The sequence below is a fragment of the Myotis nattereri genome (genome assembly GCF_964212035.1).
Source record: "Myotis nattereri genome assembly, chromosome: 3".
NCBI classification, from domain to species: Eukaryota; Metazoa; Chordata; class Mammalia; order Chiroptera; family Vespertilionidae; genus Myotis; species Myotis nattereri.
In genome coordinates this window covers 211,114,033-211,230,050 of record NC_138077.1, presented here as the reverse complement: position 1 = coordinate 211,230,050, position 116,018 = coordinate 211,114,033, and the positions used below count along the sequence as shown (strand labels likewise).

The following is a 116,018-nucleotide window of genomic DNA, read 5'->3' as shown; positions in this document are numbered from 1 at the left end:
CACACTCAAGGGGCCAAAGAGCCGCATGTGGCTCGCGAGCCGCGGTTTGCCGACCACGGACCTAAGGAAACAAAACAAATTGTGTACTCCAAATGCTTTTCTAAATCCAGCATACTTCTTCCTCCCTCTCTCGGGTCTGCTGTGATGTCGGCCAAGTCTCATTTGAAGATACTGGAAATATTAGGAGAGAAGCAGGTGGGGACAGGGGCACAATGAGTATTTTGTTTGTTGGTGAGTCTATGTACCTCGCCTTTCTCCCCAAACCCATTGAGTCTGATGTGACTGATTTACTGCCCTGTGGGGTGGCTCCTTTCCGCCAGGTCCCCTTCTAGCGGACACATTTATCAATTCTTTCCTAAGAGTAAAGAGAGGGGGAGACAGTGACTTATGATGAAAATAGAGCCAGGAGGTGGAGTCTCCTCCAGATAATTATTTTCTTTTTACTTAATGAGAAAATATACATATTGAGTTGGTGAGTGATTCACCTAACTAAAAACATATTAAATCTCTTGATTAAAATAAAAACATTCATTAGCTTTTAAAAATTAAAAAAAAAGAACTCTTCCAATGTTAACTTTTCAAAAGTATGGGTTTTTTTTTTTTTTATTGATTTTAGAGAGAGGAGAAGGAAGAGGGCAAGAGAGAGAAACATCCATCAGTTGTCTCCTGCATTCACCCCAACCAGGGACTGAACCCACAACCTGAGCATGTGTCCTGACTGGGAATGGAACCCGCAGCCTTTTGGTGCATGGTACAAGACTCAATCAACTGAGCCAGATAGGCCAGAGCAATGTTAAATTTTAAGTATAATATTGATGGAAACTTTTTTAATCAAAAAGATATGGAGTCACTCTATCTGGCTGTAAAATGAAAGCTGGGGCCAAAAATGTTCCTGCTTTTCAGGAGATCATAAAAATGAATTGTCATGTTTTAAAATGTGTGGGAGCCAGGCTGGTGTGGCTCAGTGGTTGAGCTTCAACCCATGAACCAGGAGATCACCGTTCGATTCCCAGTAAGGGGCGTGCAGGAGGCAGTCTCTCTCATCCATTGATGTTTCTAACTCCCTCTCCCTTCCCCTCTCTGAAATCAATAAAAACATATGAAATAATATAGAAATTGTCCTTTTAAAAAAATGTGGGGGAATAATGGCTTAAGTTGAGATCATGGTAAGGCCGTTGATACATTTCCTTCAGAATACCTTCCTGCTTCAGCAAGTCAGAGCTCTGTCCTCCAAACCAGGAGCAATCACCTTTTTCCTTTGGCTCCCTCCGGTACTTCCCATGAGTTTCTGTTACAGCACTTAGCACTTTCTACCCTGTATTGTAGTTCTGTATGTATTCGTCTGTCTCCTTGACTGTAAGTACCTTCTGGGTAGGGCCATAACCCTGTGTCCCGATTCACCAGTCCGTCTTTGTAGCTAGCACAATGCCTTCCCACTATAGACTATCAATGCAAGAATACGCGAGAGACTGAGTCAGCAGCACTGGTTTCTTTCCTGGCGTTGGCAACCACGTCTGCTGAGCACAGCAGACACCCGCGGACATGAGGCATACCCGTGTAGCCCTATGGAAATCAAATCCCACTCCAAGTAGGAGGCATTATTTTTTAATATGTTTTTATTGATTTCAGAGAGGAAGAGAGAGAAACATCAATGATGAGAGAGAATCAATGATCAGCTGCCTCCTGCACGCCCCCTATTGGGGATCAAGCCCATAACCTGGGTATATGCCCTAGTCCAGAATCGAACCCAGGACCCTTCAGTTCACAGGCCGATGCTCTATCCACTGAGCCAAACGGGGTAGGGCTACACTTTACTTTTTTATTGTTTAAAAATATGTTTGGCCGAAACCGGTTTGGCTCAGTGGATAGAGCGTCGGCCTGCGGACTGAAAGGTCCCAGGTTCGATTCCGGTCAAGGGCATGTACCTGGGTTGCGGGATATCCCCAGTAGGAGATGTGCAGGAGGCAGCTGATCGATGTTTCTCTCTCATCGATGTTTCTAACTCTCTATCTCCCTCCCTCTCTGTAAAAAAAATCAATAAAATATATAAAAAAAAATGTTTGATTTTTAGAGAGGAAGGGAGAGGGAGAAACATCAATTGGCTGCTTACTGCATACCCCCTACTGGGGATCAAGCCCCTAACCCCGGTACATGCCCTGACCTGGAATCTAACCCAGTGGGATGATGCTCAACCAACTGAGCCACACTGGCCAGGGCTACCATTGTACACTTAAAAAAAATTATACATTTATTAGATCATCTGGAAACCAGAAAGGCTGAGCTCTAAAATGAATAGCCCAGAGTGGGGGTAGTGGGATATACTGGTATATATCTCCTGTGAAGGTCAGAGTAACTGGTGGGTAGGAGGCTGGGTGCAGGCAGCCCACTGAAAACTGGGTGAGGTGGTTTACTGTAAACTGAAAGCCTTTCATCATGTCTTGAGGAAACCTGTAATGAGAATAGGAAAACCGCTGGAGGGTGACAGCCTTAGGCAGGGTATAATGGAGCACAGGGGAAAGGGAGAGAATGTGCCTAACATTCCAGCCTTTTTATCCCCCACCTTAAAGCTGGGGGTCTAACATTTTCCTCCTGAAGGATTTTGGCACTGAATTCTTTCAGAGAAAAAGGCGCCTCGGGCCTCTTCCATAGCTGCTTCCTGCTGAAAGGGGGTGACATTTTTCTTCACGGCCAAAAGCCCTTGCTCTCTGTCAGAGGGCACAAAAGGAGGTTGTGATGGTGTCTAGGGGTGGTATTTCCTGAGTACAAGTAGGGTTTGTAATCTGGTGGAGACAAACTGTTATAAATTTTAGTATTATTGGGGCAAAAGCTAGAACAACAAGAATTATGACAAATGGTCTGGTGGAAGGAAAGAGACATTAGCCTGAAGAGTTGTAGCCACATCTACCCATATGAACATCAGTGTCACCAGGAGTCCAAGTTCTGGCTTACAGAGAATTCCTCTCTCGGACAGCAGATAATTGCAAAGTCAGCAGCCGTCTAATTTCATTCACTAATTCCTTACACATCTAGCTGTCAGATTACTGTTTTAAGCAAATACCAAAAAAGAACCTCTTTTTATTCTAGAATCCAATCTTTAAGATTGTGGTTTAGTAACCATCCAATACAGGATATTCTTCATCTGTGGCAAAATCAGGAATTACATGATAGTGTTGACAATTCAGATTTGTGTAAGTTAAATGTACAAACTTCCAGTTGTAAGATACGTCCTGGGATGTGATGTGCAGCATGGGGACTATAGTTAACAAAGCTTTATATCTGAAAGTTGCTAAGAGAATAATTCTTAAAAGCTCTTACCACAAGAAAATATATAAGTACGTGTGGTGATGGATGTTAACTATATTTATTGTGGTAATCATTTCACAACATATACATAGATCAAATCATACTAAAACTAATATGATGTTCTATGTCAATTATGTCCCAATTAAAAAAATGTGTTCTTGTCTCGCTGAGGATGGTTTCTTTGCATTGACTCCAGAGGTCTCCCTTGTATATGTATATTCACTTCAAAGTTTCCTGGGAATCACCTGTTACCGGGAAGACGAGGCAACTAGGACACCTTGGTTCTTGTCTTCTTGAGGCAAAGATTTCAATGAAGAGACAACGTGCAGAAAAGCAAGCAATTTATTGACCACAGCAGCAACATACCTACGACAATGAACAAGGACCAGTACAGAAGAAGCAACAGAAGAGCCCGGGCTGGGCTGCCTTGGCTCCCTGGGAAGTCAGAGAAAAGGGGGCTTATCTTGGGAGGAGCTGCCGCTGCCCATTGCTCCCCTGGTTGCACGTCTCATGGGTCCCTTAGAGGTTAGGGATGGGTGCATGAGGGGGAGGGACGGCACCGGCGTGCTGCCTGGAGGGAGAGCGCCCTGGGACCTTCATTTTCAGGGGTTTTAAAGGCTGGGTGTTTGGGGGAGATCTTAGGGGAGGGTCAGCTGATGTACCAAAATGAGATTTACTCTCTTAATGTGTCTGTCCTTGGGTGTGGTTGGCAAATGCCACCTTGTTGGATTCTGTTATCTGTGCCCCTGAGTAGGGTGATTTAAGCTATTCACCCCCCCCCCCCCCCCCGGTTGGGGAGAAGCGCAGTGCCCTTGCTTCAGGGAAGACAGGATTTACTAGGTGGCTGCAGACGGCTCTTAGTTTCCCTATTCCGCTGCATCACGCATTTATACTACCGTCACTTTGGAACACACTTTGCAAGATCCCAAACCAGAAGCTCTCTCTACGGTAATACAAACGGGAGTTTTCGTGTCCGAGCCCCCCTCCAAATGGGCTTCCCTTGCAGACCTGGAAGGGCAGAAATGGTTTTTGATCGAGCGCAGTCCGTGCGGTGGAGAGCGCTCGCCCCACAAAGGGAGCTGCCGCCGTTTCCTTTACCTGCTTTTCGGAGGCACCGTGGGGACCGGAGGCATCTGCGAGCCGCCGAAAGGCAGGCGCCGGGGAACAACGGAGGCGCTGGGAGGCCGGGCCGCGGGCGGGAGTCCCTTTCGGGCCCATCTTCCCCGCGTCGGTGTGGACGCCACGCCTCGCGGCCTCCGCCCCCGCCCGCCCGCGGCCTCGCGGGAGCCTACCTGCACCCAGCGCGCCGCGCCCGCACCCCCGGCGTCGCCATGGCACCGCGCCGCCCCGCGCCCCGCCCGCCCCCCGCCCCCCGCCCCCGCCCCCTCCCCGCCCGCGGTCCTGCGGGGGAGGGGTGTGCAGGGCGGGAGCAGGCGCCGGCGAGAGGAAATCGGCGGCGCGACGCCCGCGCCTCATTGGCTGCCTCGTCGTGGGGCCAGAAGCCCCGCCTCCCTAGCGGGGTCACGTGATCCCTCTCAAAGATGGCCGCCCTGTTGTTTTGATGAATAATACTTGGTGGGGCGAGGGGGTAAGAGCAGGGGTGGAGGGGTAGGGGGATTTCCTCTTTCAGCCGGAGCCTCGCGCGTCCCGGCCTCCTCCCCCGGCCCGGCCCCGGCGTGGAGGCGGGGCGTGGCCGGCCTGCTCGGGGCGGGGAGGGGCTTCCCCGTCACCGCTGGCTCCGCCGGGGCGGCTCTGGGGTCGCCCACCCTCGGGGTGTCCACTCTGCAGTCGCCCAGTTTCCCACCGAGGATCAAGGGGGGGAAGGGCAGCAGGATCCGGAGGAGGCCCCGCGGCCACGCTGCCACCGCCACGAAGACACGCCGGGCTCGGGGCACGCGGCGAGCTGGAGACCGAGCTCCCCGGCCGGGGCCACCCGGGCGGCAGCGGGTAGTCCGTGGCGCCTCCGGGTAACCGGGTGGCCGCAGCAGTGGCGGCCCGAGCAGGCTGCGCGGGGTTCCAGCCGCTGGAGGAGGCTCCGGGGCGATCGGGGTGACCGGCGCCCAGGCGGTCCAGTGCCTCGTGTGTTCTTATTTGTTCACCTCTGACTATGCAATTCTGAAGCCTCCCCCATTCGGGGGACCCGGCAGCCCGACCGACACCTTCCACCCGCCTCGCGCCCTGGTCTCACAGCACAGGAGGATCGCTCCCTAACGCCTTTCACCATTAAGAGGAAAGCGATGGAGGAGCTGAGCGCTGATGAGGTGAGGAGGTTGGGGGACGCCTGGGGAGAGGAGTTGGCAACTCTTTGGCGCTTTGGAAAGGGGTGATCTTGGGCCAGAGGCGAGGGGACGGAGGTGACATTTTCCAAGGAGGAGGCGAGTCCCCCCTGAGAGGGTCCCCGGCTGTACTCTCCCGTACCCCTCGCCTTCTGCCTTCATCCTGGACTCCATTTGCTTCTTTTCGAATCTTCTCTTCGGGCCTGAAGAGAAGAGCCTATCGCGGCGTTTCTTCTTTTCTTCGGGGTATTGAAGCAACAAGGGCTGGATTCACAGCAAGTTCAATGTGTGCGCGCCCGCGCGTGCGCTCGCGCCTCGCTGCTGCAGAGATTTAGAGAATTAATTTTGGGGTGAAGTCGGAATGTGGGTATGCATTCTTAAGGGAAGTATTTGAAAACCCCAGTGTGTATGGCTACTTCATTGTGTAAGTTGATTAAGCACACGTTTGTGTTTGGGGGCGGCCTGCAGACAGATTATTTGATATTAAAAAAAAAACCCCATGTATCTTCTCCATAGCTTAGTGAATTCCAGTGATTTAACAGGCCACTTAGCACTCCTGGCCCACTTCTCTTTAATTCAGCCTTTTTTTTCCTGGTTTTTGTCCCTTTCAAACTTGGTTTTGCTGTAGCAGACAGGGAAGGACAAGCAACTGGAAGCGAATGGCTTTGTAAAACTGCCTCTGTTACGATTCTGAAGGGAGTCTTACAGATTCCTTTCTTGATGCTTTAAACTTTAAACAATCTGAGGTTATTTAACACGATTGTCATGAAAACAGTGGCAGTTAGGGTACAAGGAATTTTCATGTGATTCTATTGACTTCTCCCTTTTCACAAATTGGACCCCTCCCAGGACCCCTGCTGGCCTCCCTCTCTGCAGTCTCTACCTCATTTCTTCCGCTGGTTCATACAGAACTTCCCTAGAGTGTTGTGAAAGGAGCCATCCATCACGCTGGTTGTACTATAACACTTCTATGCTTCAGTTTTAGCTACAGCGTGTCCATGTGCAGGGTGTGGAGCAAGAGTAGGCTTACAGTTGCTCATATGGAAAATAAGACAATATTTAATAATAACAATACAGAAATAAACTTTTCTGTACCCCAAACTGTAAACCTTTTGCTCCACCCTGTATTTACTTTGTGACAAAAGTTCTCTAGGGATGGGGCACGCAAGTGGTGGGTTAAGGGTCAGGTCGGAAAGGAAGCAAATAATTTTGTTGATTGTGCTCCTTGGCTGTTTGCCCATTCTGGGTTGTTGTCTCAACTACATCAGGAGCGTAATCTTACATTAGGAGACTATTGAACAGTTTCTTTTATTCAGACAGGAACTGTGCGGTACCCTTAGGGGCACTTTGTTTTATGTAGTTTTTAAGTGTCCTCCTCCCTTTTTTCTTTACTATTAATTCTAATAGGAGTTTCTCTTAAGACAAAGAATCTGTGTTTTTTAATGGTCCTTTACTTTTTCCCCCCTTGACATTTTCTAAATTGTCCCTGGTTTAGAAGTTTTTACATACTTGACTTTTCACCAAGCAATTGTTATCAAACCAATAAAGCATACAGACCAGTTAAAGATTCTGTATATTTGAACTGTGGCTCTTCACTCTGTCTATCCAGTCCTTGAGGAAGGTCTAACTTTTTTTTGTGACCATATAAGGACAAATGTAATGGTCGTGGAGGAGATAGAAAAACATCTATCAAGATCAACAGAATATTAAAATCATGCGAGCATCTTAATTCACGAATATAAGATCAATCTAAAATGATGTTCAACAAAGTAGTTGGCCTGAACACGAAGGGGTAGTTAAATACCTGGTAATTTTACTCTCAGCAGAACCTACAACAGTTTTTGGTTTGGTTTTTTTTTTTTAAAAAATCTTAAGGTGTGTTTCCCCCCCCCCTCCTTAAATCCATTTCCTTTAATTCTGCGATTAGGTGAGCAGTTGTCAACAGAGATATTTCCAAAGCTTTTGTCTTTGCATTGTTACTCTATTGGTGGGAGCTTCTGTCGCCGACAGGGTAGGTGACATTCATTTAGTTAGAAAATAATACACTTAGTTACTAAAAATTCAAACATTCATCTCAGGGTGAAATCAGGCAAGACAGTGAGTAATCTTTCCATCTAAAATAGGGAGTTAGGCCAGGCAGGGCTTCATCTTTTTAACAAAATGAAAATATATGAGGATATCGCCCATGATAAATAGAGGCTGCTGTCACCAGACTGGTAGCTCTTGAAGATTTTACATTCGGACACTTTGTGGTCTCTCGTAGATCACCTTGAGTTCTTGTACATTTCTTCTCTTGTGCTTTCAAAGTAGAGTAGTTGGTTAACCTCATTGCTGCTCTTTCTATGTATAGCGCATGGCAGGCAATTCATTGCTCTGCAGAGCAGATCCATGACTCAGTTCATCCTCGTCATGAGCCCACATTCCAAAGGGTCATTATTTACATTATATTCATTCTGCGCCCTGCTCAGGTGTTGTTTTTCATATACCAGACTGGTGCTGTGAGTAGGGCAGGTATTTTAAACTGTTTTCAACTGTAGTGATGAGATTGCATTGAAATGACTCGCTTTTTTTTCTTCTTTCTTTTGTTAAATCTTTATGACCTGGTTCATCTTCAAGATGGCTGGCTGGGGTTTAGGGTGTGGTCAAGGTTTTAGAAGAGTGGTAAGTCTTCCCTCTCAAATGTAGAATGTGGGACTGTTAATGTAAAAACATTTAAACCTGTAAAGAATTTTTGTGAGTTTATTTGAGCCAAGCTGTCGAAAATTGCTGGGAAGCAGAATCTCAACAGATTGGGATAATGCTCCAGAGAATGGCTTTTTTTTTAATTTTTATTTTTTAACCCAATTTTATACTTTTCAATCAAAGGAGGAGACATAGATGGGTTATAGGAAATCTATTGGTGGTACATTAGGGAGGTGGGAGAAAGCAAAGCATGTAAACCTCTGGGATGGATAAAAAGTAAAATGATAGACACATTACTTAGGTGGGTACAGGACAGTTAACAGTCAACAATTAACATGATAACAATAACAAGGAAGGGATTTATGGTTTCTGTCCTGGCACCAAGATCATTTGGTTGTACCCTGAGGGGTCCAGAAAAAAGGAAAATTACAAGTTACCTTGACATTTCAATGATATGTTATTGTAGATGCAAAAAGACAATAAGCTCAGTCAAGGTAAAAATTGACCTTATCAGGAACCATACCCGCCTAGGAGTTGACTACCCACCATAACTGCCCTTAGTTAAAGTTTAATTTCAGACCATCCTTTGTGGTCACCCTAGGTCAGGGGTGGGCAACCTTTTTGTGAGTGCGTGCCAAAACCAGCAAAATCTCTGACTCAAAATTCTTCTGCGTGCCAGCACTAATTTTTTGAGAACATGTTACGCCTACTTGATATCTCTTAAGGTGTACATATGTGAAGAACCTTGAAGAAATAATAAAATTCATTCGAGCGACAAAAACACAGTATATGATGATGAAAAATACATTTATTTTTTAATGTATACATGTACACTGATAGTCCGACAGAAAATTTTATGACTCCGTTTGATATTATCAGTGGGACTTTTGCTGCTGCATCACTGATGACAGAGATTTTACATCAGGTTTATATTTCGTGACCTTCAGAGATATGCACGAGCTACTACTTTCATCCGTCAGTCTACTCCTATTACGAGACTTAACAGAATTCATCACTGAGAACAAAGATTCACAAGTGTATGTGGATGAAACCAAAACACTGGTCGGATCTAGGGAGGCAGGGAGAGTTAAGGCAGAGGCATAGAAATTGCTCTTCCCCTCTCTCGTCAATCCATGTGTATGGTCTTTAAGATAACTTGTTATGTAAAATTATTTGTTTATCTAAGATGCACCTACACTAGATTTATCTGAAAAATAAAAAAGTCGATATTAAGAAAAAAATTGTAAATGGAAGATTATAAGAGGGTTTCGCGTGCCAGCAAAAGTTAATGGTGTGCCGTGTTTGGCACACATGCCAGGGGTTGCCCACCCCTGCCCTAGGTCCTTGAGTTTGCAAGACCGCCATGCAGGCCTTCCCTGAGCTGGTCAGGGTAGCATGTGGCCCCTTTCGTCCACAGGACCTTGAACTTTTAGTTGCACTCTCTTAGTGGAAAGGGACTGACATTTAAAAAAACATGTTTTTGTTGATTTCAGAGAGGAAGGGAGAGGGTAGAGAGAGAGAGAGAGAAACTGATGTGAGAGAATCATTGATCAACTGCCTCTTGCACTCCCCCTGCTAAGGGTGGAGTCCACAACCCAGGCATGTGCCCTTGACTGAAATTGAACCCGGGACCCTTCAGTCCGCAGGTCGATGCTCTATCCACTGAGCCAAACCAGCTAGGACTGATATTTAAAAAATAAAATCTCTATTGTTGAAAGTGTTACATTGACCCCCTTCTAGCCTGCCCTAGGCCTTCACCACCCTATTGTTTGTGTCCATGGGTTATGCATATACACATACAAGTTATTTGGTTGATCTCTTCCCATGCCTTCCACTGAGATTCGACAGTCAGGAACCAACATTTATTAACAGCTTAGAAGCCTGGTCTGTGCCAGGCTCCTTGCCACCATTGTCTCATTTGATAAAGACTACAATCAAAGAGGTCCTTCACTTTCCCTTATTTTATAGGTGCGGCAACGGAGGTTTAGATTAAGTAATTTGTCCATAGTGACCTGGCTTAGAAGTGATGGAGTTGGAGTTCAAACTCAGCTTTCCTAATCTGAAAGCTTTTTTTTTATTACACTTTACTGCTTAACAACTGGCAATAAATACATCATAACTTCTATATAAACTAGAGGCCCTGTGCACAAAATCAGTGCACGGGTAGGGTCCCTAGGCTTGGCCAGCGATCAGGGCCTATCTGTGGGGCACCTGGTGGGTCCCCCGCTGGCACCCGCCTTGGCTGGCCTGGTGCCACCTGCTCGCTGGTTTCCTCCCTCTGCAGGGCGATGGTTGCCTCCCTCTGGGGGCAGCTCCTGCGTTGAGCGTTTGTCCCCTGGTGGTCAGTGTATGTCATAGCCACCGGTTATTCTGCCGTTTAGTTGATTTGCATATTAGGCTTTTATTATATAGGGTATCCTAACATGCATGATCTGCATAGTTTTTCTATAGAATGCATGATACAATCCAATTTATAGTCTTTCTTGGTACTGACTTTCATCACGCCCCTCCAGAATGTTCATTCAGCAAACATTTTTTAAAAAGATGCTGTGCCCTGGCCAGCATAGCTCAGTAGTTGAACATCACCCTATGAGCTAGGAGATCATGGTTTGATTCCCGGTCAGGGCACATGCCCAGGTTGTGGGCTTGATCCCCAGTGTAGGCAGGCAGGAGGTAGCCGATCAGAGATTCTCTTTTATCATTGATGTTTTTATCTCTCTCTCCCTTCCTCTCTGAAATCAATAAAAATACATTTAAAAAAAAATGATGCTGTGTATTCTCAGCAATGTGTTACGCAGGTAAGGAGAAAGACAGTCAGTCCTTCTTCTTCTTCTTCTTTTTTTTAATATATTTTATTGATTTTTTACAGAGAGGAAGGGAGAGGGATAGAGAGTTAGAAACATCGATCAGCTGCCTCCTGCACACCCCCTACTGGGGATGTGCCCACAACCAAGGTACATGCCCTTGACCAGAATCGAACCTGGGACCCTTCAGTCCCCAGGCCGATGCTCTGTCCACTGAGCCAAACCGATCAGGGCGACAGTCCTTTTTCTTAAATTATAATTTAACAAGTGGATGGGGAAGAGATGGAGATAGATAGATAGATAGATAGATAGATAGGAATCCCACAATAGCAGTATCGGGTGCTTACTATTGTGGTGGTGGTAGGGACAAGACATTAAGGGACCCTGGTGGGGCAGTGTGTTGGTGGAGACTTACAAGAAAAAACTGATATTTATGCTGAGCAGTAGTTGCTGGGGAAGGGCCCTTGGAACTGGCTGTGACACAGGACCAGGAAAGAGCGAGCAGCAGTGGGACTGGAGACGGGATTTTGCCGGGGGAGCCAGATCTTGGAGGGTTTGCAGACATGCCTAGGAGTTTCAACTTTGTCAGTAGGACTGCAGGAAGCCTTTGAGGGATCTTAGACTCGGCAGAGGTGTAGAAGGCGGGTTGGTGGAAGGTGGCTGCAGGGCGGAGGCTCTGTTGCTCTCGAGGAGTGAGGCGGTGGGGTCCAAAGTCAGGCGCTGGCCGTGGGTACGGAGGAGGGCAGACATCAGAAATATCCAGGATCTAAGTTAACCCACCTCGAATGATCAGCTTGTTATGAAGGGGGTGGGGGTGGAAGGAGTAAAGAGGAATCGAGTCCTTGGTTTCTAGCTTGGAGAAGGGTGGGTGGGCGGGAGGAACCAGGAAATCCAGACAAGGAACAGATTTTGGAGATGCAGGTGGGTTCGTTTAAACCTTTCAAAGATGAGCCAACATGGAGATTCCCTCTCCTGGCCTTTCTTCTCTGACATCTCCATCTTTATTATTATTATTATTATTTAATATGTTTTTACTGATTTTAGAGAGAGGAAGGGAGAGGGATAGAGGATAGAGAGAAACATCTATCAGCCGCCTCCTGCACGCCCCCTACTGGGGATCAAGCCCGCACCTGGGGCATGTGCCTTGACTGGTAATCAAACCCGATGACCTCTTGGTTCATGGGTCAACACTCAACCACTGAGCTACACTGGCCTGGCAAACATCTCCATCTTTTTTTAAAAAATCTTACCTGAGGATATGTTTAGAGAGAGAGAGAAAGAGAGAGAGAGAGACCAATGTGAGAGAGAAACATCAATCGGTTGCTTCCAGTACGCAACCCAACTGGGGATAGAACCCGAAACCTAGGTATGTGCCCTGATTGGAAATTGAACCAGCAGCCTTTTGGTGTGTGGGACGACACTCCAGCTAACTGAGCCACCTGGCCAGAGCAGACATCTCCATCTTTAAGACCTTTTCTTTCTTTGTGACAGACCTCAGAACTTAAGCTCACTTTTCCCAGGTAGATGGTTGCTGCCATCACTATACCCAGGATTCCTCTTCAGTCCTGGTAGGAGTGTGGGATGCAGCTTCCCAGGCCCCTTCTCCACGCCTTTTGTTCATTTTAACCAAGAGACGGAGAATGATAATGATACCAGCCGACATTTATTGAGCTCTTAATATGTGCTAAGCACTTAACTTGCTCAGCAAGGCTGGTGTTATTATCCCCATTTTAAAGATAAGAAAACTGAGGCTAATAAAATTAATAATTCATTGAAAGGCACACAACTAATGTGCAGTAGAACCTGGATGCTAATCCAAGAGTTCTTAATCCCTTTACTAAACTACCTGCAAAACAGAAATAATTGAGCAAGTTTTCCTGTTTATAGCCATTTGTGTTGTTGCTGGTAATCCTCACACAAGGATATTTTCCCATTGATTTTTAGAGAGGGTGGAAGGGAGGGGGAGAGACAGAGAGAGAGAGAAACATCGATGTGAGAAAGACACATCCATGGGTTGCCTCCCGCATACACCCCAACCAGGGCCAGGGATTGAGCTGCAACTTAGGTATGTGCCTAAGTTGACTGGAATCAAACCTGGGACCCCTCAGTCTGAGGGCTGATGCTGTATCCACTGAGCCAAACCGGCTAGGGAAGCATTTTTATTGTTCCTTTTTTAAAAAAAAGGATATATATATATATATATTTTTATTGATTTCTTATAGAGAAGAAGGGAGAAGGATAGAGAGCTAGAAACATTGAGAGAGAGAAACATCAATCAGCTGCCTCCTGCACACCCCTGCTGGGGATGTGCCCACAACCGAGGTACATGCCCTTGACCGGAATCGAACCTGGGACCCTTCAGTCCGCAGGCCGACGCTCTACCCACTGAGCCAAACCGGTCAGGGCTTAGTGTCCCTTTTGAGATGGGCAGTGGAAGCCCTGGTTATTGCTAAGGGTGGGGCTCATCAAATACCCTCTACTCCTGTGGGGGAAGGAGAGAGAAAGACTCTGACCGGGGCCCGTGGCCTTCAGGTCTTCGCTCTGTAGAGCGTGTTTTCTCTCAAGGTTCTTACAGTGAGTCTAGGTGGAGATGTCTCCCTGCACATTCCGGGGCATTTACTGCTGACTCGCTGCGTGTCAGACATCACCCGAGCCCTGTACGCCGCGCTGTCATTGGCGATAAGTACTGTGAAGAAGGGTAAAGGAGGCTAAAGGGGGGGAGGGCAGCGGGGCGTGGGGAGTGTATGCAGTTTTGGGAGGTGGCTTTTGAGTAGAAGCTTAAAGACGACAGAGAGCCATCGGGGGGGGGGGGGGGGGGGGAGAGTGTTCCCAGGTGCCGGGGACAGCAGCCACAGGGGTGCATCCTTGATCTGCTCCAAGAACAGCAAGTGTGGCTGGAGCCTACTTAGCAAGGGCACAGGCAGGGGAGGACGTTATTCATTATTTTGTAGCAGAAATTTACTGAGTTCTCCTAACTGGGCTTCAGGCCTTTCTGAAGCCCTCCCTCCCTTTTTTCACATTCCAGCATCTCTGAAATGGGAATGCTCCTAGGGATGGTGTACTCACCATTGGCCAGGTGGCAGTTGTGACACAGTGTCATTTCCTGCTTATGGAAATGACACCTGGTGATACCTGTTCATGTTATTGCTGAGTGCTACCTGTGTTGCATTTAATTGCCAGTTTAAATGCATTCAAACAAATTACACTTTGATCAGCAATGAAAGGAAGTGTTACTTTGTATGAGGAAAGGAATGGAAACTAATAGGGAGTCAATCTGATGTTAGCAAAGAGCTACTGCTGTTTGTTATTGGAGGAATGACTGCAATTTCATATTTTATTGCAAAGCAACAACCAAGTGCATTAGGGAGCTTCATACAGGCAGAAACCCACAAGTCTGTGAAGCTGTGTCCCATTTAGCAACTGAACATACAATTAGAAGGATTGCCTTTCATACCCAGACAATCAGCTGAAGGTCAAAGACACTCCATATTCCTCAGAAAGAAATTTCAGCCCTGGCCGGTTTGGCTCAGTGGATCGAGCATTGGCCTGCGGACTGAAAGGTTTTGGGTTCAATTCCATTCAGGGGCCTGTACCTTGGTTGCAGTTTCGATCCCCAGTCAGAGCGAGTGAGTGCTGGAGGCAACCAATCATTGTCTCTTCACATTGATGTTTCTCTCTTTCTGTCTCTCCCCTCCCTTCCACTTTCTGTAAAAATCAATGGAAAAAATATTCTCCGGTGAGGATTAACAGCAACAAAAAAATAAAACAAAAAAAGAAAGAAATTTCAGAGCAGTGAGAGGCTGGTGAAATGATTACTGCTCTGTGTGGGTCTGTTGTTAGGCATTTTGTGTGGTTTGTGTGGTTTTCTTGGTGGTGCAAAACTAATGGGGCAGCTCACAATCAGTGGCATGAAACACAGTATACGCACAGCATTGTTCAGGACCACATTTCCACATTTCAGCACCTTTGAAATGGGGATGCTTCTTACGATGGTGTAATCACCGCTGGCCAGGTGGCAGTTGTGACACGGGCAGTCCTACTTGTATGTTCAGTTGCAAAATGGGACACAGCTTCACAGACTTGTGGGTTTCTGCCTGCCTGTGAACAGTACAGGCAGAAGTCCCTGCTTTCATGGTGCTTACATTCTGATTTATGTTTTAAGAGAACCCCTCTGGCGGCTGTGAAGAGAATAAATAAAGGGGAAAGAGTGAAAGCAGAGAGAAGGCTAAGGAGCCATTATTGGACCAGGATCAGTGGTGGAGAAGGGGGGCGGGGAAGGGTCAGATAGCGGATGGCCAGGTATTTTGTGGGTAGAGCAATAGGATTGGGTGATGGGGTGGGTATGGGCTGTGGAGGAGTCGAGAATGGCCACGTGGTGGGCCATTGCAGCAGAGAGTCATGAAGTGGCAGCTGCCTAAAGGAAACAGACGTTGATTTCTCTCTAAGTACAAGTCTGGGCAGGAGGCAGGGGCTGCTGTGGCAGCTCCGTGCTCAGCAGGGGCCCAGGCGCCTTCGGTCTTATACCAACTCTCCTAACATATGACTTCCATCTCTTGGGCCATGTCTGTCTGCGTTCTGCCCGGCGGGGAAGGGAAGGAGAAGTCGTGCTCCTTCTCTTTAGTGGCACAGCTTGCAAGTGGCTCCGATCACCTCTGCCCACCTCCCACCGGCCAGAACCTGAGTCACATGGCCACGGCTACTGCCAGGAAGCAGAGAAATACACTTTTACTGGGTAACCATATGTTCAGCGTTCAGCCAAAAGTTCCCTTATGCTAGAAGGGGACAACAGTCTAGCCCTTTTCTTTCTAAACCCTTCTTCCCAAATGTTGACCACACTCTGCACCTTCCCAAAGGAGACAGCCCTCAGTCACCTTCAGAGCCCAGAATCTCTGGGAGGTACACAGGGTGGGCAAAAATAGGTTTACAGTAATACAAATAAATAATGCAATAATTAATAAATAATACAGGAATAAACTGTGTTTTGTGTACTTGCAACTGTAAACCTACTTTGTTCTACTCCTTACAGCCTAGGAACCTTTAGATTAAAATACAAGTTATCTGCCTGGCCGGTGTGGCACAGTGATTGAGCGTCGACCTATGAACCAGGAGGTCACAGTTCAATTCCTGGTTGGGGCACATGCCCGGGTTGCCGGCTCCATCCCCAGTGTGGGGCGTGCAGGAGACAGCAGATCAATGATTCTCTCTCATCATTGATGTTTCTCTCTCTCTCTCTTCCCCCCCCCCTCCCTTCCTCTCTGAAGTCAATAAAAATACATTAAAAAATAAAATATACATTATCTGCTGTCCCCCTCCCCAGCATGTAGTGTGGTGGAATAGGTTAGGAGGCTGGAAATAAAAACTCGCAGTTGGAAAAGGAAAGAGTGGGTGTGCAGACCCCTAACTGTCCATAGCGTTGTCAGCTTCTGCCAGGCTGCGTGTGGGCTCCCTGCCTGGCAGTGTGGGAGACCCTGACAGCCTGGCCAGCCCCCTGCCTGCTCTCTCGCAGGAATGCCCTTGCCCCTGGCGCTCTGGAAGGTCTTCAGGGTCTGTTCTCCTCTGGAGCCAGGCCATTGGAGACTACCCCCTGCGGGTTCTGCAGCTCGTTTCCTCCTGGACACTGAAGGAGTTGGCCTTTCAACCCTACTCAGCCCCGAGTTACTAGGCTCTGAGTAAACTTAGACTGGAGACGATGGACATGCCTCAGGCACATCTGTGTTTCCTCTTATCCCTGCATGCAAATCAGCAAGCTGTAGCTTGAGTCTGTCTCATTCTTGTGGGACTTCTTGCTTAAGGTGGCAAGAAGCCAGTAAGCACCCAAATTCTAAACTGTTCAACCAGTTTCCCTAGAATTACAGGCGTGTTGGCATGCAGGCTGTTTTCCAGGGTGTCACAGGTTTTATCAAATGTTTTATTATGGCCTAACAAGGCTCACCAGCCTTCCTCCTGCAACATCTGTCCCTGTGCTGATCCCTAAGCCATTGCCACATAAATTCTGTTAAAATTGGGAGCTCCAACATAATAATGGCTTAAACAAGATAGAGGCTTGCTTTTTTAAAAAATATATTTTATTGATTTTTTACAGAGAGGAAGGGAGAGGGATAGAGAGTTATAAACACTGATGAGAGAGAAACATCAATTCACCTGCCTCCTGCACACTCCCTACTGGGGATGTGGCCGTAACCAAGTTACATGCCATTGAGCGGAATTGAACCTGGGACCCTTAAGTCCGGAGGCTGACGCTCTGTCCACTGAGCCAAACCAGTTAGGGCTAGAGGCATACTTTTTAACCCTTTATTAAATCATTTAAAAAAGATTTTTCAATGACAGTTGACATACAATATTCATTTCAGTGGTGAGACATTATATAATTTACTAAGTGATCATCTCGATAAATCTCACATTCACTGACACCATACATAGTTATTAGAATACTAGAGGCCCGATGCACAAAAATCGTGCATAAGTAGGCCTTCCTTCCCCCAGCTGCCGGCACCGGCTTCCCTCTGGCACCCAGGACTGGGGCTGGCTTTGCTCCGGCCACCTGCAGGCACCCAAGACTTGGGCTTCCCTCCGGCCCCAGCTTCATCTGGAAGGACATCCAGAATGACGTCCAGAAGGATGTCTGGTCTAATTAGCATATTAACCTTTTATAATTATAGATTATTGACTATATTTCTTATACTGTACTTTATATCCCCATGACTATTCTGTAACAACCAATTTGTACTTTTTAAAAAAATCCTCAGGGGCGGGGGTGCGCTGGAGGGGGTCAATGGGGAAAAAGGGGAGACATACGTAATAATTTTAACAATAAAGAATTATTAAAAAAAAAATCCTTGCCCAAGAGTATGTTTAGAGAAAGGGAGGGAGAGAGAGAGAAACATTGATGTGGGAGAGAAACATCAATCAGTTGCCTCCCGAATGTGCCCTGACAGGGGTTGAATCTGCAGTCTGTTGGTTTACCAGAGGACACTCCAGCCAACTGAGCCACCCAGCCAGGGCACAGGTATTCTTTTGAAATTGATTGTAAAAGTATTAGAACCCATGAGAGAAAACGGAAGATGGTGAAAAACTTCTGATACTGGTGTGTACTTGCTGGCCTGAAAGGTTTTGCAATTATCAGGGTTAGCCAATTGTGTGACCCCAGACTCTCCTAAACATTTTAAGAGTCAGCAGAAGCTGAAGGAGGAGAAGGTGGGAGGAGTAGGAAGAGCAGAAAAGTTGACTGATTAAAATGACTTCTCCTGGTACTAATCACACTGCACTGGGATTGTCTATTTGCTCACATATTTCCTCTTGCAGTATATGTTCCTGACTAGTTTTCACTGTTTCTTTTTAAAACAATATATTTTACTGAGTTTTTACAGAGAGGAAGGGAGAGGGATAGAGAGTTAAAACATCGATGAGAGAGAAACATCGATTAGCTGCTTCCTGCACACCTCCTACTGGGAATGTGCCCTCAACCAAGGTACATGCCCTTGACCAGAATCGAACCTGGGACCTTTCAGTCCGCAGGCCGACGCTCTGTCCACTGAGCCAAACTGGTTAGGGCTTCAGTGTCTCTTTTTATCCAGCTCTTAGCACAGGGTTTGGCACAGAATGACCCACAAAAGATACTTGTTAAATGGCCTGACTTGAATACAGTGTGTCTTCATTCGACTCTTAATTTTTATGTTGCAATAGTTCTTTTGTTGTTGTTACCGCTACATTTAAGTTGCATTAGTTCAGTTAAAGTAGGCACTTGAAAGAAACATTAAGTCAGAGTTGTAATTCATAATCAGGTATAGCTGGGTTTTATTCCCACCAACCAGTTGAACGACCCTGGGCAAAATATTTAACCTTCCTGAGCCTAGGTTTTCTTACTTGTAAAATGGGGTTTCAGATACTTGCCTCAGGGCTTTGATCTACAGATTAATTACCAAATAGCAGTGAACCCTAAGACGCCAGAGTGGATTCCCGGGACAGATCAGCTCTTTCCAGAGTAAGAGCGAACTGTTCATAGTTAGAATTTCAGTTGGTGCCCATGTAACATTTAGGAAACCCTTTGCAGGTCATCATGCGAAGAGCATCAAGGCAGTGACTGCCTGGTTAAGGCCTCAGAGAAGCCTTGGCTTGTGTGAAAGGTGTTGGAATCCTCTCTCTCTCCCCTTTACTTCCTAAAGTCTCTTCTCACCCAGGGGCCACCTTCCGGCTGAAGCCACACTGTCACCTCTTGTCAGGTCTCCCATTTTCTAAAACCTGAGTGATCAGGGGCCAGAATCTGGGGGTTTGAAGGGAAGGGAATTGGACAGGCGGGACCTGAGGAGCCCCAGGAAAAACAAGCTGCATATCTGAACGAAACGCAAGGTGACTCATCTACTCAAATCCGATCACTTATTTTGGCTTCTGAAGGGATTGTTCTCCTGCAGGGCTGGGACAGGGTGCCTGTTGGGGGGTGGAGACATTCTGAATTGGATGTCTTGTGTTAATTGCTTCCCAGCTGCCATAGCTTTAGCTTCTTGTCCATTTCTTTGAAGACAGTAGTCAGGCAGGGGAAAGAGGGATCTTTGGGGTCCTAGTATTGAGAAGTGCTCAGCCTTGACTTAATTAGCTTCCTAATTAAACATTACGAGATAATTCAGTGCACATTGTTTCTTTGCTTCCTGTCAGTGTTTGGTATAGATTCCAGATGTGTAATAGTGTCGTGGTAATTTAATTGGTTGAATTTTCTGGCAAGATGAGGTAGCACTTTGCTCATGGACCTTTTTGGGAACTGAATTCCTAGGATTTCCAAGCAAGTCATACTGAGCACCTGTCATCTGCCAGGCACTCACCTGGAACCACGTCCGGTCAGGGGCTTTCTCTTTGTCAGACCCTGTGTCTGTACTTGTCATTGGGACCAGCTTCTGGGCATGTGGCCTGGCCTCACAAGTGCCCACACTTGCTGCCATGCTCTGCTGTTGCTGCCTTACAAGTCTGAACACATTTTGAGCAAGAGGCCCTGCATTTTCATTTGGCTCCAGGCCCTGGAAATGCTGTAGCTGGTCCTGCTTGCCACTGACTTTCTCTGTGCAAGTGGATGTGACTGGGTAGAGTTCGACTAGATCCCAAGATTATAGAAAACCACACGGAAGCTCACCAGAGAGGGATTCTTCCTGTTTTTATGGAGAAAATATTAGTGTGTGTCTGACTGTAATGCCATGTCATTAATAGAATTTCTTGAAAATTTTAACAGGTTTCTTTGCATATGTGATATTGAATCTTTGGTTAATTTATTTAACTTGATCAAATAGATTCAATTAGAATTCAATAGATCAAATTAGAAGAAATATTTTAATATTACTGTTTCCCGTTTCTCTTTAGTAGAAGTTTTTTTTAGAAGTTTTTTTAAGATCAGTAGTTTTTGGGTTTTTTACCCTTTTTTCTTTTTTCTTAAAATCAAGAGTTTTGACATACAGGCATTTACTTCCATATTATCTTTTTCATTTTGTACATCTTATTTCTCCAATCTCAGTAAAATTTCTTTTGTGTTTTATCAAGGATAATATATTTTGGTAATATTCTTACAGTGTAAACACTTGCTTTCATGAAGTATGAATTGTGTTTAAAACTATAGCTCATGTTGGTTTTAGAATTTAAAAATGTTATCCAGCCCTGCCAGTGTGGCTCAGTGGTTGAGCGTTGACCTGTGAACCAGGAAGTCACTGTTTGATTCCCGGTCAGAGCACATGCCCGGGTTGCGGGCTTGATCCCCAGTAGGGGGCGTGCAGGAGGCAGCTGATCAGTGATTCTCTCTCATCATTGATGTTTCTATTCCTCTCACCCTTTTCCTTCCTCTCTGAAATCAATAAAAATATACATATTTTAAAAATGTTATCCAATGGCTAGTTTTCTATAGTATTAGTATTTATTTGTAAATACTTATCTGTGATGGCCAGTCAGGAATTATGATTGACCAAAAATAATCCTGTGCCGATTACTAATTTTAAAAAATAATAAAGTACATTTAATCTTAGAGATGGAAACGTTCTGTATATATGGATGTCCTGGTGAGGAAATTTCTGAGAAGGAAATGAAAAGTAATGCAAAATTTTAAAATATCTAGCAACCTTTTTAATCCAGCAGAAGATAAAAAGTTTGGTGTGATTTGATTTATATTATACTCTTCCTAGTGGCCCGGTGCACGGATTCGTGCACATTGAAAGGAAATTAATTAGAAGAAATATTTTAATATTACTGTTTCCCGTTTCTCTTTAGTAGAAGTTTCAGATAAGAGAAAATTAGTAAAATGTATATGAAAATAATATATCAATTGATTAATAAACAATAACATGATATAACAATAACAAAGACATGATATGAAAACAACATTGATAAAAGCAATAACTGATAAATTGATTAAACTTATTCTAATATCTCCCTGTACACCACATTAAGAGTAAAACCACTTTCAGAGTGCTTGACTAATTTCCCTTGTGATGAAGTATTTACAACTTTAATGTCATATGCTCTTTGAACTCGAGAGAAAGCAACATATAACTGACCATGTCCGAAAACGGGTTTAGGTAGGAATATTCCTACTCTGTCTAGAGTTTGTCCTTGTGATTTATTAATAATCATCGCAAATGCTGGCATCATGGGAAACTGTCTTCGAATTAATTTAAATGGGAGGCAGACGGGGACAAATCAATTCTTGGAATCAGAACAACCTCTACTCCTGCAGATCCTGTTAATACTTCAGCTTCGATTATGTTAGGTTGCAGTCTTTTGTGCCAATAGATCGTCTTCAAACATATTCTGTCGATGACTCCGCTTTCTTTTAGCTTCAGAATGTCAAAAATAACCAAATTTACGATCACAATGACAGATCAAAACACATGCGTGCTATTGGCGCCAGCGAGAGCTTTATAGGTATCGCACATGTGCGAATCAATGTTTATTTTTAAATTGCCAGTGCGCGTCATATGTACCGGCAGGTTGGTCAGACGGTCGGTTGGTCAGACCTAGCCTTTTAAAAAATAGATAATTGTCATGCTTAGGGTATTGAGAGATAAGAACATTCAGAACAAAGCAGACAAATATTTTTTAAGGAAGGTGAAGGAAAAAGTTAAAAATGCTAAAAAATTGTTTTTCTAAAAAGCTCTTTTCTTACTGTATACAGATCCGTTAGAGGACTTGATACTTTGCTTTCAGCAGTAATTTTTAAAAATGTTAACACTTAGGCTGCACAGGGAAACAATGTCTAGCCCCTTTGAACTTGGAATGTCAGTTGTGCAGAGCAGAGCAGTAGTGTCACTTCAGGCTTTTTTGTTTTAGGTTTGTGCTTGGTGACCATTAATTGATTCATTAACCTTTTACATAACAAATCTTTTACCTGTGATACAGAACAGGCATCATTTCCCTGGAGTCTCATCAAAACAAGTGCCACTTTTCCCCCCGAAGGACGCCGTGGGGCCCTCAGGTGGTCATCTGTAAGGGCTTTTGTTTGCTCTTTCACTTTTACTTTGTACAGATGGCCTCACACTCAAAAAGTTTGGTGATTTCTGGTCTAGGGAATTGTGAATAAAGTAGTCTTTTGCCTTGAGATGTTGTGATTAGAATGGCAATTATGTAATTGTTTCATATGCATTAGAAATTATGTGAAGGGACATGAAAGATGGGGGAAAATAGAAGTTTCTTAAGTATCATCTCCATTTTCATTTATGCATGATTTGCACTAATAATAATATCCATTGTGATTTAATTTGTAAATTAAAATGCCCAATGGGAATTACTACATGTGCCGTTTTTCACACTGCTTTTTATTTTTTATTTTTTTAAATATATTTTATTTTTTACAGAGAGGAAGGGAGAAGGATAGAGAGTTAGAAACATCGATGAGAGAGAAACATTGATCAGCTGCCTCCTGAACACCCCCCACTGGGGATGTGCCTGCAACCAAGGTATATGCCCTTGACCAGAATCGAACCTGGGACCCTTCAGTCCGCAGGCTGACGCTTTGTCCACTGAGCCAAACTGGTTAGGGCTCACACTGTTTTTTAAATTTGGTTTTAAAAAATTGTGATAAAATATATATAATATAATATAAATATATACCTCCTTTAAAGAGCAGGAGATATTGAAGTGAATAGAAAATAGATTGTTCTCTTTTAAAGATACAACATTACTGAGCTCTATATAGGTGGATGGATGGGTGGATGGATGAATGAATGATGGGGTGGGGTGGGTAGAAGGAAGGAATGAGAGGTGGGTGGATAGATGAATGGATGGATGGATATGAATAGGGAATGGATGGATATGAATGGGGAATGAATGGATATGGATGGAATATAACCTCCCCATGAAACAATAACAGATGCCCCCGAGTGCCTCCTTGGTGTCTTTTCTGGTCCACTGTATCTTGTGCAGACCTCATCGTGTTGTATTTTAATTGTTTTTCTTCTATGTTGTTTCCCATTGGATCTGGAACTGCTTGAGGGTGGGGATTATGACTCAACGTGTTGTCTTATCCTTAGTGCCTGCTATGGTGCCTGGTACAAAGTAGACACTTGATAAACCAAGAAAGGACTGCATTTGGGGGGCAAGAATATGTTCATGAAGTGTCTTTTTTCCCCCTTTTATTTACTGGTACTTTATACATATATCTTGAACCAGAAAATGGAAGCGTTCTTTATTTTAATATACATACTCATCAAAGAGGGAGTTTACCACTGTTTGAATGTTGTTAGAGTCTGACTATAATATCTGCAATACTAACATGCTATACATACATTCATTTATTCATAACTAATAATGGACAAATGCTGTGCCATCAGGGGAGTAAGGTTGCCTCTATTTGCAAGTCACTGCACCTCAGAAGGGATTTTCTGCTGTAAGATTACTGGGGTATGGTTAAGATTGTGCACTCCCCAGTGAGACTGACTAAATTCCCATCTATTTCTAGCTGAGTTCAGTTTTCTCCTGTATAAAATGGGAAAATAAATGTATACATCTCTTTGGATTATTAGCTGCGTTTACCTATGTGAACCCCTTAGAACAGCAGCTGGCACCTGATAAGGCTAGGTCATGCTACTCATTGTCTTCTGTCTTAGGCTCTCCAGCAGCCGAAGTAGTTGTCAGTGACCAACCAGGGCAGCTGTATTATCAAAATGCTGAGTTAGCTTCCTCTTTGCAGGCCAGTTGGTGATGGGATTGTACTGAGAAGTAAGGAGACATTTACTTGTGTTCAGGTTAAACCTTTGAAGGAGAATGTAAATCATTCTTGCGATGTCAGGATCGAAGGAAAAAGCCTTCTTCCACATTTTGGGCCTCATTTATCTAGGATGGCAGTGGTATACTGAGGTTAACATATTTTCAAAATGTGAGGCAGTTTAAGCAGCAGGACTTTTGGAGCTTTTAAATGAAAATTAATTTAAAATTACAGATTTTTAAAAGGTAGCTGCGGGTGGATTTTAGATCGCAGAGCTGTGGTGTTCAGATTTGAATGCGTTTGTTTTGGGATGTATTTTGGGCTTACATACAGGCATATTGTGAAATTGTCATAGCATTTTGTAAGTTTTAGATATGGCCAGTTATTAAAAAAATGAAACCACAATAATAATTAAAACAGGAGCTCCCTCTAGAACAGTGGTTCTCAACCTTCCTAATGCCGCGCCTTTAATACAGTTCCTCATGTGGTGACCCCCAACCATAAAATTATTTTCATTGCTACTTCATAACTGTAATTTTGCTACTGTTATGAATCATAATGTAAATATCTGATATGCAGGATGTATTTAGGCGACCCCTGTGAAAGGGTCGTTCGACCCCCAAAGGGGTTGTGACTCATAGGTTGAGAACCGCTGGTCTAGAAGAAGACCATTCTAGAAAGCTTTTTTCTTTATGTGGGGATTTAATGTTTTAGTAGAAAAGTAAGATGCTTTGGTAGAATGACTGTTTACTAACTTGAAAACAATGCTTTTTGGATTTATTTCCCCCCACCAAGTGCTAGAAATAAGAGGATCAGCTTGGCCCATCCTGTCTTAGGTTCTGCCTTGCACCACCTCAGCGTCCCTTGCTGTTTTGAGCAGTAGCTCTGTCTTGAATCTGTTTTTAGTTCGTCAGGAATGTGAGGGTAGGACATGCTACATTAAGATAGAGCAGCTCTGGGGAAAGCTCTTAATGTCATTTGCGAAGTAAGAACGGAAATAGTTAAGACAAGAAAACTTTAGGAATGAGATTTCATTATTAGTATATTTGGGTTGGCTTGTGGTTTAGGACCTAAGTTGAGGAATTAAAGTTCCTTCTTTTATGCTTTTGGTGTTTTCTCTCTGTGACATCTGAGGAAACAAACTTTTTTTTAAAAAGTACTTTTGCTTAAAAGACAGGATATCAGTCTTACGCTTAGTGTAAACAAGTAGAGTAAGCGCAGAGAAAAATGTTTAATAATATTTTGGTATGTTGGGGCTCTTCTTAGTTGGAGTCCCATATGTTCTGTTCGTGATAAAATTGGACGATTAAAGTCTCTTAATAGTCCAGTTGATTGGATAGGCCTTTATACCTGCAATTGCTCAGAACCATTCTCCTGGGAGGCTCCTGTCCAGATGTTCCCAGGGTCCTCAGGTTGCTGAACCAGTTCGAAGTCACCACCATTGTAGAAAGTGGTCAGTCCACTGAAGGGCGTCGCTGCTGCGGGCAGCCCCGAGCACTGCCCAGTCATGGCTGTTCTTCTCTTAACAGCAGGTCTTTAAGATGGGGAGTCAGGACCGGTCCTACCAGTTCGTGTTTTGCATGGACCTACCTCTGTCCCTGACTGCACTCCTCCATCTCCCTTAACAGTCCAGGATAGTTCACAGTTTGATTCTTCATTCTTTTTTGCAACCTGTGCTTGTAGGGTGGTGGGGGTAGGGGTTGGGAAATACCAGCACCGGGGAGCTCTTTCTTCTTGGAAAATTTTCTTTTCTTCCTTCAAGCCCACATTGCAGTGAGCCAGGGCATTTATTCTACATTTATGTCACCGAGAACATCTGAAGCCAACCTGTCAGGCTGAACTTGGCACCCAGCGTTAAAGTGACTTCATGTTTTACCAAAAGATGATAGTGTTTTTCAGGAAACTTTATGTGCAATGCATTTTCTAGAAGTTTTCGTTTCTTCTTTCATTCACGCAGCAGATATTTAAAGAGCACCTACTGTGTGCACGCACTCTTCTCGGCACTGATGGGACATCAGGACAAAACTGAGAAAAGTCCTTGTCTTAAACTTACTGTGGGGGTGGTGAGTCAGTAGTATGCAAAGAACATCACAGGTGTAGTAGAGCCACGAAGGCAGGAGCCGTGAGGTGGAGAACAGGCGAGGGTGGTGGTTTTCTCACAGCTCTGGGAGGAAGGCACTGTTTGCATCCCCAGGGACAGATGCGGAACTGAAGCACAGAGGTTAAGCGACTTATCTTGAAACTACTTTGGTAGTTGGTAGTAAAGGTTGAATTTGACTTTGAAGTCAAGCATGAGCTAAATTTAACCGCCTCTAAGGTACTGAAACTTAATTCTTAGCAAATTTCCAAATGCTGGTTTCCATGAAAATTTAGTCTCTCTTCACCAGACCTTATGTTGTACTGGTGTGTATACATGGACACATTTTAAGATATTAAAATACTGCCCTAATTTCAGAATATATCCCAAATTGACCACGCACCACAATCTTCACAGCTACCCACCTGAGTCCAAGCCACACCCATCCTCTCCTAGACTACGGCAGTAGCTGCCTCAGTATCTCTGCCTGCGCCCGTGCTCCCCCCAGTTTATTCTCCATCGCAGCCAAAACAGAAATGTAAAAATGTAAGTTAGATCACGTTCTGTTCAAAGGCCTTTGGTGGCTTCCAGAGCCAGAGCTCTCCCAGGCCCCGCAGGCCCCTTTCATCTCTGAGCTTGCCTTCTGCTCTCTCTCGCCTGCTCCTTTTGCTCCAACCACACTGGTCTTCCTGACCTTGAACATGCCCAGCACAGTCCCACCGCACCCCCCAGGTACCATCTCTTCCTACAGGGGTGTCCAGACGCCCCTTTACCAGAGAGGCCTTCAGTGTGCTTTCCAGAGATTGTGGCTCTCCTCCCTGCTTTATTCTTTGCGAATGGTGCTCATAACCACCTGGCATCGTTTCGCTTCATTCGGCTCTTGTCCTTGGGCCTCTAGCGCCTGAGCTCCGTGGGAGCGGAACTGCTTAGGCTACTGTGGTGCTCATGATGTTTGCTGAATGTGTAGCTGAAGAGGAGTCCGGGCCAGAAGATGACGCACCGCCTGGGTTTTGAATATTCAGTTAAACTCTCATGTGTGGTTTTGGTCCTTGGCCTCCCTCAATTCTGTGTATTAATTTCTCCCGTTGGTCAGTATGTACAGAGCTGTTATGTGCCTGGCACTGTGCCCAAAGCTGGGGATACAGCATGAGCAAGGCAGACATGGTTTTCTCATGGAGCTTCCATTCCACTAGGGCAGTGGTCGGCAAACTGCGGCTCACGAGCCACATGCGGCTCTTTGGCCCCTTGAGTGTGGCTCTTCCACAAAATACCGACTTCTGCGCATGGGCCACGAAGTTTCAATCACACTGTACGTGCGCGCCCGCACATGGTATTTTGTGGAAGAGCCACACTCAAGGGGCCAAAGAGCCGCATGTGGCTTGTGAGCCGCAGTTTGCCGACCACGGCACTAGGGAAACAGAGTAAGACAGTGAGTAAGAAAGGTAAGTATTAGCGGTCCATGAGGAGTGTGCGAAGGATGTGAACAGAGACCCGTGACATCAAGTGAGGGTGGCACGGAGGGCTGTGCTAGATGCCAGGGCGGGGGAATCCTGCAGGTGGCATTCAAGCTGAGAATGGAAGGAGGAGAAAGAACCAGCCATGCCAAGAATGAGAGAAAGTGCTCAGAGGCCAAAGGACTAGCAAGCGGCCAGAGATAAGATGGAGTTTACGATGTTCTAGTCAATGTCAGAGGGCCCGCGTGGCTGCATGGGACGCCACGCGCCCGGGGCAGCCTTTGGCGCGGTGAGGACAGTCCAGGCGCAGCGCAGAGCCGCCGCGGGTGCACGCGGGAGAGCGGCCGGTGATTCTAAAGAATTCCTGTGCGTGCGGCGCGGAGAGAGGGTGCGAGGAGGGACTATGACAGCATGCCACCCTTTCTTGTAACTTAGGATTTTTTAAAAAATTTTTTATTGATTGATTTTTTTTTTTTTGCTTAAAATATTACAGAGAGTAGTACATTTGTAATTAGAAAGACTCTCCTAGCATACATACCCTTGACCAGAATCGAACCTGGGACCCTTCAGTCCGCAGGCCGACGCCCTATCCACTGAGCCAAACCACTCAGGGCGTCACTTAGGATTTTATTCTATACTTAGATTTTTAAAATCTCCCTGGCCCTTGGCAATCTCCATTTTGCTTTCTGTCTCTGTGACTTCCCCTAGTCTGGGCACCTCATGTGGAAGCGCACAGCATTTGTCTCTCTGTGACTGGCTTCTGTCACGTAACAGAATGTCCTCAGAGTTCACCATGTGGTGTGTATGTCAGAACCTCCCTCCTCTTTAAGGCTGAATAAGATCCCATTGTGCGGACACACCACATTCTATTTATCCATTTAGCTGTGGATGGACACTCGGGCTGCTTCCACTTCGTGGCTATTGGGAGTAGTGCTGCTGTGAACACCGATGAACAAATACTGCTTTCATTTTTCGTAGAAGTTCATGGTTAGCTGTATTGCTGCAGGGACACACGGGGGGCTTCTGAGCGTGGGGTCCAGAATCAGGATGCCGTGGTCGTCTGAACAGTAAAGGAGCAGATTTCCTACAATGTTACAATGACAGCGAGCCCCTCAGTTCAGATGAGGTCCCTCCCTGATAACGTTTGTCATGTGTAATGTGTCCCCTTCCTTATTCCTAATGGAAAGAGTGAGCAGCCTGGATGCTTTGCTTCTCTGAGGCCTGCTTAGAGCGGAAGCCTTGTTGTCACTCGTCCTCGGGGCCTGGGACAGCAGGTGGTCAGTGAGAGTATTGACTGGTTAGGAATTTAATGACTCTCAACACGGGGGAAGCGGTTCTTTGATCCACTGGGATTTCGTGGACATAATTGTAATATCTTCATAACTCTGGGATATTGGTATAAGGAAGAAGTTGTAGATTACATTTTTATTGAAATTAAGAAAAACTAATCATTGTGCTCTTGAACGTGATAAGTAAAATTTGTGTCTTAGTAAAATTTTTGTTACTTTGTCATTGTTTGAATGATTAAAATGGCCATGTTACATAGTTTATTAAAATAACAACAAGCTTTAGTGTGTTTAAAAGTGTGGTGTGCTAATTGTAATTTCACAAAATCAGTCAAGGAAGTGTGATAAACAGATAAGATGAGTAAGGCGAGTAAGATGCAGTTTTATTTATTTGTGTGTGTGTGTGTGTGAAAATGTATTTATTCTACCTTCATATCTAATTTAACATTTGGTTTGGGGTAGAATTTAGGAATTAAAATAAAATTTTTAAAAATATTTTTATTGATTTCAGAGAAAGGGAGAGATAGAAACATCAGTGATGAGGCAGAAGCGTACATCGGCTGCCTCCTGCATGCCCCACACTGGGGATGGAGTCCGAAACCCGGGCATGTGCCCTGACCAAGAATCGAACTGTGTGACCTTCTGGTTCATAGGTCGATGCTCAACCACTGAGCCATGGCGGCCGGGTGGAATTAAAATAATCATGTGCTGCAGTTTTTAAAAAGTGAGGTGGTGGCTTGCAGAAATACTGGTACATGGAGTTAATACTTTCCTCAAGTGGATACTTTATTCTCAAGGCACATTTAGTCGTTCGGCTCTAGTGCGGCTACTGATAACGCTAATGTTTCTCCGCAGACAGTGTTCCTGCTGTTTACTTACATGTGCCCTTTCCCCGCACAGATCCGGCGGAGGCGCCTGGCTCGACTTGCTGGTGGACAGACCTCCCAGCCGACCACCCCGCTCACCTCTCCCCAGAGGGAGAACCCTCCGGGGCCCCCTATAGCGGCATCAGCCCCCGGCCCCTCCCAGAGTCTTGGTCTCAATGTCCACAACATGACCCCAGCTACCTCCCCAATAGGTGCATCAGGTAAGCCTCTCTTCATACCTGGGTGTGCTTATCATTCTAATCGTAGCCTTTTATTCGCTTATAGTTTTGACATTTCCACAACAGGGTACAATCAATTGGACAGCAACTTTTTAAAATCCCAAGCCATAGTTTAACATTTGAGATTATTACAGCATGCTTTGATGTCTACTCATTTTGATAGTGATCTGTTAAAACTAACTGTTTTCCTTTCCATAACTTAGCATTTTTTCCAAACAGGGTCATTTTTTCCAGATAAGTCTTTGATGGCAAAGTGATTAAGACTATATTTGGTTCTGCTGATTTGATGAGTTTGGTTGATGCTTTTAAGATAAAATCATCTGAAAATACGAGATTGAAATAATGGTCAAAGTAACAAGCCTCTAATTACAGATGTCCTTGTTTACATTGGCATAGAATGCTTTCTCTGAATTTTCAGGGCATAAAAGTTTGCCTGGTGTGATGTTTTAGGACTATTTTATTGACAATTACTTAGCTAACAAAAGGTTTATTTATTTATTTATTTTTGTAATATATTTTTATTGATTTCAGAGAGGAAGGGAGAGGGAGAGAGAGATAGAAACATCAATGATGAGAATCATTGATCGGCTGCCTCCTGCATGCCCCCTACTGGGAATCGAGCCTGCAGCTTGGGCATATGCCATTGACCAGAATTGAATCTGGGACCCTTCAGTCCTCAGGCTGATGCTCTATCCAGAGACAAACCAGCTAGGGCAAGGTTTATTTCTTTATAATTAATGAGTTCAGGTTGATATCTAGGAGTATCTTTGTTGGGAAAATGATGATAGTGACTCATACTGAATATTTGAAAATATCTGTCCTTTCTCTAAATGAACATTTCTATCAAACATAATTATTACCAGTGTAGTAATTACTATAATTATTTAAGATCCTAATTATGAGAAAGTAGGTGCTCAGAGATCTGTATTGATTATCATATCATCTAATAATTGAACATGGAGTTTTTAGTTCTGTAGTCATTTATTTTTTTTTAATTAAATCTTTATTGTTCAGATTATTACAGTTGCTCCTCTTCTTTCCCCCCATAGCTCCCCTCCACCCGGTTCCCACCCCACCCTCTGCCCTCACCCCCCGCACCCACTGTCCTCATCCATAGGTGCACAATTTTTGTCCAGTCTCTTCCTGCACCCCCCATACCTCTTTCCCCCCCCAAGAATAGTCAGTCCACTCCCTTTCTATGCACTGATTCTATTATAATCACCAGTTCATTCTGTTCATCAGATTATTTATTCACTTGATTTTTAGATTCACTTGTTGATAGATGTGTATTTGTTGTTCATAATTTGTATCTTTACCTTTTTCTTCTTCTTCCTCTTCTTAAAGGATACCTTTCAGCATTTCATATAATACTGGTTTGGTGGTGATGAACTCCTTTAGCTTTTCCTTATCTGTGAAGCTCTTTATCTGACCTTCAGTTCTGAATGATAGCTTTGCTGGATAAAGTAATCTAGGTTGTAGGTTCTTGCTATTCATCACTTTAAATATTTCTTGCCACTCCCTTCTGGCCTGCAAAGTTCCTGTTGAGAAATCAGCTGACAGTCGGATGGGTACTCCCTTGTAGGTAACTGAGTTTCTTTCTCTTGCTGCTTTTAAGAGTCTCTCTTTGTCTTTTGCTCTTCGCATTTTAATTATGATGTATCTTGGTGTGGTCCTCTTTGGATTTCTTTTGTTTGGGGTTCTCTGCGCTTCCTGGACTTGAACGTCTATTTCTTTCACCAGGTAGGGGAAGTTTTCTGTCATTATTTCTTCAAATAGGTTTTCGATATCTTGCTCTCTTTCTTCTTCTGGCACCCCTATAATTCGGATGTTGGTGCGCTTGAAGGTGTCCCAGAGGCTCCTTACACTATCTTCGTATTTTTGGATTCTTTTTTCATTTTGCTTTTCCAGTTGGGTGTTTTTTGCTTCTTCGTATTTCAAATCTTTGACTTGATTCTTGCGATCCTCTAGTCTGCTATTGGAACTCTGCATAATATCCTTTATTTCAGTCAGTGTATGCTTAATTTCTAGTTGGTCCTTTATCATAACCTCGAGGGTCTCACTAGATTTCTTGAGGGTCTCACTACATTTATTGGCGGTTTCTAGAAAGTTCTTGAAAACCTTAAAAGTGTGGTTTTGAACTCTATATCCAGTAGTTTGCTTTCCTCCATTTCTGTCATTTGTGTCCTGTTTCTTTGTCTCCACATTTTTTATGTTTCCCTGTGTTGGTAGAGTGGCTTTGTGTGCTAGGTGTCCTATAGGGCCCAGTGGCTCAGCCTCCCCAATTAGCTGAGGTGGACACTCTTGGTGCACCCCCTTTGTCAGCTTTGTGCACAGTCTTGTTGTAGTTAAGTCTTGATTGTTGTAGGTATCACTGAGAGGAATTGACCTCCAGGCCTATTGGCTGTGAGAATCAGCTGTGTCTACAGTGGGAGAACTTCTGTGCTAAAGACACCCTTATGGGGCAAGACTTGCTTCAGTGGGGCTTTGATGCTCTGAGTCTGCCCCCTGAGTGTGTCCTTTATGGATCTGAGGAGTTGTAATCTGGATGGTCCCACTCTGACCACTGGGTACACTGGCTCTTAGACCTAAGGAGGTGCTAATTTAGCCTCTGCCTGAGGCTACGCAGCAGGAGCTACGAAGAGATCTGCAGATTCCCCTTCCTTGTTTGGGGTTTGGAGGTGCCCAAATGAGGCCCAGCTGTGAAGCAATGCAAGCTGCTGTGTGGCCTTGGGCCTTCTCTTGGAAGTTCTGGGTCTGTCTGGCCCAGCTTCAGTTTGTTAGGTAATTTTCAGATTGCAAAGGGCCAGGGCATTCATATGCAAAAGCCTCTGCCACAGCCTGGGTGGGGTGGGGTCTCAGGGGAACAACAGGGCAGAGCAAGCAGTTATGGCTGATCCTCAGCCCTACCCTAAGGGACCCCATGTCTCAGTGTCCCGGTAATCGCTGCAAGCACCTTTGAGAGAAAGCCGCCCTTGAGTTCCGAGTTCTGCCCGCTGCCAGACAGTCCAGTTTTTCCCCATATGAGTCTAGGTCCCCAGAGACTCACCCGGAACCAGAGTTCAGAGCAGTCAGGGGCTTGTGGCTCCCTCCTGATTCAAAAAGACAGCCGCGTCCTCAGTCGCCAGCCCTTGCCGTGTGCGCTCGAGTCTCCGTACCTCTGCACTCCACCTCCGCAGCTCCTCTGAGTCTCAGTGTGCTTTTCTCTTTCCTTCTAGTTGTAGAATTTCCAGCCAGCCTTCCTGTGGTTCTGGATGATGTCCGTTTTGTCTTTTAGTTGTATTTTTGAATTTGTTGTGGGAGGCAGCAATTTCTGGTGTTTACCTATGCTGCCATCTTGGTTTCTCTAGTTCTGTAGTTATTTAATGCACTCTGCCTTAGTTCCCTCTGAATAACCTGTCTTGTTTTAGGTTGACTAGTCAATTAAAAGTGTCTTTCCGCCCTGAGCTGGTTTGGCTCAGTGGATAGAACATCGGCCTGCAGACTGAATAGTTCGGGTTCAATTCCAGTCAAGGGCACATGCCCAGGTTGCGGGCTCAGTCGCCAGTAGGGGGCATGCAGGAGGCAGCTGATCAATAATTCTCTCTCATCATTGATGTTTCTGTCTCTCTCCCTCTCCTTTCCTCTCTGAAATCAATAAAAACATGTTTTAAAATAAACGTGTTTTACAGAGTTTCTGTTGTAGACATCATTGTAGCCTCCTCCTTATGTAAAAATAAATTCTTATACATCATTAGAAAAGTGAGAGCAGTTCAGGCCAAATCATCAGTTAGTAATGAACAGTGCCTTTGCCTGCAGTATCTCCTCTGTACCCTCCGACAAGCTGTGCTGGGCCTCTGGTAGGGGAAGGGTTCGAGATTCTGGTTGTGTTTTATCTTTTCCTTGGAGACAGCGCTCCTTGTCTCCCTGTGGTTGCCATCCCCCTCCCCCAGTCCTGTTTCCTCCCCGCACCCCTCCACCCAGGAATGCTAGAAACTGTCCAGGGAGAACTGGTTTGATGGGGAGTCTCACTGCATCAGGAAAGGTCAGGCAGGCGACCCAGAACTCTGTGCTCCTGGCAGGCCCCTCAGCACTCCTGGGCGCAGCACGCTGTCTGTTTGGGACCCGCAGCACTCACCCCAGCATGCCCCTGTGCAGTGAACAAAGCTAGAGAAAAGCCCAGACCGTGCTGCCGGTCTCATTTCAGATTCATGACCACAAACCAAATGGACCCTTAACAGTGCAGGCAGTTGTACCATATTTCCTGGTTTCCTTCCCCACTCTGCTAATTATTCCTTACCTCCTGCAGTCTGCGGCCTCATTCTCCGTGCGCACTCTCAGCTGATGGCCCGCCTTCCCATTCCTGGAGAAAACATGCAGCAGAAAGGACCTCCTAAAGGGCTTGCACTGCCACCCCTATCCCCCCTCGTTGCAGGCCCACCCTAGGTCCCAGCTCCTCCCACCTGCTCAGAGCCCTTGCCCAGCAGTCCCATTTCTCCTGCTTTGTCTGATTTTCCAGCTCAAGTAAAAAAACTTTTATTTTTTAATAGCCATTTACATTCTGTTCCTTCTCCCATCATGGGAATAAATAAAAAGGCACTCTTGCCCTGGCCAGGTGGCTCACTTGGTTGGTGTGCCGTCCCATACACCTGCAAATGTTCGATTCCATGTCAGGGCACATGCCTACGTTGCAGGTTTGGTTTCCTGTTGGGTGATGTTTCTCTCTCCCTTCTTCTCTTTAAAAATCAATAAATATATATCCTCTGGGAGGATTAAAAAAAAGGGGGAACTCCTGATCTCATTTGCCCTGCGGGCTTCCACCCACATCTCTGCACCCATTCACAACAGAACTTCGGGACGAGTTGCCTGTGCTCACTCTCCTCCCTCTGCCCTCACACCCTCTGCTGAATCGATCCCTCAGGTGAGGCCCGTGGTCTCTGAGTCACCATCTGATCTTACCTGTCAGCTTCACTTGGCCTGGCTTTACCCTCTTTTCCTGAAATGCTTTCCTCTCATCTTCTAGAACAGCGGTCACCAACTGATGGTCCGCGGACCACTGATGGTCCTTGAGGTCCGAAAGGTTGGGACTGCTGTTCTAGACCTCCACACTCCTGGTTTCCTCCTGCCTCTGTTCTTCTTGCTTCTCTGTATGGCTCTTGATTTCTCTGCGTTCTGAATGTGAGGGTGCCCAGGACTCAGTAGTTAAGCTCTCATCCTCTCCTGTGTTTATTCTCTCACTGATTTATCTGGCTTCTTGGCTTTACTGTCTCTAATCTGGTGACTCCTAAGCTTGTCTCCAGCTCAGACCTGTTCCTGGAGCCTCAGACTCAAACATCATCCAATACACACCTCCTAGTTAACACGTCCACAGTCGAGGTCCTGATGATTCCTCGCATGCCATCCTCCCCCAGGACCCCATCCCTATAAATGACAACTCTTCTTTGCCTGCTTGCTTAAGCCTAAGCATTATCTCCTCTGTTTACCTCATATTCTAGTTGTGGGTCATGAAAACTCTTTCTGTAAAGGGCCAGGCAGTAAATAACTTAGGCTTTGAAGGCTGTGCAGTCTCTGCCACAGCTGTTCTTCTCCACCCTGTGGCACAATCGCAGGCACAGATGATATGTAAATGAAGGAGCGTGGCTGTGTTCCAATAAAGCTTTATTCGGTGGGTCAGATGTGGCCCTCGGACTAGATTCCTGGCCCCTACTCCAGGTCTATCAGCAAAATAGAACCTGACCAGATTCTCACAACTCACCTCACCTGTCCTGCTGCCACCCAGGTCCCAGGCACCTGCACATCCTGCCTGGATGCCGGGGGGCTTCCTCACTGGTCTCACCAGGCCCTCCTTGGCCTCAGTGGGGAGCCAGTGAATCCCTCTAAAGCAGCAGTTCTCAACCTGTGGGTCGCGACCCCTTTGGGGGTCAAACGACCCTTTCACAGGGGTCTCAGACCATCGGAAAACACATATATAATTAGATTGTTTTTGTGATTAATCACTATGCTTTAATTATGTTCAATTTGTAACAATGAAATTGGGGGTCACCACAACATGAGGACCTGTATTAAAGGGTCGCGGCATTAGGAAGGTTGAGAACCACTGCTCTAAAGCATAAGTACCAGGTCATAAAACAGCGTCAGTTTTACAGCAAGCTCATTCCGATGCCCACACTCACGTACAGAAAGACTAGACAGCTCTTAGTTCTTGGCAGTGCCTCTGTGCTGTGAAGTCCTAATTGTGTTTCTCGAATAGTCGCCATTATTCCTAATCACATGCAGGTAGATATTATTGGCCATGTCCTTGGCAGACTGGAGAAACAAATTTACATGAATTTATTAAATAAACAAGTCTAAGCAGAACAAAACAGAAGACAATCCCCTCATAAAAAGGTCACGTCAGCTCAAAACCCTGCACTGGCTCCCTGCCTTCCCCCAGTGAATGTCAGTCCTCCCCGACCAGGGCTGCGTGTGGCCTGACCCTGCTGCCGCCCCGATCTCCACTCTCACCGCTCTTCTTACGCCCTCTGTTCCGGCCATGCTGGCTTCCCTGCTGTTCTGGAACATTCCAGGCGTGATCCCTACTTGGGCCTTTATATTTTGTTTCTGTGCCTAGAATGCTCATGCCCTAAAATCCACAGGCTTTTTGGCTTAACTCTCCAGATGCTTATTTGTTGCCTTCTCAGTAACACCTTCTCTGGGCGCCCTAAAACCACAACCTCTGTCCTACACAGATCGTTTTTCTTGGGCGGATGTGGCACATGTGCTACCTGCATGTCCTGTTTTCTCTGCCTTCCCTCCTAGAGTGTGAGTTCCATGGGGCGCAGGCTCTGTTCCTGGTGCCTTTAACAGTGGTAGCACATGATGGGCACCGAATAAAAGATCTGCTGAATTAATCAATCACAAGAGGAAATGACCAAAATGATATCAGCATGTGTAGCTCAAGCCTGGCCGGTGTGGCTCAGTGGTTGAGGGCACATGCCCAGGTTGTGGGCTTGATCCCCAGGGGGCATGTGCAGGAGGCAGCTGATCAGAGATTCTCTCTCATCATTGATGTTTCTATCTCTCTTTCCTTCTCCTTTCCTCTACCTCTAAAAACAATTGAAAAAACATTTTTAAAAAATCTCAAGAGGATAAAATAGTGTGTGTGTGTGTGTGTGTGTGTGTATGTGAGAGAGAGAGAGAGAGAGAGAGAGAGAGAGAGAAATACTGGAACAGAGCTAGTGTTGCAGCTTAACTATAGGCATTTGTTTTGTTTTGGTTTATACCCAAGAGGGATATCATTCAGGAAATACTTCAATGCTAGGAGCAAAATCTTACAAAAATAAAACCCTATTAAATAAAAAATCTAGCCTTCCCACACAGAATGCATACTTTACCTTTAACAAGATCCTAGTCACCATAGCAGTTTGGGAAGCTGCCATTTTGAAAGTCGTAATTCATATTTTATTGAGCAGACCTGGCTCTCTCCGCTCTTTGTCATATACACCCTCACTCTTTAAAATTTGGTACTTAGAGATTTTACTCATCTTCTAAAGGAGGATCAGAGGTGTTGCCTGTGTTTTAATTCTCTAATGTCTGGTTTTATGGACATGAAGGGGGCGCTATCTATGCCTTAAAGCTTGGCCTCCTGACAGTGAGTTCTCAAGTTAGGGGTGGGAGAGGGTGAGGACAGATGCATGTGTGTGTGGTTTGAGAACAACGCAGTATTTTGTACAAGTGCTTTGATTGGTTGTTACTCATGATATTGAATTCATATTGATCCTAAATAAAGTCAGACCATCTGATTTTTAAGTTTCAAAAAGGAGTGGGGTCATGTGGTTGTACAGATGGAGGAACTAGTAAACATAGTTAATTCTGGGAGAATTGCCCCACTTGACCCAGAATGTGAGGCTCACATGGCGAGTTCAGGAGGATGCAGATGATCTCCTGTGCCTTATAGAAACATTGGGATGCAGTCCATTAGCTGGGTGGAATACTCCAGCACTGTACTGCTATGGGCTGTTGTACACAGAGTATTGTTGTGGAATGTGATCTTACAAATACAGGTTTTCAGACAGCGTACTGTAATTACCTGTTTATTCTAAGCCTGGTTTTATCAGGTAGGTTTTTTAAATCTGCTGAACTGCTATCCCATAAAAATTGTTGAGTTTTATTATTGATCAATTTTTATTAAAAAATTGTCAGACCTTGCACTGTGATAGGTAAACTAATGTTCTCCTAAGGACATTATTGGTGCTCTGTTATCTAGTCCTTCAGTAAATATTTGCTGAAAACCTACTTTGCATTACCCTTCTTGAATTAATGAATTTAAAGTTTTCCTGTCTTCCACAAGCTTCTCAGAATTCTCACTACATTAGATGTTTTCCATATTTCCCTTGAATCTACTTAGGAACACTGACAATTTCGTTTCTCTTTTCCTTCATGAGTCCTGCAGAAGTTTTAATAAACAGGTATATGTTAATACCTGCTATCAGGAGTGGGTAAATGTTTTGTAACATTCTTCAGCGAAGAGACATTAAAGGGTGGCAACTTTACTTTCTTGGAATGCTGGGATGGTTAAAATGTTATCCACTTGGTAGTTGTTTCAGCTACAACTGGTAATTCAAGTTGTTTTTGAAAAAATGTAAGTCTCGCCGAAACCGGTTTGGCTCAATGGATAGAGCGTCAGCCTGCAGACTGAAAGGTCCCAGGTTCGATTCCGGTCAAGGGCATGTACTTAGGTTGCGGGCACATCCCCAATAGGAGATGTGCAGGAGGCAGCTGGTCGATGTTTCTCTCTCATTGATGTTTCTAACTCTCTCTCTCTCTCCCTTCCTCTCTGTAAAAAAATCAATAAAATATGTTTAAAAAAGAAAAAAAAAAAGAAAAATGTAAGTCTCATTTTCCTTTCACCACAATAGGTATATGCAGGGTGTCCCAAAAATGTATATACACATTGAATACCACTATTAATCCCAATGGGTTACATCTGAAAAGAAAGAAACATCAGTTGAGGTGTCAGCTGTTAAACTGTGTATATATTTTTTGGAACACCCTGTATTTTGTATTTTTTATGCCCTCTATTTTTAAAAGTACTTGCAGATGTCTGGATATTCATAGAGTTAAAGTACTTTTTAAAATTCTATGAAAACCTGCCTTTAAAGACATCGATGAGAAATCTGTTGCCGCGCTCATGCTGCAGCTCACGCCTCTGGAAGCTCTGTGAGGCAGGTCAGCGTCAGTTATTCCCTTTACCCCGGCTGCCACGGAGAAGATGTTCACTCAGTTAAAGCACTGATCTGTATTTAGCAATAGCTCAGATGGGTCTATTGCGTGCTTTCAACATTTTATTATGACAAGTTTATGCCTACAGCAGATTTGAAAGAATCTTGCAATGAACACCTATATACCCACCATCTAGATCCTTCCATTAACATTTTAGTATATTTGCTTGATCACACCTCTCCCCCTACATGTCTCTATAGCCCTTCATTAATGTATCTTATTCTTGGTACATTTCAAGGGTTTTCCTGGCCTGTGATGGAGGCTAATTTGTATTCCAGGATCATAGTTTAAATTGGTGAAAAAGAAGGTGATGAGGAATCAGTTTTAGATATTAGATACAGCTCTGTTACTGACCTCATACGATGTATATTGATAAGTTATGACTAATTGTTAATGTTCCTGTGATTTAATATTACTTTTGCATTCAGTGTAATCTTTTATTAGAAACTAGAGGCCTGATGCACAAAATAAGGGGCTCGGCCCTTGCAGCCCCGGCGGCTGCCCCGGCTTCATCCAGAAGGTCATCCGGATGGTCGCTGGGCCGTTTGGTCGATTTACATATTACCCTTTTATTATTATAGATTCTTCGATTGCTGACTGTCACAATGGTATGAATACCAATTGTGTATATTTACTGTTGTCATTACAAATGGTTTTACTGTTACTTCATGTGGGACTTAATCTTTCATGTCTTTTTCTGCCCAGGAGTAGCCCATCGAAGCCAGAGCAGTGAAGGAGTCAGTTCTCTCAGCAGCTCGCCCTCCAATAGCCTTGAAACACAATCGCAGTCTCTCTCACGTTCCCAGAGCATGGATATAGATGGTGTCTCTTGTGAGAAAAGGTAAAGTGAGCTAATTTCCCAATAGAGTGTATTGATGGAAAGAGAAAGATCCATTCAATTTAGTCTCTAGTCATTAGTCTCAGATGCCAGCCCAGAGATCCATGCCAGTCCATAGCAAATTAGAGCTAAATTTATTAAACTTAAAGGTCTTTGTATTATTCTGAAGTGTTCTTTATACCTTTTTATGTTTTTGGTGTTGAAATGTCTTTTGTGAAATAATGGTGTAGGACGGTAAGAAATGTTTTTAGTTTTTTAATGTCTTTGTAAACACAAAGTTGGCATCATCTGTCAGTCCCTAATTATTTCTTCGAAATTATACTGATCAGTGAACATTTAAAAGGTGGAGGAGCTCAATAAGTGGACTGATCTAGCTGAGCCAAACAGTCTACGAGCTCTGTAAGGATCAAGGTGTCCTGGAGCAGAGCCTTCCTGTGCTGCAAGTGCACCATGACCAGGTGATAGAGTGGCGGAGGTGTTGATTTCTTTATTCCATGGGCCAGCCAGACACCCACCCCAACTTGAAGACCCATTTCCACTGCTCTAAGCTGCCCCCTCTGTTTATGTCAGCAGGCCAGACAAATATTATCTTCTCTGTGTGTTATGATATGAAAAAGGTTGAGAAGTACTAGAATAGAGCTTCGGTAGTTGGGTGGGTTGGCGTTGAGGAACCAGATCAGAGACCATACACATTAGGCAAGAGTTCAGGAAGGTCGGCACTCTCAGGGAAAAGATCAAGTTAACCCCATAGAGTAAAAACAATTTTGTTCTTATTGTCTTTGCTTTGAATACATGTATTTTTTTAAAATATATTTTTATTGATTTTAGAGAGGAAGGGAGAGGAAGAGAGACAGAAACATCAGTGATGAAAGAGAACCATTGATCGGCTGCCTCCTGCATGCCCTCCCCTGGAAACTGAGCCTATAACCTGGCCATGTGCCCTGACAGAGAATGATAGGCGATGCTCAACCACTGAGCCACACTGACTGGGCAATACATGTATTTTTTTTTTTAATCAAGTCAGCTCTGTGATTTCATGGCTAATAGGTAACTTTCATCTGGGTTTAGCACCTAGATCAGCCATGGGCAAACTACGGCCCATGGGCCGGATCCGGCCCGTTTGAAATGAATAAAACTAAAAAAAAAAAAAAATGGCCGTACCCTTTTATGTAATGATGTTTACTTTGAATTTATATTAGTTCACACAAACACTCCATCCATGCTTTTGTTCCGGCCCTCCGGTCCAGTTTAAGAACCCATTGTGGCCCTCGAGTCAAAAAGTTTGCCCACCCCTGACCTAGATTCACACTATTGGTATAGTCTAAAAAACCTCAAGCTAAGAGTCGTCATATACAGTGAACCAAGGCGTCTAACAGAAGAAAACACAAAGCATCATGTCTTCAGAGAATTTCCTTAGAAAAATTTCCAAGTAATATTAGCTCATGGTCAAAAATCACAAAGCACAGCAGAAAACAGCCAGCATGACTAACAGCCAACAGATTCGTAACAACAGTTATTTCACCTAGAGATTTTAGGGTTTTGGAATTATCAGGTACAGAATATAAAATATGTATATTTAAATAAATTAAAAAAGGAATTGAAAACATAAGGGGCAGGTGACTATAAAAACAACCAAGCACATTTGTAAAGAACCAAATACAATTTTTAGAAAGGAAAAGATAATTCAAATTGAAACGAGTTAAACAAAGGATTAGACATAGCTAAAGGGAGAATTAACAGATGGAATGATAGAGCTGAAGAAATTACCCAGAGTACACCACAAAGAAAGTGATGAAAAATATGAAAGATGGAGATGTAGAATACACAGATTCAATATATATTTAATAGAAACATTAAAAGGAGAGGAGAGAGACTTGGAGAGATTCACCACTTTTCTCCTTATTAGACATTTTTTTCCTCTACTGGTTTGGAAGCCATTATCAAAAAATAAATGGCTGAAATATAAAATAATATTGAATGTCAATTATAATTAAAAAAAAAAGATAAATGGTTGAGAATTTCTCTAGAGTTGATAAATGATATGAATCTTCAGATTCAGGAAGCCCAGCAGCTCACAAACAGGTTAAACAAAAAGCAATTTCTATCTAGACATCTCTTAATAAAATTGCAGAATACCAAAGACCTATAAGTAGTCAGAAAAGAGATTCTCTACGAAAGAACAACTATTAGATGTCTCAAAGATGGAAGCCAGAGGATGTTGGAGTAATAGCATTGAATGCTGACAGGAAGTCTACTGGAAATTGTGTACCTTTGTGGAACGATCTTTTAAGAGCAAGGGTGAAATAAAGACATTAATAGATTAAAAACCTGATAACCTGCCACTAAAAGACCCCCAACTTTTTTTTTTAATATATTTTTATTGATTTCAGAGAGGAAGGGAGAGGGAGAGAGAGATAGAAACATCACTAATGAGAGAGAACCATTGATCGGCTGCCTCCTGCACGCCCCCTACTGAGGATTGAGCCCGCAACCCCAACCGGGGCATATGCCCTTGACTGGAATCCAACACGGGACCCTTCAGTCCACAGGCCGATGCTCTATCCACTAAGTCAAACCAGCTAGGGCCCCCTGACTTTTTTTTAACAGATGTAGTTAAGAAAGAAAATGATCTCAGGAATAATGTGTGACATGCAAGAAGGAAGGGTGAGTGAAGAAAATAATAAACACTGATGGTATAAAGCAATAACAACAGTGTAGAAAAATCAGATAGGTGTAACATTTAGCTGGCCAGCAGTAGCAGGTTAGCCATAAGGGGCGTTTCGGGGGTTCGTTGACCCAAGCAAGATCTAAAGTCCTTGTATACTTGAGAAAGGGGTAAAGGTACTGGCCAACTTTTTTTTTTTTTAAGATACTGGCCAACTTTTAGATTTTGAGTTAAGAATACTGGTTAAATTTCAAGGGTAGCCACTAATAGAATGGAAATAGAGTATATCTTCCAAACCAGTAAAACGGAAGTATGGAACCATAGTGAGGAGGTGGGAGGGTGGAGTTAAGTCAATTCAAAGAAAGGGAAGGAAGAAACAAATTTCTAAAAAGAGACAAATAGCACAAAATAAGCTGGTCAAAAGAAATGAAAATATGTTAGCAATTACAGTAAATCACAGTGAAAAGGAATAGGTTGTATTAAAAACAAAACAGAACCCAGCTTTATCCTTGTTTATAAAAGGAATATCTGAAAGATTAGGTTAGAGAAGTCAGGTTAAGAGTAAAAAAAAACCATGAAAGGTATACCAGGCAAACGAAACAAAGTAAACAAAAGAAACTTGGGGTAAGCATATTAATGAAGTAGACTTTAAGGCACAAAATATTACTAGACGTAAGCACTATATAACGACAAATGTTTTGTTTACCGTAGGATTTAACAGTTCTGAAAGTCTATGTACTTAGTAATATAACAGCAATATGCAATAAAGCCAATGTTGACAGAACTAGAAGAAATTGACATAGTCATAGAGGGAGTGTTTTAACAATAGATCATTTATCAATAGATTAAAGAGAATAAATATGAATAAGCATATGGGCAAATTAAACAACACAGCTGGCAAGCTTGATCCAGTGGAAAGATACAGAACTTTCTCCTGTACAGTTGGAGAATACACATTGCTTTCCTAATACTCACTGACCAAAAAGTTTCAACAGTCAGAATCGTACATGTTTTCTCACTAGTATTAGGTTTGATAATTAATACGGGGGGGGGGGGAATTATTTATTTTATAAATATATTTTTATTGATTTCAGAGAGGACGGGAGAGAGAGAGAAACATCAATGATGAAATAGACTCATTGATCAGCCACCTCCTGCATGCCCCCTACCGGGGATCAAGCCCACAACCTGGGCATGTGCCCTTGACTAGAATTGAATCCAGGACCCTTATATCCGCAGGCCGACCCTCTATTCACTGAGCCAAACCAGCTAGGGCAAAAACCTTTTTTAAAAAAACTTTAAGGCACTTGTAAATTTTAGAAATGGAGTATGCTTCTATATACAGGTTAAAGAAAATATCATAATGGAAGTTTGAAAGTATGTGGGACTGAACAGTAACAAATATTATGAATCATGATCGGCGTGTTGCAGTAGAGTGGTCCTTAGAAGAAAACCTAAAGCTATAATATATTAAAAAGGAAAAAAGAATACAAGGAAAGACTAGGACTAAGAACCCGCTGGTTGGAATGCTCTTCCCCTGGGCATGAATGGGTAACCGCCTTCATGTTGTTGCTCATCTGGCATTTCCCAGTGAGGCTCACCCCATGTCAAGCAGAAAGCCCTGCACTCTCAGTTGCCTTTTCCCTGCTCTTTTTTCTTTAAATTTTCCATAGCACTCACTATACTATGTGCTTTGCTTATTTATGTTTATTGTTTATTCTCTCTTTTTTTTAATGTTCTGGTTTTTTTTTATTGATTTCAGAGAGGAAGGGAGAAGGTGAGGGAGAGAGATAGAATCATCAGTGATGAGAGAGAATCATTGATCAGCTGCTTCCTGCACAGACCCTACTGGGGCGCGAGCCCATAAACCCAGGCATATGTCCTGACCAGGAAATGAACTGTGACCTCCTGGTTCATAAGTCGACGCTCAACCACTGAGCCACCAAGAGGCCAGGCTGTTTATTCTCTTTCTGTCTCTAGATGGAATGTATGCTTCATGACGCAGTGATTTATTTATTTATTTATTTTTGTCTTTTTTAAAAAGTTCACTGACATTTTAGACACCTAGCACAAGCCCTACATAGAATGGGCGCTCAGTAATATTTGTTATTGAAAGGGGGAATTCCCTGAAAAGTGTAAATATGCAAATGCAAATAAATTTGAAAAGTTGGATGAAAATGAAATTCCTAGAAAAACATATTTCTCCCAAAATTGAATCAAGAAGACCTGAATAATTAAAAAAAACACACATGAAATAAATTGAATCAATATTTTAAAAATTTTCAACAAAAGAACCTTGCTCATATAGTTTTATAGGTTAATGTGATATGATATAGTACAATATAATATGATCAACTTAAGTTTATGTCAGAAAGCCAAGGGTGCTTTAACATTAGAAAATTTATAAATATTATTCACCATATTATAAAAGAGAAAAGGCATTGCAAATTTTGCTAAACTTTAACAGTGGATGATAAAAATTTTAACAAACAGGGTACAGAAAGGTGCGTCCTTAAACCGACAACAGCAGAGATAGAGTTAACAAAATAATCATACCTTCCCCTGCATTTCCAGGCTCCGTTGCAGCTAGATTGGGGTCAGGTGACTAGTTCTGTCCCGTAGACTGTGAGTGGAAGTGACATGTGTCACTTGTAGGAAAGGCAGTTGAGCCGATGTTCCTCCTCGTCCCTCTCTTCTCTTGCTCCAGTGACCTGGGAGGCTGAGTATTGCAGATGGCATAGATTAAAGATGAAGTCAGGATGCTTCACTCTCACCAGACTTTGCGTAAGCAAGAAATAAACCCTTATAGTGTTAAGCCTCTAAGATTTCAGAGTATATGTGTTACCACAGCAGAGCCTATCTTATTCTGACTAATACAAAGAACAGCTACCAGAAACTGCAGCACTCTCATTTTCAGTGGTGAGGCGTTAGAAACTCTCTTTAGAATCAGTAGTAAGAACAAGAATGGCTGTTATTTCTGCTTCTCTTCACCATGGGGATCCTACCCCGTGCAGGGAACAAGTAGGGACTGGAGTGGAAGAAACAAAACATTTATTGTTCAAAGATAAAATGATTACCTAGTGAGCCCTGTGTATAAGTAAAGTTGCTTAAAATAGATCTGTGTCCAAAATCAGTTACATTACTGTGTACTAGCAGCAACGAAAAATTAGAAAACTTAATTTTTAAAAAGGTACCATTCATAATTTCATTTAAAAATATATGGTACATAGGTATAAATTGAGCGAAAGAAGTGAAAGACTTGTGGAGAAAATATAAGTTTATCAGAAGACCTTAATGAAAGCCTGAGCACTTGGAGAGAGATACCATGGGTAGACTCAGTAACATAACGATGCCATTTCTCCTCACTTTGATCTCTGGAGTCAGTGAAATGCTAGTCAGAATCCCAGCAGAATATTTAAGGAACCTGGCAAGCTAATTCTTAGTTCTGTATGCAAAAGCAAAGGGTCAGGAATGGCCAAGACTCTCCTAAAGTAGAAGAACCAGGTGGAGGCATTGACCCAGCAGGTATCAAGACTTAGTGTGAAGTTTTAGTAAGACAGCGTGGTGTTGGCTCAGGGACAAACAGCTTGTCTAAAGAAACAGAAACCAGTGTCCAGAAGGAACCACACATATACTATATAATAGGACATATGAATAGGTGACTTCATATTAGTGTAAAAATGATGGTCTTTTCAATAAATGGTCCTGGGACACTTATTTATTTAATGTGGGGGAAAATACTGTATGTTCTCAACTAGATTTTATAATCAGGCTCTGAATGATTGTATATAGCTTACCGTAATATGTATAGAAAATATGCTCTATTTTTTTGAAAGTGAGCCTAAGAAAATGACAACTTGGGAAAAATATTAAAATTATGATAGAATGTTTCTATCTTAATATATGAAAAGAGCTCTTTAAAGAATTAATAGAAAAAAAGGATGAACCTTTATTATTTTGCTTTCCTGACTGATTTTGGTTAATATTTAAAAACTTCCTCAGCCAGAGGCTGGGACATTTGGGTGGATTTATGAAAGGTAAAAGACTTATTTGTCTTTTGTACTTAAAGCATGTCCCAGGTGGATGTGGATTCAGGAATTGAAAATATGGAAGTTGATGAAAATGATCGAAGAGAAAAAAGGAGCCTCAGCGACAAGGTTGGTAAGAGGAAGCCTTGCTTCTGTTTTAGTACAGGTGACATGACATAGGGAAACAGCGCTCACGTCTTGTATCTACGGAGTCTGTTAAGAGTGGGCCACCCAATTAGCAGGTCCTGGTCAGGTGATTGGTTTTTTATTTTGAGGAAAAATGGGTAGCCCAGCCTGCCCTTACTAATGGAAGTATAACTCAGTCTTTTAGAGAAGAAGGGAGAGGGAGAGAGAGAAACATCAATGATGAGAGAAAATCATTGATTGGCTGCCTCCTGCACTCCGCCATTGGGGATCAAGCCTGCAGCCCAGGCATAGGCCCTGACCAGAATCGACCTTGACCTCCTAGTTCATAGGTCAGCACTCAACCACCGAGCCACGCCAGCTGGCCTAACTCAGTCCTTTTAACTGATAAAATTCTTCCCTTATCTTTGTTTCAGGCCCATGTTTCCAACAGGAAATTTGGTTTGTAATAGGAATTCATTCAGAGCTAATTTGAATGTTTTCTGTTGGTGTTTGGCTTAAGCAAGTAGATCAGTCATGTCTTTGGGACTATTCCAAGGAAAATGACTGGAAATTGAGACAGTATGTGGGACCCAGTAGCAAGAACAAACTTCTTGAAAACATGAAGCCTTCATATTTTGTTATCATCTGAGTTCAGTTTCTATATTTAGAAACGGTGTTGTGGGTTTTTGCTATTTCTGGTGTGGTGCAGAACTGGTGTAGGCAATTGGGCCACTTTCTGTTCAGTAAGTTATTAGTGTTCAGCAGCACGTGCTGATTGTTAGACGTTGCAGTGGAAGCAGTGTGATGCTTCATTTTGTGTAGTTCTTTAGTGTTATGCAAAGTGTAGCTCTCACGTCACAGTAACAAGTTTCTCTTTCTCTAAGTCAGTAGGTGAATAGTTCTATGCACTTCTGAAATGAATTAAGTCAGGATTAAGTATTTCTATGGAAGTCTAACTCGGACCTCCCACCACTTGAAATTAACCCCCAAATCTTCTTCCTCACAAGGAGCCGTCGTCGGGTTCTGAAGTATCTGAAGAGCAGGCCTTGCAGCTGGTCTGTAAGATCTTTCGTGTCTCCTGGAAGGACCGGGACAGAGATGTCATCTTTCTTTCTTCTCTTTCTGCACAATTTAAGCAGAACCCAAAAGAAGGTAGGACTGTAGCTCAGCTGTCCTATTTCAGAGTCCTGTCCTTAAGGGAAAAAGAGAATGTAAGATCTTGCCCTTCCCTGCTGTCCCGTCACTCTGTCCTGCTCTGGGTGGGGGTTTTGAGTACAGGGGTACTACTTGATCAGGGCTCTGATGTATGGCCACTTTCCACTGATCTTATCAATACATTTCTTTTTTATTTTTACCATCTCTAAAAGAAAATTATATAAATAAGTTAATAGTGTCCATTGTCTCAGGGTTGACATTTTTTCCTTTGTAAAAAGAACATGCTTAGAGCATTAGCACCTCTTACAAAGCAGGAGCATTCTGGGTAGTCTGCAGGGACCCTGAGAGAGGCGCTCCGTGTGGCCTGTACCTGTCTGAAGTGCCTCCCAGGTCCTTTGTAGACAGTGGAATAAATCTGCTGAATTCAATTGCTTAGCAAGATTGGACATACTGATATTTTGCTGTGTTCCCAGTATTCTATTTTAAGAAGCTGCACTAAACCACACTTACAACAAAGTAATAAAACTCAGCATGGCACCCTTTGGAATACAGAAGAGGTAGGGGAGGTGGGCAAGGGTGTTCTCTTGCACATCACAGCAATGCTGCTGGCAGGGATTTGAGTCTGGTTTGATCACTGATGCCTTCCCAGTGCCACGAAGGGTGCCTTGCACTTAATCCTTCATTAGCTGCATTTTATTTTATTTCATTGATTTCAGAGAGGAAGGGAGAGGGATAGAAACATCAGTGATGAGAGAGAATCATTGATCGGCTGCTTCCTGTAAGTCCCACACTGGGGATCGAGCCCACGACCTGTGCATGTGCCCTGACCAGGAATCGAACCCATGGCCTCTTGGTTCCTGGGTTGACGCTCAACTGCTGAGCCACACCAGCTGGGCTATAAGTTATAATTTTTAATAACCAAATCAGATAAGACTTGCCTGCATCGGAGCTGTTATTTATGTAGTGATGTTTAAATGTATTAAAGACCTACATACAGTAAAGCAGTTGGGAGCTGCAGAGAGAGAGAAGGAAGCTTAGCAGTGGGAATCTGCTCCAAAAAGCCAGACGGTGCCTAGAAGTCAGACCTTTCATAAAATACTTTGAACTTTGTACTTGATAGTTTTACTGTGTATAAAACATATACAGGAGAAGAAATATTAACCCAGTTGATTTCTAGTGTGATAAACTAACCTCTAGTTGGGAGTAACTTTTTTACAGCTAATACGTATCAGCAGTAACTCATTGACTGCACTCTAATAATTTTTTTTAATGAGGTTTGTATTTTGGAATAATTCTAGATTTCTAAAACAGTATTAGAGAATACAGGGAGCTTCTGCATACACTTCACCCAGTCCCCTAACGTTACCATCTTACATAGCCCAGCGGACCTGTCCAAACTAAGACATTCCTGTTAACTGCACTCAGCCTGGTTTGGGTTTCTCCAGTTCTCCACTAACATCTCTTTCCTGTTCCAGGGTCCAGTCCAGGCCGGGGCACCACCCTGCACCTCTCTGGTTCCCTTTGGCTTTTTCAAAGACGGTATATTTAAAGAACCACGTGTAACCTCCCTTTTATTCTGCCTTTCCAACAGTGTTCTCTGATTTTAAGGACTTGATTGGCCAGATTTTAATGGAAGTGCTAATGATGTCCACTCAGACTAGAGATGAAAACCCGTTCGCCAGTCTGACAGCCACGTCACAGCCAATTGCCGCGGCAGCTCGGTCACCCGACAGAAATCTCACGCTAAATACTGGCTCGGTCCCCGGAACGAGTCCCATGTTCTGCGGTGTGGGTTCCTTCGGCGCCAGCTCTTTGTCTAGGTCAGTGCGTTTCTTTTTGCACAGTTAAGTGGTAGTAAAACGGCCACGAGCATGTAAGAGAAGGGAGCGTTCTTTCGCGGGCCTGTGCAGATTGTAGCAGGTGTCATATTTGGGGGCTTGGATTTGGTCACTGTGGGAGGTGTTGTCCTTTTCAGGTTGGTCTCTTTGGCTTTCCATGGTTTGGCTTTTGGTAAACTAAAATATAGAAATAAAACTGTACATTAATCTTTGGCGAGAGGGTTTAAAATATAAGTATAACTTGTAGACCTTTACAGCAATTAGGTGATTGATTCTTATTTAGGTATCTCAAAGATTCGTATACTTGAATGCTTAGAGATGGGAAGTGTGACTATACTGTTCTTTAAAAGCGTGATATTTTTTATTTTAATTCTTTATCTCAGGTTTTTCTTCCATTTTCTCTTCTTTCCTCCTCTTCTCACCTAATTCAGCCTCTATGAAACTAGCCCCGCCCCCAGCGTGAGCTTCTGGAGCTCTGTGCCGGCGATGAGCCTGCCCTTTGCCTCCCCCTCCGGGGCAGCCGGCCACGCGGCTGTGCCTTCCATCTCCCTCAGTGCTCATGGTTCGGCCCCCGGGACTGCGGGAAGCCAGCCGCCATCGCCATCGCTGCGGTATCGCCCCTACACTGTCACCCACCCCGGGGGGCCTTCTGCCTCTCCTACCCCGAGGTCCCCAGGCCTCTCCCTTCCATCTAGCTCACCGAGCCTCCCCGCCCTCGCTAGTAGCCCTCAAGCTGTGCCGGCCAGCTCTCCCCGACAGAGGGCCGCCAGCACGGGGCCAGCCTTCCTGCCCGCCTCACCCAGTGCCCTGAGCAGACGCCCCTCCTCCCTCAGGACTTCTCCTAGGTATTTATTCAGCAGGAGAGCGGGCGGCGTGCGTGCAGTGCAGGGAAACAGGTTAACACGTTTGGAAGGACTGTTGTGTGGCACTGACTCCAGCTACATGGGTTTTCTATTGGGGTTATTAACCGTGTGTCTAACTAGTTGGTAGGCTCCTGCCCTGACTCCGTGCTTCTGCCCGGCTTTGGTAACACCAGAAAGCATGGGTAGCTCTGTTGCGGGCACCTTTGTTCCCTACCGTCCCCTCACCCTTTCTCTGTCCTGTAAAAAAAAAAAAAAGTAAGGAAGAAAAAGTAACTTAGTTTTTAAAATTGAATTCACATGTCACTCCTCATTACAAGAATTTCAGAGACTGTAGGCAGTTAGTATTTGAGAGTTGGGGATCACAGAACCACTTTTTGACTTTCATACTGTTGACACTTGTAGTTGAAATATAGTCAGACCAAGCGGTGGTGGGAGCAGAGCTGGGCCTGGTGTCCCTTAGCTCTGGTCACTGGACAGGGCCAGCATTCATGCCTTGACTCTAATTCCAGCTCCTAGACAGAGGTGGCCCCAGAGTTCCATTAACCCAGTGCCCCTCTCACAGGCCCCTGTGCATCTCTGTGGCTCAGGTGAATCACTTTCCTGCATGTCAGTAGAGAAAACTTCCAGCATAAGCTTTAATTAACCGGACAGCAGAAGCTTTCTCCCTCGCCCTAACCAGTTTGGCTCAGTGGATAGAGTGTCGGCCTGCGGACTGAAGGGTCCCAGGTTCGATTCCAGTCAAGGGCATGTACTTTGGTTGTGGGCACATCCCCAGTAGGAGGTGTGCAGGAGGCAGCTGATCGATGTGTCTCTCTCATCAATGTTTCTAACTCTCTATCCCTCTCCTTCCTCTCTGTAAAAAATCAATAAAATATATTAAAAAAAAAAAAAAGCTTTCTCCCTCTTGTTTTTCCTCTGTTCCCTGATCACCTTTTTTGCTTTTGTTGTGGTAGTATGTACGACAGTCCTTTCTCCTTCCTCTTCCTCGCGCTTTCTGGGGACAGTAGTGATGATGATGAAGAAGAAGAAGATGATGGTGATGATGAAGGTGTTGGTGGTGGTGATGAGTTTTCTTGTGTCCAGTTTGGGTCCAGGTATCAGGAATGGAGTCTTACCCCTGCATGTGCATAGGTGCTTAGGAACTAACTCCCGTAAGCCCTGGTTAGGGGGCTGCTTTGAACCCCAACAGCATAGGGTCAGGCGAGCCCACTGGAGAGTGAAGATGTGAGCAGTTGCATGTCCTGAAATGCTAGGACCCTCTTGTGGGGTACAGGGCACATACGAAAATTTTCATAGTTGTTTCCTGGTAAGTTTAGAGAAAACTTACATATAATCTTTTGTCAAAAACATGAATAACAGAGTAGAGATCAGTCACCATTAACTTCAGCCGCCCTAAGCTCTACAAATGAAGAACCCTGCACTTACCTATTGCGAGGATATTCTTGTGAGCGAGCAGATGTAGCAACATGTGCTCTGAGAGGCATGTTTTCCCGCGCACAGCTGCATGGATGACTGCTCTTTAGGAATGGCAGAGGTGCTGGCGTGTGTGCGTGTGCGCGCTTGCGCGGGTCCTGCCCCGGCTCAGTCTGGGCAATCGGTTGATGGGCATACGGGGTCATCCTTCCACTGTAATTGTGAGTCTGCTTTCATGTCTAACCTCGATTTCACTGATAGCCTCCCTGACCTCAGTGAAGCTAGACTCTGCTTGTTTATTTATTAAAAAACTAGAGGCCTGGTGCACGAAATTCGTGCACAGGTAGGGTCCCTAGGCCTGGCTGGCCATCAGGGCCCATCTGTGGGGCGACCGGCGGGGTGATTGGGGGCCCCTGCTGGCACCTGCCTAGGTTGGCCTGGCGCTGCCCACTCACCAGCTCTGTCCCCCATCCCACTTGCTGGCCGGCCCTGTCCCCTGCCACCGCTGCCGGTCTCCTTCCTCTGTGGGGTTACCGGCAGGGTGATTGGAGTCCTCTGCTGGCACCAGCCTTGGCTGGCCCAGGGCCTGTGGGCTGGGGGCAGCTCCTGCGTTAAGTGTCTGCCCCCTGGTGGTCAGTATGCATCATAGCGACTGGTCATTCCACCATTCCATTGATTTTCATATTAGGCTTTTATTATATAGGATATGTTTTTATTGATATTTAGAGAGAGAGGAAGGGAGAAGGATAGAGAGATAGAAACATCGATGAGAGGAACATTATTGAACAGCTGCCTCCTGCAAGGCCCGTATTGGGGATCAAGCCCATAATCGAGGCATGTGCCCTGACCATGACCTCTTGGTTCTTGAGTCGACCCTCAACCCCTGAGCCAAACCAGCCAGGCTGTCCCCTGCTTGTTTAGACGGCCTTTGGAATGGCAGCAGAGGCCTAAGCACAGTTCATGAACATTGCTGAGTGTCCCCTCCTGAAAAAGGCTCCTTAGGCTGTCCAGGTGACTTTGAAAAAGAAAATACAATAATACCGTCTTTCTAACACCCTGACTCATTGTCTTACAATTTTGCTCTTAAATTGAAGTTTCCTCTGGGCTGAGTTGGTATTTGTGCCCAACACTGTTTAAAAATAACTCCAGGCTATAAATAGAGCCGGCAGTGGGAGTAGGTACACTTCATTACCTCTGACAGTGGGCAGAGGACTGAGTGTATAAAGGGAGAGGAACGGGGGCGCACGGTTGACTGCTGGCTCGGGAAGGTTGATGTTTGTATTAGCTTGAACATTGTGCCGCTCTTTCTCGAGTAAGCTTCCCAGCTGGAAAGGTGCCTTTTTCTTGTAGGAAAATGCTGTTGCGTGATCATAGTTATGCGGCAGGTATCCTCATTAGGAATCCGTTTCCATGCATGATAAGTGCTTTGTTAGCTGTTTGTGAGTTATCTGCGCGAGAATCTCTCCCTGGCCCATTTAATCCCAGCTTTCTCTAACAAAGGTATCAGATGCTGTGCTGCTGTCACTAACACCTGTCTTTCTGGACTTACAACATCCCAGCTTTGTCTCAGATCTAGATCCTACACCTGCCAGGAGAAGTAAAACTCCGGGGTTGTGTAATAATAGCTGAGCACACTCACCGAGCATCACGTGCCAGCCACTGTCAGTGCTGCATTCATTGCCACCGTAATCCGCCCAGCAGCCCTCCTCCTTACTGTGAGAACTGGGCCACTGGGAGGGAGGCGAGTCACGTGGCTAGGCCGTGCAGAGCCTGGGTCAGAGCCCCCGGGCTGCCTCTGGCGTGTCCATCTTCGTCCAATAGGACTGTGTTGTTCTCGTTCCTTACTGGTTCTTTTGCTGCCAAGAGCATCTTCTCTGTTCTGCGCGAGAACATTTGACTCCGTAATTACAGAATCACATCCCAGGCAGCAGGCACGCCCTTTGCAGGCTGTCAAAATGGAATCTGATCTATCCAGATTTTGGCAACTTAGAGGTTCTGAATAGATATAAAAAAGAATATAAAAGGATGGGTAAAAAGACATAACTGATTAAACAGATAGAGAGGACCTTGAGAATGCTGGTAGGGCCAGAACCAGGAAGGGCCAGACCTTGTTAATGAAGCGCTCAGCAAATGGTCTTTCCTTTTCCCCTCTCTAATTGATCATCTCAGAGTCTTATTTCCTTTGAAGGAAGATTTCAACACCCACTTCTTACGTTCAAGATTAAGGTGAGGAAGGAATCGGCAGGGCTTATATCTGGCCCCCTCTATGTGTCCCGTGGAGTTGATGTCATGCAAATCTTTTTGGAAGTAGTCTGGACATATGCTCCTATGTTCATATCTTCATTTCTAATAGTGGCCATGCTAAGGGTTAATTTAAGGAAGGTAGGACCATTCCTTCTGCAATGTTGTGTGGAGAGAGCTGTGTGAATTATAAGGAACCACTTCTCCCAGGAGTGGAAATGAGTGAGGTGAGAATTGTCTTGTGATAAAGAACATAGGAGTTATTCTGAGGAAAGTTTTTCTCATTGTTTCCTAGGAAGTGGGTGACTAGAAAGAAATATTCTGGTTTTTGTTTTTTCACTGCTTAGATATTGCAATGAAGCCGGTCAAATCTTGAAAGTCATGAGCCTCTGAACAGGAAGAGAAAAATGACAAGGTAGTGAAAAAGTGACGTTTATTCTGATTTTTGCTGGCCGTCACTACTTGGAGATAAGACATGGAAATAGTCTAAAAGAAATCATTCTTCCCTGTCAGTCCCAAGACCTTCCAGTGACTTCCCTCCTCACTCAGAGTAAAACCCAAAGCCTCTCACCCTGGCCTACAAGCCTGCGCAGCTCACGTACACACACATGCACAAATGCACACATACAACACACACACGCCTCCTTTCTCACCGCATCTGCCTCCACCTGCCTCCCTCCTCCAGCTCCTACTCTCCATCCTGCTCTTGAACTCACTCAGCATATCTCCTCCTGCCTTCGGCCTTTGCACTTGGCTGGCTGCCCGACTCCCTCAGGTCTGTGTGTAAATGCCATCTTATCAGACTGTGTCTCCGACCCTGCTGTGTTAGACGTGGTATAAAACACGCACACGTCCCGCCCCGCTCTGTCCCCCATCCTCTGCTTTTCTTTCCCCCAGAGCTCTGCTCTGTTCAGTCGTTTTTGAGCATCTCTCCTGGAACGTAGGTGCCTGGGAACAGGTCTGCAGCTGTTTGACTCAGCGAGTTACCCCAGGGCCCGGGGCAGGGCCTGGAAGCAGCAGGCACACTGCTTCCCTTGTTACTGAGTGCACCACTTAAAGCTACACCGTTCTGATTTTACGCTGCATTGAGAAGATATAAAATTGCAGGACCTGCATGCAAGAAAAAAAAAAAAAAAGAAAGAAAAGAAAATAGGAGGGTGATTGTTCCCCTTGGAGAAGAAAAGAAACTGCAATGGAATCTTTTTAAGAAACAAGTTTTTAAAATGGGATTTAGTTTGCACAGATCTGAGGCATGTGTAATATCCCCAGGAATATTTTCATTGTGTTTCCAGAAGGATTCAGGTATTATGTGATTCCATCATGTGAAGTAATTTACATTATTAACTAGGACGGATGTAGTCTCAGAAAATGGCTCATATGTTTTCCCAGAGATACTCTTAGGACTTACATATGACACATTCCCGATGTCATATTTCATATGTCAGCAGTTATAAAACCATCATGAAATATAACAGCATTTTTTAGGAAAAAACCAAAATATTTAAAACATTTAAAGGGTTTATCAATAGCATGAATTTATGCATATAAACTATCCACCTCTTTGTCCTTTACTATCTGTTGTTCAGAATTTGAGTCCAATTCTTTGTGAATCTACAGCTCCTTGTAAGTGACTTTTGACCTTTGACGCACATGCATAGCAAGTGTTGGCTGGACTGGCTGGTTTTCATACTTGTGATCATGGCCTACTTTAGCACCTTTAGGATTAAACCTATGCTTTTGAACTATATTGACCAACACTGGTCAATATACTCTACATACCCTATTTGGTTAAACCTTTTTGTTTCTTTTCTTCCTTTTTCTTTCTCTTCTCTTGAAATCAACTGGAAGTGTTGCTTGGTGCCTGACAGATGGTCACCAACAACCTCCTAGCTTTGAAAACTCTACTATCTTCCCTTGCATTGCCTGGCACCTGACAGGCGGTCTCTGCCTGCATTGTCACTCCTCAGGCCTTAGTGCGACATTTGTGAAGCTATTTCAGTTGGCTTGAGGTGTTCAGACTTAGTCACAGTGGGATGGGCGCGTTGGCTGAGAGTGGAATCTAGTGTCCGTGCATGCCCTGCCACCATCTGAGCATGCCGGTGTCGCACAGCGTCTCACAGGCGGGCCCACGCAGTGCGGGCACTGCCTCGACGGGCTCCTTGCTGCTGGCAAGGACCCACCAACATCCAAGAAATATAAGGTGCTTTCCGCTTCAGAAATGTAAAAATTGAGAAATATGGGCTTAGGGCCAAGGCAATGTATAGTTTTAAATTTCCTTTTTAAACATGAGGAGTCTCTGTTTTCATTGTCATTTGCAAGAGCTGGTCAAAGGAAAGGTAACCTTAATGGTGCGTAGGCACAGCCTGTGTTCGTACAGTTCATCTTGGGGACCTGTTGCCCTACCGTAGCCCCTGAGTGACTGACGTCAGAGGACGAGGCAGGGATAGCAGGTGGGGGGAAGCTAAGGTGAACACAAACATCTCTTTTCCCCTTTCTACTTTCGGGGACTCAGCACACTTCTTATATTTGTGGGTGGGTTTTTCTGTTTTGTTCTTATGGGTTTTTTTCCTGTGCTTTGTTACAGTACTCATCCTTCTGTTGTCAGGCCAGCAAACAGATATCAGATCCTGCCCTTAATTCATGAAGAGTGCCCCAAAATTAACAGATAAGAAGACACAAAAGTTAATTGTGTGTTGTTTTTTTTTAGGGTTCCCATGCTGGCCTGCCTGTTTTTGTCCTGGCTTTGTCCGGGTGCTCTGTGGGTGCTAGTTACCTGTCAGGAGGGCCTTGGCTGCCTGGTGCCTTTGCCTGCCTCTCCACCTTGACTCTTCCCTCCCTTCTCTGTCACACCTATAGTAAGGCCTATACTGTAGGAATTCAAATTTACTGGAAGCTTTGGATAGAATACTGACATTGTTTTCATATTTTTGATTGAAATACTTTAATGTCATTTGAAGGTCAGTTATATTTTTCTAAAATCTAAGATTGGTTATGTATATGTTCCAAAATTAGTTTTGTGTATCTACCCGTCTGTGTACGTAACATACTGTTCATGTGTCAGTTCCTTTTGCTTTTTAATTTCTAGCCTTTGTTGGCCCCACGTTGAAGTAGGAATGGGTCTCTCAGGTTCCTGATATTCTTCCCATCCTTTATCATCTTTCACATGTAACTTTTTGGGTAAGCTTATGTTTTCTCATTTCATCTTCATTTCAAAATTCCCGGCCTCTTCCTATGCCATGATTAATCTGTCTCCTCTGTGCAAATCAAATCAATCGGTGAGTTAACATCAGATTGGGCCTATGACCTAATGCTCTAAACTAGAGTTCCCGCACACCTAACCCTGTGGTGATGTTTGGCTTTGGCCTAGAGAACAGTGATACTGATGATAACAATGCCTCACACAGTCTCCTGCTTTTGTCTACAAAGCACTTCGCGTGATTTTGTTTAAGCCTCGCTGCACATAAGATGAGGTTTGGGTTCAGGTGACAGGTAAGCTGTAGGCTGGGAAGAGACCCCAGGTTGGGACTCCCCTCGAGCAAGGGTTTGGTTTTGTTCTTACTGTGCTGCTTTGCCTTTTTCACTGAAAGCTTCGGGAAATTTGTGTTGATAACCAACATTTTCATGCCTCCTAACTGGAGAGTTTCCTAAGCTCTGGCCCTGTTGCCAAATGCTAGCTGAAGGCTTTGAGGTCCACGCTAGGAGGAGGAGGAGGAGGGGTGTTTTGCTATCCTGTCAGCAGTAGCTTAGTGTGCTCTAACCCCCGTGTCTGCCCGAGCGATGCTGCCCGCTTGGCTTAGGTACGTGCGGCCCCCTTTCTGATGCCTCGCCGTGCTTAGGCCTCCTGGTTTTGCAGGTTGCCATTCCCAACAAGATAAGACGTTGGGGTTCTGGTCAGACTTCTTAGTCACAATAAAAGGTTTATTAGAAATGATGGTGGGTGGCCTTGGAGCAGGGGGATGAGCAGTCAGCTCCAGCCTTGGCAGCATGGGGCCTGCGCTCTGGCCCGGGGCGGGGTCCCAGCAGGCTTTCTGCTGCAGAAGTGCAAACTGTCTGAAACAATGTGCTGAGGAGAGGTGCGAACCATCACTTTCTCTTCTCTTCTACAAAGTTTTGGAGCCTGTGGTGGGGCAAGTTCTTGGGATTCCTACAGTGACCATTTTGCCATTGAGACCTGCAAGGAGACAGATATGCTGAACTACCTCATCGAGTGTTTTGACCGAGTTGGAATAGAGGAAAAAAAAGCACCAAAGGTAATAAGAAATAGATTCATCTAAAAGTACCCACAGAGCCTGGTCATTTGTTTGATAAATAATAGTTTCCACCCCCTACTTAGCATTCATTTATTTATTCATGAAGTGTTATTGAGCATGTACTACATGCCCGGCACTATACCCGGAGCTTGGGATATGAACAAAACAGACGAAGATCCCTGCCCTCGTAGAACTCACATCCTAGCAGAGGGAAGAAGTGACAGGGCTAAGGGCCATTGCTACCAACAGCTTACATGGCCCTAGTAATTTCTGATAGTCTCTCATAATCATAATCATAATAAACAACATTTATGTAGCCCGTAGACTGGCAGGTGCTGTGCTAGGCCTGCATTAGTTCAGATTCCCAGTTGTTCAGTTAGCCCGGTGTAATCCAGTGTCAGATGCTTACTATTTTTTTTTTTAATATATTTTATTGACTTTTTACAGAGAGGAAGGAAGAAGGATAGAGAGTTAGAAACATCGATGAGAGAGAAACATCGATCAGCTGCCTCCTGCACACCCCCTTCTGGGGATGTGCCCGCAACCAAGGTACATGCCCTTGACCGGAATCGAACCTGGGACCCTTGAGTCCGCAGGCCGACGCTCTATCCACTGAGCCAAACCGGTTATGGCAAGATGCGTACTATTTTTAATGTTGTATGAATAAGCAAATGAACCTTGGAGAGATTAATTAATTGTCCAGAATCACTTACATAATAAGTTGCAAAACTGCATTTAAACTTAGGAAGCTATACTTTTTCTCTTTTGTGCTGACTTCATTATTATTTCATTTTATTCCTACTTCATTTTCTAGTTCTAGTTTTCCATTAGAAACTAATCTGGTTGTCCACCTGTTAGTTTCATATGTCTGCAGCGCCTCTGGGGTTTGTTGCTCTTAACCTTAGCAAAGCAGAGCGAGCGGGCACATGTCTGAGATTCCTGAGTGGTCGCCTCCAGCCTCCACTTCTTTCTTCTCTAATGTAGATTTCAGCAGAAGCAGTGACCGGGCTGATACAGTTACTCTGGCTTGTTCAGTGTCAATTAAGGAAGAGTAAAGCATGCCATTTCCTGGAGTTCCGTCTCTTCTGAATATTGTCAGTTTTCAACAGTCTGGAGTTACTTTGTTTGTCTTTTCTTTTCAGATGTGCAGCCAGCCAGCGGTCAGCCAGCTTCTGAGCAACATCCGCTCACAGTGCATATCCCACACTGCGTTAGTACTGCAAGGCTCCCTCACCCAGCCCAGGTAGGAGAAACCGAGATGTGCTTGATGTTAGCGGGAAGTCTAGCCACTGCTCATCTTTAATTGGTTAAAGCATAAACCAATTAAGTAAAAGAGGTCAATTTTTTAAAATATATTTTTTATTGATTTCAGAGAGGAAGGGAGAGAGATAGAAACATCAGTGATGAGAGAGAATTATTGATTGGCTGCCTCCTGCAGGCCCCTCCATGGGGGATCAAGCCTGCAACCCGGGCATGTGCTCTGACCAGGAATCGAACCCTGACCTCCTGATTCATAGGTCTATGCTCAACTGCTGAGCCACACTGGCCAGGGCTAATCTCTCAGTTTTTAGACAGAAAGGAATTTATTTATGACTAGAGGCCCAGTGCATAAAATTCGTGCACGGGGCGGGGCGTGTCCCTCAGCCCGGCCTGCGCCCTCATGCAATCCGGACCCCTTGGGTAGGGTACCTAGGCCTGGCTGGCAATCAGGGCCTATCGGGGCTTTCCTTCCCCCGGCTGCCGGCAGCTGGCCCTGCCTCACCGCTGCCACTGCTTGCCATCTGTGTGGCGCTGCTCCTCCCTTCCCCACCACCAGTCACCTCCCTCTGTGGGCGGCAGGCGTGCAGTGCAATCACTTGGCTGGCCTGTGCCTCCCTCTGCAGGGCAATTGTGGGGCGATGGTGAGACCCCCCACCCCCCCCACCACCAATTGCATCGTACCCGCCTTGGCTTGCCTGGCGTCAGTGCGTGTCATAGCGTAGTTGTCCGGACAGTCATTCTGCTGTTCGGTCATTTGGTTGATTTGCATATTATGTTTTTATTATAATAGATAAGAAGAGTGATCTTTTACCTAAACTACCTATATCCTGTAGAATATTTGGGAGATTTCAAGTTTAACATTTGGCTGGCAGTTGCTGCTGACATGGCCTCCCATGTGTTCTGTGTTCTGTGGCAATTGGTTGACTCATCGCAGTTATTGACTCTCCCGGTCCGCAGGTCCATGCAGCAGCCATCCCTCCTGGTGCCGTACATGCTGTGTAGGAACCTCCCATACGGCTTCATTCAAGAGCTGGTGAGAACCACTCACCAGGATGAAGAAGTGTTCAAGCAGGTAAGGTTTCGGGAATTTGCTACCAAAACTTTTAGCTTAGGAGTTTCTATGATGAGGCTGGTTTTTAAATGCACCATGTATTGAAACTCTGTTCCTGAATTTTATTATGCACGTGTTATCTGCTCAGAGAGGAGACCCACCTGAGATCCCTTTGTTAGGGAAATCAGATTAGCAGCTGCATTGTTCAAATCAGATGTCTTTTCAACTAATCAATGAGGCAGGAATATTCTAAATAGGATTCTTGCTAAGTGCTTTGGGAAATAAGAAGAAATATAAGGGTGTGCCCCTGATTTTTAAGGAGCTTTTAACATAGGAATACCAAGAGATAACATCAGGCTCACTGTGCATTTGGTGAGTAGTGTTGAAAATTAGCTCTCCGTGTTTACAAAAAGGTGATTAATAAATTAATGACCAAATTAGGGCAGCGGCAGTTTGCACACCACATAAAATCTTTGTCTTCCTACCAGTAATCTGGGGGTGATATCTCGTATCTTACTGATTACTTCATTCATTAACTAGTCATTGATTTTTGATACCTCATTGTGTAAAGTCAAGTGAAAATGCAGATATGCAGTATTTAATAATAAAGCTTAATAATAACTAATAAGCTCAGGCTTGCAGGGTGTTTTTAGCATTGCCTTTTGGTTGCTGCTTTATGGCTTGTCTTACAAAGTACACTCTTTGGTCCTAACCAGTTTTGCTCAGTGGATAGAGCATCAGCCTGCAGACTGAAGGGTCCCAGGTTCGATTCCAGTCAAAGGGCACGTGCCTGGGTTGCCAGCTGGATTCCCAGGCGGGGCGGGGGGGGGGGGGGGGGGCGGGGCGGCAGGAGGCAGCCAATCAGTGATTCTCATCATTAATGTTTCTATCTCTCCCTCTCCCTTCCTCTCTGAAATCAATTTTTAAAAATTAAAAAAAAAAGTACACACTTTGCCACAGCTACTTTCACGCAAGCTGCTCCCTTCCCTCCGCGAAAGGATTTTTATGACATTTTCTCTCAATTTGTTGTATGATCATTTCTTTTTCGTGTGACTAGGAAGAATAACAGAGGCAAGCTATACTTGATATGATTCCTATTAATCTGTTTTTTATACTTAATACTAGAGACCCGGTGCACAAATTCGTGCATGGGTGGGTCCGGCAGGCTGCCCTGATTGGGGTGTATGGGGGTGGGGGTGGCAGCCAGCCCCACCCACTGGACGAACTTCCAGTAGAGGAGACAATTTGCATATTGCCCTTTTATTATATAGGAGGATTACTTATAGCTATTAATTTTTTAAAATATATTTTTAATGATTTCAGAGAGGAAGGGAGAGGGAGAGAGAGTTAGAAACATCAATTATAATTACAAGAGATTATCATTGGTTTGCTGCCTCCTGCCTACCCCACACTGGGGACAGAGCCCTCAAACCGGGCATGTGTCCTGACAGGGAATTGAACTGTGACCTCCTGGTTTATAGGTTGATGCCCAACCACTGAGCCACACCAGCCAGGCTATAGCTATTCATTTTAATGTCTTTGAATTCTCAGAAATTGTGTCTTTAAAATTCGGGAGTGAAACTCCCAGTTAGCATTGCATACTCTGTCTGGATCCCTCTACTGCTTCTCTTACCTGATGGTCTCGTTGACACAGGGGAATAGTTAAGGCATCAGAGTGAGCTTTTCTTCTCCAGAAGGATGAGTGAAACGCTGATGAAAATAAGTAACTGTCTTGAAAGGTGATACATTGTGTTATATGTGTAACTGCTTTAACTAGAACACTTGCATTAAAAAAGACATCATTTGAGGGACCCAGAGTAGCTTCAACTAAAAAATCATCCCAATGATCAGCTGAAAGGAGTATGTTGTGCCTGTTTTATTGTACAGAGACTATGAAATGACCTCTTTGTTGTTATACAATTGAGGTGAAATTCACGTAGCAAGGGTACTCATTTTGAAGTGTACAGTTCAGTGGCATCTAGTATATTCACAATGTGTTAACCACTGCAGGCCTGCTTATTTTTTAAAAAAATATATTTTATTGATTTTTTTTTATAGAGAGGAAGGGAGAGGGATAGAGAGTTAGAAACATCGATGAGAGGGAAACATCGATCAGCTGCCTCTTGCACACCTCCCACTGAGGATGTGCCTGCAACCAAGGTACATGCCCTTGACTAGAATCGAACCTGGGACCTTTCAGTCCGCAGGCCGACACTCTATCCACTGAGCCAAACCAGTCAGGGCTGGCCTGCTTATTTTTAATCACAGGATTTTGATGCCTTTTCTGACACTTAGTCTTAAACAAGGCTTGTCTCTCCTTAGGTATCACCACGTGTCTTTTCTAGAAAGGATGAGTAAAACGGAGTTGTTGAACTGAAAAACAAGTTACCTTCCTGTCTTCTTTAAATTATTAAATCTTTTGACTGAAATGTAAATATTTGTGATATTCACAGATAAATAAAGATATCAGAAATAAATTGTTGCTAGAATTTAAGGTTGGAGATGAACACCTGTAGCATTATTTTATTGCTGGGAGCTATTTATATGAATAGAAGAGAATTATTGAAATATGTAACTCACACAGATAGTATAACACTTGCCTATTTGAAAAATAAGCTTAGCAATATTGTCTGTTTGTTATAACGCAAACTCTACTTACAAAAGAGGAAAGCTCTATTAGAGAAAGTAATGATGCTTTGCTTTATAGCATTCCTGAAAACGGTGCTCAGAGATTACTTTAGATGACCAGTTAAGAAATTTACTTTTGGTGATTCTGGAACTTCTGTTTGTTTGTTTTCTTGCTTGCAGTTTTGGCGTTCCCCATCTAAGCACTTCCTCTCTTTTTAGCTCTTACGCAAGCACATTACTTCCACCCCGATTGCTCATTTGCAAAACTAGAATGATTTCTTCCAGAGCTGTGTTGATACCTCCGGATGCCATAAGGCCCGGGTAGTTCAGGGCACCTGTCTGTAATACTGTGCTTCCTAAATGATGAAGGTGCTCAGTACAATGGAAGGAGGTTAGTAGGAAAGGGAGTTTCTCAGGTTTCCCAGTGGCTTCATAGAACTCCCTTTTCCAACATGTTGGCATTCAGATTGTTAGCCGTTGGTTACAACTTTTTTCCACCTTAATGGAATTAGAAGTCTCGAATCCCTACCAAATCCCCGGATGTGTTGATGAGTGAGTGCGTTGTGACTTTCGAAGTCACGTGTGCTGTGCTCATCTGGCAGCGTTTGTGTGCCCTGGCATTAGTAGTAAACTTGTAAAAGTACATGGGAGTGCCCTGCAGCTCTGCCAGCAGGCTATGGTGTTTGTGGAGGGAAGACATTCTGATAAAGTTGTCTTTTTCAATTTTAGCGTTTACCAGCTATCTCTTTGTTCTACATATTTAAGGTTAATCCTATATAATAAAAGGCTAATATGCAAATTGTTCCCTCGGGAGTTTGACCGACCAGAGTTCAACCGCTCGCTATGACGTGCACTGACCACCAGGGGACAGCACGGAATGTAGGAAGGCCCTGGCCGGCAGCCGAAAGGCCCTGATCGGCCCTGATCACCCCTGATCGCCCATCAGGCCTAGGGACCCTACCCGTGCATGAATTTCACACACCGGGCCTCTAGTGTAATAATATTCATTATCGGTCTATTTTTCTTGTTCTCTTCAAAATACAGGGAAAGATGGAAGGAATTAGATGGAGGTGGGAGGGTGGAAGCAAAGAATTTCTTAACACCATTGATAGAGGTGAGAAAGTATTAGAACATGTAGTCCAGTTTCTTTATAGATTATGGGTGCTTGATGATCAGAAACATGTGTTCTGAGTTGTGTAGAATTGAGCTGATTAAAGCAGGGACCCCTGGAGGGTCCATATCAGGCTCCAGATTCCTGAGTTTCTGTGGAACACCGGGGAGTCCTGCCAGGGTGTTAGGGTTCTCCGTGTGCTGTTGCTTCTGGAGAATTCAGCTGCATTACTTGGTGGCTGGGCGTGAAGGACAGCAGCACCCTGGCTGGGTCTGGACTCCCTTATATGCAAACAGCTTTTCCTCGGGGATGCGGGAGACGCCTGTGCATTCAGATCCGCACTTTATTTACGATGCCTCCCGTTCTTAAATTTCCTTAAACTTATATTTCTCATTTTGTTTTGTTTTGTTTTCTTACAGATCTTTATCCCCATTTTGCAAGGCCTGGCGCTTGCTGCCAAAGAGTGCTCCCTTGAGAGTGACTACTTTAAATACCCCCTCATGGTAAAGCTGCTTCTTTCTTATAACCCTTTCATTAGCTGTTTTCTCCCAGGTTATGTTAACATACACTTTTCTTTCAGGTTCACGATCAACCTTGTTTTCAAATTTAAAACATGAAATCATTGTGTGGCCATGCAGAGTGTGTGGCGTGCAGTGGGATGGGTCAGCGAAGGCAGTTAGCAGCCCAGTACCCATCCCACCCATCCAGGCCTAGGCATTCAGTGATCAGTCATTAAAGTGCCCCCCGCTCATTGGATAGCTTATGAGAACGATCATTATTGGTGGTATCCTCTATGATTCTCCCAGGAGTGAGCATGCCATACTATTTGGGATGAAATTTAGCTTAAAAAAAATTACAAATGCAAATAAAAAGTTAGGCTATTCTAAGAAAAGTATACAGCTTTATCATTTATGTAGTGACTTTGTACAGAAGGTCTAAGAGTAATTTTCTTGTTCACCTTCCATTTCCTGGGGCTGTACGCTTCAAGCTTTACTTGAACATGGGAAACACAGATCTACTTAGCTCAGCAGAAATTGTGGACGAACGTTTCAGCTAGATTCTCATCGAGGACCTTGACTGTGATAAAAATATTGGAACCAGAAACAAAATAACAAGCTCTTCTCTGAATTTACTTCTTTGAAATTTTAGGAGAAAAATACTTTGAAGTATTACTGAATATTTTTTATTCTAGAAATATGAAGGGAAACATCAAAATAATTCATTAACTCTGTGTATAAATACAGCCTTCCATAAATTGAGGTGTTGGTCAAATAGATATTTTTTACCGCATTTGTTCCATTTAATCATTATACAGACTTAATGCTTATAGCTAACAATGAACTTGTTAGCTACTGGGGACCGGGTCTGTGCCAGGCCCTCGGGGTGCAGGACCCCACTAGACGGGGACCAGCTCTCTGCAGGGTGCTCGCAGATGCTGCAAAAGCCAGCAGCACAGTCCACGAAGTGCACGGGATAAACGTTAGCGCAGAGGCGTGCACAACGGGTACACTTACCTCCGAAAGACCCCAAACCGAGCTCACAGGCAGGCTAAAGACCCTGCTGGGAGCCGGAACTCTGTTTTAAAGATCATTTTTGCCTGGATTTGTACAGGGCTCTTCGTCACACATCCTCCTCAGGCTCCTGACAAAAGTCCTTCATCCTTATGCTCCGCTCTGTGTGTGGCAGATAAAAGGAAGCGGAATAAGCTGATGGTTTGAGCTCAGTGGTGAAGTATTTCGGTGCACATGACTTACCACCATATTCTGTAAATATTCCTTCCTGGAATCGCTGACTTTCCGATGGTGGTTTGATTCAGCAAGGAGCTTTTAGTGTCAGATATCAACAAAAGACGGAGGCCTTATGATAGACAATCAGTTTATTTTGTATCATTATTGGTGCTTGTACAGCAATGAGTGTGCATTTTGGGAAAGGACAGTAGTGAGAGGCAGGCAGAGGAAGTCTCCTGGAGCCAAAATCAGAAACTCATTATTCTCTAGGTCAGTGGATCCCAACTCTGCCCTACCTTCGACTCACCTGGGGACCTTTACAAAATCCTGATGCCCGGCTCCCAGGCACTGTAATTGAATTCATCTCGTGTGTGGTGAGGCTGTGGCCTGGCATTGGGATTTCTGACACTTCCCAGGAGATCCCAAAGTGCAGCAAAGTTGGGGAACCCTGAACTGAGCAGCAAGAATACTCCCTTCTCGGTGGTGCACTGAGCCCGGGCTTCTCAAAGACGTGTCGGTGCACCGTGTCCACATTGCAGAGAAGTAAGCCCACTGTTCACATGGCATTTGATTGGCTTACAGTGGCTGTGTTAGTGCTGCTTGTCCCTAAAAAAACACTTTTCATGATTCTCTAATATGAGAATGATTGACACTCAGAAGGAAAATGTTGGAGTTCTCAAAAATACCAGAGATCATGAAACCAAGGAATACTTTTAAATATGTTCTGGATTTGATAGCTTATTAAATTATAATTCTTTATAGCTCTGTTTAGCACTGGCAAGATTACCCATCTACAGTTTATGAAGCATATCTTTTTGACATGGAAAAAAAGTTATTTAAAAAATATATATACACATTTATCTCTGTGTATATGCACAAAAATATGTCTGGAAAGCTGTTAACTAAAATATCAATAGAGGTTGTCCCTTGGTGTAAGGTTTGAGTGACTTTTAGCTTCATTTTGTATTTCTATTTTATGTTAAGTGTTTTACAGGGCGATGTATTGCTGAATCAGGGAAGCAGTGAAGCTGTTAGGGTTGGGAGGAATACATTCGCATTTACAGCAGCAGTTAGAGCTATTCTTCGGTGTTGACTTTGCGGTCTGGTGAAATATGTTTAAACGACTCTCTGATCTGATTTCCAGGCTTTGGGTGAGCTCTGCGAAACCAAGTTTGGGAAGACACACCCCGTGTGCAATTTGGTAAGTGCCTCCCTGATGGGCTTGCACACTTGGACTGAGCATAACTCAGAAGGCGTTCCTCCGTGCATCATCTGGGCACCGTCTGTCGTAGGGCATTTAGATCTAGACATAGGTAGCATGTGTGGGTGGCTCTGGATTCTTAAATTGATGTCATATACCATTTCCTGGGATGAAGCTGTTGACCTTCTTAGTGATTTTTTTTAAATTTTGGGTTAGTATTATACATCTAGAATAATACATCTAGAATAGCGAGTCCTAGGGAAGAACTGACTTGAATCCTTTTGCAGCATAAGAAGAGTTCATGTGCACTCCGTCGCAGAGTTTCTGAAACATCAAACTTAGAAGTATGTCCATAAAAACTTAGAAGTATATCTGATAAAAGTATGGAGGAGCTGGAGGTTTTCCTCCATCCGAGACGAGAAAACGCCCGCAGGGGGAAGCGAGCACACGTGGGAGCCTGTGTTTTGGGATGTTAATGTCCACGTTGTGCCGGTGGCTCAGGACCCGCTGCGGAGGTCGGCTGTTGGGAACTCTGTCCATGACTCTTGACCTCCCTTGCCGAGACAGCAGCTTCACCTGCCTCTCATTTTTGCACAGGTCGCTTCCTTGCCGTTGTGGTTGCCTAAGTCCCTCAGCCCTGGGTCTGGGCGGGAGCTGCAGAGACTCTCCTACTTGGGGTCTTTCTTTAGCTTCTCAGTCTTCGCAGAAGATGACGTAAGTATAGTGGCCATTTGCACCTTTGCTCTTGTGTTCAGATTCCTTCCCAAATGTATAATATATGTCGATTGAATTTGTTTCTTTTCTTTCCAGGCTAAAGTGGTTGAAAAATATTTCTCAGGGCCTGCTATTACCCTGGAAAATACTCGCGTGGTTAGCCAATCATTGCAGCATTACTTGGAGCTGGGAAGGGTAGGTGCTCAGAAAATGAACTCGGGGGATGAATAAAGGCGGTAGACGAGTAACCGGTGTCTTGAACGGTAACTTCAGCTAGAATGCTATGCGCCCTCAGTAGGAGGCATCGCTGGGCACGGGTCCTGAGTTTAGTGGCCAGGTTTTCTGCAACTTGCTCTTAAGGCATTTAAAACATGGGGTGAGTGAGCGCTGTTAGTTTAACTCGCTGGTCCCAAATGTAGTTTATATGGCTTCAGTTCTCAAAAAAAGCAGCAAAATTATAGGCTAATTATAACGTCATTAAGATAACTGTGATCCTCTCCTGGAAAGGAAATGGCAAAGGCTATTTTATTAAAACTGTAACTACATCCTTCTCCACTCCACGTCCCCTTCCATGCTAATGCTGTTGACACAGTTGAGTGTGGGCTTGTCATCTGCTCTTCCTGTCATCAGCTTCTCACAGTCAGAGGAAGTGGGGAGGAGAGAAAGCGGGGAGGGAGCTAGCTATCCTTAAGTCCAAAGGAATAGTTTTTAAAGTAAAGCTTTAATTTTTTTCTTTGTTTTTAAAATAAATTTCAGCAAGAGCTTTTCAAGATTCTGCATAGTATTCTGTTAAATGGTGAAACCCGGGAGGCTGCCCTTGGTTACATGGCGGCTGTCGTCAATGCCAATATGAAAAAAGCACAGATGCAGGTAGGACCCCTAAAGGCTCCTTTCATTGCTTCGTTAATTCATTCCTCTAACTCCTCTGTTCATTCAGCGCTGACCCGACACTGTCCTGGGAGATGGAGATGCGTGTTGAACAAGATGGAGACACTTCCTGCTTGTGTGCAGCGGGTGTCCTGTAGGGTAAAGGAGTGAGCGCACAGACATGGTTTCAGCAGACATAGCTCCTAGGAAGCAAAGACCGCAAGGTACCGCCCTGGAGAGTGACGGTGGAGGTTCCAGAAAGAAGCTGTGGGTGAATTTTGTCTGAGTGGCGGAAAGGCCCCTCTAAGGAGGTGGCATTTGATCAGAGACCTGACTGATAGAAAGAACCAGCCATTGCAAGGCCGGGGAAAGGGCTCTCTAGGCAGGCGGAAGGCAGTAAGGCAGGAATGGACTAGCTTTGGAGCAAGCCCACATGCCGGCCTTCGTAGCTGGAGGACCGTGAACAGGAAGTGAAGGGTGGGTGGTGCGTTAGGAGGGGGGTCAGAGGCTCCATCAGTTTGCTCAGCGAGGAGCCCCCCGAATCGGTGCAGAGAAGGGACTAAAGTGGGCGGGAGCCGGAGCAGACCTGAGACCAGCCCTCTATGGAGGCTACTGGCGTGGACTGTTTTGCCAGAGCAAAAAGCTACAAGGCCGTCCACCCTGTATTAGTAATGAATGATGAGCTGTTTCTACTCAAGATGGCAAAAGTATAGGTCAAAGCATGGACCTTGTACGAGACTGCCTGCATCTGCCATGGTGGTTCCGGCGTTTGCTGACAGTGGGACCTTAGGCAGTTACTTCTGTTTCTCCGTTTCCTCATTGCCGAGTGGGGATGAGAAACACTGAACGTGTGTGTTTCCTCTCCGTAAAGTTGGTGGAATAGTGAGCACTGCATAGCGAGCACTCCGCGTTGTAACTGTCGCTGTTAGGATTGTTCTGCTATGAGTGAGGACCGTGCAATGCTGTCGCCTAGAGGGACTGTCAGGCGGGACCGGGACACTAGTTGTTGCCATGCTCTTGCGGGGAGTGAAGGGGAAGGCAGCAGTGTGGAGTGTGTTGCTTGCTGATTGTGAGGGTCTGAGCCAATCACTTAATTCTCTGAATCTTAGTTTTCCTCTCTGGAAAATGGGAATAATAGCATAACTGCCTTCTACGGGCTGTTGTGAAGATTCGGCGAGAGAACGTATGAAATGCTTCACAATGAGCACTCGAGTGCTGGAGGGTGACTGGTGACGTGATATGTGTGTCCTGTCGCTGACCGTTTGGTGCTCTAGCTCAGCGGTCGCCAACCTTTCGGACTTCACGGATCATCAGTGGTCCGCGGACCACCGGTTGGCGACTGCTGCTCTAGCTGGTTTGGCCAGTGGTTAGAACATCTGCCTGTGGATGGAAGGGTCTCAGGTTCAATTTCCAGTCAAGGGCATGTACCTGGGTTGCAGGCTCGATCCCTAGCCCCGGTTGGGGCATGTGCGGGAGGCAACCAATCAGTGTGTCTCTCTCACATCGATGTTTCTCTCTCTCCCCCTCCTCTCTCCCTTCCACTCTCTCTAAAAATCAATGGAAACATATCCTCTGGTGAGGATTTAAAAATTTTTTTTTTTTCTTAATAAAAAAAAGAAAAAAAAGATGCATGTTTGCTCAGCATTTCTATTCAGTCATTATTCTAAGTACTTCCTTTCTTGTTTCACAGACAGATGACAGATTGGTTTCTACAGATGGATTTATGCTGAATTTTCTCTGGGTGCTGCAGCAGCTAAGTACAAAGATCAAGTTAGAGACGGTTGACCCCACGTATATATTCCACCCGAGGTGTCGGATCACTCTGCCCACCGATGAGACCAGAGTGAACGCCACGATGGAGGATGTGAAGGACTGGCTGGCGGAACTCTGTGAGTGATGTGTTCATTGTCAGGTCGTTGAAAAGCTGCCCTTCAATTTTTTTAATTAAAAAACAATAGGTATGCGTCTGTCATCAGCAGGATGCAGTGGCACCCAGAGCGTCACCCCACAGCTTGGATTTGACACCAGTACAGCGTCCCTGTCCGTCGCCTCCTGCCCCCACCTCCTTGCTCCCGCCGGCCCTTGCTCCTGTCCTCCAGGGACAGTTTTCACTGACTCCTCACCCCTACAGCGGTGACATCAGACCCCGGATTCACTCAGCTGGGGGCAGAGCAGGGAGCATGTCTGAGGACTCGATTGTGGTCTTGCCCAATCAGGCAACATTACTGATACTTACCATTAATGACACTTTTTTAGGGTCAGGTTTTATTGGCCAGTACAGACCTGTTTCAGAGTCATGGGAGATTTTAACCAAAACAAAGAGATTCAGAGTGCCTTCCCTTTGACCATCCCATATATTCTATAGGAAATTCTCTATGTGTAGGCTTATGGGCTGATCAGGAAAAGAACTTTAATATCTTAATAGTAACTCTGTTGTTTTCTAGTTAAATATGAGGAGACTGAGCTTCCAAAAGGTGCCACGCTCGCCTCGCCCGTTCAGCACGTGGCGCTGCTGCTCGGTTCTGTGCGCGAGTCCAGGGCGCTCTGCTCTGCCACGCAGCCTGGTCTGTGTTCACCCTTCCTGGTGGTTCTTGGGTTGCAGTTTCTCATGTTTGTCAGTGGTGAAGGAGGCAGTGCAATTCTTTACGAAATTTCTGTTTCCCTCAGGAGACCCGATTTCAGATAAGCCAGGCAGACTTCAGAATTAGATGTGGGCTCTGGCCCTAGCCAGTTTGGCTCAGTGGATAGAGCATCAGCCTGCAGACTAAAGAGTCCCAGGTTCGATTCCGGCCAAGGGCACATGCCCGGGCTGTGGGCTTGATCCCCACCCCAAGTAGGGGGCGTGCAGGAGGCAGCCAATCAGTGATTCTCTCTCATTATTAATGTTTATATCTCTCCCTCTCCCTTCCTCTCGGAAATCAATAAAAAAAATATATATTAAAAACAAAAGAAAAAAAGAATATTCCTTAAATGTTAAAAATAAAATAAATAAAAAGGAAAATTACTTAAAAAAAAAAAGTTGTGGGCTCTTGGGGTCAGGGCCGGAGCCGGGGGAGTCACAGGCTGTGGAGGAGGTGGTCACGGGGTGTCTAGGGGAGGAGAGGGAGGGAGGAGCGGGAGGGAGGAGCGGGAGGGAGGAGGAAGAGGAGCCTAGGCCGCCTGGCCTCAGCCCTTTCCCTGGCCAGCAGCAGTCCCGCCCCAGAGAGGCCCAGGCAGGCAGAGGGAGAGCTTGCGAAGGCGGAAAGACAGGGAAAGAAAGGACAGGCAGAGGGAAGGTGTGGAGGCTTGTGACAGACAGAATGTGTCTGGGAGACAGGGGAGCAGGAAAACAGAAAAGTGGAAATGCAAGAGCAATGGGCAGAAACGCAACAGTAATGACACTGGGTTTGAAAGTGGATCCTAAGGGTGGGGGGAGGGACAGGGAGGGGATGACTTTCTGCCTCTCCACTTTTTGGTTTAGGTCCAATCCCAAAGGATCTCAATACCCGGCATGCCCCTGAGTGGCCACATCCTGCTACGTGGGGGGTGTTCCCAGCTGCCCCAGTTAAAAGTTAGAGTTTATAGAGTCTAGAAAGAAGATAATTTTGTTTAGATGCTAGGGATTCCTCCCACATTGTTGCCTCTCCAAAAAATGAATTTACGAGCTAGGGATATAATATGCAATAAAAATTAGTACAGTAAAAAGAGTTCTTTGGATTGGCCAAAATCAAATATATACGTAGAAGAAACGGAAGGAAATAGACTGTTCTCTGAGTTTAAATAAATAAATATTTAATAAAGCTGACAGCAGCAACTTAGCTACATATATGCTTTATATGTGTCAATTAAAATTCTCAGGAAATATCTCACAGATCTTGGCGAATTGATGGTATGATTAATATATGAATATCTTGAAACCATTATGGTTATTGACCTTTTTCTCCACACTTAGAACATTAGTTGCTTAATGACAGCCACCAGAGCCCTGCAGCACTGTCTATGAGGGAGGGTGGCGGGTGCCTGCTCGCTGCAGCGACAGCATCGTGCCCAGGCATGCACATTCCAGAAAAGCATTTAAACTGTCATAAGAGCCAGGTGCCTGCGAACGGTAACGTCAGTGTGTGATTAGTGCCATTCAATGAGTAGCTTTTGTTAAGTCTTGGAATACCTCATAGACTAAGAAATTCAGACGGATCAAAGGTTAAGCATTTTTCTAAAAATCTAATAAAACATGAAAAGCCAAACAGGATTTAACCTAGATGTAAGAGAGAAATTTAAAGTAATTTTAGAAATGAAGCGCATTTTCAGAGACATTGTGTGTGTGTGTATCTTAATTTATAAACATACCATGTATAGAGTGAGACAAAACGAATGTGTAAAATAAAAGAAAGGAGGAAAACTAGTGTCCTGTAAGTCAGAAAGTCATGCCATTCAAAATCCAGAACTGTTACAAATATGTAAGGTGAGAACTATATTTTATCAAGAGATGGGGTTTTTTGCTTGAAACAAAATGTAAGCAGTAAGTGTCATAGAAAGTAAAATATACTTGTAGGGAAAATATGTGTACTTGTAGGAAAAATAAGATACAAATGGAAAGAAATTCAAGATATCAGATAGCTATAAATTATCAAAAACAAAGTGATAAGAGAAGAATGTGAGCTTGTGAAGAACTAGGTGGCACTTAATCGATTTATTTAGTCTGCCTAATGTGGATTCTGGGGGTTCACAACAAAGGCTAGCATTCCATCCTTCTCAGTAACTCCACTTTCCAGCATGTGCTCCCAAAGCTGGGCTGAGGGAGTAATTTATTGTACATAGATTCTCCCAGTACCACTTCTAATAGAGAAAATTAAGAAACACCCATTTTGAAGAATACAGGTCATAGATAAAACACATTGGGAAGACACATTACAAAAGATTGTTGCTGTACATATATGTAGACATTTCATCAGACAGGGAAGAATACCTGCTCTTTAAATGGAGCAAGCCCACAGGAATTCCATTTTACTTATAACATTAGTCAAGTCTATATATTTTTTTAGGGATTGTTTCCCCCCAGATTTTAGTTTTTATTGTCTATAATTTTTTAAGTCATTAAACTATTGGGAAATTCAAGTGCCATTTTGCATTATTGGTTGTGCGTTTTCTTTGATTTAGTCCTGCAACCACTTTTATTTAGGGGATAATGGTGTTTTTTTTCCCTAGATGGAGATCAGCCTCCCTTTTCTGAGCCGAAATTCCCTACGGAATGCTTCTTTCTTACGCTGCACGCCCACCACCTCTCTATCCTGCCAAGTTGCCGTCGCTATATCCGCAGACTCCGGGCCATCCGGGAGCTCAATAGGTATGTGTGTGATGTCCTGTCCTGAGGTTGCCTGAGCCGCCACGTGTTCCAAGCTTCAGGTAGCGGGGCACACAGTTAGAGCCCTCCCAGCCACTCAGGATGGCGCTGCGTCCAGAGTCTCTGGTGGGTGTAACCATGTCATTGAAGCTGCCCTACACGCTCCTCTCTTGCTGATGAAGCCCTTTAAGATCCATTTCCACACATACTCCCACATTTCTGTCACCCCGTGTGCGGTAGGGAGAGTAACGGTGTCAAAGATGTTCACGTGCTAGAGCCCAGAACCTGTGAACACGTTACCTCACATGGTAAAAGGGACTTTGCGGATGTGATTCAGTTTAGGATCTTGAGATGGGAGCTTTTCCTGGACTATCTGGGTGGACCCAGTATTATAAGGGTCCTTATAGGAGGGAGGCGGGAGGCACAGAGTGAGAAAAGGAGATGTCATGGCGGAAGCAGGTGTCAGCGTGATGTGGCTGGTCCATGAGCCAAGGAATATAGGTGACCTCTAGGAGCTGCCACGGGCAAGGACGCACTCTTCCCTAGTGCCTCGGGGGGAACGCTGACCACGTAGGACTTCTGGCCTCCAGAGCTCTGGCCCGATAGTTCTGTTGTTCAAGCCACCAAGTTTGTGCAGGCTTGTTACACTAGCCCTGGGAAATGAATATGACAAACTAGCAAATCTTGCCCTTCTTTTTCTTCCAGTATGAACTCCCTGCATATGACTTTGTAATTAGCCGGTAAGGGCAGAAATTGGTCTCACTCTGGTTATGGTTCTGGGGCAAGGAAAGGGAATTTGGCATTCTCCGGTAATATGACCACCTCGAAGTCATCAAAGTCTCCCAGGCTCCTTTTGAATTCTTGGAGTGCCAGTCTTTGCTCGCACTTACAGCTAAGAGACCCAGTAAGGTTATCGATTCAGTTTATATTTTAATGTGATGCTTGGTGGGACCAGACGCTACTTTATGGTCATCTTAGAACTCCCTGGCTCATTGACGTTCCTGGAGGTGAGGTTGAGTATCCTGGCCTGTCCTTGTATTCTGTAAGCTCTCCACATAGAGGCAGCCCTCGTGTCTTCCTTCCCGGAGATCGCTGGTGGCCATTCTTGCAGCTGTTTTTCCACGGAGAGCCTTGGGCTGCCAGTGTTCTGTCCTGAGGTGCCTGAATCGTCACTGCCCCGTCAGAGAACTAATCCCAGAGGCCCGTTTCTCTTGAGGGCCTGTTACTTGTGTGTCCTCTTCTGGTGCCAGTAATATAGGTCATCGTATTAGTTTCCAGTTGTTGCTGCAATAGATTACCGCACTTTCATGACTTAAAACAACATCAGTGATTATCTTACAGTTCTGGGGGGCACAGTCCTAAAGTCGAGGCTGCATTCTTCCTGGAGGCTCTAGGGAGGAAGCTCTTCCTTTGCCTTTTCCAGCTTCTGATGGCCGCCTGCATCCCGTGGCTCGTGGCCCCTTCCCCCATCTCGAAATCGGCAGCAGAGCATATTGAGCTCACCCTCCCTCCTCTGCTTTCACATCTCCTCCTCTTACTCTGACTCCCTGTGGTGACACTGGGCCCACCCAGACAGTCAGGATAATCTCCCATCTCGAGGTCCATACCCTTAATCACATCAGCAGAGTCCCTGTTGCATGTAAGGTAACAAAACGCGTTCACAGGTTCTGGGGATTGGGATGTGACATTAGCGGGGAGCATTGTTCTATCACACGCATAGTTGCATACAAAGTACTCTAGTTTATCAGAGGATTGTTAAAGGTTACCATTTGGTTTATTGAATCCTTGAAATGGCTGGAAAAATGGTTCTCCTTTGAGCCTGGCCTGGCAGGAAACTGCTTCAGGGGTCAGCCGGACAGTAGAGCCTCCACCAAGTGCTCCCATAACCATGTGGCTGCCACTTGGCAACGTTCACTTCTGCTTTCAGTGAGGGTTCGCCTCTTGGTGGACTAGGTCATGTGCAGAAATGCTGGCAGCAAGGGAGTCTGGGAATGGTAGTGTTTTTTTTGTTTTGTTTTGTTTTTAAAGATCAACCTCTAGTTCCTTACAGTGCCTTGATAGAAAGGGGTTGAAATAATGTTAAGTGAACAATCTTTAAAATGTGCAGCATTATTACCGATCGGGGACACTACCTCACTGACAGGTGATACTTGGACAGACACTTGAAGGGAGTGAAGGAGTAGGTGGCAAAGGTGATCACAGCGAGGGGTCTTCCAAGCAGAGGCGACGATTGTAAAAGAAAAGGAGGAAATGCCATCAGTGAAGTCGCCTTTTCGCCTTTTTTTTAAAAAATATATTTTATTGATGTTTTTACAGAGAGGAAGAGAGAGGGATAGAGAGTTAGAAACATTGATGAGAGAGAAACATCGATCAGCTGCTTCCTGCACACCTCCTACTGGGGATGTGCCCGCAACCCAGGTACATGCCCTTGACCGGAATCAAACCTGGGACCCTTCAGTCCGCAGGCCGACGCTCTATCCACTGAGCCTAACCGGTTAGGGCCGCCTTTTCGCCTTTGGTTTTGGGTAATCGAACAGGCATAGTAACCTTGAATTTTCTTGAGACCTCTTTTTCTCCCTCCAAGAAAAACAAGAGAACAATAATGTATTTCCTTCTAAAAGAGGTTACTATATTTCATCACATCTAAAGTGTCATCAAGAGCCCGGCTGGTGTGGCTCAGTGGTTGAGTGTCAGTCAACCCAGGAACCAAGAGGTCGCTGGTTAGATTCCCAGTCATGGGCGTGCAGGAGGCAACTGACCAATGATTCTCTCTCATCATTGATGTTTCTATCACTCTCTCCCTCTCTGTTCCTCTCTGAAATCAATAAAATATGTTAAATAATTAAATGAATAAATAAAGTGTCATCACTTTTACAATATCATTTTAGGAATCAATAAGAAAGAAAAATGCTGCCAATTAAACCATAACGGGCATTGATTGTAAGACATTCTCTGGTTTTCGAAATGTTAAAATTGGGGGGAAATATGTGTTTGAGAGTCAATGAAATGGTCAGAATGAATAGATAAGATGGATAGTGGGTGTGTGAGTTTTCTTTTCATTTGACCATTCATTCGTCTTTGATTTCAGAACCGTAGAAGATCTGAAAAATAATGAAAGCCAATGGAAAGATTCCCCCCTGGCAACTAGACACCGTGAAATGCTGAAGCGCTGCAAAACTCAGCTTAAGGTCCGTATAGGTAATTGGGATAAGTATCGACCAGCCTCATAATAGTGTATTTCCCGCAGGATATGTGCCCTGAGTAAGCAGTTTCATGTCCTTATTTTTTCTTCATTATTCTCCCTTCTCCCCCCCCCCCCCCCCCCCGAGATAAAATGGTGCATCTAAAACTTGTTGATAGCTCACATGTATCTATATAACATTTAAGCCTCAGGACAAACTATCAAGTGCTATGCCAATGACATCATGAATTCTTAGTCGATGTTATCATCCTCAGTTTAGCATCTCCTCCCTTTCCCCACCTTGTGCAGTGCCCTCCCCTCCTACTACCCCCAACCCTGCCACCCTGCCCCCAAAGCACACACCATTCCTTCCAGTCATGCATGTTCATGGTGTGTGGCAAAGTAGATTTGTGGTCGTGGAAAGATTTCTTTCTTTTGCACCTCCTCATTCTTCATTTTTAATTGAAAATGGTCCATCACACAGAACTAACTGTGGATGGGAAGATTTCCGCTCGTGAAGCATAGATGAAAAGGTTGTACGAGGGAAGCACAGATAGCAAATTGAGGCATTTTTCTTAGGTTTATATTCAAATTAGAAAGCTAGTGTCAGCTGGTCGTGCTTTCTGCTGATTAGTCTGGCTTGGATTTCTGTCACACGTTAAGGTCATATTTAGTTTTGCTAAGACATTAGACCCCTTTGAGATGCAGAATAAGGCAGGGGCTCTTGTCTGGGGTCTGCAGAACCCTTGAGCTCTCCAAAGGTGACGCTTCAAGGAGCCCACAAACTGTTTAAATTAATGTCAGTGTGTGCGCATGTGCGTGTGTCTTATTCCCACAGTGATCCTCTGAGGTAGGGGACAAGCGTTTTCCCCAAAGGCAGCTCGTGCGTGGTGCCCTGTCTGGCTTCTTCCCACTAATCATCCCTGGCCCCCGAAGAGCTCCCCAAGTTACTCAGATGTGACAGCAGTGACCTGCCTCTGAGCTGAGTGCTGGGCTGTGTGTCCAGCGTCCGTGTGGCGTAGCGTTTGATTTTCTTAGAACACGACCCAAAGCTAGTTAGCGGGGAAGCTCTGGATGCCCCGCTCCCCTCTCCCGGCCCACCCCGCCCAGCACGCTGCCAGGGCTCAGCGCCAACTAACCATGGCCGGGCCACACCTGCTTCCACAGAAACTGGTACGATGCAAGGCCTGCGCTGACGCTGGTTTACTTGACGAGAGCTTCCTGCGAAGATGTCTGCATTTTTACGGCCTTCTCATTCAGCTGCTGCTCCGCATCCTGGACCCTGCCTACCCCGAGTGAGTGCGCCCGTCCTCTCTGTCGGGGCTGTGTGGAGCGCATTGCTCTTCACGGCCGCAGTGGAACCCAAACCCTCCCCTCACCAAGAACTCATTTTTGCCCTGGCCGGTTTGGCTCAGTGGATAGGACATCAGCCTGTGGACCGAAGTGTCCTGGGTTCCATTCCGGTCAATGGCACACACCTCGGTTGCAGGCTCCTGTCCGGCCCAGGCCCTGGTTAGGGCTCGTGCAGGAGGCAACCAATCGATGTCTTTCTCTTACATTGATGTTTCTCTCTGTCTTTCCCTTTCTCTCCACTCTCTCTAATATCAATGGAAAAGTATCCTCAGGTGAGGATTTAAAAAAAAGCTAAACAAATAAAGAATTCATTTTTTCAATTTCCAGGTTGTGCTTACGTAGAGTATGTAATATTAATCAATATTTTCCCTGTAATTAGTTACAGTAATAAGGGAATGTCAACACCTGCAATTTTAATTTTGACATAGTGCTTTGTAAAAATTGGCTTTATTTTTATCAATCTTTGATCGATAGAAAATGGAATCTATACGTTGGAAGCTAAAAGCTGGAGATACGCTTGGCTGGCTTGGCTTAGTGGTTGAGCGTTGACCTATGAACCAGGAGGTCACGGTTTGATTTCTGGTCAGGGCACCTGCCGGATTTTCGGGCTTGGTCCCCAGCGTGGGGCGTGCAGGAAACAGCTGATCAATGATTCTCTCTCATCAGTGATGTTTCTCTCTCTCTCCCTTTCCCTTCCTCTCTGAAATCAATTTTTTAAAAAAGCTAGAGAGAACATTTTATTGTTGGCTGAGAGCGTTGTTGACCTGGTGTCCTCACCTGTACAGCTTACTGTCCTCATGTTATCGTTGCGAAGCCTGTGCGTCCTGCTGTGGGCGCCCTCTGCAGGCGTGGAAAGTGTTACTGAAAGTGCGGCCGGAACTGTCTTCCCAGCTGTGACCTGTGCTTTTTTCTCGTTGACAGTGTAACACTGCCTTTAAGTCCAGACGTCCCCAAGGCGTTTGCAGCATTGCCTGAGTTTTATGTAGAAGATATTGCTGAATTTTTATTTTTTATTGTACAGTAAGTTTCTTTACCATATTACATAGAACTTATATGTTTTTATATGTTTTGTGAATTTTCTATGATTAATTATATTACAAACCTCCATTTTATGCCGGAAGTTTTGTGTCTCTGCTTTAACTGCTGCCTGGAGATTGGAAAAATAAATCCAAACTGTGGCACCAGGCCAATTCCAATAATATCTCAGAGGCAAAGAGGATTAACGATGCTGGCAATAATGTCTTCTGTGAAAATGGAGTTGAACTTCTAATGATGGAGAATGTGTTTCTGAGAAACAGGAGCAGTTTATAAATATCTGAGTGAACATTCAAAAGCCAGAAATAACCACATCTATATTTTGTACCAAAATTTTTCTCAATGGTAGAATTGGAGAAAGGTAGCAAAGTAATGGGTTGAGTTTATAACTGGCTTTTTTAAAAATGAAAATAACTCTATTAAAATATTTTTTTAAGTGTTTGGGTAGTGAAGATCTTTGAAATCCATGTGATGATTTAATCACAGCTTTGGTTTATTTTCTAAAACATAATAAGTTAGTCTACAATGTTGTGGCCAGTAGACATGAGGGATTTTAAATGTGTCTAGTTATGACATAAACAGTCACCATCAACTCAGCAAATTAAAGGGGACTCAGCATCCCGGCTCCGGGACCTGCTGGCCGCCTCCCCTCCCGAGGACACCAGCGCCCACCCAGGTGGCGACTCGGGCTTCATCTTGCGCTCTCCTCCCCTTCAGATACTCGCCTCAGGTGCTGTACGAGCCCTGCACTCAGGATATCGTGATGTTCCTCGTTGTGATGTTGTGCAACCAGAACTACATCCGCAACCCGTACCTGGTGGCCAAGCTGGTAGAAGTCATGTTTATGACCAACCCTGCTGTTCAGCCACGAACGCAGAAGTTCTTTGAAATGATTGAGAACCATCCTCTCTCCACCAAACTGTTGGTCCCTTCCCTGATGAAGTTTTATACAGGTAGGTTCCTGGGTAGACAGGCCGACAAGGCCGTCTGAAGCCAGTGGTGAAGTTACTCTAAACCTGTTACCGAAGGTGCTGACATCCACTAACAGGGGTGGCTCGGTAGCCCACTGGGAGCAGAGCACCTGCTACTGGTTCCCTGAGAATTATGAGTAGTTCATTTCTTTTGTTTGTTTGTTTTGTTACCTGAACTTTTAAATTTTTCTTCAGTAAACATGCATTGCTAGTGTTAAAACTGAAAAAGTTAAATGTATTTTGTACCCCGTTCTTGCAGCTGTCACTGGCTTCTGATAAGGCGTAGGGTGTAGGTGTGTGGGATGGAGCTGGGCCTCCCCGGCGAGGCCAGTGCTGTTCAGGGCCCAGAAGCTGGCGGGCAGGTGCTCTTCTCCCTCCCCTCCCACCAGGCAGTGTGCCCTCTGGCCCTGGACACCTCTGTGGTCATGGACAGATGATACCCGTGCTAAGAATAGCCACCACTTTCTGAATCCTCACTGATCCTTGCACTTAATCCCAACCACAGGCCTCAAGATGGGCGCTATAAATATCTCCATTTTACAAGTGAGGAAACCGGAGCTTAGAAAGGTCAAGAAGCTTGCTGAAGGTCAGCAGCTAGCGAGGCAGCAACCTCGGCAGCTGGGCTGTAGCACAGGTGCTCCTGGCTTCTGTGCTGTGCCTCCCACGGTTACCAAGGCACTGGCGCCGGAGGGCCTGCAGTGGGCCATCGCACACACTCCCCACATGCCCATCACACCCTGCTGAGGCCTGTGGACGCAGGTCCTCACCCCTGAACACGCCTGCCCCTCAGGAATGTGAGAGACTGAGATACAGAACAAGCACCTTTTTGTACCCCAGGGAGAATAGCAGCGGTTCTCAACCTGTGGGTCGCGACCCCTTTGGCAGTCAAACGACCCTTTCACAGGGGTCGCGTAAGACCATCCTGCATATCAGATATTTACATGACGATTCATAACAGTAGCAACATTATAGTTATGAAGTAGCAACAAAAATAATTTTATGGTTGGGTCACAACATGAGGAACTGTATTTAAAGGGCCAGAAGGTTGAGAACCACTGGAGAATAGGCTCGCTTGGGTAATTCTTAAGATCAAATTTTTGTTTCAAAAGGAAAGTTCAGTTCCCAAATAAGAGTATTTATTTGTAAGGACCAGCTCTCAAAAGTCTGCTACTCAGAATGTAGAGGGACACTGATGACTTATTTCAAGACTCCTCTTCCCAGGCCGATCTAGTCAGCAAGGCCAGCCTTAGCCCAAGTAGGCCAGGCACTGATGCAGCACGTGCTTTTGAAGCTCCTGTGTGTCGGGCTGGTTCTGATGCTAGGGCCTGTCAGTGAGGATGGCACAATCCCTGCCACCCTGGGTCAGACGTTTAGGTGGGAGACAGATGCTGACCCATAAATAATATACTCTCATAGTGGGGGAGGGGGCGTGGTGCTACTTTGAGAAGCTAGGCCGGGAGGGTCGCTGAGAAGACGACTTGGAGTAACCTTGAAAATGAGACAAAAGAGTGAGTCTTAGGAGATCTCAGCCACAGTGGCAGGCGAAGGAGGCAGCAGGTGTAAAGGCCTGAGGCCGGGCAGCTTAATGAATCAGGTAAGAAAACAGCCAGAGAGTACAAGGGGGGATTGTAGCCAGCAAGCGGGCAGGGTGAGGTCAGCAGGTGTCTGGTTGTTTTAGTCACAAAAAATGTATTGGAAAATACAGAAAATACCAAGAAGAAAATAAAAGTCATTGATAATCCCTGCACTCAATAGAGAACCTATGAACATTTTTCCCTGTATCCTTCCAGTCAGTTTATATATGACACATGTGTCTTTCATTATTAGATGTCGAGCATACCGGAGCGACCAGCGAGTTCTATGACAAGTTCACCATTCGCTACCACATTAGCACCATCTTTAAAAGCCTTTGGCAGAACATAGCTCACCACGGCACCTTCATGGAGGAGTTCAAGTGAGTACTGCGCCCCCAGTGTCACTGCGCTGCTCCAAAGCCTTCACAGCCGGCTCTTGGCTGTGTGCTTGGTCTCAGCCTCCTTTAAGTTTCCAGAAGGTACTGCCGAACGTGAGCAGGTCATCTAAATGTCTGTGCCTACGAGACATTGCTGAACTCTAGGTTGGCCACGGTACCTTGGGGATGGTGCACATAAGGAAAGAATCACAGTTATTCTGAGATGATGTGTTAAGTGTTTCGTGATTACCGTGTTAAAGGAGGTTGTTGGAATGACTGCAGCGAGATCTTACTGTGTTCTTGAACATGATACCAAGCTGCAGAGCTGGGAATGTTCGGAGGTGTTGAGATTCAGAAGCAGTTAGATTAGGGTTGTCGTGTTCTGTATTTGTAGTAAGGCTCTAAGCACTGAGTAAGGAGTAAGGGCTTTTCATTGGCCCTCTGAAATTTTAGCACCTACCTGAACCTGACATTAGTAATTCCATCTAAATTACTTTGAAAAGAAAGGTAGGCAGAAAGGTTGAACTCTCACCTTACTCTCCAGGAGAAGCTTTATCCCATCTACTTGGACCTTTTTTTGCAGCCCCCATTAGATCTTTGATCAGGTCTGGCGGTCCTTCGTTCACTGATTACGAGTCAGTAATGTCCGTATTTCCAGTGGAGCCACCATCTGCTAAATAGCTTGCTGCAAAGGAAACTGTGAGGTAGTTCTTTGTTTCCATGAACTGCTCTTCTGGTCAGAATTATGTTCCAGCGGAAGCCTGGCACCGGCATAGGAAACCAGGCAGGCCCACAGCTGGTTCTGCGTGGGGCTCGGGAACTTTCCACGTTCCTGGAGTCCAGGCTCTGACCTTGTCAAGGGAGCTTCTGTGCCCCAGGCTGGGCTGGCCGGCCCTGATGCTCAGTCCTGAAGTGTAGTCCTCCTCTCTCTACTAACCTTCCAGAGCCTAACAGGTAGGCCAGGCCGTCTCCGTCACCAGCGAGTCCCTGCATTAGAACAGGTGACAGGACAGTGCTATGGGCTGGGAGCTTCGAGCTCTCTGTAGCAAGTTAATGGCCCACTCTATCAGTGTTACAGCTTCCAGTTTTTCTTTTCTTATTGATTTTTGAGAGAGAAACATTATTGATCGGCTGCCTCCTGTACACCCCCTACTGGGGATCGAGCTCGCAACCTGGGCATGTGCCCTGACCTGGAATCGAGCTGTGACCTCCTGGTTCCTGGGCCAGTGCTCAACTGCTAAGCCACGCTGGCTAGGCTCCAGTTTTCCTTCAGTGGTCTTCTTTATAATGGGAATAGCTGTCAGTCGTTCTCTTGTCTCTTAAAGGTGGGTGATTATTTGTGCTTTCTTTATCCTGGCAAATTTAAGCATGTTTTTTCCTAGTCTGGAAGAGTGTTTTCTCTGCTTAAAATCCTTGAGGAATGAGCCAGGGGTGTGCTGGTAAACCTCCTCTCTGAAGGGAAAAGTATCAGTATGTCCTGGTTTTCTGGAGTATAAATACGTCCACTGTTGCCAAATGTAAGCTGCCACGGGAATCTGCTCAGAATAGAATTCTAAAATATTAGCAGTTGGCTCTCAGGAGTCGTGCAAGGTGTCTCCAGCATGTTACTGGGGTGAGCGCATCACAATTCATTCCAAAGGGCAACACAGTCTAAGGAGAGACTTGTAGTCCTTGACCTTCATGGTATTCAAGTTGTGCCAAGGTCTTGTAGGGCGACATCCGTGGCCCTTTCTCTGGGTTCTGCTGCGGCGTTTCGGTGGAGGGAGGTGTGTGACCGTGTCCCATGTAATTGCCTTTTCAGCTCTGGGAAGCAGTTTGTTCGCTATATCAACATGCTGATCAATGACACGACGTTTTTGCTCGATGAAAGTCTGGAGTCCCTGAAGCGGATCCACGAGGTGCAAGAGGAGATGAAGAACAAAGAGCAGTGGGAGCAGCTGCCCCGGGTGAGCCCAGGGGCTGGCACAGCCTGGCGGGAAGCTGCCTCGGCCCCTGCGGGGCTGCGTGTGGGGGCCTGTGACGTAACTCTGACTTCTCGTCAGTGCGTCCTACCTCCCACCTGTGGGCTTCCATGCAGTTACATCCCAGGTTTGGGGCAGGAGAAAACTTAAACACTTGCTCTGAAGCTAAGAAGTGAGTTACCAAGTCTGTCTGGTGTCTAGAACTTGTGCCTTTTTATTTTAAAGGGCTTTTTGGAGAAGAGCTTTTATTGTCTGAATATGTTATTAAGATTTATGGCCGAAACCGGTTTGGCTCAGTGGATAGAGCGTCGGCCTGCGGACTGAAAGGTCCCGGGTTCGATTCCGGTCGGGGGCATGTGCCTGGGTTGCGGGCACATCCCCAGTGGGAGATGTGCAGGAGGCGGCTGATCGATGTTTCTCTCTCATCGATGTTTCTAGCTCTCTATCTCTCTCCCTTCCTCTCTGTAAAAAATCAATAAAATATATTTAAAAAAAAAAAAAGATTTATGAAAGTAACTAGGAGTAAATCTCAAATTCTGTCCGCGAGACAAGAATGTCATGTGATCTTTAGGCATCTGGGTGATCACTCAGGGTTCTAGTGGGGTTTTTCTTTCCATTGATCTTCGCTTTTCTATTCAGTTACTAGTGGAAAAGAGGCTATTTTGCCAGGTTCCTTGAGGAAATCATGTCTTGCCTCTGATGGCCTACTGCCCCACCCTGACATGCACTGCAACCATGTGGATGGTCCCCGCTCAGTTGCCAGGCCCTTGCCAGCTACTGCTGACGTCATTTTTGACGTCTGGTTGTCCTCCCCCACCAGTGTCGCTGCAAAGTCTCAGCTTTGTCTACGCTAGTGTGTCATCCATTTATGAGGCTTCTCCTGGACCAGCGTGTATTGTAGATGTTGGGATACGGGTCTTTGCACGTCATCTTCTTCACAGTCAGTGTTTCATAGCACTTGTTTGAGACGACTGAACAGATAGCATTGATTTTGTCTGTGTTAATGGGTGGAAAAGGGTCATAAATAATCCCTAACAAGTGCAATTTCAGAAATCATTTCCGTTTGACTTTGAAGTCACTTTCCACCTTCCACTTCCCTGTCTGCTCCTCGCCTCCCCACCCCCTGCGCTCCGGTGCCCAGCCCCCCAGCTGCTCCTCTCTCCACACTTACTCCCTAGGTCGGTGTTTTCTCAGGGTGCTGGTTGGTATTTTGAATGTAGTAGAATTTTGATATAATAATAACTGTATTATGAACGACTGTCCCATACACTGCAGGACATTTAGCATCTCTGGCTCACGCCCATTTAATGTCAGTGATGGGCCCTCCTCCCCGAGTCTGCAGGCAGCGAGAAACGGCTGCCTGTGGCCTGGTACCTCCGTTGAAATCACTGCTGGGTGATTCCCTCTGTCCCAAGCCTTTAAATGTCTGTATTCTGAGGATTCCAGAATGTGCCTTCCCGGCTCAGGTCTCTCCTGACTCTATAACCGCTGTTGACCTGCCTCTCTGCCCGGTGGTCTCTTGGAGAACTCAGACTTAACTTGTCTCAACTGAACGCTGTGTAGCCCTCCAGGCCTCGCCAGGTCTGCCCACTCTCAGCAAACGACAGCTGCACCCTGCAGTTGCTCTGGCTCAGCACCCCCGTGTCATCCTTCATTCCTCTCCCTCCCAGCAGACTTCTAGGCTCCATCTTTTTGTTGTTAATCTTCACCCCAGGGTGTGTATGTGTATGTGTGTGTGTGTGTGTATTTTTTTTAAGAAAAAATTTTTACTGATTTCAGAGAGAAAGGGAAAGGGAGAGTGAGATAGAAACATCAATGATGAGAGCGATTCATCAGTTGGCAGCCTCCTGTAGGCCCCCTACTGGTGATCGAGGCCACAACCCGGGCATGTGCCTTTGACCAGACTCAAACCCAGAACCCTTCAGTCTGCAGGCTGATGCTCTATCCACTGAGCCAAACCAGCTAGGGCCACCTGAGGATATTGATTTTTAAAGAAAGTGGAAGAGGGGGAAGAAGGGAGAGAGAGAGAAAGAAAAACATTGATGTGAGAGAGACATATCAATTGGTTGCCTCCTGCACGTACAAAACCCACAGGTCTCAGTATCATATCACATGTTTTTAAAGTAATGCTAAGTAAAAGTCTTTATTAAGGGAAATGAACATGTATCAGACATGACATAAGATTCATTCATTTCATTCTGCGAAGAAGTTGATGGCGATTTCTTTTATCACAAAGGAAACTGAGTCTGTGTAAGTTAAATGATGTGCCAAGGTCACCTTACTCAAAGCCCTAAAGAGTTTGATGCGGACAGGACAAGCTTCAGTCATCTGGAGGGTTCCCTGGGGTGGGCTGTCCTGTCCTTCCCTAGGGACGTTGGCTTCGCGATGGCTTTTCCACTTATGAGCTGACTATTTATCCTGTCTCACTTGGCGTGTCGGTGAGCTGATGACTAGTCCTGAGATTTCTTTGGCCTCTGCTCACTTTTCCCAGGACCAGCAGCAGGCCCGGCAGTCCCAGCTGGCTCAGGACGAGCGGGTGTCACGCTCCTATCTTGCCCTGGCAACGGAAACCGTGGACATGTTCCACATCCTCACGAAGCAGGTCCAGAAGCCCTTCCTCAGGCCAGTGAGTAGAGACTTTGGGGGCTTTGTTGTGTCTGTTGGATTCCACGTTCGGATTCGGTCACTTGTAACCAAATGGAGTCTGGAAGGTTCAGTGTCACAGTCTGACAAGTGAAATTGTTACTGATTTTCCCCACTTAGGCTCATTGATACACACAGCGCCGTTGATAGACTAAAGTCCACAAGTGGTCGCTTCCAAGTTAACTTAGGAACTCACTTTCTGCTTAGACAGCACTCTGGGTTGTTAATGTTGAAGCTATGACGTATTTTTATCATTATTGATTCCTGTATTTTATTTATAGGAAAAGTAAGGTAGCATCAATTGGAAATTAGAGACTATTAAGTAGAAGTAGTTGATAATGATCTTTGATTCTCTTAGGTGTAGCTTTGTGACAGTCAAGAAGCCAAAGGTTAATGAGAGCCATCACTAGGCTTATGATAGATCCAAGGTTGTCAAAATGTTTGGCCTTGACATGAAGCATAAGACCTCGTCCTGTTTCTGAAATTGAAGCCGCGCGACATCACTGAAGATCTCTGCTTTGCTGCACTTGACCTCCCCTTCCCCCCCAACACGGTTTAGGAACCTCATGGTGTGGCCAGGACAAAGGGTAGTGGGAAGGCAAAAAAGAGGCTTAAACTTGACCTGTAAATGCAGACAGTAAACAGTTAGGCATGTGGGCCACATGGTCTCTGCCGCAGCTACTCAGCTTTGCCCTTGCCCTGCAAAAGCAGTCGCAGCCAGTGCACTTCAGAAACTACAGAAACAGGCACCGGGCCGGCTTTGGCCACGGCTGGTGGTTTGCCAGTCCCTGCTGTGACCATGTTTGCTTTCATGTTCAGTGACCCCAAGGGCAGTGTCACTGATAGTGAAAAGGTAGGAAACATAAAAACGATTGAAGACTAAATTAACATGAAGCCATATTTAGTTCCATAGTCTTCACTTTTCAAAGGAAATTATCGAAAGCCTAGTCTGTTCATGTCCATTGAAATGAACTTGATTCAGGGCCTGCACATAGACCGGGGCTGTCCGCACGCCTGGGCTGGCCTGCCCGGTCTGTGCCTGTGCCTGCTTTGCTGTGTTCTTTTCCTTCCCGACACAAAACTCCCACTTCCAGAGGAAAACAGATTTCCAGCTCTCTCCTAGGCTTCTCCCTCCGTATCCCACAGGTTCCTGATTAAATACCAGAGTATTTTACTTTCTGCAAAAGCCAGTTCCTGAAAAGCAGGTTCCTGCGCTAAGTTGAATTTGTGTAAAGCCAGTCATTGCATTTAATGAAAGCCTTGCACCCGAAGGGGAGCTTTCAGAGCGCCTTGTTTAGGGCCGGCGTTTGCTCCTACCCTCTCGCAGCCAGATTCCCCTATTTCAGGTTTGCTTACAGCAGAGCGTGCCAGCAGTAGTGGGTGCTGTGTCCTCTCGTGGGGTTATTGCATGATTGCGTATTCCAGCTGTTTCGCTTATGTTTGCTCTGTCTTTCTGGCTAAACTTAAAATTGTTCAGACGTAAGTTTTATCTTCTGCTTCTGTGCATTTCTCTCCTCTTTGCGCCTGATAGGTGAAGAATGGCGTGCACTGCCGGAACTGCCAGGGACTTTTGAAATTTATACAAAAGTAAAACATAAGACGGTGGCCTACAGAGCATATTCAAAAGCTTATGACTTGTGTTACGATGATGGAATTACGAATAATTTTCCCTCTTTTACCTGTTTCTTACAAATTTAGAATGATCCTTGTTTTTATAAGTAAAAGAATGTCTTCACAGAAAAGGTTGCCTTTTGTTGGTATTTATAAATATTCCCTAACTTACAACATTCTGTTAAGTATTAGAATGATGGGATTGGAAATGGAGAGTAAAAAATTTTTGAATATAGTGTTTTCCTTCAGCTGATGATTCACAGCACTTACCAGGGATTCTTTGAAGATGAATCCAGCCAATTCCTGTCACTCCACTAAAATGGGGGTTTTTGGTCCTTCTCACTGGTCTCAACAGCATGAATTGTCCTTTTATCCTGTGATTTCCTAGGAACTTGGACCCCGATTGGCTGCAATGCTGAACTTTAATCTTCAGCAACTCTGTGGTCCCAAGTGCCGTGACCTGAAAGTCGAAAACCCCGAGAAATATGGCTTTGAACCAAAGAAGCTGTTGGACCAACTGACAGATATTTACTTGCAGCTGGATTGTGCGCGGTTCGCTAAAGCCATCGCTGACGACCAGGTCAGTGCCAGGGGTCCCTGCCGTTTCAGAGGGAGTCTGGGGTCAGCTGCTGCCTGGCAGCTTGAGTTTGCTGTCCTGGATTTCCTGGCGGATCCGTGCAATTACATAGCCATCTGTTCCTGAATTCCCCACTTGAAATAAAGGAAGGTGATACTTTTCAAAATATGGTTTGAGACATTTTTAGTGCGCAAGTGGAAATCATGAGCTCGGCACCCAGGGGACTTGTCTGCTGTACATGGAGATGAAGTGGCCGTTTTCCTTCGGGCGTAAAAGGCAATATTAGGCTCCCAGGTCCACCTCCAGTTGCGGTCCGGACGCAGATCTAGCTCGCGGCTCATTCCACAAGTCCGTGACCTTCCCAGAAAGAGCCCCGTTTTCTCGGGGAGTCACGTTGTCGTCCCAAAACCTCAGCTTTAGTGCTGCCTTCACTTTGGTCTTCCAGGCTTCAAACCTTGATGGTTATTTTCACTTTCTTCCCTCCCCTTCTCCCTGTGTCCCTGTGACCACATCCGGCTTGTGTTTCTCGTTTCCATGGCTCCCGACATAGCCAGTCCCAGCTGTACCCTGGACTTCCCAGTAATTTCCTCCCTCCTCTTCTCGCTCCTGCACCATTTGAACATAAAATAACTAATTCTTATTAACTGAACACCAGGTTTACCCACTTTCCATGTTTTCACTTCTTTGATCCTCACAAAATCCTATGATACAGGTTTAGTTAGATTCCTCCTTTTGAAATGAGGCACCGAGAGATCGTGTAGCTTGTGTGAAGTTAGTGGGGGTAGAGCAGGATTCAGAGCCTCCCTGAGCCCCTGGTCTCAACCGCTCTGCTCTCCACTTACAATGCCCCGAAGTTCCCTGCTCGTTTCTGTCTTCCCATCTCTGTTCACACTTTTATCCAATTACAACTCACATCTCAGTTTAACCATCGGTAAGCATTCTAGAAGGTTCCTCACTCTTACCTCATCCAAAGGTTAAAATGGGGGAAATGTAAGTACTTTTTAAAAATAACAGCTTTACTGAGATATTACTCACGTATGTAAGTACTTTGTTTTCACCACATTTACCTTTAGGAAAAAGAGCTAAAATTTCTGCCGTCTCTCATGCTGCTAGAGCACAGTACAGTGCCTTGCAAGGGCTGAAATAGACTTGATTTTTCTCTTTAATATTTAAATTTAAAAAGAAATGCAGGCTTGCTGTAAAAGTAATTCAGATATTTCCAAATTCCCCTCGTTTGCCTTAATCCTGAAGCCCTCCCAGGAGGTGATGACCTTGTACAGTTCGGTGTGTACTGTCCCATCTTTATGTATTTACTACAGGCCAAGTGCATGAATCCCTGCAGGGGTGAGGTCCGGCCAGCCCGGCCCCATTGGGGTGGATCGGGGCCAGGCCTGTCTCGGGGAGGAGGAGACGGCCGGAGGTTGGCCAGCTGGCCTTCCCCAATCTGGGTCCCATCAAGGCCAAGCCAGCTGGAGGAAGGGGTGGAGGGTGATTGGTCGGTGGGCCCCGCCCAAGATTTAGGGGGGTGATTGGGGGCGGGGAGGGGCTGTGAGCAGTTGGCAGGCTAGCCCCACCCCTGATTGGTGTAGGGGGACGATCAGGGGGAGGAACTGGCTGGGGGGAGGGGCCACAGGCTGATCAGAGTTGGCGCCAGCCATGGGGAGGGGCTGTGGGTGGTGGGCTGGCTGGCCTCCCTGCCCCTGAATGGGACGGAAGGCACCAATTGGGGGCCAGTGGCCTGGGGGAGGGGCCATGGGTCGTTGGCTGGCCAGCCCTGCCCCTGATTGGAGTGTGGGGGCTGATGGGGGTGGGGGGTGTGAAGCTGACTGGGGAGAGAGGCCGCAGGCCAATCAGAGTGGTCAGAGCCCATTGGGGAGGGGCCCCAGGCAGTTGGCCTGCAGCCCTGCCCCTGATCAGGGTGGGGAAGCCTACCTCGGGTGGGGCTGGGCAGGAGGAGGGACTGCAGGAGGTTGGCCAGCCACCTTTCCCCCTATTGGGGTGCGAGAGGCTGATCAGGGGTGGGGCCGGTTGCGGGGAGGGGCCGGGGGAGGTTGGCTGGCCGGCCCCACCCCCTGATCAGGCTGGTTCGCTGGCTGCAGTGGGCGTCATAGGGACTGGTTATTCTGGTCATTACAGTGTTCCGGTCGCTGGCTTTTTGTATATATAGATAGTCGTGTAAAAGTATTTGTATATACACGTTATAATTTTAGGACTTTTTTAGAAAATATGCACACAAATAGATCATACTTTTTCTGCAGCTTGCTTTTTCCCACTTACACTGTATTTACATTTTACATTGCTTTCCTCATCCACAGAGATCCTACAGCAAAGAGTTGTTTGAAGAAGTTATTTCGAAGATGCGGAAGGCGGGGATCAAATCCACAATCGCGATAGAGAAGTTTAAACTCCTCGCCGAGAAGGTGGAGGAGATAGTGGCCAAGAACGCGCGCGCGGAGATCGACTACAGCGACGCTCCGGACGAGTTCCGAGGCAAGTGGCTGCTTTTCCCAGGCCCAGTCCTTTGACTTGAGTTCACTGGAAACAGTAACGGTAAAAGGACGGACATTCTGTGCTTCCAGCTTGTTCCTGGTGTGCTGTGGTTGCTTTTTGAGACACTGTCTGAAATTGCATCCGCCTGCTTTTAGCTCATATTGTAAATTAAAAGAGGAGAAAAGGTCCTTAGCCTGATTTCAAACCAGGTAAAACCCTGAAGATTCTAAGGCCCGCCTCACCTTTACAAGTGCGGATTGGCGTTTCCAAAGAATCCCGAGAAGTCCAAACGAAAGCTCTCTGGCCCAATCTTTTTCTCTCTTCTTTCCTCCCAGCAGTAGCTGATAAAAGGTCACTTTCCCTCGAAACCTGGGGCCCATGTGGTTGCTATTCTTATGGACATCTGTTTTATTTTTCCCTGTTGGCCGGAGGGGCTTCGTTTTGTTTCCGGTTGTAGGTCCTATCAGGTTAGAAGTTGCTCTGCTCTGTCCCTGTAGACCCTCTGATGGACACCCTGATGACTGACCCCGTGCGGCTGCCCTCCGGCACCATCATGGACCGCTCCATCATTCTGCGGCATCTGCTCAACTCCCCCACGGACCCCTTCAACCGGCAGACGCTGACCGAGAGCATGCTGGAGCCAGGTACAGGGTGGAGATTAATCAAAGGTGGAACTTATCAAATCCAGAAACTCTCCCTCGTCTGTGACACTTAGTGGAAAAGACACGAAGCATTCCTTGTTCTTTCTCACTGTAGAAGTCTAGTCCTTCTCACGTCCTACTGCTTTCTTCTTCAGTCTTCATTGCACTGAGCAAATGAACGGCCTTTCTTCCCATTTATACCAACAACGAGCGTCATCTCTCTGAAAAGCCCTTCCATCAAGGCATTAATCCTTCCCTTTTCTTTTCTCAGTGCCAGAACTGAAAGAACAGATTCACGCCTGGATGAGAGAGAAGCAGAACAGTGATCATTAAACGTCCCTCGCCCACCCTTTGCTCGCAGCAGCCACGGCCAGCGAGGCAAGCAGAAGCAGCATCGGTGGTGAAATGCTCTTCAAATGTGGAGGCCAGACGTGGCGAAGACACCGAGAGCCCACCCAACGCGACCAAGCGGTGGCCTTCTGCAAGGACATGAACGAGAAGGAGCCCAATTCCTGTATATATATTTAAGTGACAAAACTGGTCAAAAGCGTGAGGGACACACTGATTGATTGCTGGTGTAATGAAGCACGTCCTTCGTATGTCACAATTTGGGGCTTTTGCAGCGGAAGTTTTTTAGTGATTGATAATGAATGGGTTTGGGCAGCATCCCCTCCATCTTTTTTTTTTTTTTTCTAAATCCAATATCCATTGATTTAATTGTGATTAGAGAACCTTGGACATTTTGCTGCTAAAGAATCTTTCCCCTTCCCGTCCTCTCCTGCCCCTACATGCACTGCTGTGGATTTTTTTAAGAGAAACGAAAACAAAAATAAATTCCTTTCCCTGGCTCTCCAAACATATATTCTGTGAGATAACTGTGCCTGCAACAAAGTGTTAATCCTGGGATCGTATTTTTATATCATATTCACATATTTGTTTTTTTAATTGGTGTTAGATGACATGATTAATAAAAAAGGCAAGATATTTTCAGAATTTGAATTTCAGTTTTTATTTTTATTTTGAAGTGGCCCTTAAATTTTTTTTTTTTAATTCTAAGCAAAATGAAGAGAATTCTGTTGCTCTGGTCCTTGTCATAAACCCTCTCTAGGAACATAAGGAGCAGCTGCAGCAAAGGGAATACTTAAGTCTATCAGGATTAAATGACTTAGGGTTTGGGGGGACGGGAGGTTGGTGTTTTTAATGCTTCGTGACAGTTCGAAACCTTTACAGTTATCATATGAGGAGGGTCCATAAATTCCTCAACTCTTGGGTCTGTGAGTTCAAGGCAGGGGTCATGTACATGATGTGTCCTTTGGGGCTTGGCCTTACCAAAGCAAAAAAGGGGTGCCAGAAATGTGGAGAGATGTCTGCTTGTAAAAACACACACAGGCAAACACCCACACACACGCACAAAAACGTAAGACTTTTTGTATTACCGCTCCCTACTTAACATACTTGAATTCTCGAATTTCCTTTGGGGTAAAAAAGGATTTGAAACCATAAAGTGTTTTTGAAGAAATTAAGTCTACAAAAACTTCCTTTTTCTTTTCCTTTTTTCCCCCCCTCCACAGACAATGTCCTCTGTTCATTTCCTAATGCAAACTACAATAAATGGTGATACACACTTAGAAGGCATCCTCTTTGAGTCTCTTCTTTTTGTGGAAAATAAAGGGGTGGATAAACAACAGGAGCTAAATGAGTGTGCCTGTGGTGCGTTATCCTCCCGGGAGCCGTTAGGAGTGGCTGTGTTTGAAAGAAAACATGGGGATTTGTGTGAGTTGATGCTCCATTTGGTTCTCATTCCACTGTCTGCTTGTCTGAGGGGGTTGAGCTTTAACATCTTGTCTCTGCCGTTCTCAAGTTGCTCCCATATCTAAAATATCTCTCCCCCTGACCTTTAAAGTTCTTACTCAAGTTCAACCCATTTCATAAGCATTTTCTCAGGCACTGCAGTTTATAAAGCTGTATCTCCCAGCTCATGTGACAATATAGGGAGCACTTATATAGCATTGACTGTGTGCCAGGCACTACCCAAAGGCCTTTATATTGATGATTTCATCCTCAAGAAGACGGTACTGTTATCTTTGTTTTGTTTTTAAACAGGTCAGGTGTGGTCGTGGAGAGGTTAGATAGCTTGTCCAAGGTTACCTGGGCTGGTCAGTGGAAGAGCAGATGTCCATGCCTTTAGCCACCATGTCCACTTCTCTTTAGCATGTTTGGACTAAATCACGTTTCTCCCCATCCCCACCCACCCCCCAAAATATAATGTATTTCTTATAGCAAAAATTTTAGAGAACATAAACGAAAACTACAAACATCCATAATCCCTCACGCAGATAATTCTGTTTACCTTTTATGAAACATTATATGCCTATAAAATGACGGTGTTTGCTGGCTTCTATGCCTAATGTTTCTTTAATCCATCTCAGGAATGTGTGTTGTCTCCTCTCCATCCAGATTGTAAATCTTCAGAGGTATAGATTCTGTCATGTCATTTGCATGCCCCACTGGTCCATGAGTGTAACAGGATGCTGCTTTATTCTCCACATGCATGCATGGCTGTGAATATTCTGCCGGGTACTATCTAGGGGGAAGATGTTTGGGATTTTTGTTTTTAGAGTCTCAGGGTTGCTGTTTTAGAGCCACTTGTGGTTGCCTTCAATCTGTTAATTATGGATATTAACATAGATTACAAATACTTTTAAAGTAGATCTTGACTGCAAGGAAGATGGTCCCGTAGGAAGGAGGAGCAGAGGAGGAGAGAAATGGTCCTTGAGAAAGATGATCAAACTAACTTTTCACGCATTATGACTCACTCTTGTGTGGGTTTTAAACAGGAGTTGGTAAAATATCTTTTGAAAAGATAGCTGAGCACATTATTTTGTTCACATATTATAACTTTTGGGTTTGGTTCATAAAATAATGAATTTCACAGTGTTTTTTGGGGGTGCTAAGATGAGAAAAGTAAGCCCCACTGATAGGAAAGTGATTGAAGGAACTATCCGTAGCGGGTTATGAGCTTGACCTTGGTGTCAGCTAGTATTGGGCTAAAGGAAGCCACCTTTTGTTGATAAGGTGCATTTCTTGAGCATATTCTATGTGGGAACCACTCTTGCGTATTAATGTATTTCATCTTCAACAGCTGGATGCAGGAGGCAGTGTAGTGGCACGTGAACCAGGCCATCTGGGCTTCAGAAGCTGGTCACCCCTGTTGGATGGCAGTGTTCCAGAATGATCCAAGTTCAGAATGCCCGAGGAGGTGTGGAGAAGCAACATAGCATTCTGGAAGGAGCTTAGACCTTGGGGTCCAGCTCCAGACCCAATCCTCATTGTAAATGGTTAGAGAATTTAATCTCACAGCTTCATTACCAGCCGCTCATTGATGACCCCTGAATTTATCTCTAGCCCAGCCCTCTCTCTTCTGCACAGCAGACCCTCAGAACGAACATAGCCAAGCCGGTTCCTCACACTTTACCCCAAGCCAGCTTCTCTTAGTCTCCCCATCACAATGAATAGCAACTCCATCCTTCCAAGTCGCACAGGCCGAAAACCTTGGAGCCATCCTTGACTCCTGTTGTGCTCTCTTCCGATCCAGTCTGTCCACAAGTTTATCAGCTCTACCTACAGGTTCAACCAGGCCCACTGCTGTTACTGGTCTGAGTCAGTGTAAGCAGTTTCCTGGATCATTGCAATAGCCTCATAGCTCATCTCCCTGTCTCTCCTCTTGTCCTCAAACTAAGACCAGGTCACTTCTGTACTCAGAACCTGCCAATGGCTTCCTAAGCCTCTCAGAATGAAAGAGGCCCTTACCATCGCCTAGAAGGCAATGTACTCCCACCTCATCATCTCTCTGACCTCATATCCTTCATCTTCCCCATTCTCCAACCACCAAGCCATCCTGGCCTCTTTACCCTCCTTAGGCTTGCTCTCCATCCCTGCAAGGGCCCTTCAACCTGTTATTCCCTCTACAAAGAATTCTCTTCCCACAGATAGCCACATGGATCACTCCCTTACTCACCTTCCTGAGTCCTTTCTTGTCCACTCCACTTAAAATTGCAACTCATTCACCACTTTGTTGTTCATTTCTCCTTTATTTTCTCCTTAGCATGTATCATTCTCTAACGTATCATATATGTTCATAGTCTATTTCCCCCACTAGAATGTATGTCCCATGAGAGCAGAGATTTTAATTCTGTAGCCATAGTACCTAGAAGAATACCTGGCACAGTGTTAGTGCTCAGTGCATTGAATGAATTATCTTTATATACTTGTCATTCCAGTTGTATCAGCCACTCATTGTTGACCCCAAAATTCAGTGGCTTGATACAAAACAGTGATTGTACCTCCCATGAATCTAGAGCAGCGGTTCTCAACCTGTGGGTCGCAACCCCTTTGGAGGTCGAAGGACCCTTTCACAGGGGTCGCCTAAGACCATCGGAAAACATATATAATTACATACTGTTTTTGTGATTAAACACTATGCTTTAATTATGTTCAATTTGTAACCATGAAATTGGGGGTCACCACAACATGAGGAACTGTATTAAAGGGTCGCGGCATTAGGAAGGTTGAGAACCACTGATCTAGAGGTTCCAAGAGCAAGCATCCAAGAGGACCAGACAGAAGCTGTGTTGCCTTCTATAACCTAGGCTTGGAAGTCACATAGTGTCGCTTCTGCCTTAGTCACAGACCCACCTAGATTTAAGCAGAAGGAATGTGGAACCCACCTCATAATGGGAAGGATATTAGGGTCGCACTGTAGGAAGGGCATTTGAGATGGGAGATGATTGTTTTGGTCATCTTGCAAAGTAAAATCTGCCACATTCCTCTCTGGCAACAGTTTATAACCTTCCTATATGCAAAATAGATTCATCATTCCCTGCCTTCCCCCCCCCCCCCCAAAGACCTCTAAATTTATGACATCAGCTTGAAGTCCAGCATTTCATCATCCAAGTCAAGTTTAGGTGCAGATGAGGCACCTCAGATGTTATTCTTTGGGTATAGTCCCTTCAGTGCCATTCCTCTGGATCTAAGATTTATGAACTAAAGCTATAAATTATCTACAAACACACATTATACAATTACTGTACAATGATGGGACAGGCATAGAAAAACCACTATAGATGGTTCTGTTCAAAAAGTTGGAAAAAGGAACACACAGGGGTCACTGGTCCATAGTAATTCTGAAATCTAGACAGGCATGAGTTGTTTGTTCCTTGTTCAGGGATCAGTCCTACAGCTTGTAACTTGTTCACCATGGCTCTCAGCCCCCCCCCCCCCCCCGGGCTCTTGGTTTTTGCCTCTGAATCTTTACGTTTTTTTCCATAAGTAAATTCAATTGCAAAATAAGCATTCTTCCCAGCTTGTTTCCTGCTCATAAAAAGAGGTTGAGTTCAAAAGTCTCTTTTCATGTTGTACTTCATTTGTCCCTTTTCATTTAAACTGGAGGCACTTTCGTCAGAACAATTCTCTTAAAATTTTGTGGGTTTTCTATGAATCTCTTGAGGTTTACTCTATTGGACAAAAAATACAACCACAAATCTCTTCAAGATAAACTCTTCTATTTTGGGTTTCCTCTGAAACCCTCAAATCTTTCTGAGATCTTAACCAAGGGTTGTTAAAGTCATATTCTTGGCCCAGAAGCTATTTTTCCAGAGGCAAAGAGAAGAAGCCAAGTGACATACATGTTCATCAACACATTGCGTACCGCATAGAAATCTCTAAGACATACGCCAGGGACCACACGTTTTTGGGCAAACTGCACATTATTTAAATCATCATAATGCACTTTAGGTGTTGTTTTTCAATAATTATAACATTTTTACTTACAAAAACAATTAAACAATTAAAGTTCCTAGTACTTTTTTAATGTATGGTACTGCATAAAACATTTTCCTCTATGAAGAGGGACCAAACAAAATTTACTTAAGTATCTAGATTCGCTCCTTTTTCCATGGGCGTGAAAAATGAGAACACTTGTGAGCGGTCCTTAACAGAGGATGCGCGAAACATGAGAAAACTCCTGAGCGGTACAAAATGGTTTAACCTGCCTTGAGACCTCTTGACCTAGATCCGTGGTCGGCAAACTGGCTCACGAGCCACATGCGGCTCTTTGGCCCCTTGAGTGTGGCTCTTCCGAAGCCTTAGGAGTACCCTAATCCTGTCTAATAATAGGCAAACATGGTAATTGACCATACTTCCGCTACGCTTCCCATCGGCTAATCAGCAGGATATGCAAATTAACTGCAAACAAAGATGGTGGCCGGCAGCCACACAGCTGAAGCAAGCAGGAGGCTTGCTTGCTCCGGTGATGGAGGAAGCCAAGGTTCCCTGCCTGCCATGGCCCGGCTCTGAGCTCTGAAAGCAACAGCTCAGAAAGCAACTATGTTTCAATTATAGAAGCTAAACAAACCCCAGATACCTGCTTTCAGCCAGCCAGGCTTCAGCGAGCAGGACCGCAATAGTGTTTCAATTATAGAAGCTAAACAAACCCAGATACCTACTTTCAGCCAGCTGCAGCCTCAGAGCTGAAGCCGGCCCTTAGCTCCAGTGACAGCTATAGAAGGTAAATAAATCCCAGAAAGAAAGAAAAAAAGGCTGGGAGCTTCAGTCTCCCACCAACCCCTCACCCAGACTGGCCAGGCATCCCAGTGGGGACCACCACCCTGAAGGGGGTGTGACCAGCTGCAAACAGCCATCAGCCCGTCATCCAGGCTGGCCAGGCACCCAAGCGGGACCCCCACCCTGATCCGGATCACCCTTCAGGACAAACCAGCCGGCCCCCACCCATGCACCAGGCCTCTATCCTATATAGTAAAAGGGTAATATGCAAACTGACCCTAACAGCAGAAAGACTGGGAATGACTGGTCACTATGACACACACTGACCACCAGGGGGCAGACGCTCAATGCAGGAGCTGCCCTCTGGTGGTCAGTGCACTCTCACAGTGGGGAGCTCTGCTCAGCCACAAGCCAGGCTGATGGCTGCCAGTACAGCAGTGGTGGTGGGAGCCTCTCCTGCCTCTTCAGCAGAGCTAAGGATGTCTGACTGCAGCTTAGGTCTGCTCCCTGCTGGCAAATGGACATCCCCCGAGGGCTGCCGGGCTGCCAGAGAAATGTCTGATTGCCATCTTAGGCCCAATCCCACGGGGAGCAGGCCTAAGCCAGCAAGTGGTCACCCACCGAGGGGTCCCAGACTGTGAGAGGGCACAGGCCGGGCTGAGGGACCCCCTCCCCCTGAGTGCACAAATTTTTGTGCACCGAGCCTCTAGTTAAGTTAATAACAATGTACCTACCTATATAGTTTAAGTTTAAAAAAATTGGCTCTCAAAAGAAATTTCAATCGTTGTACTATTGATATTTGGGTCTGTTGACTAATGAGTTTGCTGACCACTGACCTAGATCATGGAGTTCACTCAGGATATTTCCTCTTTTCCACATTCCCACAGATAGCAGTGTTGCCAAAGTTTCCACCCCTATACAACAAGGGTTCCCTTTCCTCCAGCTTCCAATAACTTTTGCTCATTTCCCTTTAAAGCTGCTTTGATTCCCTTTCAGCCCCACCATCTCCTCAATGCACTTCTGCCCACCATTCAGTTCCAACGCCAATGCCACCTGTTTTAGGCTTTGTTACAACCACACCCCCTTCCAGGAACTAAAACTTGCTCCTAAAGGGAGCACCCAAATGTAATGGCTTAAAACAGCAGCTATTATTTTACTCTTATCTACCAGGCTTCTGGGATGACCTGAGCTCCACCAGGAAACCTATGCAGCACTTCAGAATAGAGCGCTGGAAGCTTAGACCAGGGCAGTCCGTGCTAACAGAGCTGGTAAGTGTGGACATTCCAGAAGGTAGAGTCCAAAGGATTTGCTGATTGATTGGATGTGGAGAATGACAGAAAGGGATGAAATTTGGCTCTGAAGTTTTTGGCTTGAACAATTGGAGAGGTAGACTTGCCTTTGACTGACTTGGGAAGACTGAAAGAAGAGTAATTTGGGGTTGGGGGAATTCAGTTGCTTCATTTTGTTCATTTTTAATTGAAAATGACTTTAGTTATCCAACGGGCCTTCTCAAGTAGGTAATTGGATAGTTGAGCCTGGAGTTTATGGCAGAGGATCATATTAGAGAGATCAATTTGAGAACCATCCCTATACTTCACAATTGCTAAATTGTCTTATCTATGAACATAGTAACTTTTAAAATTTTGTTTTTGAGGCAGCGCCTCCTTCCCTCCCTCCTCCCCAGCGGTGCTCCTCCTGCTTCCCTCGCCTCTGGGGAGGAGGAAAAAGATCTCCCTCTCTCCCTCTCTCCCTCTCTGCATTCTTCTCCTCCCTATTTTTTTAGGGCCTAAAGTAGAGGGTTTCAATCACCTTCTTTTTTCTGGTAGATTCAACTACGACCACTTGTTGAGGTGAGAGAGCTGAGGCACTCACATTTGCCTCTTGTTGATCACTGAGAGAGAAAGAATTCGCCAGGGCCCCTGTCGTTCAATTGTGAAATCCCTACATGAGGAGAGAGAAGGAGACTATGTCGTTTTTTTCCATGTCTCTAACATTCAAAAACATTCCCCCGAGAAAAATGGGGAGAACAGACAGGGAAAAAGGTGATGTGTGCCTAGCTGCTGAGAAGCCTTCTCAGACTCTGAAAGAATCACAGGAGAACTCCCTGTGCACTAAAAGGCATCTCTGGTCAGCCTCGGTCTGGAAATAAGTCTTGGCTTAACAGTCCTTTTCCAGTGAGCGGGTTGCCTAACTTAGCGAAGAAGTTGCACCATGTGTATGTTTTCCATCCCATTCCTCTGACCTCATCCTCTTAGATTTCTTCTCTGCAAAGCCCATGGAACAGTTGTATCTCAGACTCAGGCTCAAAAGCCTCTCGGATGAGTTGTCACACCTGTATCCTACTCTCACCTCACCCTAGCATAACCACGTGTACATGTTTATGTACATTAAAAGATGATGAAAACATCAAGAGAGAATATTGGGAGAGAGATGGGTATATTGACTACTTATTATCTCATCCTAATCTCTAATTTATTATTGCAGTTCTTCCAAAACACTAGTATTTTGCTGTGCTTTTCTCTGAAGTTTTCCCTGCTCCTAAAAAAAAAAAAAAAAAAAGATTAAAAAAATTTGTTTTTTAATATTCTACTATAAAGGTTTAAATTCTTCTTTGTAATGGATTTGTGTATGTGTTAGGTTATTTCCCGATTACTTTACAGTGTGTATAGCTATTAGAAAAGATAACTTTTCTAATATATGTTCTAGTTAGATATAATTGCTGTACAGGTGTTTTTTGAAGTTTATGTTGTATCCAGCAATTTTTCAGAAATATTATTTCTATTAATTTGGGGGCTCGAATGGATTTTATATGTAGATAAATGTATTCTCTGTGAATAAAGACAGTTTTGCCTCTTCCTTTTCAATTTTTATACCATTTATTTTTCTCTCTTGTTACATTGGCAAGTAGTTATTACATTTTTCAGTATTCTGTTTAACAGAAAAAAGTCATACTAGGTATCTTTGCCTTGTTCCAGAACTAAACGGGAATACATATAAAGCTTTTCTAAAGCATGGGACAGTTGTAGGTTTTTGGGAGACAGTCTTTATCAAATTATGCAGTTCCCTTCTAATTTTTATTTTAAAGAAAATGTATATGTTAAATTACCAAGGTTTTTTTCTTAAACTTATGTCATTTTCACCCCTAGACTATTATTGTTGAGAATTACACTCTTAAACTTTTTAATCTTCAATCATTCTTGCATTCCTACATTATTAGTTTCAGCTAGTTAATATTTTATTTAGGATTTTTACTCTCATGAGCAAAGGTAAAATGAATTCATGCTTTCCTTTTCTACATTTCATTCTTATCCAGTTTTGGAATTAAAGATTTTATTAGTTTTACCAAATTAGTTGAGAATATTTAATCCATTGAATAAATATTCCAAATATATTAATGGAGAACCACTATGTGCAAAACATGGTTCTAGGGGCCGGGATACAAAAATCCTATCATCATGGAATTTTATTCTAGTGAGAGAAGACAGATAATAAACAATCAATTAAAATAACAGTATGATGAATGGTGGTAAATGGTAAAGAGAAAAATTAAAAAGGAAGAGGGAAGTGAGTGGGATTCAGTTTTACTTTGGTTGGACAGGCAAGACCCATAGAGAAGATGGCAGTTGATCTTTCCCCTTTTTCTGAAACCACTTACAGATGATGAGGGGAATCACAGATACTTAGAAAGGTAGATAGACCTCTCAGAAAACAATCTACCACTGTGACTTTCTGTTGTGGAACACAGTTAGGGGCAACAGGGACATTTCGCTTTCTCTAATGGTTATTGCAGACAAAGAACTTGAACATAATATTCCTTTTTGTTATATTTACCTCTGTAGTTGTTTTCCCTTTTTCATTATGAATTATGTTTACTTACATCTTTTTTATTCTTGTCAGATGTTTCTAGATTATTAATTTTTTTCAAAGAACCAGCTATTGTATTTCTAACTGAAGCATATGATACATTCAGACTAGTGCACACATCCTGAGTGTCCAGCTCGGCCTTTCATAGGCCTCTCATGTCATTAGCACCTGACCAAGAAACAATAACCAGCTCCCAGAGTCCTCTCCTGCTCCCTTCCAGTTACCATTGCCCCCCAAGACCCGAGTCACCACTATCCTGACGAAAATGCACTTAAGATTTGCTTAGTTTTGTTTTTTGTATTCTTTGTTCTTAACCTTTTTATTTCTTCTCCTTTTGTTCCTTGGGTTTACTTTTGTTCTTTTTCTAGCCTCTTGAGTATAACAGTATCTTACATATTTTCTGGTAAGAGTTACTTAAAGTTGTAAATTCTCCCACAGTACTGTTTTAACTATAGGCCACCAATTTTGACGGGGTGTTTATATTGTTATTCATTTCTATGTCTTTCATGATCCCCTTTATGATTTTATTTTCAAATGTCAATAGGATTTTTTTTAAAACTTCTGTACACACATCTAGAGTTATATTTAAATCAATTTGAGATTTCTTTCTCATTTTATTGCATTGTGCTCTGAGAATAGTTGCCAAAATGATGCTAATTCTTGGGAATTGATCAAGGCTTCCCTGCGGCCTTGAACATGATTAAGCTTTGTAACTGTTCCATGCGTCTCATTGTGCAGTCTTGGTTTATCAGGTGTAAAATTCTACAACTATTTATTAACTACCAGCGACCTTGTTGATTGTGTTATCGAAATCTCTATTTTCGCTCACTATTTTGTCTGATTTCTAGTTGATCTATTTATTTAAAGCCTATATGATAAAATCTCTAGTCCAATTGTTGCTTATCTGTTTCTGTGGTTTTATCAGTAATTGCTTCATATCTTTTGAGGCTTTGTTATAAGGAAGATATACTCACAATTATATTTTCTTGATTATCTTTCCTTTTGCTGTCTCATTGTCTCTTATGAAGTTTGTTGTACTAATTCTACTTTAATATTACATTGTTACTTTGGCATTGTTTGGGTTGATATTTGGCTAGTATATATTTTTCCTTGTTTTCCTCCTACCTTTTTATTATGAAATATCACACATTCATAAAAATGCATAAAACTTATGCATCTATTGATATTGTTTAATTTTTTTTATTGATTGATTTGAGAGAGAGAAAAATATCAACTTATTGTTCCACTTACTTATGCATTCATTGGTTGATTCTTGCATGTGCCCTGACTGAGGATCAAACCTGCAACCTTGACATACCAGGATGACAATCTAACCAACTGAGCTACCCTGCCAGGGCATCTATTGAGATCTTAATATAGTTTTTTACTGTAGGCTGTAAATATGGTGAATTACACTGATTAAATTTTGAATTTTAAACAACCCTTACAATCCTGGGAGAAATCCCATTAGGACATCACGTATTATCCTCTTTATGGTTTGGGTCAATTTGTTAAAATTTCGTTAAGAATATTTGCATCTATTTCTATCTAACATTTGCATTTTAAGGGACATTGGTTTCTGGTTTTCATTTCTTGTAATATTTTTTTCTGGTTTTAGTAACCTTTTTACTTTTACTCTACATTTGAGATGCCAAATTTCAAAATCACTACATTGCATAATTCAGTGATTCAGCATTATAACCTATGATGCCGTTTCTCTCTCTCTCTCTCTCTCTCTCTCTCTATATATATATATATATATATATATATATATACACATATACATATATATATAATATTTCTTTTTAAAAAATGTTTACCCTCATTGTCTCCCCTTCGTGTCTCTGGTGGAGTTTCTTAATCTGGTCCTCTAGCTCACTAATTCCTTCTTTGTATGCATTTTCCTATTCAACCCTGTATCCCCAATTAGTTTTTCTAAATAACTGTTGAATCTATACTTGTTCCCAACAGTGTCTCTTTGAAGATGCTTATTATGCTTATTTGAAATGTTTGTTGTGTCTAGTCCATTCCTTCTGCTTCCTCTAAGGTGTTTACTTGATCGTTTCTGATTTACAGCTATTTTTGTTCCTTAGCAGTGTGAGAGGGCAGAGCTGCTGGCACTAAATCACAGGTCTCCTAAGGCCCCGTTTGCCCCCTCACAGGTCATCCTGCCCTTCAAGAACCCTCTGCTCGCCTTCCCGCACTGCTCTTCCCCAAGAGCCCTTCCCCTTGGTTGTAATCACCGGCCCTTAGGGAATGGGGAAGAGAAGGGAACACGTGGGGTGAGGCTGTCTGCTCCTCCCCGCAGCCAGGCCTCTGTGCCTCCCCAAACCGCTCCTGTGCCCCATGTTGCAGGGGCAGGTAGCGATCAACGTGGGAGAAGGAGCAGGAAGGGCGGGGGGCGGGGGGGGTGACTAACCCCAGAGCTCTTCCCCGGGCCACCCTCCCACTTACAGCTCACACTGTCTGCTCCAAGTTGCCATAGCTCCTCCCCAGACACCAAGCACCTTCTCTCCCCTCACAGATTTCTCAGCTTTTACAGAGGTTCTGCGTCTCATCTGCCTCCCTCTCTATTCTGCCCTCTCCAAGGCTGGATTCGGTGGTGTAGATTACAGCCTCACCTAATTCTCCCAACAACTCGTGTGGTAGATTAAATTATCCATCTCATTCTACAGATCAAGAAACTGAAATTCAGAGGGGTTCTGTTACTTGTTTGCAACAACACAGAGCTATTTTATTTGTTGATTGACGAGCTATTATTTTTATTTATTGGTGGGAGAGAGACACCATTGGTTGTTCCACTTATTTATACATTCATTGGGTAATTCTTCTATGAGCCCCGACTGACCAGGGATTGAACCCACAACCTTGGCATATCAGGATGATGCTCTAAATAAGCTACCTGGTCAGGGCTGTGCAGCTGCTAATTAAAATTCCTCCCTGCCCAGAGTCTGTAAGTACTCTTTGGAGAATGTTGACTCAGGATAAAGAGATTGGCCCGTATGCTCAGTGGTTGAGCATTGACCCGTGAACCAGGTCACGGTTCAATTCTTGGTCAGGGCACATGCCAGGGTTGCAGGCTCGATCCCCAGTGTGGGGCATGCAGAAGGCAGCCGATCAATGATTCCCTCTCATCATTGATGTCTCTGTCTCCCTCTCCCTCTCCCCTCCTCTCTGAAATCCATACAAATATATATATTTAAAAAAAGAAAAGAAATGTGGGCCAGAGCTTCGCTTCAGTTATTTCCAAGTCCCGTGGTGGTGCTGCTGATTTCCAGAAGACAGACTCTGTCCTTTTGTATTATGTATTGCTTTTTATGGTGGTTTAAATTATTTATACTGTTTTGTTGAAAGCTAAGCATGTTGGATACATTGCCACGGATTGAAAGGTAGAAAGTTAACAGGCAGACTGGATTGTGCTAAGAAAAAAAAAGGGGCATCTCCAGAATTTCCACACTGTAACACCGTGAAGTTCTTTTCATGTAGGGTGTGTGTGTGTGTGTGTGTGTGTGTGTGTGTGTGTGAGAGAGAGAGAGAGAGAGAGAGAGAGAGAGAGAGAGAGAGAGAGAGAGATATGGTTGTCAGACCCTGTCTGGTCACCGGGCCTCCGCTCACATCCCTGGAGATTATTTCTGTACCTTTGGTCATTTGTAAAGGAGCATGCATGTTACCTATCAACATTACATGGGTGGATGGATGGAAATTGCTGATGTATTGGCTTTTTTGGAAAAAACAACATTGAGCTCTGATGCAGAAAAGCACATTAAAAATAAATGGGCTTAATTTTCAGCTGCAAACACAGTCAGCTATTTATAGAAATATTATCGACCCACAAACTGCGCTTCGTCCTGACGCCTGCCTTAGGCGGCTGTACTTGATCGTCCTTTCAAACCACGGCCTCCTGAGGCCGCAGCCCCAACGCGTCCTTTTCCAGTGGACTTCAGGGTGATCGCGAAACACGGTGGCAGCCACGGGCCTCATCCCCGCTTCTCTCCTTGCTTCCTGCTTTCTGCTCCTCAGTCGGGACGAGAACATTTAGTTTAGAGCACTGCAGACCATTCTGTTATTAAGACCACTCATCTCAAAATTTTGTGCTCATCCATTTAAACGGTCTGAAAAGAGTGAGCAGAGATAAGATGAGTCGTGAGTGGATTGGGGGACAGGTACTGATGGCTGTGGAGGCTCAGGCTGCATGAGAGTAAGAGTTTGAGCTGAAGCCCTAACCGGTTTGGCTCAGTGGATAGAGCATCGGCCTGCAGTCTGGAGGGTCCCAGGTTCGATCTCGTCATAGGGCATGTGCCTTGGCTGTGGGCGCGATCCCCAGTAGAGGGCATGCAGGAGGCAGCTGATAAATGTTTCTAACTCTCTATCCCTCTCCCTTCCTCTCTGTAAAAAATCAATAAAAATGTATTTTTTTTTAAAAAAAGAATTTGAATGGAAGGTCCCGTTTCTACAGAGACAAATGTGGGCTCATTTGTAGATTAGGATTCAGTGCAAGCCCCAAGTCCCAGATTTCTTATTAGTCGACTTGCCTGGGAACTCCGTCAGGAAGCTAGCGAGTGAGGGGAATAAAAATCAAGTTCTTAGTCCTCCCTCATTTTCCTTTTGAGAAAATTGAAGACAGAGTCTCATTTGAAAGGAAAAAAAAAAAGGAAAGCAAACCTTTTAAAAAGATAAGCAGCTTCTATTTCTCTGATTGCCAAGCGTGGACTAAGAGCCTGGAATGCTGCCAAGTAACCTCTTTAGCTATAAAGTAAATAGATCGTCTTTTTTTTTTTTTTTTTTTTTTTTTTTACCAATTGTATCTTCTCGTGGAAGTGCACACATTGTTGGCCGTGATGCAGGTAGGACCTAACGCTGATGTAAAGTGTGTGGGAGAATGAGCTTTCAAAGCCATGTCTCAGGCTGAGCTGTGACAGTAGGGAGAATGAATTCGGTTGAGTCAACCACTATTGATGCTACCTTGCCATTGGTGACATTTCAAATGCTTCTCCCCGCTTCCTTCTTTTTCGTTGGTTAATATTCGACCCATTTCCGTGTGTTTTGTGTATTATAAGGGGCATATGGTGCGGTGCTGGGACCGTGGGGTTTGAAGCCAGTTCTTCGTGGGTCTGAATCCTGGCCCCACCACCGCTTACTGACTGTGGCCATCACTAAATTACTTGGCCTCGGCGTGACTCTCCTGTGGCCGCCGTCACAAATTACCACAAACTGGGTGACGTAGAACAACAGAATTTTATTATCTCACATTTTATGGAGACCAGAATTCTAAGAATAGGTATCATAAAAAATAATAAACAAGAAAAAAAATAAATATCCTTGGACTGAAAAATCTAAGTGTTGACCAGGCTGTGCTCCTTCCTTCGGAAGCTCTAGGGGAGAAATCATTCTTGGCCTCTTCCGGCCCCTGGATGCTGCCTGCATTCCTTGGCTTGTGGCTGCATCACTCCAGGCTCTGCCTCGCTCCAGTCTCTGCCTCCGTGGTCACACTGCCTTCTCTGCTTCTGCCTGTGCAGTCAAATCTCCCCCTGCCTCCTGATTAGGGATACATGTGATTGCATGCAGGGCCCATCTTGATATTTCAAGATAAACTTCCCATCTCAAAATCCTTCATTTATATCTACAGAGACCCTGTTCCCATATCAGGTACTATTTACAGGTTCCAAAGATTAGGACCCATACTGTTGAGAGGCCATTTTTCAGTCTCCACAATCTGTCTGAGGATGAATTTACGACAATAAGAGTGCCTACTTTATAGTATTGTTGTGAGAATCAAATGAGATCATTAATGTGAAGTGCTCACTATAGCATTTACTTGGTGTCAAGTCAGTGCTCAGGAAATACCAGCTGCTGTCATCACCATCATCAACACCATCATCTACTTAAACCCCTCTTCTCTCTGGAGAAGAAGAACAAAATCTACTAAGTGCAGGATACTACGATATTAGAACTTGAACATGTTCTAGAACTCGTCTATTCTAATTGTCTTGTTTTATCGTTCACAAACTGAAGCCTAGAGACATGGACTTGCCCAGGATCCCACAACGAGGAATAAGCGGATTTATTTCATCATAGCGTTTTAGATACGGCGACTCTAGATTGAGAAACCAAGGGAAGGAGTAATAAGGAATCACTTAGAGAGAGGGAGAGGGAGTCCAAAGATTCAAAAAGCTTGTTTTTTTACTTGAATGAGACGGTGGCTTTATTATTGTTCATATGACGGTGCACCAGACATTGTACTTTATCCCCACATCCTCATTTGATTCTCACAATGTGAAGGTTGAATTAGATATTGTCTCCATTTTAGAGATGAGGAAACCGAGGGTCATGTGCTCAAGGGCACAGAACAAGTGACAGAATTAGAACCCACACAGTCCGATCGTAAAGGCCAAGTGCTCTCAGCCCCTCTCGCTTCCCTCTTCCCTGTAGATGCTTTCTCTCAGCATGAATTATATATTCATCTCAAGAGGTTGTGCTCTGAGCAAGAGTCACGAAGCGCAGTTGCCATTAGACACTTGGGGCTGGGGCTCTGGGTCGAGCTCTGACTTCAGGGCAGTCTCCTCGGCCTGGGGGCTCGGGATGCTGGAAACCATGGAGTCATCTGAGATGTGACTCCGCAGAGCACTGTTCAGCTGTGGCCCTGTGCTCCCAGCTCTCTGTTTTGCCTAGAATGTCCCCATCCTCTGTCCCAGGAACCCCTCTGGGCAGCTCTGAGAAACCCATTCTAGGCAGCATCTTCTGCCCATGTGTCTGGAGCCACCTGTCAACTGGCACAGCAACTCCCAGACATGACAATTTGGTTTCTTTTATCATGGCTTGAAGACTAAAGTTAATTGCTACACGGATGTTCCTAATTAGCCAAAATGCCTGTTATAGAAAACTGCTGTGTAAACTGCCATTCGGAAGTGGAGGATCTACACAGAATGTTCTTATCTGGCCGAAATGATAGATCCCCAACTCGACCGAGGAAACAGCCAGGCACGCTGATGACGGCTGACCTGCTTTGGGAAGAGCCAGTGACTGATTAAAACAAACTCTTGCTCCAGTCACGGGGACCTCAGAGAACACAGCAAGTGAGCATTTCCCATTCGTTTAGTCTTTACAGACATATCAGTGTGTGGTTCTTGATTGGTTACTTCTGCACGGGTCGTGTGGTATGTACTGTGGTCCTCAGACCTAGGGTGATCTCCACCATTGTGCTAACGTACAGGGTGGTACCTACATTACTTGTTAAACTGATATTTATTTACATATTCTTGAGCACTGGAGGAAAAAGAAAATGACACCAATTGACTTAGCTACTGCCTTTAGTTTAGGGCAGTGGTTGTCAACCTTCTGGCCCTTTAAATACAGTTCCTCACGTTGTGACCCAACCATAAAATTATTTTCGTTGCTACTTCATAACTGTCATGTTGCTACTGTTATGAATCGTAATGTAAATATCTGATATGCAGGATAGTCTTAGGCGACCCCTGTGAAAGGGTCGTTTGACCGCCAAAAGGGTTGTGACCCACAGGTTGAGAACCGCTGGTTTAGGGGCTTTAGAAAATGCGGCCCAGGCAGAGACTTTTCTTTCCCAGGCTGTTTAGAAGGCTAGAAACATGTTTTCAAAGGTGTCACCTTTGCCCTTGGCTCAACATGTTTTGGGAATTACTCTCCTAAAATTGTGTTTATATCCTGCAGCCTGATTTTGACTATTCCGGCCGTATCGGGATTCACTTCATGTATTAACTTGGTTTTTAAAAAATAGCCCAAAGCCATTTGGATCCAAATGTTTCTTGAAATTGTATGTCTGCTTTTAAAAATTTTAATCCTTGGCCCCAGCCCGTTGGCTCAGTTGGCTGGAGCATCCTCCTGTACACCAAAAAGGTTTCAGGCTCAATTCCCTATCATGTGACATACCTAAGTTGCAGGTTTGAGCCCCTGTCCGGTGCCTATGGGAGGCAACTGATAGATGTTTCTCTTTCACATTGATGTTTCTTTCCCTCTTCTCGCTCTATCTCCCCCTCATCCCCAGATTAATTTTTTAATCTTTGTTGGAACAAGCCTCACTTCTTCTAGCTTTGCAATGCCCCCATTTCCAATTTGTTCTTGTTAGTTAAGAATTCGGGCAATTGAGCTTGCTAGAATTAGTGGTGAAATATAAGTCAAGAGACATTGAATGCAGATTTGAGGAACTTTCCAGTGAGTAAGAGGCATGAGTTTTGTAACATCTATTTGGGCTGATTTTCTTTTCCTTCCTTCTGGATTCTGAGTAGCTGCAGCCACCAAATAAAAACGAGTTCTCAGCAAACTAGAAGCTTGCTGTGCTCATCGCTTTTCTGATGGGGCGGAGTAACCAGTTCTAAAGTGTCTCTCAGCTTTGATTCTCTGATTCCAAGCAACCTCAGAGTAAGTGGTGTCCCCCAATATTAACATGAATGAGTGAGGCCCACTTGCATCCTGCTTAAGTATTCACTGAGAAACCAGGGCATTTACTGATTGGTCCCAAGCTCTGTATTGTTGTTATTTAATACGGTGTTTAATACAACCTGTGCACACAAAGTTATATCAAATAGACATTAATTAATTCAGATTTACAAGGACTTTGTATAAAAAACACACACAGATCCTTTCTAGCTTCAACATGGTAGCCTCCTCCTCATCCAGAAGCATAAGCAGTTCCTATTTTTAAATGTGCAACACGATCTAGGACTAAAGTACACGTGTTACCTGGCCGTGGTGAAAAGAACTGGAAAATCAAATTCTCTTTAGGCGGACTTAATTCTCCTGGAAATAAAAATGGGCTTTCCCTACATTTTTTTTGTCAGTGCCAGTGGTGACAGGTGGCAGTTTTGAATGAATATGGGCCCTGAGTCAGGAAGGCCACCTGTTTGGCCAACACTGGGCGGCCTTTTCCAGTGCAGGCTGAGGCCAGTGTATCTTAAAACCAGGTCAGAGGGAGGATTTTGGCGGGTGATCTCCCGCCCACTCAATCCTTCATGCTCCGCCCAGCCCCTCAGATCCAGCTGCTCACCCAGCCTGCAGAGGGTTATTCCTGGTCGGATCCCAGCCGGCACGCCTACACACAAATATCATTTAAAAATGATGAGATATTTAGCCCTAAGCTGGTTTGGCTCAGTGGATAGAGCGTTGGCCTGCGGACTGAAGGGTCTTGGGTTCGATTCCGGTCAAGGGCACATACCTTGGTTGCAGGCTCCTTCCCTGGCCTGGGCCCTGGTTGGGGTTTGTGCAGGAGGCAACCAATCAATGTGTCTCTCTCACATTGATGTTCCTCTCTCTCTCTCTCCCCCTTCCACTTTCTCTAAAAATCAATGGAAAAATATCTTTGGGTGAGGATTAAAAAAAAAAGTTGAAATATTTTTTAACAAGTCTCTGAGCTTCAGTGATACCCCGTCCTCATTTTTTCCTCCCAATGTTAGGGTGTAGCACCTACCTGTAGTTCCTAGTCTCTGAGTCATCATCCCCCGATTTTTTTTCTCTTTGGGCTTTGCCACATCTTGATAAATAATTCCTCTATTAAATCTCCTGTGTTTGGAGATAACTACCATGGTTTCTATGTTCTAACTGGACCCTGATTGCTGGAGATGTGTTGCTAAATGTAGCTCTGGGTCACCCATTTTTAATGGCTGCGTAGTATTCCGTCATATGACTATATCACAATTTACTCATCCATTCTCTTGTTCATGGGCATTTCAATTATTTCTGATTGCAAACAATGCTGGAAAGATCATTCTTGTACTATTGCCTGACTTACCTATGTAAGCGTTTCCCTGGGGTGTGTACGGGAGGAGGACCTGCTGGGTTAGAGGGCAGTGCTCATCTTCCATTAGCCTGCTTTCTTACACATGTTCCAAAATAGTTGCACCATTTCACTCCCTTACATCACTTTGTATTGTTACACTTTTTATGGTATCTTATTCCCAGTGAGTTAAGTATCTTTCCATACCTTCCTCTGTGAACTACCTACTTACAGTCTTTTGCACACTTTAAATGAGATTATTTGTATTTTTCATATTATTTGTATTATTGTAAGTTGATCAGATTTCTTTATATATTCTGAATAAGTTTCTGGTTATACGTGTTGCAAATATATTTGTCCAATCTATGACGTGTTGTTTGTCTTGTTTTATCATGTTTTTGTAGTGTAGAAGTGAGCTTTTATTAAGTGAAAAAACTATATAGAAAAATTCATCAGCCTTTTGTGGTTAGTAGTGGGTTTTTTTTCCTCTTAAGGTATTTTTCTTTATCTCCAAGTCATAAAAATATTTTATATTTTCTACTAAAATACTTAAAGCTTTGCTTTCCTGATTTAGGTTTTCAGTTCACCTGAAATGTATTTTTTGTATGGTGTGGTGTAAGGATCACTTTTTTTTTTTTTTTTACCAGTTAAGCAATTATTCCAGCCTCATTTATCGTTTATCATAGTTTATCACTTCCCCACTGATTTGTAATGCCATTGCTATCATATGTTACATTTCCATATGCATGTGGTCTGTTCTGGACTCTCTTCTGTTCCATTTCTGATTTGTATATTCTTGTGCCAATTCACCAGTGTTCTAATTAGTATCATGTTACAGAGAATTTGCTAACTTATGGGCAAGTTCCACACCTCATTTTGCAAAATAGCCATGGATATTCTTCGCTTTGTTCTAGCAAGTGAATTTTTTAAATGGACATGGAATAGGCTTATCATTTCAATCTTACCATCCCCTTGCCAAATTCCATGCAAAATCAATCGTATTGAAATATTAATTGGACTTACACTAAATTTACAGATTAACTTGAAAAGAATTGACATATTTATAATATTTCTTTTTGTCTCAAAATAAAGAAAACCTCTCCATGTATTTAGGTCTTCTTTAATGTGTTTCATCAATACAGTTGTATAATTTTTTCCCCCTATTGGTCTTGCTCATCTCTTGACAATTTATCCTTAAATATTTAATAGTTTTATTTCTATTTTTAATGGGATCTTTTAAAATCACTTTTTCTAATTGGCTATTCCTAAGGAACACTTTGGGTTTTTATATATTGATCTTGTATCCGGAAACATTATTAGTTATAGTAATGTGGCTGTGTACATCACATTAATAGACCTCCGCATGTGGTTCTTTCCTTGTATTCCAGGGATAAGTCTCCAGGCCATGGCTAAATTCAATTTTCCAGGACTTTACATCTTTTAAGGGGTGCCTTTGTACAAAATCTGTAATCTGAGAAACTGTAATGGCTCTGCCATGTGACTTCATCTGTCAGAGGGGCAAGGGGCTTATGTGGAGCAGGCTGTTTCGGCCTTGGAACCTAGAACAGCCTCAGCTGCTTATACTGACCCCTCTGTGTGTGCTCTTGCGCTGACTCCCTTCACTATTTTAGATTCTTTTTAGTTTGAGCTTCATTGAGAGCTCAGACAACATTAACCACCGTGCAGGTTTGTGTCACTCTCCATGGTGCTTATCCTAGTACTTATGCAAAGAGCTTCAAGCTAGGAAAAGGTTGGTATCTACTGATGAATTGATGAACTTCTGTTTATTAACCCATTGTAGTTTCATTTTTGTCTTGGCCTTCGGAGAGCTAAGAGCTGAGTTTTGTTGTCACTGGTAGCACATTCCCTTGACTCTCTTTTTAAATTATAATTTTTATTGGCCTTAGAGAGAGAAAGGGGGCAGGGGGAGGCATCAATGTGAGAAAGAAACATCCAACAGTTTCCTCCTTCCCGGGCCCCAACCGGGGATTAAACCTGCATCCTGGGTTTGTGCCCTAACCAGGAATTAAACCCGAAACATTTCTGTGTATGGGATGACATTCCAACCAATTGAACCACACTGGCCAGGGCTTGACTACTCACTCCCCTTATTATTCATACAGGCTTCCCACATACAGTCTTTTATTACATTGCTAGAGGCCGGGTGCATGAAATTCAAGCATGGGTAAGGGTCCCTAGGCCTGGCTGATGATCAGGGCCGATCTGTGGGGTGACTGCAGGGTGATCCGGGGGCCCCCACTCGCACCCACCTTGGCTGACCTAGGGCCTGCAGGGTGGGGGCAGCTCCTGCATTGAGCATCTGCCCCCTGGTGGTCAGTGCGCATCATAGCGACCAGTCGTTCCGCTAGTTGTTGCGCCATTTGGTTGATTTGCACATTAGGCTTTTATTATATAGGATTAGAGGCCTGGTGCACAGATTTGTGTACATTGAAAGGAAATTAATTTGAAGATGGCCAGTGGGGCTGGACTGGGTGAGATGGGCTGGACACACCCTGGAACCAACCACCCAAGGTCCCTCTCCTGCCAGGCACACCTGGGGTGGCACCGCGGCCTGAAGGGCGTCTGCGGAGTGAGTGGGGTCCCTCCAGCAGGTGGGGTCCCTCGGCCTGGCCTGCAGGGATTGGGCTGAAACTAGCTCGCTAACATCCCTGGAGGGGCCCTGAAGTGCGAGGGAGCACTCTGCAAAGTTGCTGTTGTACAGGGTGTGGAATGCAAATGCAAGTGTGCA

The 116,018-nt window shown here is 44.6% G+C and overlaps 1 protein-coding gene across 1 annotated transcript; it reads left to right on the top strand.

Annotated features, from left to right (window-relative positions):
- Positions 1-5,268: 5,268 nt before the first annotated feature.
- Positions 5,269-94,733, top strand: UBE4B (ubiquitination factor E4B). Its single transcript, XM_081087255.1, has 29 exons — positions 5,269-5,564; positions 29,951-30,137; positions 40,098-40,233; positions 46,965-47,052; positions 48,057-48,201; positions 49,796-50,024; positions 50,474-50,887; positions 51,859-51,999; positions 58,668-58,809; positions 59,952-60,052; positions 61,027-61,141; positions 65,279-65,362; positions 67,731-67,787; positions 68,385-68,501; positions 68,598-68,696; positions 69,258-69,371; positions 71,059-71,257; positions 74,553-74,691; positions 77,777-77,876; positions 79,037-79,164; positions 80,144-80,242; positions 80,975-81,210; positions 83,056-83,182; positions 84,981-85,125; positions 87,632-87,766; positions 89,783-89,974; positions 92,287-92,461; positions 92,959-93,105; positions 93,374-94,733. Exons 1-29 carry the CDS (start codon positions 5,541-5,543, stop codon positions 93,433-93,435), a joined length of 4,077 nt encoding a protein of 1,358 aa, XP_080943381.1. The 5' UTR covers positions 5,269-5,540; the 3' UTR covers positions 93,436-94,733.
- Positions 94,734-116,018: the final 21,285 nt, after the last annotated feature.

Coding starts and splice junctions, on each gene's coding strand:
- UBE4B (XM_081087255.1), top strand. CDS start 5,541: ATGGAGGAGCTGAGCGCTGATGAG. Junction 68,502..68,597: donor CAGTCTTCGCAGAAGATGAC/GTAAGTATAGTG, acceptor TTTTCTTTCCAG/GCTAAAGTGGTTGAAAAATA. Junction 85,126..87,631: donor AGTGGGAGCAGCTGCCCCGG/GTGAGCCCAGGG, acceptor CACTTTTCCCAG/GACCAGCAGCAGGCCCGGCA.